This window comes from Diadema setosum, chromosome 7 (genome assembly GCF_964275005.1).
Source record: "Diadema setosum chromosome 7, eeDiaSeto1, whole genome shotgun sequence".
In the NCBI taxonomy this organism is placed as follows: domain Eukaryota; kingdom Metazoa; phylum Echinodermata; class Echinoidea; order Diadematoida; family Diadematidae; genus Diadema; species Diadema setosum.
In genome coordinates, this window is record NC_092691.1 from 5,098,151 (window position 1) to 5,220,046 (window position 121,896).

Genomic DNA, 121,896 nt, shown 5'->3' on the forward strand with positions numbered 1-121,896 from the left:
TTCATTGTAATGGGATGTTATGTTCACATATATATGACAGTGCATCACAAAACCACCAGAAAGTTGCACACCCAGGTTTTATGTGAGGACTGGAAATAAATGTATCAAATAAAACTGCTGAAAACAGTGGCAAGCCAGTGGAGTGAAATGGAGTCAAAAGGGGCCTGAGCTTTTGATCCTAGTAGAATCTTTGTCAGAGGCAAAATGACAAACATGTAGGGAAAGCAATCACATACATGTATGAGGACTACACACAACAAGAACAGCCAGGGGAGGGCTAGGGACACAGGACAAAGAAAACAAAAGGGATTGGTTAGAAGTCATGGGCAGGGAGCCCAACAAGTATCAAAGGGAGGGGCATTAAAGCAGGAGGGTGGACAGACAAAAGGCAGAGGTGGGTCAGTGATGATCCCAAGGATCAAGGGGGGCAACCTGTGAAAGATAAGGATGAATAGGGAGGCAACATCAAACAAGATAAGGAACAACAGAGGGATAAAGAATAGGAAAAGAGTGAAATAGCAACAGTATCAGGGAAGGGGTGGGGGCTGAACAAGCAGCAAGCCCTAACCTAGTGTACAAAGAAGTCAGTGGCAACAAAATGAAAGTGAGAGTTAACCACCAAATGCAAGTTACAAAACATATCAAACTATACATAGATAATATATAATCCAGAAGGGCAAAGCAACAATGTAAAGGGAGAGATACATGTATACAAAATGATGCATAATGTACATTTATGTATATGTCTGCATGTGTGTATATATATATATATATATATATATATATATATATATATATATATATATATATATATATATATATACAGCTGTATATATACAGCTGTAAATATATTGGCAACAAATCTTGCACCTGGGACGGAGCTGCGATGTACAAGTTGTTGCAGCAGTTACCCCTTTGCTAAGCTTTTGGGCTTTGTCCTTTGTCAGAAACTTACAATGACAATATGCAACAGTAATAATCAGCCAATAGAATAAAACTTACTCAAATAACCTTGGTTATATAGATTCAAAAATATATATGCTTTAACATAATTATAACTTCAATAACCTGTCTGGTATACACAATAATATAATACAAAATATTTTAAACAGATACAATACTAGATAACAAACAAATATAATATTACCGAAATCAATCAAGAGTGGAACTTACTCTGTTGCGGCTGAGTATGTTTATGTATGTTGTCAGTGTAAGGATTATGACCAGGTGTTCACATGTATGTATGTGTGTGGGGGGGGGGGGAAGAGGGTGTTCCATGGTGAGGCTCGTTTCCATTTAATCTATTACAAACTTTATATATTCAACCATTTTATAGCAACTTGAGGGGGCATGGGACAGAAATTCAGACCTTTAGAGAGTAAGTTCGTCTCTGCTGGTGATAACTTGTAGTGAGAGAGGTTCACAATGGCTACTTTGGGGTTTCCAACTAAGGAAAATGGGTGTACATTTTTAGCATTGAAGTTATTGTTGTTACGCTCATTCGTTGGGGTTTTCCTTCCATGTCTTTTCCTTCTATTAAATCTTCTAGTATGCATTTTCTTGCGTTCAGAGGTCCTGATTGTTGTGCTACTGACACATTCAGTCTTGGTGTTGGTATTGGCTGTCATTGGAATTGTTGAATAAAATGGATTACCATTATTCCTGTGAGCTGTTCTCTTTGAAGGCGGGTGTCTTCTTTAAGAGGAGTCCTTTGGGAACAGTGCCCCTCTTTTTGCATGTGTTCAGGAGTTCTGCATGCAGTTGTATCTAGTTGTGCATTCCAGGTGATTTGAGAGATTACATATTAAACAGTTGAATGCTGATTGTTGATTGTAGGTGGATAAGGGCTATATGTAAAAGTGACTCTGACAGGAGGAAAGAGCAAATCAGGAATAAGAGGTGTACAAGTGCCCAAAGATTTGTTGCCCTGTAGAATCACATCAGTGATAGAATCATTTGGGAGATTGAAATGGTGGCCAGCTGGAGTGTCAAGCTTGGCTGTGTTGACAGTTGGTCTGTGCCCATAGAAGTGTATTTTGAGGTGGTCGTGGTTTCCCAAACATACTGGATCCTACAAACTCTGCAAGTGATGAGATATACAACATTGGTGGTGATGCAAATGATGTTGCCCTTGGTGTGGTGAGAGAGGCCAGTAGAGTGGTGGGTGATAGAGTTACCCTCGTGGATATATATTTTACAAGTGATGCACCTAATGGCTGTGCATTTGAAGGTGCCATGCTGGGAGAAGAAGTGTCAGTGAGGGAGGGTACTTCAGGAAGAACGATGAGATCCTTGATGTTGTGGGGGCATCGGTATGCCAGGATGGGAGTGTTTGGAACGGCCTGTAAGAGACGATCAGAGGTGTGAAGGATATGTTGATTGTCATGAAGGATATTGTGGAGAGGAGGTAGATTAGGATGGAAAGTGGTCACGAGGGGTATTCTTTCAGCGGTGTCCTGTCTGTTGGGTTTTTGGACTGGAAATACATACCATGTAGGTGAAATAGGTTGACCTAGGCAATCCTAAGTTCTTCATACTTTTTGAGAGCAATTTTTCTACAAAAATCTAATGTTTATGATCCTGAAACTAATGGGAAATAGTGTGTTACTTTTTTTTTTCATTTTTTTAGAACACTTCTATGGAGAAAAGTGTGATAAGGCAGGGCTCGACACTAAAGGTTGTCTGGTGGCCCGGGGCCACCAAAAATGCACGTCGGGCCACCAAAATTTCAGAAATTAAGAATGTGGTAGCCTGATCGGGCCACCAAAAAAGGTCGGATGTTTGCCTTTGGGCCACCAAAAATAAAAGTTAGTGTGGAGCCCTGGATAAGGTATTCCCTAGTGACCCATTTTCATTTCTCAAAAAAAAATTAAAACACTTTCCACTCTCAACTCTAATAACTATTGAAAAGGCAATGCTCCTGATTTGAAAGTTGTCATTAGTCATACTGTAAAAGTGGAAATTTTCGCGGTGTTGAAATTTTCGCGCATTTCGCGCAACCAGAAACTAGTGCGAAAATAAAAACACACGAATATTTTTGCTTGCCATACGTTCCTGTGCATGATGTCTTGATTCCGCGGAATTAAAAACACGCGAAACTCTTCTGACCCGGCCTAGCGCGAAAAATTAGTCGCGCGAAAATATCCACTTTTACAGTAAATAGAATGTGGTAGTAGAATGCACAAAATTTAAGCTTAATCTGATAATCCCTTTATTATGTTTGCTGTGGAGATTTACATCATGGCCTTTGTCCTATTTATTGCACAGTGCGCAACTTGGTGAGAGCACTTGCATAGAAACTTAACTTCAAAGCCTCTTTTCTCAGTAAACACTTTTCAAGAGTGTGTCATTTTCCCCATTATTTTGCTAAGTTAGGAAAGTCCATTTGTATAGAGTTATACATCATTTTAAAGTTTGGAGTGTGCTCTTTCAGAATCTGCCATCACTATAAAAAAAAAAGTACATAAATCGAAAGGAAAAAAAAATCTATCTCTGGCGATCTTTGGTGGTTTTGTGATCTAATACATCATTCTGAGGTCTTCATCGTGCAGTCTGCTCCAGGTCATTAACCCCCTGTACAGCCAATTGCAAATCAGGTTGTTGACCTTTGGTCAAGCTCACTCAGCTCTTATCAGAGCTACCCAGAATTAATTCCATCAGTCCTCAGGATGATCACATGGTGACCATGTAAATTTTTCACACATACATGTACACACCTAACCATAGAAAATCAACATTCAAACAACCAAACTGAAATTGTCAGTATTGAACTCGTCAACATATTAATCTTACTTGAAAGATCACCAAATGTGTAGTGATTGTATTATGAGTTTGAAAAGCTGTGCAGGAATTCAATAATTCAATAATTGCATCATTACTATAAATTTTGCAATGTCCTTTTGTGATTGATTTCCACACCATGATATTTGGCATGGAAAAGCCGGTGATCAAAATATTCTAATATCCTCACCCAGGTCATCATTTATCACAGTGTACATGTATGTGCTTCTCCACTCCATTATATGTTCCTTGTCGTGATGCTCTGATGATCTCCCTTGTTTTTTCCTTTCTTTCTCCTTTGTGCAATCCAGTGTGGGTGCCATCTTGATTTCCCTCTTGGTAGACAGACTGTTTTATGGCCATGTGAGTAAATTCAAAGATTGAGGCCATTACTTTGCGATCTCTTGAGGTTTTGTTGGTGAAATACATTCATTCATCAGGCCCACCCAGTGAAGCTTAACCCTAATCAGGCTGGGCTTTTTTGGCTATGCTATATCTGGGGGGGGGATTCCGCCCCCCCTTCAGATCTCGTCTATGGAACGCGTGATCGCGCCGAAAATCGGCACACGCGACGCCCGCGACGTATACTATCAAAATGTATGGTTGCTTTCTCCGAAAAATTTTTCTTATATTTTATATTAATTAATTATTGTAATTTACAAGTATGCATAAAATCAGTTTTGGGCTCTAAATCACTTGTTGATGCTCTAATTAAGCTAATTTCTTTTTTAAAATGTTTCTTGTATCATTCTCCTGAGACATAGGATAAAAAAAAATCTGTATCGAAATTAATTTCTTATGTATTTGATTGTTTTTTGAATTTCTTATGTATTTCTTTGTTTTTCGACCTTTTGTTTTTGTTTGTTTTTTGGCCATAATTTGTCACAGACATTTTTCGAAGCTTTATTATGCTAAAATAAATTAATTTCGTCCATTTTAAGTCAAGATATGAATTTTTATGTGAATTAATTGAAAAAACACAATTTGCATTGGATTTGTACACAAAATCACGTTTTGGAGCAATTTTGGGGTTGACAAATTTTTTTCGAACGGGCGTCAAGTCAAAACGGTACGCGCGGGCGCAACAATTTTGGTCTCAAAAGTTGCGCGATACTTGAAAGAAAAAAGTCATGAAACATCGCGGCGGGAGCTTATCGCGCTGCGAAGATATTGCGCGAAACGTCGAGGGGGGGGGGCGGATTCCGCCCCCCCCCCCCCCCAGCCTGATTAGGGTTAATGTTGTAGAAGTGAGAGGTTGATTTTTATGAATTTATGTGTTTGATATTCTGCCAAGGCTAGGAAACGCCATCATTTTTAATAGGACTGACTGAGATATGTGATATTATTTCATATTTAATCATTTATTTCTGCTACAAAAGGCTGCTGACATTGCATTGTATAGATTCAAGGAAAGAGTTCAGAAATTTACATCTTGCATCATTTATGCAATCCTTTTGTTATTATTCATCATCTGTACATGGATTTCCCTTTAGGGCAGCTTAATACTACTTTTGGTGCAATTTATATTTTAAAAGGGGTCAAGTCTATTGAAGTACGTCTTCAAATCCACACAAGAGAATTGATGTGATTTGCCTGATATCTCTGATAAACATAGGATTCCTACTGATCACAGGTGTCAATATTGTGCAGAATAAAACATTTTTCGTGATATTTAGTGAATGGTATGTTGTCAATATGCATGATTTCTATGAATCTTAGGGATCATTCATTTTCAAGGAGAGGTAGCACTTATTAGGGAGCTGAGAATAGAAGATGGATCAAGAAGCATAGTCTGCCCTGTTACAAAATTAATTTCAAATTCTTGCATGTTTGCCTGTGTGTCCAGATTTAAAGCATGATTTGGAGGATTTGCACCAATGAATTCATGACAATCATGTTCAATTTATCCTTCTCTGATCGTGATGATGGCCTGTGTTGTCCAGGTTTTGGAATCAGACAACGAGTGCTGCATGAACTTGGGTCAAAGAAGAATATCCATGTACACCTATTAAACCAGATGGTCTTCCAATTTACAAATCAACATTTACTTTGGCAGCTGTAAGAAATTGTGTTTATTATGAAATAAAGAATAAACAAACAACAAACAAATAACAAACAAAAGTCTCGTTTTATGGTTTGTCATTTTTATATTTCATTCTCATCTACTTTATGCTTGATGCAGAATGAGACATTTACATTTCTTGTGACAAATTGTATTGTAATTTTTGATTTTGAGTGTGTCTTTCCTTATCAATTTCAGTGGGTGTGCGTTCAGAAGAACTTCATAGACTTCAACTTCATCAATGACTTTGGTGCGTTCTATGGAACGCACTCTTGGCATTGGTATTTCACGCAGGGCTTTCCGGTTGTCATGGGAACCCACATACCATGCTTCCTCATGGGGGCCAAAATGACATTTAGGAGGCACAGTATTCTCTTATTCACCGTAGTTTGGACCATATGCATCTATAGGTAATTACGTAACTGCTTTCTTTTGATTCATCTATATATAATTATCTTTTATCAAGTGTCAGGAATTTTTTACATAATATTTTCTTTATTCTTTCTTGTCTGTATGTTTGGTCAGTTTTTGCTTGTTTATTATTTGTTTGTTTGTCTGTTTGTTTGTTCGTTTTGAGGATAGAGCTAGAAGAATTTATTACATAGTACATTATGTGTTACTATTAGGATATGAAATTTTTGATCCAAAGATAAATATGACCCCAGATCATTTTAGCATTTTGCTGTCCTTTGTTGATAGAACATTTGGAACCAAGACCTACATGTAGAGAGTTATGACCCAAACCATAATTATTTGCGCATACCGAAAGTACTTTCAATGCCTCATGTATGCAAGCTGTAACGTGCGCCCTGTGATTAGGAATGAGCAATGATGGAGTGACACAGTCTTGCAAACCAATGATATAAGATGACATCTGAAGGGGACACTTGCATGCTGGACTTCATAAATGATTTAGTTTCATGTTTATTGAAGATGACAGCGACAACAACAAAACAATCCCGGTATTTTGCCATCTCTTTGATAGATTTAATTACATAGTCCTTTCAAAGTAAATGTTGAAACTTTTAGAACCCAAAAGTTACGGTATTATATCTCTTGCACTCTCCGTGTATATCCCACTGTGTCTTCTTCATGGTGTATCTATACTCTGTTTGTTCCTAACAATCTCTTTTTGAAAAACTACAGTTTCGCAAGTCACAAGGAGTTCCGCTTCATTTATCCTATAGTGCCCATCTGTATGTTATTTTGTGGTAAGACTTCTTTACCCTTTCATTGGAAAGCATATGTTTCTATTCATATTGCACAAATCTAGTACATCTCATGGTAATGATACAATCAGTAATTATCAAAGTGTTGTACGTACTTTCAAACAGCAATAACTGGCATTACTTTTTTTTCTGACCTTTATCGCATCATCATTGAATTATTCATCCTGTCGTAGATTAAAAAAAGGGGGAGGGGGAGAGTACATCATAAATTACAAAGAAAAGAAGAGAGCAAAATCAAGGTAATTTCACTGACCGTAAGACCCACATCAATGTAAATGCAAGTGATTATCAAGTAGTAGAACCCCTTTGTGTTTGCAATTACTTAGAGTATGCTAATAGCTGAAGTGTTGTATAGGAAGAAGTAATCGGTATGCATGTCACCTGTTTGTGCTGGGGTTGTTGGTCACATTTTTGCAGGTATGTTTATGGAGCACATTCATCAGACAGGCAAGTCCACCCCGCTGGTTCTCTACCTACTGCTGAACATCCCAGCGTGTGTCTTCTTTGGGCTGCTGCACCAGAGAGGGGTGCTGGATGTCATGGGCCACGCCCGACAACTGGCTCAGGAGCATGTTGCCGGGCAACAGAGGTCCTTGCTTTTTCTCATGCCTTGCCACTCTACACCATATTACAGGTACATTGTATGTGGACTATGTGTCATCCCCTTATTCTTGAGGGGTACTCTCCAACACCCCTATGCAGGGTCCAGCCAAACAGGGGGTGCGCTGATTTTGGTTGCGCGAGGAGAGAAGTTAGAAGCTAGTGGTTTTGCTCTTGACTGTAGTGGAGGACTGCAGTTTTGAAAGTATTCTTGTTCTTAATGTCTGTGCCTACTTATGGCAATGTGTTCCAGTCTGTGCTGGTCCTTAGTATAAATGAATACTTGTAGAAGTTTTTATTTGTGGCGATTGGGACAAAGTTTGTAGACGGCAACTTCCGAAGAACCCTTCAGACCAGATGCAGGGCTTTTTGTGCTTGGATAATGTACGATTGGCAGGCAACCCACAAATGCCTTATGGAATATAGCGATGCATCTTACCCCGTGTCACAGTTGCAGCATTTCCCAGCCCAGCTCACGTTCCATGGCAGTGGCACTACTCAATTGTATCTAGAGTTTGTACAGCTTTCAGTCTGTTTATCAAGATCTGAGTGTGGATGTACCAAACTGTTGAGCAGTTGTCATGCCGTTATGATGAGCTCATGAGAGTTATCGTCATAAACCCATATTGCATCCAATCACTTCACACTCCCCTCGCCGAACTGTTCTGTATGCACTAAAATCCTGGAAAATCCCTTCTGTGCCAGGGACTTTGAACAGTGTGTACAAAACTATGGGGTTTTCTGTGCCGAACAACACTCAAAGCACACAAAGAGTTCATCATCTGAGGACCCTGTGGGAGATACAAACCCACTTGGGTGAAACAATAATTGAGTATTGCCACAAATGTTTATTACCAGAAATCTTTTTTTTTTTTCTCTTTCCAGTTTTTACAATCCTTTTACCAAATAGATCATCTCATGTCAGTGGTGTTTATCAATAACAAAACTTCTGCAATTTGTAATAATCAGCACAATCCACACTGTTACAGATTTATATCCACTAACCTTGAGTTGCCTTCCATCTTTCTACTTCACACTCTGCCAGCTTTGTCCATGAGGAACTACCCATGCGCTTCCTGGAATGCCCGCCAAATCTCCAGAGGGCAGCAGACTATGTGGACGAATCCTCTCAGTTTTACAGCGACCCAGTGGGATGGCTCAGAACAGAGTACAAAGACTCGCACCACCTTCCCACTCACCTCATTCTATTTGATGTGTTGCAACCAGTAAGTTTTCCCCTCGTACTTATCAGTCATGAAACAAAAAGTGAATGCCTTGATCAGACAGCTCTTTAGTTTTTTACATGAAGCAGCATCAGTAGAGACTTGAGAAACAAAAGATGAAATAAAAAAGATTGAAACTTATCGAGACTTTTTCCTCTGCTTAGTTGTAAATGATCACAATTGCAAGAATTTTCAGCATCACATACATTACAGTGTCTTTCAGTCTTTCCAAGGTACATTTGTATAATTTCTTTTTCACACTAAACAACCAGTGAAAATTTGACATATTTTCACTTTTCTCTCATAGTAAAAGAGCACCTGACTTGCCTCTTTCAGTAGGCAGGGGGAATGATATTAACTTACACATGCGTCAGTAGCAAGTCAAGGGAATGTGTACTATTTTCAAAAAGTGAAAATTTTATGGAATCCTCTTTGTATTTTCCTTAGTATATCATTCTACGCATGTGACATCATGAACTGTAGTATTCCTCGCATCCAGCAGTGACTGTACAGAAACTTTAAACTCATAGCTTTTGAACGAATTGTCCAATTTTTCTCAAACATTCACTGATGTGTTCTACTGGTATTGCTGCAGTCACTCAATCCACATATATATGAAGGTGAATTCTGACTGTGCCACTGTAGTAGGTGTATCATCTGCAAAGTTGTCCTACAAATCCCAATTTGCAAAATTTCATAAATGCAAAATTTCATAAATGCAATAATATGTGCCATTTATAGCAATATCTAGAGCTATGCATTATGTTGTTATGTACCAGTATTTATGACTATTCTTCCGAATATTGGAAGCTCATCTTTTTCTTTTGTTTATTTCAACAGGATATTCAGGACTTCTTGACAGAAAACGGATATCGGGAGGCAAGTTAAATTTAAATATCCCCAAAAGTTTTGTCAAAAGATAGATGGGTCTAGATACAATGTACGGGATGCGTTTGTGCGCTCTCCTGAGGCGAACCGTAACATACTCATGCCAGAGGAATGCTCGAACACTCCTAAAGTGTACTGGACTGAACCAAACTGAGCCAAAAGTGCACTTCTCAGTGTGCTCCATAAGGTACCAAAAGCAGGACATAAGTTGGCATGTGAAGAATGCGTGTAACATGCACATACGTCATAATGCGAAGAGTTTATTCTCTTTGTTTGGGACACCTGTAAGTAGTTTGAGCATGCCAGGTGAATAACTCTGTTGCTATAGATTGTGTGACCTCCTCTAAAAATAACTCATGAGGTACGCTTTCTCTACAGAGTGCTTTAACCCGTTGAGGACGAGTCCCGAGTATACTCGGGCAGGGTTCTATGGGAAATGCGTGTTGTAGCAAAATCAGTCCGTCCTCAACGGGTTAACGTTTCAAATCTGGCACAGTACGATTCGGTGCGCTTTGGTTCGCATTGCTTTTGTACGCTTTTGAGCGCCCAAACGCACCCCTCAGACTGAGGTTAGGCATTGCTTATAATATTTCATAAGAAACCTTCGTCTCATTCCTGAGGTGGAAGGTTAGAAGGGGTGGAGCAGAACTTAGATAGAAACATGAACTTAACCCATTTCTTACTGATATCTTTTGATTTGCCGGTTTCCCTCAACCTTATGTATAAATTTGACATACTTTGGAAAAATGTACAGAAGTAACAATTACCAAGGAAATCACACATTCCTTTGTTCCAAGCCATGATAATTGGCATTGATTGTAAGAATGATAGTGACAGTTTATAATGGTCCAACCCCATCTATCAACTTGAAGATACTCAATGCACCACACATTTAGTGACAAGTACGTCTTTTGTAAAGGTATTCGAAAAATCTCTGTTATGTTATGCATACATTTACAAATATGTTGTGCAAAGAATATCTACTTTCATTTCTTAAGATATTGCTTCTTTGTCAGGTCATGACATTGGCCATCAAATGAATCCAGGGATGAGTGAATCAAATATTTGCTGCTATTTTTGTCGATTTCTTTTTATGCATTTATTTTCTAATGTACATGTAACAGTAGAAGGGTCTTTCGAGTTCAGAATTACAATGTATCACTCGGAATACACACATGCCACCCTGATACTATACTTTTGTGGTGTAATCTTTTGTATTATAAGTCAGCCGAGGAACATTTTTGATAGAACCACATGTGATCTGAGCTAGCTCATCAACTGTTGCACTTCTATTTATTGTGCCAGGTTTCAAACTACTTCCACACTCACCTGCCTGAGGGAAAGATGGGACGACGTGTCCTCCTCTTCGCTCGCGGAGAAGAGCGGCTAGATGATGACAGATGACAAGAATTGCTGCATCTCGGAAGACAGTGTCCCCCTATGCCACTATAACATGCATCCTCCTTTAGTAATGACAGAACTTGTTGTACAGCAAGCCTCACATAAATTTGCATGCATGGGACTTGCGAAAGGCTGTCGACTTCATGCAAATGTCTACTTGTGAAGAAGTCAGCGTGATAGCAAAAGAAAAGAAGGAAAAACTTTTGGACTTTTTCATCATGCAAACTTACACGACTCTGTGACTCTGCAATGTAAACTTTAGTACTCAAGGGTTAGTGTACACGTATTTCCTTGTACACTGTACTTACTGTGATGAGTACATGCACACAGTATTATCAAACAGGAAGAACTGTAATTCCTAAGTATAAAACTGGTTGCGTCTGTGCAGCATGCAAGATATATCATGATAAAGATAAAATAGTGATATGGAACCTAATCAAATGACTGTTTGAGAGCAATCGCATGATCAATCTTTTATTTTGCCTAACATGCCCGCTAAGTTTTTTCCACTGACTGTATACTGGGAGTGCTTCGTAATACCTGTGCGACTATGGCTTGCCTTAATCATGCTCATTGACGTCACAATTGCATACTTTCAAAGCAATGCACACTGTGTCAATTACAAGCGTGTATACACTCAATTGCCTGCTTGTGAACAAGTTCTTGTTTTAGTACCAGTGTGTCGGGAACATATTTCGGATTTTTTTTTTTTTTTTTCATTTTCAAAAGCAAGTTCTGCATGTAGCTGACTGGTATTTACCCATAAAGGCAAATGAAAAACAGTATATAGAACCAAGAAGCAGATGATGCACAGGTTTAAGTTTGGGATGTTACGCTGTTGTGGAGATTCAGCTCACACTCGGGTATTCACAATGACATGCATGTTTCACCATTGCAAATACCATTGAGTGTGCTGCATCTCCACTATTACTATTATGCTCTCTCACCTGTGCATTATTTATATACTAAGCTCTTCCTTACCCCATCTCTTTCTTTCCATTCTTTCTGAAGACAGCAATAGATATGCAGAGATCAAAGTTCCTTTTGGTTTGTTATGTGTGTGGAAGTTACAATATTTATTAATTTTTTGTCTAATAAGAAAATGTCCCAGGTCAACGTAAAGTCATTATGAAAGCAGCAATTTATTTTTGTATGTAACGAACCTTTCACATATGTTTGCATTTGACTTGTGAAACGTTATATTAATCTTTTTCATTGGGCTTTCATTTTTAACCTAGTGTTTATGGTTTATCTACCCAAAGATGTAGCTGTTATGATTTATCTTATTTGTTAACAATACATATACTTGTGCAAATGTCCAGGCATATGTTTAATGATATTGTTAAAGATGCACATGTCACACTTTCACATCATACCTGTACTTGAGTTTAAACATGATTTGATGAAGGTTAAAGGTCACAGGGACAAAAAAACAAAGTGAAACAAAGCAAAACAAGTTGATATTCTCTGAGGCATCACTCTCATCATACTCAGAGTGCAAACCATTTTAGTGTCCTCATACAATGGAGCCACATTATAAAGAGTTTTAATAGACATAGCAAGATAACTTGTGCATTGGGGTGACTTTGCAGGTCTCATTTCTCTTGTATTCTTTTTTATTATATTTTGTTATATTCTGTTAAATTATTTTTTGTTTTAAACAGGGATGATACTGAGGTTTGTGGAAAAAATCGGAAATCAAAATTTTCAGATGATTTTGATACATGGAAAAAGCAAAATGTGTATTGACTTCAGGGAAAAAAAAAAATCTCAAATCAGATTTAAATCTACAGAATATCATGCCTGTTTAAAGTTAAGAATTGCCTGATCAGGTAGACATGATTATGCATCTGAAATGTCTTTCGTTTGCATCTTGCATAATAGTGAGTGGTCATAGTCTTGTTCGTAACATACCAGATGGTGGTACGTTGCACTGGGCTTGGTGGTCTAACTTAAAATGCTGCATGCATCCTATTTAGCACAAACTGTATGGCAAAACCAGACACAACAGAGGTTCATGGGTCAAATGCAATATCATGCTACAAAAAAAAAATAATGATAAACATTCATGTGAATTCTTCATTCTGCTCAAAGTACAAAATGTATTTGCTATACAGTATACAAGTATATCCAAAGAGTGCACAGGCTTTGTAGCTCAGCTTTATTGCCCCATTGTTACCATATTAACTCGTTGAGGACAAGCTGATTTGTGCTTTAACACACATTTTCCATTGACACCTGCCTGAGTACATACTTGGGACTAGTATTCTACGGGTTGATATACAGATATGTCACACTTTGCCATCTTTTCTTTATATCATGTACATGTATTACAGTGAGTGGTCACATTATTGTTTGTAGCATATGAATGCTAATATAGTGCAGGGATTTTTGTCATATATCCACAGGCATTACTTATTTAAGGTCAACAACAAATTAAATAATGCTGCATGTAAAATCTGATAGAAACATGCATTCTATAGTTATGTAGTATGTGTTTGTCTAGACAGTGCTGAAATAGAAATCAAGTTTTATGAAATCACTGGAGTCAGGTGCCTGTTCTCCCTTCGTATGTATCCCCATTCCCCTTTTACCATTCCTGAAGTAGTTGGAGAAATGATGTTTGACTTGACCCCAGTGAGATGACCGAAATGTAACGAGCCAGGGTAGTTTCGAAGTTAGATGTACTGTATGTGTAGCAACCACGCATAATCCCAACTGCACGGTGGGCCTGGGAGACTCCCCCTCCTCCCAGTATTTTCTGTGACCTTAAAATCAGGTATGCTTATAATTTCAAATTCAACCTGTATGATTTTTTCCTTGTTTTGAATTCATTACATGTAAGTACATGTATCTTTAAATCAAAACACTCTTAAAGGGATACCTTACAAGTAGAACAGTGAAAATTTGATTAAAATCTGATAAAAATTAGGGAAGTTCTGAAACAGTAGGGCCTAAAATTGTATTCAAATGAGTGAGGTGATTTTGCGAACTCACAATTTTCCATTGTGTAAAAAAAATGAAAAAAAAAAAATGAAAAAAAAAATCAACCTTTTTCTGCTATTAAAGTGTAAAATATGATATTCCTGGCTGACTTTCTTCAGAATACTGATCAGTCAGAAATATTAAGATATCAGACTTGGGCATAATTGCATTCTAACAAAAAGCTGGAAATGACAAATTTTTGTTTACAAACTACATGTACTGTATATGGCAAGTTGTGAGGCAATGACATCATCAGCTCACTCGTTTGCATACTACATGTACTAGTACTTATATTGACTGTCCAAGGACTGTTGTGTGAAAAGTAGTGAAACTTCACAATTTTATAACTTGCTTAATTCTTATCTGATTTTGATCAAATTTTACTGTTGTGCTTGTAAAGTACAACTTGTAGTAAAATTGTTGTACGTATACTCCTTTTCAGATAAACTTTCAACTGATTTAGAATTACCTTTAAAGTATACCGTAACTGAATGAAGTCACCTTTATGGACCTAGAAATGAAGAGTTTGTTCGCAAATACCGATAAGTCCATTTTTGAAGATTTTGAAGTACGGTCTCTGTCATGAAGTACAAAATAATACCTTTTAAATGATATATTGGTCACTACATGTAAAGGTACATTTTTGAAGTTATGGTCAAAAGAAGCAAATACATGTATTTTCTTATTATTCTCTTTACTTTTCTTGACCTTTAATCGCAAATATCTCCATTTGGCAAATATGGACTTATCGGTTTTTGCGAACAAACTCTTGAAATGTTGATCCCCGACTCTGTGGGCTGTATTTCTTTGTCCTCTGTGTTTGCCTCAAGTTGTTTTCTTTTCTTTCTTTCTTTTTTTTTTTTTTTTTTTTTGGGGGGGGGGGGGCAGTGTACGTTGTTTTGATAAACCATACGGATATGTGTGGCACAATATATCATGTACACTGTACATGTATCCTCCATATATACACCATAATTATATCATGCGCATGTTGGTTTGAATGTAAAATCTGCAATAAGTTTGAGAGAATAATAAAACATGAACTCTTGCATAACCAACCCATTGAGTGAAAACATATGTCAGAGATTATTCTTCAATGCAGTTTCCCCTTCCCCTTCTCCTCAGCTGTTACAAAATTGTACACACTCCATTCTCTCTCTCTCCCCCTTCCTCTCCTTATTTCTTCCCTCACATCAATCTCTTCTTCAGTATCTCAGTTCTTCTGTCTCTCTCTTATACTTGCTTCTCTGGGTACGACACTGACATTGAACATTACAAAACCGAGTATTCAAAGTGTGAATATGTAACAATCCGGGGGGGGGGGGGGGGGGGGGGGGGGGGTGGAGTTCACAAAGAATTTTCATCTTAAAAGTTATTTAGAATTATGGTATGCTATGTGTGTCTTCAATGGTGCAAGTACAATGTATGTATTCTAACTTCTCAATATAAATGAAATATTGGAGACTTCCTCATGCAGCCATCAATTTACAAGATAAACTAAGTGATTAAGGACTTTGTCTCTACATTTGATAACAATTTGAATTAGATTCTGAAAACATGAAATATAACTGAACAAGAAAATCAGTGGCATACCATAATTCTAAGTTAATCTCAACTTTAAAGATCAATTTAAATTCTTTGTGAAACATCCCTCAGTCATATTGTAGATTTTAAATGTAAATGCAGGTCATTCACCTGTCAAGATGTCGCTGTATTTTTATGACATGATGGTGCACTTCTCGTGCACAAACTTTGTGCTGTGACTGTGACTACATTCAAGATACAGTACACTGTATATACATTCTACATTGTAGTATTTGCTCCACTGAGACATCTAAAAAAGAGACGGTGATTAAAATTTCATTTTAAAGCTTGGCAAATGACGGCTTCAACCTCCGTAGATGTCTCCAAAAACAATACTGTATTTTACTAACCATGCCATCACTGAAAAATCAACCTGGATGCAAAACTGGTGTATACTTCAAATAACAATTTATTTCAAGAAGAACATTCCAACCCAGCATACAATACAAGTATCATATCAGCATTTTTTCTTTTGTCTGCACAAGTGGATACCCGCAAATAAAATGAACACAAATGCGTGAAAAGATCGATAGAGCGCTCCAAAGAGATTCCACGGAATGCAGCTAATGAATCTCCGTGCAGATGCCATCACAGGAATCTCTGATTGGACTTTTGCCGTAGGATGAATTTTCAATTTATGTCCAATTCTTCGAACTGTAAGGTTAGTCAGAAACAATGTTTTTCTTGTTCGCAGAGAGTCAAGCTATGCTGGCAATTGTTGCTGTAGCTGGGGTTCAGTAATTACGATGGTTGCATCATGCTGTGGCACATTTGGATTCCTTCTCATCTCTTGTTGAAACGGAAGATCCACTCGTATTCCAAGTTATGTCCTCCTTCTGGTAGCACTTCTTCATTCTCACAGGAGTTCAAGCAGTAATGGCGGGTCATACACATGAGCTGATATGCTGTCAAAAAAAAAAGAGAGGAGTGCGTAAAAGAAAATGTTTGCATTAGTTCACTGTGTGAGGGTAAAATGTAAGAGAAAAAAAAGAGCAAATTACACTGGTGTACTGATTTCTATAGGAAAAGGGTGCTGTAGCTGCTACATTTTTTTACCAAAACACATGTGTTTTTTGTACAACCCAGTGCAAGTGTTGTGAGGTGTCTTTAACTAAAGAATAAAGAATTAACCCGTTCCTTACGGGAACCTGGTATGCCAGGTTCCTGTGTGGGAGCAACCAATAGACGGGAACCTGGCATACTAGGTTCCCACGATGAAGACGAGTGCCCGCTTTTGTGGCCTAAATTCATGCTTCTTTGTGGTATAATGCCCAGAAAAATGGGTTTGATAAAAAGATGTACACGTTTATTTCATCACAATCAGCATTTGTTCTCTTTCTGTTGGAAAAATGTGTATATTACGGCATAATTCATCTTTATTCTAATTTAGTTTGCGCTTGTTCTGCTATAAATCCCGTATGAACAAGTACACAGCGATCAAAGCTGAGCTCAGTAGATTTCTGTATTCCCTGCCTCCAGTCATCCTGTTCAGGTGCCTGGTTTTGTGTAGAACAAAAGAGGCTGTGAGCCCATCAGCGCACGCTCTATTCATACCTCGCACTTGATCGATATTTTCATTGTTCACTGGCACGTGTAGTTGACCGTGGAAAGGGGGATACATGTACTACTTGACTGCTTTCGCACAGGTGGATTACCAACCTATCCGTTCTCTGTCGACGGGCAACAAGAATCTCGTTCGGGGGCATTAAAGGAACTCGGAGAATTGCTTGCAGAACGGGTCAATTGCCTTAACCCTATTCTAACTGGGCTATTTGAGACCAAGTTTTTACTGGTGGGGGGTGGTCAACATGACTCCCCCTTCAGATCTCGGCCACCGATCGCGCGATCCCCGCGAAATTTTGCCTGAAGATAGAGCTGGATGTCAACTACAAGATTATATGGTCATACAATAGAAAATATTGCCTTTCTATTTTTAATAAATTAATTATGAAAATTTGTGCATGAAATCATATTTTCACCTATAACTCCATTAAAAAGACTGAAGTATTGCTAAATTTTTGTGTCAGAATTCCTCAAGACATATCAAACAATGTTCATGTAAAAGAATAGCACAATCAAAATCAATTTCTTTTGTTTTTATTGTTTTGTTCATTTCTTATGTATTCTATTGTTTCTTTGACCTTTTGTTTTCTATCGTTTTTTCGCCAAAATTTGATGTAGGCACTTTTTCAGGCTTATCTACACTAGAACTGATTAATTTCAATGGTTAAAAGTTGAAATAATCTAATTTATATCAATTTAAACAAAAAACACAATTTGCATTCAATTTGCACACGATATCATGAATTTGAGCTGTTTTCGGGTTGACATGCATGTGCATAAGATTACGTAACTTCAGAACGGTGTACCCGGATGTCGCAAATTTGGTCTCAAAATATGCGGAAGACTTCAATGAAAAAAGTTTTGAAACGACGCGGCAAAATCTTTGCCCCCCCCAGTTAGAATAGGGTTAAACGCAAGCTCAATGAACATTTCCTAGATCCAGATATTCATACTGCATACAACAGTAGGCCTACAATGTACACTGTATATGTGAAAGAAAATAAGCAGCACAATAGCAATGAAATCAATTCCTACATGGGACCATTCCCAGATATTTCCTGGAATGTCATTTCATGTTTGGCACAGACGGTTTAATGATAGGAGAGTTGCTCAATCCCTGTGGTACAAAGTGAAATTCTGGTGTCTTGTTTTGGTTGTTGTTGTTTGAGGCGTTGTGGTTTTGTTTTTACCAGGTAAAACAATCCATATGCTTAACCCTAACTAGGCCGGGCTATTTAGGTAGATCATAGAGCCGGGGGGGGGGGGGCCTCCCAGGCCCCCCCTCCAGATTTCGGCTGTCGACCGCGTGATCGCGACGAAAATTGGCACACACATTGCCTATGATGTAATCTAAAGTACTACAAAGTTAGATTTTTGAAAAATTGTCATTTATGCTAAATTATGCTAATTTATGCATAATGATGCATGAAATCAGACAATTTGGTATAAATCACTAAATAAAGCCCAAAATGGGCACATTTTTTTTTGTGTAAATATTCTTTTTAGTGTCCTAAGCCAATATAAGAGAAAAAAATTGAGCCATCCAAAAAAATTTCTTAAGTATTTTATTGTTTTTTGAATTTCTTATGTATTTCTTTGTTTTTTCGACTTTATGTTTTTCATTGTTTTTTCGATGAAACTTGTCCGCGACATTGTTCTGAACGAGAAAATATGTTATTAGTTGATTTTAATCAATAAAACCCCAAAATAATCATGCTTTTATGAAATTTGACTGTAAGCACAGTTTCCATTGAAATTGTACACGAATTCACATTTTTGAGCAATTTTTGGTCTGACATGCATGTACATATTTATGCGAAACTTCGGAACCGCGCGGCCGGGCATCGCGAATTTGGTGTCAAAAGATGCGGGAGACTCGATAGAAAAAAGTCATGAAACGTCGCGGCGATAGCTTTTCACGTTAGCGATACATCGCGCGGAACGTCGAGGGGGGGGGCCTCGGAGGCCCCCCCCCGGCCTAGTTAGGGTTAAAGTTCCACTTAGCGGTTGCACTCAGAACTCCTATTCCATTTCCTATGTACATGAATGTATGTGTTGCCCCACAAAATCTGCAGAGCATAGCTTGAGGAGAGATGCATTGTGGCAGGTATTATTAGTCCCCCCCCCCCATTTGTTCCATGAAATACACAATATACAAGCAAATATCTATAGATAACGCTGTATATTCCATGTTGTACTTGCCACAATGTATTACTATTTTAAAGCAGAAATTTCACAACACATTCTTGTCATGGCTGAAGCACCTGTTGGGGAGATGCTTACCTTTATTACACTAGTTATAATATCATTCCTAGCTATGTTGGCATGGGGCTATGACTCCTCATCAGTCTTGGTATATTTCCAGTTGAGGACAGGGACCCACTGCAGCACCACACTCCAGTCTGTGGCGTAAAGGACCCCGACTCCAAGGAAGCCGCCCCAGATCAGGCCTGTTCTCCTCCTGTGATACAACCACGGAAATGTACTTAGTCAACAGGGTTCTGCATTTTGCAATGTATTTTATTACCAAGTTTCCATGAACAGGAACCACATGAAGCAAGGGACTACCTGCAGGCATTTCAATTGTACATGTATGCTTGCTTCTCTGTAGGTAACCATGTCCAGTTTGGAAGTACACACTGGGCTGAGAGCACTCACCTAATAAGCCAGTGCACAGTTAGCACTATAACCACTAGCCTGCAATGACCCTTCCAACCACAGACTTTGCAAAACGTGGAATACATTCAAATTCATGAAATTCTTCCGTCGAGATGTTTCCATTGCAACTGATTGACAAATTGCCCTACATCGACGTAAATAAGCACTGAATTGATCAGTGTTTTAGTAGTAGCCATGATAAAAAATCATGGGTGTACATACTCGAGCAGGATTTGAACCTACGACCTCCTGATCACCGGACAGGCGTCATCTCCACTAGACCACCGAGCTTTTGCCCGACAGCAAGTGTTGGTTCTAATCCTTATAGCACGCAGCGGGTACTGCTTTGTTATTCAAATTCATGAAATTCTTCCGTCGAGATGTTTCCATTGCAACTGATTGACAAATTGCCCTACATCGACGTAAACACTGATCAATTCAGTGCTTATTTACGTCGATGTAGGGCAATTTGTCAATCAGTTGCAGTGGAATACATTGTAGTCTTCAAAAAGAACAGAGGTCTGAAAACAGCCATGCAGGAAATGGTTATTTACAATGTACATGTCAGTGCTGCATCACCTGCATGAATGGCTTTTGTTGATGTTGCTGAAAAGAATGCATATTCACTGTAAATACATACCAGTCTGCACCTGGTTCATTTATACCACAGTTGTCATTCAAGCCCATAGCTTTTGAATACCTCTGTTACAAATCTATTTCAAAGGAAGGTCTGCAATGACCTTCATCTGCACATGCTCAGATTGGAACTGTGAACTGGCTTACACAGTGGAAACTCAGTACATTTGTATCACAAGATCCTTGGGACCAAGACAATTTATTCTTTATGTATCATATCAGCAGTCAGTAAAATATACAAAACACAGGAAATAAATACATTGGGACCGCAGTAATTAGTTCGATATGAATCAGGTATTTTGTTATAATCACATCTTTTTATAATGATATTCCACCACAATTGATGAATTCGGATAGTATGTATTCAAATCAGGTATGTACATACTCCGGTAGAATCAAGACGTACAACCATGTAGATCTAAAGTAAAACCACCAGGTTTCTGCAATATTTGCTCAACTCAAATAATACTATACAAAATTATATCTACCACAATGGATAAATTATGCAAACAACATTTTCTCAATGTTGATTTTGTTAAACACATCATAAAATTTCACAAAATCTCCAAGTATTATTGATCACCTTGACAATCACCCAGAATATGGCCGGCCTCTCCAGAATTCGGACGCGCGCTACTTTGTATGAGTGTTCAATGTCAATGTGTGTACAAGGCCGCTGAAAAATGCACCCTGCCATACATTGTTGGCGCAAGGTTGCATTGGAGACATTGCGGCACCTGCAGGTGTCCGCATTCTGGCGAGTCAGCACTTGCATTCAAACCCTGTTCATTAAATCACTGCATCGCACTGGCACATCCAGAGATAATTTTGATTTTCTTTTGCGTTTTTGAGGATACTATCACATAAGCAAAAAATCTTGCAAAAGATCGGCGAATTTCTCAGTTTTTAGCACTTTTTCGGCTACCCTGCCCTGCGCTCTGGAAAACTTGCCCCGATTCTGCGTTTTTGATGGTGAAATTTGGGATTTTAGATGGATTTTTGGAGGTGACTAGGATACTTTCCTGTTGTGAACAACAGTGTCAGTGTGTGAAATGATGAGATATGCATGTGTTGTGACAATAAAATTTGCTGGCTTGTGATAAGTGATAAGTTGGTGTCCGGATTCTGGAGCTGGAGGCCAGCCAAAAAACTGGGGTGGGGGTTTTACTCTACTACATGTAGCATGACTAGTCGTACGGTACTGATCACTACTGAGTGCAGCCCATGCAGGCAGTGAGGTGCACAGTCATGGGAACACATGTAGTGCAAAACACAATGTGTACACACACAAATTAAACGAAGAGCAAAATCAGAAGACAAGCTAAAAAAAAAAAAAAAAAACAACTTTGTATTTCAACGGAGGGTGACTGATACTACTGATGACGCTTGGTCTTGACCAGTTGACAGGCGCAGGCAGGCGGTGCTCGAAGCGTTTGAAGACCTCACGTCACACAGACAGCAAGCAACACGTTTATTCTACTAATTACTTCATCCCAGTGTGACTTGGATAGTAAAGAAAAAACAGAGATACTTTATAAACCACCATTTATTTCTGTTCTTGGTCAATTAATTCATAATTGGCATAAAATCTTGAAAGCACTTGTCATACAATAAATCAATATGTAACTAACGCTAATCTTTACGTTCGGGACTACGCCAGACGATCCCGACTTATCTCGCATCGAGTCCCACAGCACGGTAGCAGTGCAGTGCCGCAGGACCAGCGGAGCTGGAGGAACAAAATTTTTCAGCCACGTCGTAAGTATAGTAATACTTCCCTCAAAAACAAACTCACCATGACCTTGCCAGATCCATATATCTTGATCCGATAAGTTTTGTGATTGGATTTTGCGTTCCCGTCATATTGTCGGAGTTTTCTTTTCGGAATTTTCTCGTTCACGGAAAAATGGAGATTACCGAGTATCAGACGCTTTGGACGTTGAGGGCGTGCAGCAAAAAGGGACACAAAGAGCAAGTCTGAGAGCAGTCTGTACAACCTTCGCTCTGGAATCGCAGAGTTCTGTGTCTGGAATCACCGATCTACTACTCCGTATATCATCTATTCTCATGGTGGTTTTGGCACTGTCACACCTAAAAGCATATACATAATAGTCATTCTCCCAGGGGTTCATGCCATGAAACGTGTAGCTATACTTTCAAGTTGTAAAAAATGCATCCGCTATTGAATCTTTCACGCTTTTGCAATGCCCTCGATCTCCATCAGTAACCTCCCAATCAAACATTGAGATTAGCTGCCCAGGTCAAAAAACCAGTAGAAACCAGTAGAAACCAGTAAGCATTTTTAACTGGTCGTTACTGGTTTTAACTGGTCTTAACTGGTCTTAAATGGTTTCAACTGGCACCAGTTGAAACCAGCAAGGTAACTCCAACTTTCCAGTAACAAAATGAGCAATTCTAATTGAAACCAGTTGAAGACATACTGGTACCAGTTGATACCAGTTTAATCCTACTGGTACGAGTTTATACCAGTTGAAGTTGCACTGCTTACCAGTTGAAACCAGTAAAAGTCTACTGATGGCCAGTTGTATACCAGTTCAAGTATCACTGTACCAGTTGGCAACAGTTTCTGTCGGTTGAAGTCTTATGGTACCAGTTGATACCAGTTCAAGTGTCATTTTGTACCAGTTGATACCAGTTGAAGTCTTACTGGTACCAGTTTATCCCATTTGAAGTTGCACTACTTACCAGTCCAGTTGGAGCCATTAAGTCTACTGTTTACCAGTTGATACCAGTTCAAATATCATTTTGTACCAGTTGGTAACAGTTCCTGCCAGTTGAAATTTTACTGATACCAGTTGATACCAGTTCAAGTCTCATTGTGTACCAGATGATATCAATTGAAAGTCTACTCTATTGGTCTATGAGTTGATACCAGTTCAAGTCTCAATGTGTACCACGGTGCCACTTGATACCAATTGTAATCTACTGGTACAAGTGGATACCAGTTGAAGTCTCATTGTGTACCAGTTGATATCTTAAGGTAATGGTAACTGCGTCTGATGCCAGTTTGAGTCTTACCTGGAGTCTACTTTTTGAATTCGATCAGTTCATCAAACTGAATTAAAAAGTAAATTTGATGTTTTAAAACATCAAATTAAAAAGTAAACAAAACAAAATGATGCAAAACATTTGACATGATTGAACTTGGACTCTTAATGACTTCAACTTAATTCAACTGGAACCAATGTAGATCAGTTGACACTTAAACTGAAAGACTGTATTTCGACCAGTTTGTGTGTGTTTGTGTCGGTTTGTGTGCAAATGGTTAGTTGACACAATTTGAAACCCATGTACCTGACTGCATGGACTTGCTTACCACTTCATTCTAGATTAAAACCCAGTGACTAAAACATTGAAATGTTGATACCACTTGATACCAGTTGGTTTCTATTGGTTTCTACTGGTTCTAGTGCGCATGAATATTCATAAGCTATTCAAATCCTCTATGTGAAAAAGATAGAATATTGTTAAATTTATTGTTTTCATGATTTCAATAAACTCCTAAATGTCTGAAATGTAATTAGAAATTTATCTAATATTATTGCCGTGATATTCACAATTTCCACTTGTGCCTTTGATGAGGTATTTTCATATTTTTATAATAAAAATGTAATCTACTTGGTAACCATGTCTTAAAGTATTGCAACTAGATGGCCCTATATATATGAATGAAATATCCCTTGCACTAACCAGGTCTAGGACATAGGCTAAGCCTAGATGTACTTGTAGGTATAGGCTTTAAGTCTAGCTGTAGGATTATGATAGGGTAAATATTAACAATGTCGTGACATACACATGTTCAGGTATGAACCCATACATCAAATAATTCTACAATAAATTAATTTTGTCAACTGGATCCTAGTTGATTCCAGTTGATACCAGTTGATTCCAACTGGTACCAGTTGATTCCATTTGGACGAATACCAGTTGATACCAGTTGATTCCAGGTCCCATTTTCCATATTGAAACCAGTTGCCCTAACTGGAATCAACTGGTACCAGTACCAGTTAGTCAACTGGTTTTTCGACCTGGGTGAACATTAATGTGTGGTTACTGCAGCAACTTTGTTGAAGGAGTGATGAACCTTTGATTGTTTCTAACAGCCAGGTGTGAATTATCATCAATTTCGATGTATTTCATTTCAAACATCTTTGTGAAGATCGAGTCCGACCGTAAAAAATGTGATGTAAGGCCCTAGGCCGCCGTGTTTTAGATGAGTGTAAAAAGCGTTAACCGAGATTTTCAAGCAATTCCTCACATCCAACTGGACCCCACGGGAAGACCAGATTAACATTGCTGAATATGGGCTATCCAGCCATCTTCACAGATGGAAATGTACAAACAAACAAACAAACAAAAAACGAAATATTCGTAACTGGTCAACGACCGATGGAATATCGTGACTTTCGTGTAACAACAGTGTCCGCATCACACACGTAAAATGGTACATCAAAATTATTCAACACTCGCAGCTGTACACACACACACACACACACACCAGAAGCGGATCTAGAGGGGGGGTTGGGGGGGGGGGGGGGGGTTGCAACCCCCCCCCCCCCCAAAAAAAAAAAAAAAAAAAAAATCCGGGGACCATTTTTTTTTTTAATCTTATCTTTTTTTTTAAACTTGTAATTTTATTTTTTTCTATTTATGGCAATGACCTCTATACCAAAAAGAGTGGTGTTTTAGATGCAAGAAAACCCCATTTTCACACACAGATTTTCAAAAATTCTCCCTACTGTCGACCCTCCCACACCCTCCCCCCTCGCTCGCTCCGCTCGCTCGGGCTCGGTCGCTACGCTCCCTCGCATACCGCCCCCAACCCCCTCCTTTATAAAAAGCTAGATCCGCCCCTGCACACACACACACACACACACACACACACACACACCCTCACACACATACATAGTTGTACATTACATGGCCGACGCCACTTTTTCAAAAGTGCGTGTGTGTGTGTGGTGGTGGGGGGAGGGGGCCACCGGGTTTCATCAGCTAACAAGAAAAAAAAAGGGGGGGGGGGGCTTCAGCGCAACTTCCGGCGTTAAATAAAAAAAAGGGGGTGGCTATGAATGCTGACAAAAAAAAAAAAAAAAAACGGGGAGTGAGGGCGAGCCTTCGGCCCCCGCGGTTCCGCCGGCCCTGCATCATAGGTAGCTTACAAAGAGGTTAATCTCTTTGGGTAGCTTATTATATACTCTCGGTTCATAATCTCCATTTTTCATTTTCCCTGAACGAGTGCTTTACACAAGAAAACTCCAACAAGAAATACTATTAGGCATACTTTTTTATTTCCTCAGGTGTTATAACATTGAATTTGAAACTGATTGTTGATGATCCGAATGTCTGTGGTGGTAAATAAACGGAAACATTTCATTGTAATCTACTTTGATATCTTTGCTGTCACAATCTGACCACCTCAAAAAGAGTGGTGGCCCGACATCAAATTTTAGTGGCCCTAGGCTATACCGGGCCACCGATAACATCGATGTTTAATTTATTACATGAACCCATATGCACACACACACCAACATAAAGATATGCCATGATCATAGGGGGTCGTCCCACAAGACCGACACCCAGAAGTCATACAGCCCAGGAGTTCGACATTTCGAAAAGGTCCATGAGTCATACAGCTCACGAGTTATACAGCCCGTAACTTCGACACTACGCAAATAAAACTCATGACTTCGACACTAGGTAAAAAAAACAACCCACGAGTTCGACAAATACACATGCACGGTACGGAGCTTAGTGTCGAACTCATGGGCTGTATGACTCGTGAGCTGTATAACTCTTTGGCTGTATGACTCGTGAGCTCTATGACTCGTGGGCTGTATGACTCGTGGGTGTCGGTCTCGTGACGTACACCCTGATCATAGGTGTGTATGCGTGTTTCCTCTTCTCTCATAGCGGAGCTGCAGCACGTCGAATGGACAAATTTGCCTTCAAATAGGCTAAATTCTCAAAAGAAAGAGAGAAAAACATAAACTTGGCAGTTTTCCCTGGTAAGTGTTTTGAAAGAACTGAGTCCATTAAAGCCACTTCTTAGGACTGGTGTCCCACTTGAACTGAACAGATCGGTGGAAATAATGAACAACGGTACTTACTTTGAATACCGCATTACAAAAACAACTTTTTGAATTTCCCCCTTCCCAGAGGCGTTTAGTTTACTTAAGATTTGTCAAGAGCGTGTTGAACACAACAATACATTTTCCTGTCGTCCTCCAAGACGTTCTTAGGAGGAAAAGAGATGGTATTGAGAAGAATTATAAGAGCCTCCTTCGTGCTTTTCTCTGCTAAAATGCAGTCAGTTCAAAATACTGACAGTGCCGCTAATACCCCATGTAAACAACGATTCAAGAAGCTAATTATTATTCCCAGATTGTCAACCGCCATAAGCAAATGACCGTCATGCGATCAATAAATGAAAATGTTTTCAATGCGCACCAGCGCGGCGTGCTATCTCCAGTAGCATCGCACGGTGCTGAAAACCACTTAGCACTTTCCTTTACTGTAATAGTCGGTCCTTTCTGGCGCACCGCGTTAAGCAGGCCCTAATACCAGCTTTTGTCGTCGCGCTGAAAAGGAACCGAGGACAATTGTTATTTTGAAACTTTTAATGGCTGTTTGTTGTTCGTAATAGCTTATTTTAACTAGTGGTTAACTTCGTGGAAGATTACTTGACAAACAGTTCAGTAGTCTGCGCAAATATAGGGCTATTTTTTGTATACCATCTGAATTCATCTATTGTGGGCCTTTCTTGTGCTGGAAGAAGCACCGATAAAGTATTGATGGATATTCATTCAACCAGCAAATAATGATTTAACTATCTCTGTCATATCTGTTGAAACCCTATTACACTATTTTGATACATCATAAACACTGAGACGGTACAATGTAACTCATTCAAAGGCAGCCTGGCTAAAAATTTCGATAACAGAATGCAATCGAGACACCTGCTTAAGTAATCGTGCTCCTCAAATTGAAGGCAAACAATTTCTTATGACTAAAGTTTGAGTCAGATGGGCGCAAATTGCCTCAACAATAAACCCATGAAGGTCATAAACATTATGTTTATAAACGGCCAGAAAGTTTAGTAGCCTATCCCAACATTTAGGCGCCACACTGCCAACCAAGACAACGTAACATTTCAACGCTCAACGCTTGATTATGTGCATAATCACGACATTAACTGCCGATACCGAAGAAGAATTTTTAAAAGAATTAGTAATTGGGATATAAAGTTGAGATCATGAGGAGCAAAAAAGGGTTGTAAACAGCATCCACTTAACTCGTCACTGAGTCAAAGAATTCTTATACAGTGTCAACATTACCATAGTGACATATGATATGGATATGTCTAGGTCTATTATGTATTTTATGTGTATAAATGTGTGTGTTGGAGGGAGGTATTTTCCTTTTATGTTACGGATATCGGTGGGAGGTCTGTATTCAAGTGATGTGCAACAGTGACTGAAGACCTTGATGTAATCGAGTAATTTTCTTGACATTCAGTAGCACTCTGTGCGATTGTTATGACTAGCAGTATAAACGTTCTAATCAAAGAATTAAAGAATGGGACGTTTGGAAAACAGAAAAGCAAAATAAAAAGAAATTGGTCGCTGTAACCCTACACTCTCTCCCCCCGTCCAGGTTGTTTGTGGGCAATAACATTCAGGACATTTTCAAAATCACCCAGAGCGAAAAAATTATACGCCGATCAATCAATTCTACTAAATGAATGCTGACAGTTTGATGACGTCACTTAGTGGCAAACTTTGCTAGCACGTGCATGCGCACTCTGTTAATCCCTCCAGTTCAAAAACTGTTTTGCTTTTTCTCTTTTTTTTTTTTGGTCCGACGTAACTTTTATGAATAATTTTCAAATGGAAAGTTTATGTGTAACATATTTTCGGCTCAAGAGTTGCAGCATTTTTGTGCAAAGTGAATATGATTATAAGAATGTATTTTCCGACAGTTTATGGTGGGCCATGTAAAAAGATGACATGGATGAAGGATTATCAGACATCAACATCCTAGGAGACGATATTGCCTGAAACCTTTCCTATACCCAAGTTATGCTATGAATTTTTACAACATGCCGTGTTTCTTGCAACTATACTCGTATGGGCTGCTTTCCTTGCGTTCCTTTCCCGATACGTGACACATTTGTACTTTTTTCAACGCTGTTCGCCCCCTCCACCAAAAAGGGGAAAAAAATAAGATTTGGAATTATTGCAACATACTAATGATTATACCTGTTCGTATCGGTGTCAATGACAATAATGTATGATTATGTGACTGTTATTGTAAATTATGATGACGAGTTTTATTACGACGCCTTAGCAATAAGTGGGAGTACTATAGGCTAAATAAAAACAATGCTTATAATGTATACTGTTGTTGATGTAATTACGTCCATTATGTCAATATCAAGAAACTACATCGATTTAATTTCTGATCACCTGTATCTGCCCCGGAAATGTCCTTGCAACCACATAACAATCAATAAAATAAAAAAGAAATGTATAAACTAACGAAACATCAAGTCAAGTCAAGTCAAGTTGATTTTATTTCACTTCCAACAAACAAATAAGAAATACAAAGAAACACTCATATACACAGACGTCATGAAATCAGTACCACAATGCGATGAACAGAATAACATTGTAAGAAAAATATAGGTAAATTATCAACAGAGATACAAATATCTGTTACGTCACTGTGGTAAATGCATAAGCGATATTGCTGGAAATGGAGGGGACTGCTAAAAAGCAGAGCTTGTAGAATGCAGTCCCCTCATCAAGAAAAAAAAATGCAAAAATCGCAACATCGCAAAAATCGCACATCGCAAAAATCGCAAAATGCAAAAATCGCAAACATCGCAAAGTGGCACTTTATAACTTCACTTTCATGTAGTACTGCCCTTTACCTGGTGAGAGCTCTTGATTTATCTTTATTACAAAAAAAAAAAAGAGAAAGAAATAAGACGGGGAAAAAAGATCATTATAGGTCTTTAAAACCAAAGCCTTGCGTGACGATGCTTTTGAATTCGGTTACGATAAGCCAAATCGCATATACCATCGGACGTTTAACTGCATGTTCTTGTGAGTATATGCCGGAGGAATTAAAAGTAATCAATACACTTAAAGTGAAAGCTACCAAGTGTCATATCACTCTCTTTCTTTAATCTCCTGTGATCTTGTTGAGCTTCAGAAATTACACAAAAGTTCTGTAAACTAACTGCAGCACCTGCAACAATGACTCCTTCTTGCTTACAGATATTGATGCACATTAGAAAAACATCACTACTCTCTTTTTATCAATCATCAGATAAAAGCACGCTTTGGGGCTAAATTGTGACAATATTGTCAGAGTTAAGCCTGGGCCAAAAGGCTTCACCGATCGACCACCATCAGACACCCTTTCAAAAGGAAAAGAAAAGAGTCAATCTCAATTCGCGTATCCATGCCAACCTGTTGCTCATCGCATGGGATTGCAAAGGGACCTCATTAACATGGCGCTGGTAATTTGACAAGTTGGTACCAAGCTACTTTTCCTGTTCACCAGTTAACTGCCAATTTTGCAGTCGTAGTCTTTGGTGTCAGGCAAAAGCAGTGGAAACCTTCTGGAGTCTCCCTAGTGATGTAGACACATGTAATGATGATTTTCATAATCCAGCTACCGGAAGGCCTAATACATTTTGTTGTTGTTGTTGTTGTTTTTGTATACACAGGTAACTGTGGATCAGGTACAGTCTTAGTTTGTCCCAAGATTTCTGTCAGATTATCGGTAAAGTCACTGAAGCCAAGAAGGCTGGAATATTAAAGGGATCGTATAGTTTTGGTTGAGACCTAATTTCAGGTTTCTAACACTTTTGGTGAGATAATGAGAAACCTCCTATGAAATATGAAAGAGCATGTAATTCTATGAGGAATTCAACGTTTATTTGATGAAAATTGGTTTTGAAATGGCCGAGATATCATTTTAATAAAGTGTGGGACCCACAATCCGAATGCTTTGTTTTTACTTTGTTTTTGGATGTTTCAGTCATTCCAAACCCGATTTTCATCAAATAAACTTTGAATTCCTCTTAAACTGGTATGTTCTGTACTATATCATAAGTGTTTTCTTGGTTTCTCGTAAAAAGTTAAAAGCCCAATTCTCATCTCCACCAATACTGTACCATCCCTTTAAGTTTATGTGCCCTATCCTGTGTGGTATGCAAATTGACTGAAAATCGGCAATAATGCGCGAAAAAAAGGGGTCTACAACGGGATACCAAACGAATGCCGGGAAACCTGAACAAGGCTCAATACGTAAAATTACACCTAACATGCCTGAAGCGGCTGGTTACATGCGTCATGCAATTGGGCGTGTAATTATCCAACTTGAATGGTCGATTTGCATCGGTTACCCAACATCCATTTTCCTTTATCTACGAAACACCATTTTATCTCACCTGCATGGAGGTTAAAGTTGTTCTCAGAAATATAATGGATTGATTGCTGTGATTTTTCCAGATTGTCTGACTACAGCTTCCAAGCAATTCTGGTTGTTTTCTCCTCAGATTTTTTTTTAATCCCCTAAAACCATTGTAAATGTGTTCAAGTATTGGATGGGTATTGGTATTTCATATCAAGCATAAATTACTACAAGTAACTCGAGAGTATGGCGTTGATTTTACGTTTCAAGCCATGCTGGAAAATGAAATGAAAATGAAGCTTTGGGTAAAATACACAAACATTATCATGGAGCCACTGAATTCCTGGTCGAGATCTCAGCTTACGAAGATGATCCCCTGCATTTCCAATTTCATACGATATTGTATAGTATACTTTATGCCAAATTTAAATTGTTCCTTATCGCACAATTTACATTCAATTCACTGTTGTATATTTTTCCCTAAACGTTTTCTCTATACAATCGCACCCCACAATGTGTATTAATGCGTTGAAACAAGTAGGTCTTCTATGATTTATGACATGCATATCGTCAAATTTTGTTATACATTGAAATGAACAGGGAATGAACCGGGAACCGGAAATGAATTGAACAAGCAATAATTGTCCCCTTCGTACATTGCATTAAAGTTAGTCATACTATTATCATCATTTATTGTTTGTTTGGTCTTAAGGCAAAAGAGTTTGAAATGTTTTATGTCTAGCTTGAAAATACTCAAAATACTGCAGTTGGTATTCACGGAGATGTATGGATACTTTTATGCACTGTTATTGTGTCCTTAACGGCAAATCAACGACGTTATCGCAGGCTCATGTTTTTGGTTTGCATGCCATTTTGGTTGTTGAGTTTAGTTTGAGTTGTCCACATTTTACATAAGACATGTAAGAATGGCTTTTTGGTGGACCCTCAATTTTTTTTTTTAAATCTCAGAACGAAGGAAAATTATTTTATAATATATGAATCTGTTTGATCTCATAATTAGCATTAGTTTAGTGAAACTTTACGCGTTGAGGGAACTGAAAGACGTTTGAAGATACATTATTCGCAACCATAGATATATCAGTATAGTATGATAAAAATAGATGAGCAAAATGTGATCTAGGTGCAGAATATACCAAGTATATACAGTGTACATGCAATCATGCTTTCAATTCGTTAATTACCTTTGATTTTTATCTTGCAATCAACAAATATGTACTCGAGATCGTTTGTAATATTCTTATATAATGTTTTCCGGAAGTAAAACGAAATAGATTGAATAGAATTAATATGAAATCGAAATACTGCAATTTAACAGATTGAAAAAGAAAAACTCCACCGCCTGTACCCTATTAAGAAAGCACTAAAGCAGATGATGCACAAAGGAAAATTATTTTATGATATAAGAATCTGTTTGATCTCATAATTATCATTAGTTTAGTGAAACTTTACGCGTTGAGGGAACTGAAAGACGTTTGAAGATACGTTATTCGCAACCATAGATAGATGTTAGTATAGCATGACAAAAATAGATGAGCGAAATGTGATCTAGGTGCAGAATTGTACTTTTTGACAAATCTATTATTGCATTAGAAATTATTTGAATTTCAACAAACAGGATCAGTTAGGGGGAAACATTATATTTGGACAATCATTTACTTGAATAATTCTCAATTACACAGAAAAGTGGTAGCATCTGTCATTCAAAGTCCTCATTTTTTTTTCTAATCGATTCAAACTATAATCTTTCAGATAAACTACTTATGTCATTGGAAGTTATAAAAGATATGCCTTCCTACTGTGATTGATATGAAATGAGCATGTTTACAGTGACAGGGAATGAACATGTTTACACTGGGAAGAAAAGTTTTTATGGTTGTTTTTAGATCACCTTTATGGAGAAAAAAAAATAAAATTTGAGGGATGAGCTTTAAAAGTTGGCGAAAAGGGTGGCGCAGAAAGTTGTCATGGATTGTTTATAATACCTTGAATTTGTTTTCTCTCAATCAACCGCACTTAGAGGTGCTCTGCCAAATCCATCTCCCGTTCAGTCATATTGCCAATGGTGGAAAACCCGTAATTTATTTATTATTCATTACAAAGCGCACGCATCGAAGCAAACACGGCACGACAAATACGCACAAGCGATGAACGGAAATGGCTAGACAAACAGAGTAAGTGCGAAAAATAGACAGCGGTAAGAAAACACAGATCGAAATTTGACTAATGAATGACGTTAGTGTGGATAGGTGCGAACAGAGGTTGAAAAATGCTTTGATAAGAAAGTGCGGTAGTCTGGACAGCTATTAATGGACGGAGAAAAGAGAGGGGGGACTTTTAACACCTCCTCCGCCACCTGTATAGATCCATCCTCGCTCGGTCTCAGGGAAGTGGCACAATCAATGCGATTAAACAGTATCGAATAAGCCGGTGACGGGAACATGCGACATGAACCTTCGGAAGAAACAGGAAACGTTGGATTCTTTTTGTACTCGTCTGATGGAAGAAAGAGGGAGCAGGTAGACTGGTTTCCAGACCCTTTGTCAACTGTTGGGTCCTTCCACAAAATGCACCTTCCGTCGCTTCCCGACCCTCGATTGAGTCGCCACCACCCATCCAGCGGAGCCTGCTAAGTCGTCGTTAGAGGGCGTTAATATTATGGGAAGCAAAAATAAGTACAGACAGATGATCTGGAAGCTAGACTAGGAGCAGGAAAGGGGAGGGGGGAGGAGGGGACCAGTTGACTGTCTGATGCTGTGTGGACGTAGGTGGGGGTGGGGAGGCTCGAAGGCGTAGGCATGCTATGTGCAAACCAAAATATGTCCCAGTCACACAATAGTCGTATGACAATATACACCATGAATAAACAACCACTTTGGCATTAGGGTAAAGCGGTTTGATGGCCTAGTGAAAGCGGCACTGCGCTGGGCATCGCCGATAATAGCTTTTCACGACCGAAATGTGTTGTGTTAATATCGATCTGCGGTTATTGTTCAACGAGTCACTTTCGCCGACATCCGTGTTTTGTCTGACGGAATTAACATGACGAGCTTTCTTCTTTTTCTTTTCCTTTCGCAAGTTTCTCCCGCTCATGTGACGAACATTCAGACATTTACAGCTTGCGCAGAACGATGAGAGCGGGAGAGTGGCAGGAAGGGAGAAAAGGAGAGATGGGGAGGGGTGGGGGTAATTTAAAACCTTTAAAATCCAGTTTGGTATGTGTCATCTTATTGTTTGACTTGCTTTTGCAAGTGCCCTTTCCTCAAGTAGATGAAGATTGCTATGAATGTACCGTCCTTCATCGTGATTAAGCTGAACGTCTAATTTCTAAATCGAGGTCGCAAGGTTTATCATTTTGCTTCCTTTTGTAAAGGTGTTACAACGCGATGTGGACGTCGGAAGACGTTAAATGACAGAAGAAATAAGCTCAAATGAAAAGCTAACAATATTATTAAAAAATGCTATAAAAAAGGAACACACTCCTCGAAATGAACTTAGTCGAGAAGTTTGGATGATACAAAAAAAAAATATTTGTAAATCTCGGTGAGCCCGTCAAAATTTTATAATGGCTTTTATGGTTTTTCTTTTTGCGTTATCAATAGTATATTCATAAGTTTTATTTATCATATTTTGTAATGTCGATGTAATATGCACTGATACGAAGAAAATGTATTTACATGTTTTGTTGGAGATGGAAAAATAAATAAATGAATAAATGAATCTTGTTGATGGTCTGACCCTTCAACTTTTTTCCTTCACTCTTTCTCCCTGTCCTCTTTAGTCTCTTCATGTTATTCTTTCCATACTTATATTGTTTTCCTTTTACAAAAGAGCTGCATGCCTCGTGTGTGTTTGTTTGTTCATTTGTTTGTGTATTTTTCCTTGTCTTTCATTTATGTTTATGACAATATGCCTAGTTTTGCTAGTTTAGCATTTATCAATTTGTTTATGAGGCGATTACAAGCACTGCTTTTTAGCAACCCCCTCTATTTCCAACAACTTTTATTCGGTATTCGTCATAAAAATCACAATATTTATTGCGCTTCGATTAGCAGAATTTTTCTTAATTACAATTGTACTGATTTTGTGTAATTATGTGTATTCAAATATCTTGTTGCGATTGGATTTTCATCAGACTTGAAAAAAAAAAAAACCAGAATGAAATGAAATGATTTTTGTTAACTTTTTTTTCAATAAAGAATTGCACGAATAGATAATGAATTGATTATAAATATCTGAGACCCTAATAAGTTCAATTCAATTCAAATGATTTTATTTCCATAGCAATAAACATTACGCTTACATGAGTACATAACATTTTGAGGAACTTTGAAACACATATATACGTTTCAACAAAACATGGATAAATAATTATGGTAATATCAACTTTGTTTTTTATATAAATAAACAAGTAACCAATACAATCTTAGTTTGTAACTCTATATGGAAAAGATAAATTCAAAGAAACGCATAGCTTGTAAAATTTGTGAATAACTCTAGGAGATGAGGGCATCTCAAGATCCGTCAAGGACTCCATGTATGAAAATATTGATATTGTGACGTCAGGCGAAACAAACAAAAAAATGATTATATGACAACGACAAGAGATTTAGAGTTCCCCTCTTTTTACATCAGTATTTATACAGGAGAGAGTAAAATGAGGACGAAGTAGATAGACGATATGAACTTAAATACTATAACCGCTTTTATATCTTAAAAATGCTGCTGAATGGTCATCATTGCTTTTAATGATTCGTAGAGATCAATTCAGCTCATTTATTCATACATAGCAAGTAAAAAGAAAATATAAACATTACAATATTTTCAATCATGAAAGATACAATGAATAATAAAAGTGAAGGAATCAACGATAGGCCTAAAGGCCTTTCAAAGGCTGCCTGACACCTGTCCGATAAATAAGGTACAATGAATATATTATCAACAAAGATTACATGATAAAACATTATACAAAATACATAGGACAATACAGATGACAAAAAAATTGGGATAAACAGTTAAATAGGCAAAAATAATATCTTCAACTCATTCATGCCTGTGTCAGCAGTCCCTGGTTTGGCACATTAAGAATCTTGATCTTATTTCTAAAGATAGCATACCTCGGAAATAATTTTCTTTTGATACGAACTTAAGTATTCTTTATTGCAATGCGTTACCTATCACAAATTCCAATACCCTAAGTTAGTTACACGTGTTACTTAGCTTCTGTATGAACTGAAGCTGATAAGTCTGGACATTTTGTTTTTATTTTCCCTTCTTTTTCCTCTTTATTTGCAATAAGAAATGGGAAACTTTTTATGTACCCAAACAAAGCATTCCTTGCTGAAGCCTTAAACGTACATCATGTATATACATGTACTAAAGAGGGGATTACTTAAACATTTGTATCCCGGGTTTGCCTTGGAGGTTATATGCTACTTATTATACTTAACATGGCTCTGCGAGTGGTGAGGTAGAAAGGAAGACGACTAGAAATTATCTGACTTAAGGCTTCCTTTGTTTACCTAAACTTTCTGGAGAAATAAAGATAAAGACAGATAGTATCGATTGAGAGGAAAATGTAGAGTACGAATTCGGAGAGAATCATGATCGATAAGATATAAGATATCGTGGTTTTTCTTTAACAAGATTGATAACAGACCTGTAACTTGAAATAAACAACAATAATAAAAAAAACCTGACAAACGGTTATCATTGTAAGAATTATTAAAGGTTTCAGATAAATTGCTATAAAGCAACAGACTGTCATAAACTATAGAATGATTGCAAGTTTCATCAAGCATTGTTAAGAAACAGAAAAACGGGGACCTGCCACTCTACTTTGACTTTGAGAGGTCGTCGCAACTTTCTTTTTGGTCTGGTTTGTTGTTAATCTTCCGACGTCCCTGGGTCAAGATCATAATGAAAATGATGATGATAATAACAAAAAAAAAATAATGATAATAACAATAATGATAATGATAATAATGGTAGTATTGATAATAATAATAATAATATCAATAACGACAATAATAACAGTAATGTTGTCATGATTAATATTTTTTTAAAGTAACAGTATATGTGATATGATTTCCTATAATGATCAGTATATGGTATACGCTGTGTGAAGTATTCACTGCTTAGAGCATCTGCAAATTAAAAAATAAAAGAACCTAATGGGTGAAAAAAAGGAACAACTCCGAATAACATCACAGTAAAAGATAAAAGCGATGGTTTTAAGCCAAACTAGAATCGAAAGCAGATCGATTCTCAGACCTCAGATGTCTGCAAAACAAACAGCTAGATCTGAACGATTGGATACACCGAATCTTTATTGACATTCTTGTCAAAGCTTAGCGCTATCCTTTTAGGTAAATTAAGTGAAGTAGCCAATGAGAACTAGAATGTTTTTTTGTGTCCACCTTTTCCCACCGAAACCTTTTTTTTTTTTTTTCAAGGTGCCGTATGCATTGACTGTACACTTCCCGACATAAACAGCAGTTGTAACAATAAGTAAATGAGGCAAGTGTCGGAGGTGCAATTAGAGCAAACATGCGGCGGGTTGTCCAGGGCGAAAACAAACAGGCGGTGTCTAGCGGCCCAAAGGTGGGTTCTTTTGTGGGGTGTTAGCTTAAGATCCCTATTTTTCTTTTTTTACCTAAAATGTTTTGATAGAATAGAAGAACTGACCTAGTATTAAAATAGGAAGTTGGACACTTTAGTCAAGATGTGTACCATGAGCTCAGGGCTTTTGTTAATTCGACAGCGCGGCTTCCTCTGGCAATACCCGTATAGACGAGTAAATGATGTTTGTAAGTAACTTAGTGTTTCCCTGTTATATGCCTTTGTTGTTTTTGTTTTCATTAAGCGCAATTTTTTTTTTATTTTTGTTGATTCTTATTTTTGTCGATTAATGGCTACAATTTTTGGACAGTTAATAAATGTACATTATTTCTCATTAAATCATAACGAAGCCATTCTTTTTCTTTATCAATTTAATTGCCTTTGATATAGCTCAAAGCAAATGAATTTCTATTCATATTGAAGATGTGTTTTACATATATAGGGGTTGAAGAAATTAACTGGATAAACTACTGTTCCTATCTAATTTTCATTCAAAACACTTCTGTCCCTTACCAAATAATTTCTTTGTTTACTAGATTTGGGATCACTCTGATTTTCGGTAAACCGTCTAATGTCATAATAGGAAGGACGTATCATACAATGCTGGTTTATTATTGTTGCTATATCGCACTTGATTTAGATTTAAAATCAAAGTTATTAACAGGAGGAGCAGGTAAAGCAACAAAAAAGAAATGAGATTATGCTTTATGAATTCCAGACTTATTTCACTTTCTTTCCAAATTGTCTCCAATTTCAAATTCCTTTTAATTTGATCTGTGACTGAAGAAATCAATACGTAATGTATATAATAAATGATATTCGTATACATATGTGTTGTGTGCATGTGTGTGGGTTACTTATGTCCTTAGTATGCATTTGCAGGTGGAGTGCTTTTTATTATGAATACTTAAATGACACTAAATGTCCGACACTCTCTGAATTGATCAGCAGTATAGCCTAATAATCTTTCATCGTTATTCCCTGTGAAATTTACGAACAAAACAGCATTACTATTTGTGAGTTCGGTACCTTCAGAAATGTTTTCGTATTCTATTTATTCAAAGTCGATGGACTCCACGCCAAATCAACCAAGTTGCTTTGGTTTGGTTTGAAACCTAACAGGGAGATTATTATTTTGCTTGCAATAATTGCAATCCTTACACGCAGGTGTTCACTTGAAAAACAGAAGCACAAGAAATGCTGGAGGTTTATGCAAGTCTGAATACCGCTGTGGGGTGTAAAGCAACAGGAAAGGCATCACCAAAACCTTGGGTGGAAACCCTAGAAATGCAGAGAAAAGAATACGTCATTAACGTCACATCACATGTAACGAGAAGAGATGGTGTATATAGTGTAGGTGGCCGATTCTGGTAATGTTGTCAGTTTTGTGGAATGCCGTTCAAACATCGCACTTGCAGTATTTCAACTCTTCTTCATAAATCATTTTGAATTTAGCGGCGGATAACAAAAAGGTTGTCATTGTCAGCAACTCAAAATTGAAATTTTGAAACTGACTGCTGACTGAAACACGGCAACCATCTAAGAATTAAGGAGGGAAACAGATGGCTTTCCGATTCATTCTCCCCTTATCAGTAATCGGTTCTACATGCAAACTATCCAAACTTTTGTCAGCTTTCAACAGAGAAAATAATTTTTATTAGTTATGGGATTTTTGTACACCTGTTTACTTCTTAATAATACGTTTCAGCTTTTTTTGTTGACTTCTCTAAATTTCAGATGTCTATTAAAGAAAAAAAAAGTAACTAAGTATGTAAAACAACTTTGTCTAATAATATGAAACTGTAAGCACATAATCTATATAGTTTTAAATTTTACCTACTTATTTCCCAGATTTTTTTTTTGTTCGTTATTGAGTCTTCTATTACCAATGTTCTTTTTTGTGTGTGTGTGCATGGTTGTTTGAACATTTGGGCGGTGAGTTGGCTCAGTAGGTAGCGCGTCTGCCTCACGATCCTAAGGGCCCGGGTTCGAACCCAAGTCTGGACTGAGCAATGTTATGTGTAATCATATCGTCCCCTCTAGCAAGAGGCAAAACACTCTGTCCCTCAGGTAGGACATAAAAATGAAGGTCCCGTGTATGAGTGAGTATAACAACTCATGCACGTAAAAGACCCCGCCTCATTCATTCATCGCAAAGAGCAGGGTGTTTAACCCGGTGAAGTGGTCCTATCTCACATCCAACTGGACCCCATGGAAGACCAGCTTAGCATAGCTGAATATGGGCTATCCAGCCATTTCTCAGATGGAAATGAACAAACAAACAAACAAAACAAATAATCAAAACAAACAAACATTCCATTTCTATATTTTTGAAGGAATATTTTGACAGCCTTTAATCTATAAATGAGTCTTGTTTTGTTTGTGTGTCTCATTTATACCATTTCAGTATTCTCATCTCAACACTCTTCTTGAAAGCCTTTTTCTTCCCTTTTCATATCTTTTGGTAAAGATAGATACAACGGTGTGATGTGTGTACTTTCGATACCGGCCTAACTGTTCGCTGGATAAGTCTACGGCAAATACCCGTGGGATATTTGCTGACTTACTGCCTTTATACACCAAAACATTCGCCAAAGAAAGAACCAACAGTACTGCCTTTGGATGGAAGTATAGGCTTCCATCATCCTCGTAGTGTTCCATCAATGATTATCTTTTGTATTTTTTTTTCTACTTTTACTTAGGGATGTACGCAAACGTCTGAAAACTGGTGGGTACAAAGATAATGTAGTTGTTATACGCCTGCTTTTTAAATTGCTGTATAGGTTCTTTTTGCCCCTGAAGCACTAGAAGGTTTTCAGTTCATTTGCTTTCAAAATGATGTGAATTTGTCATGAAAAGCATCGGCAGGAGGAAAAATGTAAAAAATGTATTTATTACCATCGATTTTTTTTTTCCTGATTGCCTCGATGGTTAACCTCCGAGTTAAATGAGTCTTTCTGTTGCATCCTATCTCTTCGTATATATCTGAGTTTGACTTGATTGTGAAAAAGAAAAAGGAAATGTAAATACAGACAAATGCAAAAATACATTAAAGTACGTGAACCCATTGATTATTGTGTGACACATAATGCACAAACTGTACTGATCACAGTTTTATATGGGACCCTTGGGAAGAACTGTCATATTTTTCAAATATGGCTGAACGGGCAATCCCCCGTTTCTTCATACTGTAAATTGTGTATATTTCATCTGAAGACGAAAATAAAAACAACAACAACAGAATAAACCAGCAATATTTAACATTGATGCTAAAGTCGCACAAGTTGAAACAATTTAAGAGGCAGTATGTACAAAAAATAATTACGTTGTAACTGCGAAGAAAAGAGTTTTGTAAGAATTTTTGCAGAATGCATTCATGAATTCTAAGGCGAGGACATACCAATACCTATATCTTTTTGATACTTGCTCATCCATAAAACCAAGACTATTTAGGAATATTTAGCTCTTTTTTAAGCGATTATAAGATAAAGGCTCACTTTACTAAGTCTTCCAAAAGACACTACTCTCGAGTGATGTATGAAAAATTATACTTACTACTACACTCTAAAAGATAAAATGGCAAATCTACATTTTGAATATTTTCACTCCTTAAATATTTCATCAAATTTTACTTTAAAATTGCTGGATGTACCAGTTCATTTTTAAATATACAATATGAAATTGTAAATCAGCAGTTCGAACGTTAAATCTAGCACTTTACAAAAGGTTGAAGGAGTGACAACATTCAAAATGTTGATTTACTATTTTACTTTTTACAGTGCACAGAGAGTAAATTGTTTTGGTTTTTTGTTTTCGTTACAGGGACATAGATAAATGGCGATGGGCTGCAGTTATACATCTACATGTACTCCGCGGCTCTATGCCAAAGACTCTTCTTAAAAGGAAGAAGTAAGTCCAGCAAAGATATCCCCCGTGGCAATGTTGACCAGCGCCACACTCCCGGTGGGATTGACCCCTTGTCCGGCTCTTGAAAACTTCTGGCTCGTTACACACGACTGTAAACACTACGTTAATATACCAAGCACTTTGGTGATGAGCATTGAGGTAAAAATTAAAAAAGTTGTATTTTTTCAAATGTATTAACATTTTTAGATATCTTTTTCCCACATACAATGGATATACGGACCTATCAATGAGCTAGGTAATACCTGCTGAGTGTATGCAGCAGTTATTGCGAATGTCGGATAACCCTCAACGAAGTTTTTAGGATACCAGAAATAAGTTTCTCTACAAAAGCATGCCTTATTTTCATTACAGAACTGGTTTTATGTAGGGAAATACACACAGGGCACATACTGCTATTAAACTGGATAGGCCTGTACGTTATCTCACTTAATTCTTTCCATCCTGCCCACCCCCTCCCTACTCACACACCGTTTTTATCAAACAAAAATATACAGCGACGTCGGATACAAAGTTCTTCGATTTCTTTCGAATTACACAGAGAATTCAGTTTCATTGAATGCATTTAAAGCCAGCTTGGGTTGCACCTCCCACTAAACCGACCGATCAATAAAATCATTAACCAAAGACGCATTAATGTGACACACGCACAAAGATGCAATTATCAACTGCAACGCGTCCGTTTCCCCATGCAATTGATGTAGTTTGCAGTGTGTGTGTGTGTGTGTGTGTGTGTGTGTGTGTGTGTGGGTGTGTGTGTGTGTATTTGTGTGTGTGGGTATGTATAGGTGTGTGTGTGTGTGTGTGTGTTGTGGGTGGATGGGTACTAGTATATTGTGTCTGAAATGTGTTTCATCCATTTGTGTGTTCATTTAGATTTGATTCGATCAAGTCTTTAATCATGCCCTAAAAGAGATTGCCACCGGGGACAAAGTACGTAGAAAGACGCATATCTGTCAGGGTGATAACACACACACACACACACACACACACACAAACGCACTCCCACACATAACATGAATATATTATATAGAACACTGATGAAAAATGACAAACAAAATAAGTTCACTTTTAACAAAATAAATGTCCAAGATATTCTCTGAAATAAATATTTTTTTAATATTAAGTTGGAAATACACACACACAGACATATATTTATGTATTAATTCATACATGTATAATATGATATATACACATATATACATATATAAATATATATATATATATATATATATATATAGAGAGAGAGAGAGAGAGAGAGAGAGAGAGAGAGAGATACATGCTTACATATACATAATTATTATCCGAAACCTAGAAAATTAAAGACGCGTGACGCTTGAAAATTTGGGGAACCATTTAAAGTTGCTGGACACTAAAAATGCATTGCAATCTCTTCTTTTTGTCTTCACATAATATGTATATATAAACACACCAATATATATTATATATATATATATATATATATATATATATATATATATTTATATAATCAGAATTACCTTATCGTCTATTGTTGCACAGGAAATATAAATAAAATCAAATGTGATATTATCAAAGTATAAAAAAAATGCTGAGAGCATTTTAATATACTTCATAATGACAGACATCAATAGCATCGGCCGTTTAAGGAAAAGTAGTTTCAACTTTAATATCTTGTTCTCTTCACAATAATTCTTAATAGATAGTTTATGACAAGGGACGTGTATACGTGTGCTCATACCATTAATTAGTATGAAATATTGCATAACATACATATAGGCCTGGTTTTGCCACTCGCCAATTATAGTATCAGGGACGTGGTAAGACTAAAGATGCGATTAGGAATTTGACATTCAGACATTTTGAGTACACAAACGATACATGGTTACAAATTACCAATTGGAATCTTTTCCTGTAGAAGCACCTGACAGTCTGGATAACTGTTATCTTTTTGAAGTGATCGGACCCTATCTTTTAACATTCCGGTTTTTGTTTTTTTCTTCCTGAGGTCTATTTGTGTATGGGATGATTTCTGAGAAAAGTCAATTAACTTTATTTAACCCACATGACCCATAAACATAATGATAACATTACCTGTTAAACACACATTTGAAGAGTACAGTATACTTATTACCAAAACAAAAGTGCTTTTGTCAATAATGCTCATAAAATGGCATTCAAAATATCCAAGGTTTTGATATAGGGTAAAATAAGAAGGAAAGAGAGAGAGAGAGAGGGGGGGGGGGAGGGGTGAAAACAGATACATGCATTTACGTTATTTTCGTATTTCATAGTTTCCGAACTACAAATTAAACATTCTTGTCAAAAAGAAAAAAAAAAACATAAAACGAGGGTGAAATTGGCTGAAAGCTAAGATGTTCTTTACAAATAGATTTCATTTGATAACATCATAGGTTATATCTACGAGGAACGAACCAAGGAAAACTTTCAATCCAACATGGCTTTAAGTCTTTATTTTACACAATATCCTCAGATTAAAACAGTCGATGAATATTGATGCGTGTATTAAGTAATTCATATAACTATGTCGACACTTTGTTGAATTTGTTTATACTGTATCGAAAATAGTGTAGAATGCAGAAATGCAACTTGACTGAATGGATATGAGAGAAATCTACTCGAAAGTCTTATCCTTAAAAATAACATACCATTCTCATAGTAAATTTGGAACAAGCGAAATTATATATATTGTATTCTTCGTAGCATGGTATGGGCATAACCCTAATAAGTTACACATGAGACGCAAATTATACAGTTAAAATCTATATGTGTTAATTCTACAGACATCTCATTTATACAAGTTTACATCTTCTTTGGCAATAATATACAAATTTCCTTTCAGGATGAAGCAAAACACACTAATTTAGTTTGAATTTCTAATAGTATTGTTTTCGACAGGTGACAATCACTTTGATGTTATCTTTAGTTACACATTGACGTAGAAAATTGAACTAACTTTGAAACAGTGACATTTGTAAATCGTAAGTATTATTCTTAAAATGAAATCTATGACATATTTTTCCGACCTTCAATAATATATATATTAAAAAAAAAATCAGGATCGACGTAGCAATTTTTTTTATCCCAAATGAAATTGCAAACACTTTGCAAAATGATCCAATTTGTGTTTTCATATCGGCTCCGAACGTTTTGAATGGTCCGCAAATTTTGCATCATGTCACAGTATAAAGTGACAGAAGTGCGGCGCTAAATTGTTATCTGTCTGTTGAATGGATGAAAGTGAGTTGCATGTTGAGAAGTGCAATGAAGCGGGTCGTATAGCGACGAATAGGCGGCTAAGCCGGCCGGGTGATGCACCGCCGAAAGAGGTGACGGAAGACCCCTCGAGGGCAGGTAGGACAACGACGCCAGGGACGAGTGATACAACGCCGACAGCGACTGCGACATCAGGTTCGCTGACGACGAAGGAGACCACGGCGTGTCTGGCACATCGATGGTCGATGGGCGTCGAGACAGCTGGGAGGATGGCAGAGCGTAGGGGTGAGACGTGCGGCAGCCGTAGGAGTTCAGTGAGGGGTACGAGGAAGGTCCGTACGATCCGTACAGATTGAAGTGTCCAAGGGAATTCACGTGGCGGATCTGGGCCGGTTCGTTCCGACTCTTATGCAGCTTAAAGCGCTTTGCTCGTCTTAGGAAACTCCCGTTACTGAACATATCGCCACAAGACGGATGGAGCGCCCAGTAATTCCCCTTTCCTGGCCGGCCCGGGGCCCGGGGAATCTTGATAAAACAGTCGTTGAGAGAAAGGTTGTGGCGAATAGAATTCTGCCATCGCTGCTGGTTTTCTCTGAAGTAAGGGAATTTGTCCATGATAAACTGATAGACCTCATTCAGCGTGAGCATTCCGTCCTTTGAGCTCTCGATTGCCATCGTGATCAGAGCGATGTACGAATACGGAGGTTTGACATCGGCAAAACGGCGTTTGATAGAACTGCCGCTGTCGCTACAGTACTTCGCTGCCCCCTCGTCGTCGCAGTCGTCGTGGGTATCGTCGCAACTTCCGGCAGCATCGGAGGTCTGCAAGGAAGCAGGACTGCACTCACCAAAATCATGACGGTCGTCGTCGTCGAGGTTATCTTCATCTCGCTCAACGTAGCGCGAGACTGCCCGATGAAAGTGGTCGCGGTGATAAAGACTCGACAAATCCGAAGCACGGTGAAACTGCATATCCTTGGAAATGTCCCGGTGGTCGAAAGACAACGGCATATTGTCAGTCAGCGATGTTCGGAGATCCATGATCACATTTACAATATATTAAACCGAATTCCACCAGATGATTTAGAGTCGAGAAAGATTTATGACTGAACTCCACATGCAATCTGAAGTTTTCTCAGCGACGACTTCAAATATGTTGAAAGTTTTTTTTTTTTCCTGCTTTTTCTTGTTCTTGTCCAGGGATGTAAAAATTTACATTTTTTTAGGCCAAAGACGTTCTCTCATAACTTTTTGCAGAATTTACTTCTGATCCATCCTTGAAAATAGGTCTGAGGTAAGGACAACGAGACGAACTGTTTGGTCCAATCATTCGGCGTCAACTCAGGGAGGCAGCTAGTGATGCTCACCTGCGATCGATACAGCCACTGACGAGGACCTGACGTGACCGGGCGAGTTTCCAGCTGGATTACATTGTGTCGTTCCACCCCTATTCCCCTTTGAAAATATAATAAGGCATTCTCTAACCACACTTTCACGGCTGCGATCGGCAGTGAAGCGAAAAAGTGATGACACCTTGCTCTCAAAGGCGGAGGGAGTGTCTTCAGTTGACTACTGTCGGCCAGTGATTGGTAGAAAGGCACAGGTAGCCCCACTGTTACGTAACAATGAGCACCGAAGAAAGGAGTGATTGATGAGGCAGTACGACAGGAATAGAAGAGCGAGAAGAGGACCAGGTATGACTGGGTATACAGGAAGATGTGAGAGCTTTGGCCAGTACTGGTCTTAAATCAAAGCAAGGAAAAAAAAAATAACAGAGCGGCTGAGATATTTAGGTAAATACCACCAGAAATCATTTCTTTTCAGCACATACATGACATACAGTATCCTCCTACACAGAATTAAAGTTGACGTATTTCAAGAATTTTTGGAACGATGTCTATTCTGTGAAGATGCCAAAAGAAATTCATTACATCACTAAAATCTTGAGATAAATGGATGACTGATTGTATAATGATTATGATTATGACAATGCTTAATTATAATGTGTACATTCTAACTTTCCAAGCACTAGATTAGAGACACAAAACATACTCAGTTTGCGAAATATACATGTATACAAATAAACAAGAATGAGATATTACTGTAAAAATGAATATTTTCGAGCATTTCGCGCGACTAGAAACCAGTACGAAAAAAAAAAAAAAAAACACAAATACTTTTGCACGTCATATGTTCCGCTGATGATTTTTGTTTTTGATTCCGAGGAATTAAATGGTGTGTACAGTTCTGGTCGAGGTGAGGATTGAGCTTTTAACGTTTTGCGAGATATTCAGAAACCACATTATGAGATGTCATAGAGCATGCAGTTCTAAGGGGTATCAAAAGTTTATTCGATGAAAATCGGTTTTGAAATGGCTGAGATATCCAAAAACAAGGTGAAACAAAGAGATCCTAATAAAATTGTGGCATGTCGCCTTTTATTATTAGCACTTTTTTTGATATCTCAGCCATTTGAAAACCAATTTTTATCAAATTAACATTGAATCCTTCTTAAGATTACATGCTCTTTCATATTTCACAAGAGGCTTTTCATTATCTCACTTAGGAATGTTCAAAACATGAATCCCCACCTCAACCAGTACTGTACAGTCCCTTTAAACACATGGAAAATTCGGTTACAGCTCGTTATTCCGAAGGTTCGTTATTCCGAAGGCTCTTTATTCCTAAGATTCGTTATTCCGAAGGTTCATTATTCCGAATTTCATTTTCGGATTAACCAATCTTAGGAATAACGAACCTTCGGAATATCGCCACAAATTTTCGGATTAACGAACCCTTTTTCATTTTCGGAGTAACGAACCTCTAGGTATAGGGAATTTGCGTGTTTCGGATTAACGACCCTTCGGAATAACGACCCTTCGGAATAGCGAACCTTCGGAATAACGAACAGCACCCGGAAAATTCATCTTACCCGGCCGCCGAGCGCGAAAAAAAAAAAAAAAAAAACACACAAAAATTACTGAAAATATCCTCTTTTACAGTAATACCAGAACGCTGAGATAAATTGAATGTGCATTATTGAAAAATACTATACTATGTAATACTATTGAAAGGTCCCAACATGACAATAATCTTTGTGAAATTCACATGAGGAGGCGCCTTTATTTCACCCAGGTTTTCTTTTTTTTTTTGTCTCAAGATGCTTTTCTTGCTCAATCTTGAAGACATTGTTTGTTTGTTTTTAACCGTAATGTCATCATTTCTGATTTGAATATAATTGTCTTTCTTACCATTCTCGTCATGATATTCATTTGATTATGACTAAAAGTTATAACTCACAATGTTATTGATGATATTCGGTTTATTGTTACACAAAATAGATTATCATTGCACACCCAATTTTTGTTAAATGATTTCATTATTTATTTAGACATCCGGGAAAATGACGAAATCACGGAGTCCTATAATATATATATTTTTTTTTTACTATTATTATCAAATAATAGTTATTATCAAATAATATTATTATTGCAGAAAAAAGCTCTTCGTATTATCTGTAGAGAATCGTGGAGATGTCATACTAATGACTTGTTTTATCAAAATAATATTTCAAAAATCAAGGTTTTGTATTGTTTGAATTTAGGTCAGTTTATGTACAAATTGATAAATCATTCCCTTCCTTTTGCGTTTGACTCCATGTTTATTCAAAATGAAACTGTACATTCATACCCCACTAGACAAACCAATGAATTCCATTTACCACTGTTTAGGACGATTTTTGCAAAGTCTATATTCTCCTTCGCTGGACCTAAATTCAGGAATTCCCTTGACAGCAGCATAAAAGAATCTCTAAGTTTCAACACTTTTACTTTGAAATTAAAGAAAATGTTTATTAATTCTTATATCACTGGGGATTTGCATTTCGAAAGCTGCTAACTGATTTCTTTGCTGCTATAAATGTCTTTACTTTGTTTAATTTATTTCATAACCGTTATAATATATCACTCATAGATAGTCCACTTCTCGATAAGACCAAAGTCTCATGTGCCCTGGCATCGACCCTTGAACTGTTCCTCCTTTGCCCTTTCTTCTGTCTTCCTCTGTCTTCCTGTCCCCTTCTGGCCTTTGACCTCCTGTTTATTCTTTCCACTCGTATGTAAGAGAGCAGCTTTGTTTCTGTCTGTGTGTGTGTTTGTGTGCGTACTCGTTTTATGTTCTGCTTCCCGAGGATTATGTCAAATTGTCTCGTTGCATTATTACTACAATTTTCACGACTCACGAGGGGACTGCATGCATTCTACAAGCTTGGCTTTTTAGCAGTCCCCTCCATTTCCGACCTTTTCTTTGTTATGATTCAGTCACATTTTGTCCATGTATTTCTTCAACTAGTATGTTTATTGATTCATGTAAACAAATGACGTGTATCTAAATTTCATTTGGAAATGTCAAAGTTAAATTGTACTTAATCTGTTTATATGAAATTGTCATATATGCTTTGGCCGGACATGAAATAAAAATGAAATGAAATGAAATGAAAAAACCCTCATTAATTAAATCCTGTTTGGTAAACGGTTCTATATGACGTCATGTGACCAAACATATTCACTGTTATAATGTTGATGATGTTGAAAACATTGTGTTATACCTAACGTTTTTATGGTATAGTGCACTATACCTTTAATGTTATCACAACCATGAAGTCATGGATATGCGATCACTCAACAGTATTTCATCGATAGCATGAATGTCGTTGGTATCGGCCTTATATAGACCGCAGATTGTGTAAATCGCGTCTATCGCGGTTTACACTATATCATAATTATACAAAGTAAGAACATGACTGGACTTACAAAGGTATATACGGTGAGAGAATTTTCTTAATATTTTTTTTTTTATTAGATTACAAAAATAATGTCATTGGCTGGACATAAAACAAAATATCAGGTACTCTTTTGAGCCACTAGTGGAATGGTGGAATCGTCGATGACTGGAATAGCGTTATTTTCTTCGGAGCTGTGCTCCTCAGGAAATAGTGTTATTTCTGCAACCTCGGAATCCAGGAATTCAACTAGATCCTCTTAGTGCGAGATGAATATGTTTAATATGCCATGTTCATCCAGTTGTAATGATTTACCCATTCCTTCCTGAAATAGCGTCATATCTCATGGATCTATTGCAGGCCCATCCACCTCCCCTAGACGATGCAGTGATGGCGTCCAACTCATTCCTTTTCACCATCACACTGCGATGACACGACATTTGGTCCTGCGACAATATTTCTCCGGTCTTTTTTTTTTCTCCAAGGACTTATGGTTAGGGTTAGAATTGTGATAGACTTTAAAGTTTGTTGTGAGGATAAGGATTAGGATAAGGGTTATGTTTTTGGCTTAGCGTGCATTTATTTCATCGGCGCAATTATCGCAGGAGCAAATGTCATGGAACCCACACCTAGCGCCATGCGCGGTGTCTGGCATTTTAAAGTCCATCTTCACGCTTGGTTCAGGGATATCTTCGGAAACTCTCGTTTTGTTTCGGGTTTTTTTTTTCTTGCTGTCCCACCAAAGGTAGAAGAAAGAGATGAACAGAAACAGGAGGATATAACGACGCAGCAAGAGGAAAAGGCGTACCGAGAAGGGGAGAAAAACGGGGAGATGGAGATGAAGAAAAGAACAATGAGGGCGAGTGCGTGAGAGATGGTAAAGGAAAGATCGAGCAATATATTTCCCATTTTCTTCTTTTGCTGAGCTGTTGATGCACTAGCCGGAGAATTGTCACATTGCTGACAGATATTTTTCGGCGTGTTTATCTAACGGCCGAAAACAAATACAAACCCTCCACCGTATAGAGAAAACAGTCCACAGTTAGGTCCATTAGTAGCCGGGGTAATACTATTTCCGGCTCTTTTTTGTTGTCATCCAAACTTCTTATCACCTTGTCAGAAGCCACAGAAATGTTTCCATTTTCTTCCCCGTGTGACTTGCCCACAGCAGCCCAGGGGGAGGAGGGTGCCTTTTGTTGACTCCTTCAGCCCATGGGTATTAAAATTGACAGGGCCCGCTGATTTCGTGTTTGCATATTGCTCTTCCTTCTCGGGGGTCGGGCTTTAACATTCGTTCAGTAAAGAAAAACAACAACGCCTGTTTTCAAAAAGTGACTCATTCTCAAGTGTCAATAATGATGAAGATGTTTGGACGACACAGCAAAGAAAAACAGACACAAATGCACTGTTCCTTCGTGATAGCATGGGTGGTATAAAATAGGTTAGATAGCTGCACGTTGTAGCGGGATATCATGGCAAGGCCGTCTTCAAGAAAATTATGTGCTTTCAATGCAGGGATTACTTTGGATGGATAAAATCATGCCAAGTTGCAATCGACACACATACGTGTTAACTATTTTTTTTTTCAGATATGTTTGTGGAAATATATGTTACCTATGGGGCCTACACACTTGTATAGATGTATGTATACATTATACATAATGTATTGTATATAATTTATATATATATATATATATATATATATATATATATATATATATATATAAGCGTGTTTGTGTGTGTAATATTTGTGACGGAAGGGAAAGAAGCAGTACGAAAGCTTGAAAGTAAACAACAACAATGACAATGCGCGAAAAAAAAGATTAGTTACAGTGCTTAGAACAAGTTCGTGTAATTTTCCAGCATTAGGGATGAAAGGAGAAGGTTGCCACAACATTTTTTTGAATTTTACGGAAACTGATTTACCAAACTTGTGTTACACCCAATCAAGCGATCTTTAGGCCTAATACAGTTTTTCTGAATAGTTTATATTACAACGATACATCCAAACTCACGAATAAGCCGTGTGATATACAAAACATCACAAATTATAATGACTATTGGAACTGGAGACAGAAATCAAACATTTTTAGCTAAATCCTCATCAATTAATCTTGAAGTGAAAGGGATCTTTGTCTAACGTGTAATAATCATGCTAAGTCTGAATCTGACTTAGATACGCCTAACATTGCAGAGGAATAATACAATTGATGTAGGTTCTGATTCATCCAGGCAACGTTCAATAAAAATACAGAATTAAACTATTATTGCATCTTACTTCGAACAATGACGTCGACAATTCGTGGTAGTGTTCCCGCCACCAAACCAGACGAGCGGATAAAGAGTCCAGGATCGGACGTGAAATCGTCCTTGGAATGCATAACAGTAAGTCCAGATGCAATGATTTAATTCGTACATTTAGAGGAATTATACGTCTTAATATACGGTGCCAAATTTATTACTGGGTATTCAAAGAAATGAAGGAACATTATCTAAGAAGTTAACTCTTCTAGCAAGTAGAAAATCGTTTATTTGCCGTGAGATCAATAATAGATTATCATATATACATTATCATTATAAGTTAATATACAATTATATACACACAGACAATAAAAGAAAGCATTTTTTTTTACCTGGTTGAGATTTGCTGGCAGGTAGAAAAAAAAAAAGCTTCTCATACGTGTAATATTCCTTGCCCCTCCGTTTTATCATCATAATAAATGCCCATCTCCGACATAAGAAATGTCGTTGTAAGTGCTACTCCTGTAATGATGATGCCTATTTTGGCGCATTCCTTTGCAAAACATGTCATCATATTTATAGAAGACAGCATAGAAACGAATAATACAAATTATTTTGTTTCTGTTTTATACATTGCGTATTAGCAGTAAACATTGTCAACTCACATGATGACAATTTCCTGCCAAGACTATCAATTCTTACGGTTTCCTGTACGTGTGTTGGTAAAGAAAAGAAGGAGCGCTGTACAAGTCACACAAAAAAAAAAGACAATGCCATGACTTCAGTCCTCAGATGGCCTTAAGAAAGAAATGGTGCTGCGCCCATTTTCAACGCTTTCCCTTAAAAAGATTATACACAATCAATCAGGTTAGATGGGTTTAAATAAGACCGAAATGATCGTTCATAAAAACACTTTCTTCGACAACAAATTGTGAAATGATGATTAGGGCCTACATACCAGCATACAGCTGCGTCAGTGCGAAAACATTATATGCATACACTTGTACCCAGTATCTTGTTCCTCGTTCAAACACTGCGATGATTAAGCACACAATGTTCCTTTTTACCAGTCCTCTTTACTCCTCTTTACTCCTCTTTACTTAGAGGAGTGTCAGTTCTAAGCTTGCCAAAGAAGCAAATTTACTCTATTTAACACTCACAAATCCCACAGAGCAACAATCTGTCTGGCATGTAAAGAGTTAAGATTGGCAATGCAGGCTTGGCTGATAGAAGCGCAGGACCCTCAGTCTTGGAAAACAGTGTTACGATAAACACCGATAAGGTACCGGTGGTCTATTAGACCGTATTGGGCCGGTAGCTATTCATCCACTTGGAACAGAATACTGCAGGTAGCCAAGACGGTAGTGAGGCCGAAAATCCACATGAAGAGGCGATCGACCACGAAGGCGATTCGAACCCACTCTTCCTTGATTGCCTCGTCGAGGACCTCGGCTTCAGATCGTTCGGTGATCTCCTGGAGGTTATCTGCGATCTCATTCACCAAGGAGTGGATTCGTCCGCGGCGGTCAGTGCAGACGTCGTCGTTGTCGATGGGGAGGACGTCACGCTCCAGGTTTGCGACATCGAGTTCGAGGGGAGCTCCACTGTAGCGCCCCTGGTCGGACACGCCCTTATCCATAGCTGATACATTCTCAAAGCTGATACGTGGAATCTTCGATGGAGACAAATGAACCGGTATATAAGAAGAGTGTGTTATTAAAAAAAAAAAAATCAATCTATACTTAAATTTGTAGGACAATAAACGTGTGTACTACATGTATTTGTTGTTTTTACTTGCATTTAGGCGATACACCTATATAATAAAAAAAAAAAAACATGTGAGCCTTGCATCACAAAATCTACAAGGTCTAGAAAGTCGATTTTTAGTGGGACTGAAAATACGCTTTTGAGTAAGCTCGGCTCACTTTGGTTCTTGAGCACTGTTGAGTGTTTTCTGAAAATGTATAAAAGCATAATCTTTATAACTGAGTGTATGTAAGTGCGTCGGCATCAATGTCACGATTATAAAAAAAAAAACCACATCATTCAAACAATCAAACGTATACGAATTGCACACTGCTTTTTGTGACAGCTTCTGCGATAAGTTTTCATTATGCTTACAACAACAAGTATGTGAAATTTAGACAATGTCATGATGAATACATGAATTGTTACTCATCTAATATGACTAGAAAAATAACCATTGACATATTCAAATAAGTATATTTACATGCATGTTCTTGAATTAATCATCATTGTTTATCATGCATTTACATCGCGTGTTTATCGTAAGTACTTAACGTTTATCTATCTTGGTATTTAAGTGAAATGAAAAGTTCCTGAACAACTTTTTATCTGGCCTCAAGGTACCTCTTTCAGGCTATCCTCTTCGTCGTCACATCCCTTCATCCACATGAGCCTGGCCAAGTAGTGGAGTGTAAGTCGTCTCAACCAGGAGGGCGCCCTTCCCGTGTAGGTGCCCCGGTGGTTGATGTAGAGAACAATGACGGTGAATAGGGTGGAGACAGACACCAACACGACAGTCGCTATGTAGTACTTGGCTGCCAAGATTCGAGGGGAAAACGGAGTAATTATACTAAAAGGCATATTTCGGCAGAGTCGGGGCTGGGCTACATCTCGTGTAACTGTACCTGAGTATGTAAAATCGTGCGTCATAATGTTCAAGTTGCAATTTCAATAAAAAAAAAAAGTTTACTTACAGATTTACTGTAATTGTGAGGGCATGGAGGGTATTTTATTTCAGGATATGTCACAATATTATTTCACTTATAAGAATAGAATGTATACAAATATATCGAATTTATTATCATGGGAAATTTCTGAATCATGGTTTCCGTCTTTGCTGTTGTTGTTTTTGAATAGAAAAAGAAAAGAAAAGAGAAAAAAATGTCCCAGAAAATACTGACGTAAAATCAGACCATAATAAATCTTAATCAATCAAAAAATGTTTTAGATATATAATAATGTCTCTACGAGGGAGCTCATAATGAATGTCTCCACGAAGGAGCTCACAATAATTTCTCCACGTTCGAGGAGTTCATAATAAATTCGTTTTAACTAGCTACAATGAATTGTGTCTCACTGGATGAGACCACGAAATAACAAGTTCGACCCCCCTCCGCGGCGGAGTGCCGTTTGTGATCCTACACAAGGCATTGTATCCTTATTGTTTAGTCCTACTGAGGGACTTAAAACCGTGAGCCCTGTGGTTGACGAGCATTATTGATACAATTCACTTCTTCAAGTTGATAAGCATTCCTTTACTATTTTGTCTTATTTTTCTTCTCAGGCTCTATGGACCGTAGTCTCGACAATCCACCTATTTGTTCCCCCACCCATTAGACCTTCTTTTATATCTTTATATTTTTGGTCTGATTTCAAATTAATTTGGCAGATATGTTAAGTCATGCCGTTATCATTGGAAAACTACAAACTTAAATTCGCATTTTCTCATAGGTTTTTGACGTTAGTAGGCATTTCGAAGGTGGTTAAGTTAAGGTTGGATCTGCGCTCAAACTTCTTTACATAATAAAATTTAACAAAACAATGATGTGTCGATTGGAGAAGCAACATTATGTGAAGAACATCACACAATGATTTAACTTTTGATGTAATCTTATTCCTTTTGAAACATTCGTTTGGCGGCGTGATAAGCTGGCACACGCGACTTCTTTCCCAACCCTACCATTTTCCTCTTCACCCTCTTCCAGGGCATGTGCCGGTAAAAATTTACTCACATATGAGGGGAACGACTTCGGAGGTCGGCGGCATGGTCTCGGCAGCTAGCAGGAGGAAGACAGTGAGTGAGAGGAGGATGGTGATACAGAGGGTGATCTTCTCCGCAGCATCGGCGGGGAGGTAGAAGCTTAGCAGGGTCAGGGCCGAAACCAGGATGCACGGAACCAACATGTTCAGTACGTAGAATAGAGATCTGCCACATGGAGAAGACGAAGGAGAAGAGAAAAGGAAATAAGAATATTAAGACTTAGTGTACTTGTTCCTGAAGACCCAGAAGAAATGACAATTGAATTGATTTAAACTAAACTATAAATTGAATTGATTTGAATTGCATTGAATTGAATTGAATTGAATTGAATTGAATTGAATTGAATTGAATTGAATCTCATTTGATAACAAAACGAAATGCGATACATATCTATTGACAACAACAAAAAAAAAATTCCATGAACATCATCGGGTTACAATATTCAAAAGAAAAACGTATTACTGCAAAATCAAATTCAATGTTCAATCGACAACATTTCAAGGTCATATGATAGACTATGCACGAATAATTGCATTTTTTTAAACCCAAGTTTACCACCAATACATATAGACATTTATGTTCGTTGAGTCAATTTCGATGTGAAGATACATGAGTAACGATTTGCGCATGCGTCAGCTACCTCTTCAACCCGAAACCACGGTGAAATGAAGATCTACCGTTGTCTTGGCCCCAACATCTCTTTTTTTATCAATATCTCCTGCATAGCATTTAGCAAGATTTGTAACGACTGATTTGACGTACGTATACTACTAATTTCTTGAAAATTGAAATCTAAATCTCTATTGTTTGTTTTGTTGAGGAATCATGATCTTTTGTGATGTTTGTTGCATTTTTTTCTTTGCGCTGCTAGGAGAAATGTCTTCAAAATTTTCGTTTGCACTTTACTAAAAAAGTAAACATCATAAACAGAAACATAAATGCAAACTGCATTCTTTGTTGAAATAATAATTACTTAAAAATGTACTTAAAAGGATTGTATGGTGTTGGTTGAGATGGAAATTCAGGTCTTCACTTTTTGCTTGAAAATTAGAAACCACTCATATGAAATATTAAAGGGCATACAACTCTAAGAGGTATGCAAAGTTTATTTCATAAAAAAATGGTTTTGAAATGGCCGAGATATCCAAAAACAAAGAGGTCCTAATAAAACCTGGGACCCATGCCTTTGATTAGGACCACTTATTTCTACTTTGTTTTGGATATCTCATCCATATCAATATGAATTGATTTCTCTTATAATTATGTGCTCTTTGATATTTCATATAGGTGTTTTTTAATTATCTCGCAAAAGTTAAAACCTGAGTCCCTATCTCAACCAAAACTATACCATCTCTTTAAGGGGTCGCTGCAATCTTGATGATTCCCCCCCCCCCCCCCCGAAAACTTCTCATTATATGGATAGATCGTCTGAAAAAAAAAATGAAAAGCACGTCAATGGAATCGAATAATTTATTTCACAGCATCTCTCAAATTAAAGGGCGCCATCGGTAGTCCGAATGAATATAGGACTCACCTGCGTCGGATGGTGATGACGAAATCGAGGATAGAGAACGGGTACTCGCAGCAGGCGTATTGGTAGAGTGTTCGGATAACCGGAAACGCCTCCAGCCGCCACTCGCCGTTGACGATGAAGTTACTACGATCCCCGGCTGCCGACCGGTTCATGAGGTTCAGGTGCTGCGTGGTGTAGGCCCACGAGCCGAACTGAAGCATGCATCGCTGCACATCGAATGGAAAGTAGTTGATGGCAATCTTGCAGGAGCTCTTGAAAATGGCCGGCGCGTTCCACGTTACGCTGCCGTCGTAAGAAATTTCTGCGTTCGTCTTCATTATGCCTTCGAATGTGTCGTCAGCACTAGCAGAAACCAAACCATGACAAAAACAATACAAATGAATGTATCAACACATGAATGATAGTGATGACAAAAGAAAACAATAAGCTTAAAAATAGCAGAACTTACGCGCCAAAACAACTAAAAAGAAATTACATCTCATCCAAACGCTTGAACGTTTCTGTCCCAGTTTGTTTATAAGATTTGATGCATGAATACAAGTCTATACCAGAGGTTTAAGATCTTCGTCCAAGTCACTTTCGGTTTCTCCACAGATTAAATCAAAGTCTATGGTTTACGTTTATTTCAAGTTGCATCCAAAGAACTATGGATGAATGTGAAAATGCGGATTTGTTGGATATACTCACTTAATTTCTGAAAACTGATCTATTCAAGAAGTTTTGCTGTCTAAGGAGAGAACGTGTTGTAAATCTATACGTTCTTGTCATTTCTTTTCTTGACAGCATAGAGACTGAAGTGGTATGCGCTGCATCCATGTGGTTATATCATTATTACCAATGGAACAGCATTCAGGGACCGCCTGAACACACAACTTGACGAAGTGACTTCGACTATTCTATTTTCATATCAGATTCCTTCCGAATAAAATGATCGTGGAGGCAGATATGCGTTATATTTAAATTTCTCTGTAGAGTACTCTTACAAAACGTTAAATCCCAGTTTGCAAGTATATTGAACAGCCTCCCCCTCATCACCATTATCATTCGGCCATCTTGCAAGAAAATTATGAAATCGGGACAATGAATGACGGTAAACCACAGTCAAAGATGCTGTGCGTTACGTAACTATCCCTACACACACTGATCACGTGACCTTACTTATTGTAGAGAATGATGTCCGGTTTCCAGATGTCCGTTGAGGGCAGGGTGAGCTTGCGGATCCCGCCGTATTCATCGGGTTCCCATCTCAAGTTCCAGTCAGACCAGTGCTTCGAAGAGAGGAGGAGAGAGGAAGATAGATATATAGGCATATTCAATTATTTCCATCTTATTAACAAAGAGTTTAACAAAATACAAAGTATGCATTACACAATCATACTGTTTGAACAATAAAAAAAAGCAATGAGGATAATAAAGTATAACCTAACACACACAAACACACACACACACACACACACACACACACACACACACACACACACACACATATATATATATATATATATAAATACGTATAATAAAAGATGTACAATTATGTAAATTTATCAAAAACGACGATGCATACTTTGAAAGGTTGACAGAAAAGTAATTATGGAAAAGAGTGGTCCAGTAAAAGCGGGGCTTGCAATACATGGATAACTCAAAACGTATGATATGTAACTAGACGTCATCATTTATGAATAATGATTATTCTAAAGTGAAAAATATAAAATTCTGACTAATCTTACAATGTTATAATCTGCAGCCACTATACACTGAACCGTGTTTACCGTATGTAGATAGATAGAGACTGATAAAGAAATATGTAGAGATTGTTAGGTACAGCTATAAAAGCGTGAAAAAAAAAACTCTTATATAAAGGTGGAATTTTGGTATGATAAAGGCATAGGAAACTAAAACCGTGCATGCAGTAAAAACAAATTATTGTCCTTAGTCATATTATGCACTGCGACCTCCCTCAAGTCAGGAATATGAGATAAGGAAAATAGTAACAAAAGTGAGAGAGTCAACAAATTATCATATTGTATTAATAAATAAAGTACACATAATATAAATCATCAAATTTCCCTCATTTTCAAAGCTTCTGTATACAGATAGACTGAAGATTTGTTTTGTTTTCTTTCTTTCTTTCTTTTTTTTACTGTTAGAACCTACAACATTTGTCATGGTTCTGAACTCTTACCTGTCGAAGCCAAACGTTGGTTGTTATTATCTGGTTGACTTCGTCCTATATAGAAGGGAAGAAAAATGTATGGATGACAAACTCAAATCGATCGTTCAGTGGTGATTTATTTGGGAATCTGGGATTACTTTCCCCAAAACAGACAGCTGACGGAGGTTAAATCTTTATTGATGTAAGGCGTTGGGATAGGGGATATTATGTCTCTTTTTCTTCTTTTTTTCTTCTTTGCCTACATTGCTTACCACCCCTTTTAAAGATCCGATAACTCACCACACAATGTTAGAAACGTTCAAAACATCCAATAATTATTGTTATGATACAGCAGCTCCGAAGCAATGAAAGTGTATGGTAGAGAATAAACTCTCGCAACAATGATCTTGATTCACAGTGGTTACATCTCATTGTTTTTACCACTTGGCGTTTCTGCCGACACTGTTCCATACTGAATTGAGAATACAAAAGGTTAGAACGAAACTACTAATATGTACACAGCATGGATTCTTTTGTGGATATCGGTTTTTACAAGGGGAACTAAGGCTTGTATGTTATTTAGTTACTGACCAAGTCGATGATCTGCTGAATGGCCACGCCGTACCGGACGACGATGGACTGTGAGGATCGCACGACGGGCCGGATATCCTTCGAGTAGTTCGACATTAGAGAAGTGATAAGGCGGTAGGTATCGGAGCTTTGACCGGACACGCCTGAAAACGAGGACCGCAATCATCAAGTAACCACGATTTTTCTGGCCTGGCAATGATGATGATGGCGGTGTATGGATGGTCTATCAATCTACCAACTGGCATATTGTATGTCTTTTGGCGTTTTTCTTTTGGAGGCATGAGCTACTGTTATTTTGTTTTGTTTTGTTTTGCTTTTTAAAAAATAAAGATTGCTGTATCAATCAAATGAGAATTCGAATGAACAAAATAATTAATCTGAAAATATGGGTGATAATAATGATAACGACTGAGATGATGTTCATAATGAAAAACGAAAATTATTACGATAGTGAGGATTGCCCAGTTGGCAGTGTATATGTGTTGCTTTATGTGTGTATCTCATAATGTTAGATTAATGATACATTACAGTGGTATGAAAATCTTTTGAGTGTTCTGTCACATAACGCAATGTACTATTACCGTACTTATGTAACTGAAGCACCTTTTAACTGTGTTTGTACTGGTGTCAGTCAAATTAATCGTGTAACATAAAAGTATTATTATTATTATTCAATTCAGTGGTACTACCATCACCGTTTTTATTACACTCACTGATGCTTTATCTGTCTTACCAGCATCGATATCCCTTTCCTCTACTACGGCACCACTAAGAGTGGCCCCTTTTAATACTTGACTATAACTATTGCTGTACATCAACAACCACAATCCCTAGACTGGCTACTGTAGATTGCTACTCTTACAGCTGTTTCTTCTCTAACTCAGAAATCACAGATCATTTGTGACATTTTGACTGGCCAAAAATAGGATTAACTGAACGCTTCTGGTATATAATCAGAACTAAAACTCCATATACTTCAAGCAGGGTTCTAAGAGTAATGTGGTTTCTAGATATTTCAAATTCATGATTGTTTTCTTTTATAGCTATCAGCACGTACCCATTGAAATAAAGTGGGTGAACACGGCAAGACAACGGAATCATAACCAATTCCATGATTTTTTTATTCAATGTGTTTAAAAGTGTGCTACTCACCGGCGACGGTAACCGCCACAAATAATATCATCAGCATCTTGTTGATCCCTGGGGTTCCCATCGCAATGCCGAAAAATAGATTTCTGGTGTTGCAAAGTTATGCGTCCTTCAGAGGTTATAGTGAACTCAATCTCCTCCAGAACAACAGAAAATCACAAGAATCGGATACAAATCAAGAACGGAATTAACTAATTTTTCCCGTGAAAAGCACAATATCGGGAGAGATTTCACATATTTTTCTTGGAGCAACCCCTTTTCTCAAGTTCCACCGGCAAGAGTAGGGAGTGTTTGCTTTGTGCGCATGCGCAACTGAGAAACTCCGATATTGCTTTGGTGAGCTGCGCGCGTAAAGAATTATGTAACATCTAATCATATAAATTAGCATAAACAGAGTGTGGTTAGTTCTGATATCGATCAGGATAACAAGATATATTTCCCCCCATAACGAATTCATTTAGCAAAGGGAGAAACGGTTGTGCAGATGGGCATTTTACTAAACTGATAGTCTCTCTCCCAGAAGCTGACAAACTTACTGTGAATTGTGATCACTGTGACCTCTTTGATGCATATTGAATAAGTGGGCGAAACGCCTCATACAAAGCAAGTATCAGGAAATAGTTACGCTGTTCAACATTTCAAAAATGTTATTAGTCATCCATCTTGAAGGTGTATTATGAAAGGGTGGAGCGCACTCTGATACTTCACGGCAGACACACCCAAACAAACATCATTGGACGGAAGTGTATAGGTCTTGCTAACAGAGGGTCTATGTATAGGTTCTCCATGTTGTAAGAGAAATGTCGCCACACTTTCACGAAGCAGCGCGTTTAATTAGCGGAAATCAATGCATGTAATCTGCCCGAGTTTTCCCCGCTTGCTGAGTGTACCATCCTCAGAGCGCATAAGTATTGATCTGCATTCTGAAAGTGCCACACATCTGAAGTTAAAAAAGTGAAGGATAGTGCATGTCATCAAACTAACAGATCCCCATATACAGTAACTTGTACACCAAAATAAGCTCGATCGTTTGTCAGTTATGGCCAACGATGCTACCCAAATTATGATTTCTTCACACAGTACACAATATACATTTCATGATCTAGCAGTAATCACATTACGGACAGCTTGGCAGATTTTAAGCCAGCGCCCACACATTAAAACGGGGGCATGGGCAAACTGATGGGTGCGGTAGGCCTATAATCAATAATACAGTGTTGGCATGTCCCAGTCCACAATCTGTCGAAAAAATTCCTATGGGTCTATGCAGACTCACGTTCCCCCGATATGCAGACTTTGCAGTGGTGACCAGGTTAATACCTTGAAATACTATGAAAATAGATAAATAGAAGATAAATTAGTCATGTTATTACCATATGCTTATTCATGGTCATTTATAGTGTTTGCATTAACGTGCACTGTGTTACACTTTTGCACGCATATTCATTCCAAATATCTGATATTATTATAAACTTGACTTTACTTGACGTACACTTGTTTTATCTGGACAACATACCCAAACATGCACCTGCCTAATTCAAAATTCTAACCTTGTATTCAGCAAATATTATACCTTACAGTAATTTTAAAGAAGACTTACCTTTTTTTTCTTTCCATTAGTTGAAATCGCTATCCTAGTCAAGCTCTTCTAATAGTGACTGTCCTCTGTACTGCTGCCTCTCTTTCTCCCTTCCCTCCTCTTCCGCTCTCTCTCTCTCTCTCTCTCTCTCTCTCTCTCATACTCACTTTATATCGTTTTATGCCATAACATTTTATGTTTTTTTTTTGTATTTCTTCACGAGAACCAAGACTGATACTGATGTTGGTAAAAATTACTGTTATCATATGCAAGTGCGAAGAGAATTATGGGAGTTGGATTGTATAGTGTTAGACCTATCCATATAATGCATATTTCTTATCCACTCACGTATTGGCTGTGAATGCATAAAATCTATCAAAGAGTTATCGAATTAAAAATAAGTCATACAACTTTTGTAAAAGGAAACGCGGCTACAGTCCAGCGTTAAAAAATTACACCTAGTCTATTACATTCTTCAGGACAATTACGACAACTTTCTAAAATAAGAACTGAAATGTTGACTGCATCAATCATTCTGCATATTGAATCGACGCATGCGCAGAATGTTTCTCAGGTCAAAGAGCTCACATCGATATGTTTTAAGCTTTGATCGATGGCATGCGAGCAGGCAGTGTAGGGCTGGACTTCACGTTCTAATAGCTTATTCTGTTAGAAAAGATAGTATTATTTCTTCCGTCAGGCCTCCCGTAGGCCTACTGCCTTTCTACGTAACCTGCGGTCTAGGATTCCAGAACGAACTTGTACAAAACGTGTCCTGCGTTCTTGGTATCTTTCGATAGCCTGATATTCCTGTTCTTCATCAGAACACTATCACGAAGAAGATACAAAACGTCTTTCAATGGCATCAAACTGGGTCATTGTATGTTTTCTGGCGGGTCTGCTAGCGGGTAAGTAACTTTTACTTCCTTGTTTGTTTGTTTTTTATTCGTCTACCATTTGGTTTGGTATTCATCGTCCCTGCTCGAAATTCTAGTTTTCAGGACAAACGCATTAATCACTTTCGTCATATTTGTGTATTCAGGAAATCCCTCCCCCATTACCATCAATAATGTGAAAATGCGCTGCAAAGAAAACTGAAACAGGGGAGAATGAGAGGAAAACAAAAGGAGCATAACAAGATGATATCGAAATTAGAGGAAAAAGAAGGAGAAGAAAAAGAAGAAGAAGAAAGAGAAGGAGAGAAAAAAGGAGGGGCGGTAAAACAAACAAACAAACAAACAAACAAACATGTTCTTTGCATTCATACAGGCTTTTATCATGTTGTATTAGGTAACGAATTAGGTAACGTTGATTTCTGTTTTGTTGTAATATTTCACATCACCGGATACAGGAGGAAAGGGGAATACATATCTTTTAAAAATTTTCATTCGTTGAAGTTGAAAGGGCTTTTCAAGCTTAAATGTGTTACAAACGTATTTGAAAAGAGTTCATTAGTATTCTTAGCAAGAAACTGTAAAAGAAATATTTATCAATGTTTCCTTTACATCTTGTTGAAGTACGTTTTTATCAAGTTCATCTGACATATAGTTTGCCAGAAAGAACACGTTATATTTTGTATATGTTATCATAATACACATAAATTCAGTATTCAATATGTTTGTGTGTCTGTGTGTATGTACATGTAAGACCCTGTACTTTTATGAGGGTGTATGTATGAGTATTAATCTGTGTGTCTATGTTACCGCATAAACCATTGGAATCAGAGTATCCTGCCTCGCCTTTCATTTACGCATTCAAATTTCTACATGTAAGCGCGGCAGTCAGGTATTACGTAATACCTTCAGAAATTGATATAGATTATGAATAATGCATCCTAATTAAAAGATAGCTGATGCCTATTGCTTGTTGAAACCCGATGGACAATTTGTTAAGGCGTTGGTCAGCCGATCGAAAGGACATAGGGTCGAGTAGAGACCAGAACGTAAGCAATCTATACGTAAATAACGTCCTTGAGTTGAAAATGCAGACGATTGTTTGACGCCGATCAATGCACTCCACAGTTACCATACCAGCATTTAGTTGATCTCAGATTCTAATGTCTATTTATGGTTATATCTCCATTGTTAAGCTGTGTGAACATAACACACATACAAATAAGTGATGCAGGCCGTGGCATTAACAAGCACTTTAATTTATCAATTGCATCGATCTACCTACTTTTATCATGACACAAGTGGTAGTTGGTGATTTTGTTTGAGTTTTCGCATTTTTTGGTCTGGCTACCTAATGAGCTATAAATTTGTAACAAAGAAAAGAAAAGACAAACAGAAAAATTTGAATAGTCTATTAAAACTGCTCAGTATAGTGTAAAATGTGTAGACATTGAACTGATAAGATATCATGATTGCCATCGAGAGGAATGAAGCGGATGTAAAGAATGCAAGTTCACTAGTACAGTATATAATAAAAGAATAATAAAGTGTTATCTGCCTCAACGGACCTATAAGCAATCTATTATGTCTACTTTCTGCTTTTCGAATATGTTTTGTATGAATTCATTGTTGCTATGTCGGACAAGTTCATGGTAAATCTCCAGCAAGGTTTCTCGTAGTCAAGAAAAGTATGTCTTTCATAGAAACGAAACGTATGAAATATGAATATCATTATTAGTAAACTTGTCTGTTGTTTTGACATGGCCAGTTAGGGAAGATAATTTGTTGACATTTCCAACTGTCATGGAAGTGAAAATTCTGTCCCTATCTCTCGCGTACCTTGTGCACGAAAAGGCGGCCGGTGGGGGGGGGGGGGGTGGGGGGGGGGATGCCGGAGGGGAGGGGGGAGGGGGAGTTTAATTCTTTTAGCACCACCATGCCAAAACGGCAATGACATATGTACAATGTTTATTGATGCAAATGGGAAGTTAACTGTGAAAAAGATTTCACGTTGTGAAATACTCAAACGCTTTAACACCCTTTATTAACCCTTTTGATGCCCCCGCATCGACATACCTGTAACAACTTAAGTAAAACCTTTCTGTACCAGGGAATTTGGACAGTGCTTACAACGCTTTCGGGTTTTCTTTGCCAAACGGTACTGAAAGCATTTGAAGGGGTAAATTTTTGTCAGTGGAATCAACTGAATTATTATCCTCGATCTCAACAGGGGCACGCGCCACTGAAGATGAATATCGGCTCCTGCGGGACATGTTTGCCAACTACAGCAGCATCGTCCGCCCCGTAGAGCGGGCCACCGACACCATCGTGGTGCGGTTAGGTGCCGCCATCCAGCAGATTATCGACATGGTGAGCAAAACTTGGCATGATCAACAATTGATGATGATAATGATGTCAACGGCGATGATGAAGAGGGTTTGTGGTGATGATGATGATCGGGGTGGTGGATGGTGATAATGATGGTGATAATGATGTGATAATGATGATGATGATGGTGGTGGTGATAATGATGGTGAAAATGATGCTGATACTTAATATGTTGGTACTAGTGATCATGAATGTCCTCTTACCCGATCTAAGAGTTGAATTGAAATGGTTTATTAATATCAACATCGTCGCAGTCAAAGGCAGAATTTTGACGTTTTACAGGAAATGATAAAAAGAAGAATACATCAAAATAGCTCAAAAAAAGTAATACAAAAACATGAACGGCACTTAAATATTCATAATAAACTAAAATTAAATGTACGACTTATTCTGTAAAATATAGAATATTACGCTTGAAGGGGGAATCGCGAAATTAATATTGCACATTTCAGTCTGAAAAAATCCAGTTTTGTTGTCTCGCTTAATAGTATGAATGAAAAAAAAAAATGATTACGACACCGACGTTTAAAAAGAATATAACGGTGATTGTTAGCATAATATGGAGATAGTGATTATTTGAATGACAACGAAAGGAGAGGTTCGATGAGAAGCTTGGAGGTGAAGCGATGGACAAAGTGTCGGCAATGATGTTGTTGACGACAATGGTGATAATGGTAGGGGTCCTTTTCTTTAACGGTTTGACAAGTACAAGCAGTTATTTCTGCTCACCCTTCCGATGATTCTACTACTTTTATGGCACAATATTATGCAGATTACAACACTGTTTGGCGACTAAATTCACACTTAAATCACGAACAGCACTTTATTCCTTCAAAGCAACCATCAAAAAATATGTATTGTCTAGATATTCCAATTGAATTGATACTGTGTCTGACATCGGAACTTGTTTCAAGTATCTCATTTGCATTATGGTCTTAATGCACCTATTTCTGAATCCTTTTATTCGTAGTTGTCCATTATTTTGAGGTCCATGCACTTCCACACTTGGCACGATGCACCTTGCACAATATCAGACTTAACACTTCAACTCTTTTTCAATTCTTTTTTTCCACTTCAACTTCCTCAGGCCACTATCATTTCAAGCACACGCTTACGATATGTGGTCTGATGCATTTTTCACCTCATAAACATTCCCTATCATAATTTTATGGCGTCGTTTATCATCGTTGATAATTGACTTGTACGTTATGTTTGCACTGTATTTTCCTTCGTTCACAATGTTGACAAATATAATTGATGATGTTGTTTTGTATTGAAAATGTTAAAAAGAAAATATTCATGATGTTACTTTGAATCGAAATGATGAAACACGCAGAAATAAAACCAACCAAACAAACAAACTATTTCTGGTCAACTTGAGCGGACCATGAGGGGTCAGTACTATTGATCAGTTTCCTGGACAGTGTGGGACGGTGTGTAGGACTGGTGCACAGCTACATCTCATTTTTTCCCTTTCTTTTGTATGGGGTTGTATGGCAGGTAAAACTGTAAAGCAAGCCTAACAAAAATGGATGTGAGTAAAGACCTACATTGTGAAGAATTATAAGCTGCATTTTATTCTGACAATGAACATACACGAATAAGTTATCAAAAAAATATATATATAATATACTAATGGTATTTGATACCTGTTATGGACAGATTTAAGTCTAAATCAACATAATTAATTTGGCTGTTAAACTCTTCTCTCATTTTTGATTCATTCTACAGGATGAAAAAAGTCAGGTCCTTACCAGCAACCTATGGATGAGAATGGTAAGCCACAGTTAAAAAAGAAAAGAGTATTGTGTGAGCATTTGGGGACAACTCTAAAGATAGATAAAATTGTGAATAAACATTTAATCCATATATCTTTCCACTTTCCAGATTGTTGATATCATAGAGTCTCTAAAAAAATGCATTTTAACTTTTTTCTAGCATTTTTTCTATTATTTGTTTGTCTTGTCTTCAGAAAGGTAATTCGAATACTTATGAAAGTTACCATTCAGAGAGAACAGACCGGAATATAAATGCTTATTTCATAAAATGACTCTTGTTCATTAAAAGATAAATATTACTTACAACGGACTTTTTGACTGACTCTACTTTGTAGAAAAAGTGATTAAAAAAGCTTCATTTTAATTATATATGAAAGCATATTCCCTTGCTTAGTTAATAAATGTGCTGAGGTTATTCAAATGAATGATTGATTAATGGTTAATAATATCTTACAGTTATATTCATGAAAAAAATTAAACTACATATGTGTCTTTCAAGCTCTATAATGTAATAATTGTCCAGGAACATATTATTGAGAAATGAGTTAATTCGAGTTGTCATTACATCAATTTATGTCATTGCAAATTGGGTTACACCACTAAATAATTATACGTGACTTTTTCTCTTTTCTACAACAATGATTTTCTGATTGCATGTAAAACTTCAATTATATTTACCAGCAATGGACTGACAGCAATTTTAGATGGAATCCTGAAGATTACGGCAACACGTCTGTGTTGATTGTGCCTGTAGACTCAATATGGCGACCAGACATTGTCCTGTACACCAAGTAAGTGGAAAACAGTTCTTTGAGTTTTATAAAAGTTAGATGCCAGTAAAGCTCACGAGAGTTAAATGTAGCATAAGTCTTGGGATGGATATCCCAAAGGCCCTAATGACTTTTTATGTTTGTTTCGTTTCTTGTTGAAGATGAGTCTTTGAAGAAGTTTCAACATGAGATAACTCAAACAAAATTTACAGTTCCTATTTAACCATATCAGGTGACCAACTTTAGTTCAAACCATTCATGCCATTATCATTGTAGATATGGTTGAATAAATCTCCTTTCTGCCAATTCTAAGCTTTATTTTGTCTTGCTACGGATAACATTTTGCTTCTTTCCTTTTCTTGATTAATTTATTTCATCAGCGCTGACAGCGGTTTCAGCGGTATGATGCTCACCAGTGCAACCGTAACGCACGAAGGGGTGGTCTATTGGAACGCCCCGGCTATCTATCAGAGCACGTGCAAGATCGACATCACCTACTTTCCATTCGACGAGCAGCAGTGCCATTTGAAGTTTGGTTCCTGGGCCTACAACGGCTTTCAGCTTGATCTAAGGAACAGATCCATGAGCGGTGACGTCTCGTCTTACATCGACAACGGCGAGTGGACGCTCATCGGCATGCCGGTTCGCAACAACATGGCTTTCTACCAGTGTTGCGCGGAGCCTTATCCCGACGTCGACTTCACTGTTATTATCCGCAGGAGGGCGCTATTTCATATGATCAATCCCCTGGGGCCGTGCATCCTGATTTCGCTGATCACCACTTTGGTGTTTATCATGCCTGCCGACGCTGGAGAAAAAGTCACTCTAGGGATCACCATTCTTCTGGCCATGACCGTGTTCCTCCTGCTGGTTGCGGAGACCATGCCGCCAACCTCGGAAGTAGTGCCGCTGATTGGTTAGTTTCGTAGCTACACTTGCACTTCAATTTAGTAGCGCCTTCCCATCATAAACCGTAAAAATTCATGTACGAATCCTGAATCATAGCTGGAGTTTAAAGTTTATTTGCTCGATTTTTTTTTCAACCTTATACATGACTTTCCGACATCACCTTCTTTTATTCAGTCTGACCATTGCTATCGTTCTAACCTTTTATGAACTCCAGCAAGCAGAAAGAGCAAATATCGAATACAAGTTTTGTGACGAACTTAAAGTTGAAATAAAGATTTAAATTAAGAAATACACAATGATGTATTCGAAGTTTTCAAAGCAACTACAAAGCTCGTAGGTAGTACCCCAAACACTCTTCATTTAAATGATTGCTCATATATGATTACATAATTGATCTGCACTTTATCTCTCAACTTGCAAAAATCGAGAGCGCATGTTCCTAGAAACTGTTTTTGGGACAGCGACACAAAACGTTAATAATACACATTATTTCAATACATTATAAAAGTGACTTGTGCAAACGTATATTCCCGTTTTGTAGTGCCCACCACTTTGCTGCTGATCTTTCATCCCTTAAGTGTGTTAAGATTCGGGTGATTTTCAAATGTCTGTATTATCCCATCTCGCTTCCAGCTCAGTACTACGCATGCGTCATCGTTCTCGTGTCTTTATCGACCGTGATGACCGTCTTTGTCTTGTGGCTGCACTTCCGCCTTCCCGGCACGCATCGCGTCCCTCGATGGCTGAAACACTTCTCCTTCTCCGTCCTCGCCCGCTGCATGTTCATGGGAGAGGAGCTCATCAGCATGGGCGACGACGACGACGGTGACGGCGACGACAACGAGGCGGCCAACAAGGACGGGAAGGTGGGCAACGGCTACGAGAAGAGCTTCGCCACGCCACGGCACAACGGCGTGTCTGCGGTCGAGGACGGGGGGAAGAAGTCCCAAGAGCTCGTGTCTGGCTCCGCTTGGAAGTTCGAATCGATGCTGCATGACATCGCCGCCAATCTCAAGTACATGACCGCGAGGAACCGTGAAGCCGACGCCGAGGACGAGGTCCTAAATGAGTGGAAGTACGTCGCCGTCGTATTCGATCGACTCTTCATGTGGATCTTCCTCATCTCGACGGTCATCTGTACCCTGGCCATCTTGTGCCAGCCAAAGACCTACGTCAGTCTCGAAGACTTCTAGGGACTTTCTTATCCGCAAAGATTGACCATGCACCAGCCGTACTGAACGGCCACCTTTCAGTCACTCTTATCACAAGACTGTAAACAGTAAAGCTGCCGCATTGGTCTCAAATTGCTGATGAAAGATTTTAGGTGATGATGAAGAGCTAAGAGATTCTCTGGAACAGACATCATCATCCTTGGACGTCGCTTTGTTGCACCTGTTCTGGTCCTTGACAAATGGCCGTCCATTAGCACCAACTGGTACATAGTCAGGTTTTTGTTTGTTTGTTTGTTTGTTTGTTTTTTTTTGATCAGTTGACTAGGAAGAGGCGATGTTTGGTTTATCTTAAAGATTGAAAACGAAAACACTCCTCTACAATTTGGTATCACTTTTGTCATAAGAATTAGATGTTTTGAACAGAATTCCCTGTGTTTTCAGATCTATTTCAATTCTTTTACGAATGAAGCAATGGACAATTCAGTGAAATGCAAATGTATCATTTTGTAAACACATTTTTGTTTTTAATAATCATGCAATGGGGAGCCTGGAATGGACATTTAACAAGTTTTTTTCTTTTCTGGCAATGATTCACTTAATACATCTTTCTATTGATGCTGAATAAACACCGAGTGATCTAGTAATTGTTACTAATTGAAGAATAGCGGTGATGAAGGAAATTCATCGATGGATACTCGTTCATGATTCGGGATGCAATAAAGTCATATTCTTTTCAAATGCCCATATCTTTCATCGTGTTGAGGAATGAATGGTGATGAAAAGAATTGATATTGAATTTGTAAAGCGTTGGACGACATAAATTACAAGCGAAAGGGCCAGTATCATTGGAACCCTGCCAAAAGCCAATTACTACTGAAAATTTTGAAACTGTTCTTATTCAACCAGGGTAGCCTCTTCAGTGCTACCACTGTTCTCGCAGTTGACGTCGTCGTTATCACGACAACAGGTTTGCACGTAGGCCTACCTGCATCAGGAGGAAAATCAAGAGGTAATGCGACGTACAATACGACAGTAGTGCATTTGGCATACTGCTTCTCCTTGTAGAGGAAAGAAAGACGTTGATAAACGAGTATGCACTCAATTTAGTGTATGTTCCTGACAGATTTATAAAGTGAAAGAAAAAAAAAATGTGTATGTGACGGTGTAATCAGAACGTTTTATTGAACCACCTTTTTTTTACACTTCAAAAATAAAAGGTGATTTGTATATTTCAATCGAGACTCATAACTGACATGTTTGAATTCATAAGCCTGAGTACATTATACATTCTCATTATTCGATGTTTTGTCCTTGTACATTTCTGCTCGCTACCAGTGAATGTAGAGCGAGGTCGTGCCAGGAACATCGGGCCATAGATCGACCCTGGTCTCACGCCAGCAGGCCGGAATCCTGCCATAGACCTCGTCCACATCCTTTTCCCCTTGCTTTATAGCAAAGGTTATTGCTGTGACCAATGATTGACACGTGCCTCTGAAACAGTGTGAAAATATATATATTTATTTTGAAGAGGAAGAAAACAAGATCTATTCTGTGCTTCGCTACAAGGAAAAAAAAATCGACAGACACGTGGAAGTTTTCTGTTTAAAAGAAGACCATCTGGAAGAGAGAGATTTGGCATTATTGATCGCTCGATTTCCAAGAACAGCTATGTTGGTCCAACATAATGCAAATTACATAGAAGAGTAGAAGAGTTGATAACCTCACAATTTAACCCCGGTTATTTACACACTTGCGTTATAAAATCAATGATGAAAAATCTTAAATACATCATAAAGAAAATATTTTAACCCTTTTTGTGCCATTTAGCCGATTATACATGATTGTCACACTCATACACTACATATGAACAAGAAATTAATGTGGAGCACGGAGGATTAATAAAAAATGTATGAGAGAAACTTTCATAAGCTGTTGATTGGATACGCTCTTGTTTGATCGTCTTTCAACTATAGGAATATGTTATTGTAATAAATTATCATCTTAATGTATTTTGAAGGTTTTGGATGATACTAATCAAGAATAACACGAACTAGAAAAGTAGCCCGTTTTGTATCGAATATGATCAATGCATTATAAAGTCTGCAAGTGTTCATGTAACTGAAAATATGCAGAATTATAATCGTGAACGCAATTCAATGTATTATTTCGTACATGCTGGTCTAGAGAAAAGTGCAAATCTTTAATGTTGATACTTAATTAATGATTTTTTTTTATGTTATCGATGCGGACAAAGAATTGTTCTTGGCAAACAATGTGCCTTATGAAAGAAAGATATTCAGAGGGGTGAAGGCTCAGGTTTGAGTTTCTTCAGTTTGTCTCCCTCTACAAATGAAAATGTGTGCCTTATATTGTATCACATACCTAGCAGTAAGTTTGACGGGAATGTTGTAAATAGTGTTAATATTTCTGTAAACTCAGTATTGCTTGCTACCAGAGTCACAGTTATTTCTTTTTTATGACCCCATCATGTCTTTAAGATTGATTTGTTTGTATATACCAGTTTGAAGACACTGTGGTTACGGAATGACACAGTTATCATTTATTTAATACAAATGAGAATAAGCAATAAAAATTCGAATATTACCTAACTATTATCATTGTGTAAGCTAACTTATCACAGGCCGTGGCAAAATAGACGTAGACCCAGTATGGACCGATTCGATTTGGGTGCTGGTTTCTATCCTATGCCTATATCAGCCATAACTGGGGGGGGGGGGGGGCCTTCAGTATGCGTAACAATATTTAATTTATGCACTGACACAGCAATGCACCTGACTCATTGCGTAACCTATTGAATCATATTTTCTTCTTATGTTGAAAGCACCCGAGTGATGGCTGGCATAAGTTGCAGCGTTTTAAAACTGGATTGGTCTATAGGATACGTAAAGGTTGGGATATTGAAAGACACTTTTTTAAAGGCGTATGATCGCCAGGGCGTTTTCACTTCCACGTGGTTTGTGTAGTCTGGTGTCGGAACCTCAAAATGTTTCAAGATCATTTTCGACGTTGCAAGTCGTTTAGCGTGTTTGGAACTTGCCTGGATATCGTACATGATATCGTACATGTACGATATTCTATAGAAGGCAGTCATGATGTAATCTGACGGCTTACCATTTTTTTAATCACCACTTTCTGTAGCCTTTGAGCAGCTAGCATTTGAATCGGGTTTACCGTTATGTATAAAGTTACAAATTGATGATGTCACAGTCTTTTGTTATAGCTTGTGTTGGAAGCAGGTTCGAGCGTGGTTAGCAACATAGGCCCGAATTCACGATGGTGGTACAAATGAAACCATGGTTTAAACCATGGACAAAAACCATGGAGCGCCAAGTGTCGCATGGAATATTTCGTTACGAAATCAGTCATTTTGTCGATGGAATTATTATTTTGTAACGAAATGACAACATTTTGTAACTAAATGAACATTTCGTCCACAAAATGATAATTTCGTTAACGAAACTGTCATTTTGTCGACGAAATGACCAATTTCGTAACGAAATATTCCGTGCGACACTTGGCGCTCCATGGTTTTTGTCCTTGGTTTAAACCATGGTTTCATTTGTACCTCCTTCGTGAATTCGGGCCATAGTGTTCACATTAATATTAGGGCCAGGTGATGTCGTTTTGAACCAGTTTCCACGGCGTTGAATTGCTACGACATCACACTTTGCATGCTTTGGTACTCTGTACAAATGTGTTTTTCCAGAATGCAGATAATTTTGTTACCCACTATCAACGCAAGTAGTATGTAAGGGAATGATCGCTTATTGTTTATTTTGTAACATCACTTGTAAGCATACATGTATTTTGATACATTTACAACATACGAGACTTGCTGTGTTTTGTTCAATGCACATTTTTTTTTCTTCGTGATTGTTTGTGAAAATAAAAAAAGAAATGATACAGATAATACTTTATGAGTAGTACGTGTTGTTACTCTGATGTTCATTGTGTTAAAGTATGGTGAACGAGACATCAAAATCAAGAAAATCATATTAAAAAAGGTGTCAAAGCAGAGGGAAATGTCTCCTAAAACAGATGATTAATGTGACTTATTAAAAGATATTCGCGCCGCTGAGAAATCGCGAGTTAAAACTGACTGATTTGCTTCACCGATATTAGCTCCGGAACAGCTGTCTTTTTCGAGCCCTAAAATATGACGTCACGAAATGAACAAAACCCTTTACGAGTGCAGCGGGACATCGAGGCCACCATTCATAAAGCACGTATTTCTTGGTGGGCGGATGCAGTATCTGGCCTGTCTTTAGTCGCCTCTGCTTTCTCGGCTGAGACATTAAAACGTCCAAATTTCCCTTATAGTGTGCGGAAAGACTTTGAGTTTGACATCGAGAGTGAATTGAGTGATGACAGTGACAATGACACTGATAGTGACAGTGGCAAAGTCGGAGCGGTAGAAGAAGCGATTGAGAGGCGACGGATATGGATGGCCGCCGATAACACAACTCGTTTGGGACATACATGGAAACGGGCACACTGCCTGTCCATACGTATGCCCCAAACGAACCACGTCCGCAACGACCCTCCATAGACGGAGCCCACTGAGTGGATGGAGTGGTAGCACAGCGCACATTTCATGACGTCATAATTTTGGTCAGATCGGGTTCTGGTGGTCTAAAAAGAGTCTTAAAACACCATCTCTCTATCGTTCTGGAGACGTTTTTACCTTCTGAAAGTTAATTATTCATATTCCTAGAGACTTAAGCTTTCCAGGAATGTATAAATCACCTTGTTTATGAATATCGTCCTTTTTTTCTCGTTCACCATACTTTAAAGGATCCATTCAAGGAAAATGGCTTAAAAAAAAGAAATTGCCTGAGAAAATTGTCAAAACAACAACAGCAACATCAACAAAACCAGAAACGATTCGATGGCTAGCTAGTGATGTCCTAACAAAGTGATTGCCAATTACTACATGTCACGTGATGTGAATGTGAGAAGGAAATCTGCAGTCATCATCTCTAGAGCCCGGACCCCAACTAGGCATGGCTCCGTGCTCCGTGCCCCCTCCGTGCCCCGAAAAAAATAATCAGCAATAAAACAATAACTGTAAGAGTGCAAATGTACCCAGGGGGTGTTTCATAAAGCTGTTCGTAAAGTTACGAACAACTTACAAGCGACTGGTGATCAGTTTTGATGTGCTATCTATAATGTCTTATGTAGCACATCAATACTTAAATTTATTTCAGTAATTCAGCACAAGAACTGATCAGCACAAGAACTGATCACCAGTCGCTCGTAAGTCATTCGTAACTTTACGAACAGCTTTATGAAACAGGGCCCAGGTCTCTATAATTTGCTGAACTCATCGTTTCTCTATTCTGTTAAACTTTACACTAATTAGCAACAAGAACTAGCGTTTATGTTGTTGTGGGTCTTTTATTGGTTTGGTTTGTATAATCGCTTGTCTGTTTACTTGTTTGCCTGTTTATTTGTTCTGTTTTTTTTTTCTCTGTAAACGCTCTCATTTAACCCAGATTACGATCCAAGCAAGTTTCCTTTATCTTTTTATCTATTCATCTATTTTGTTATCTTCCCCAGGGTAAGCTTTCTCTAAATGCAAGTTGAGATAGGTTGAACAAACCAGACCCAGCTTTGAAAAACTCCTTTTCAGGAGAAAAATGTTACATATCTTTCTACTGATATACTACTACCACCACTACTAATGATGATGATGATGATGATGATGATGATGATTATAATAATAATAATAATTAAATAATAATAATAATAATAATAATAGTAATAATAATAATAATAATAATAAAATATAATTAGTAACAACAACAACAACAACAAAAACAATAATAATGATAATAAAAAGAAGAAGAAGAAGAAGAAGAAAAAGAAGAAGAAGAAGAAGGAGAAGAAGAAGAAGAAGAAAGAGAAGAAGAAGAAAGAGAAGAAGAAGAAGAAGAATGATACTTCCAGTATATACTGCTGCTCAGCTGCTGCCACTACTGCCATTATTGCTCTCGGTACATCTACTTCTACTTGCCCATTAATGCCAGTCATTGTTAGCCGACGCATGTCCACTTGCTATAGGCAGTGCAGTGAAAAAAAAAAGCCGCGATTGATTACAAAAACACAAGTAACAGTGATGATGATTAGATATTGATCCACTCCAAACGGACCCACTTTTCCGGGACTGCTTCCTGTCTCTGTAATTTTTAAAGCGATGGTATGAAACCAGGACAGGTGCGCACGAACCACAAGGCCAGACAAACATATTTTTCATGTGGAGTCAAAACTAACAACAACAACAACAGCAGCAAAATAGGAATAACAACTGTAACACAGAGTTATACGCCAAAGAATAATATATAGTTTATTTGTTGAATACAATGGTCTTCCAAAAGCCAAATTAGGTAAATGTATTCTGCCTTGGGAGATTTCGAGGAACAGAAACTGAAAATTCGTTAGGCGCGATGTTTGGCGTCAGAGAAGCAAATTGGAGGGGGGGGCATTATCCCAAGGTTAATACCATCATAGTTCAAAATGTGTATATTCCTGAAAACAGTCGGTCTTTCTTTCTGATCAGTCTGCGTCATGAGTTTTCCTGATGATATTCACGGGATCGGCAAGGTGTTCCATCTCTTCGTTTTCATAATCGGCTAAGAAACAAAAACAAAACACTAGACTTTCACTGGTTGCTATTAATCACGTGGGTGTGACGCCGTAAGAATTCTGAACAATGGGAATGATATTCTGCACCCTGTTCTGCCGTTTGATTCTCATGGTTGCCATAGCAACTGCGTCAGTGACGTCCTCATCTTCCAATGTGGCAGAGGACCCTGGTAAGATATTTTTGTTTTTCTTCACAAAGACAGGAAGGCTGATCTCACATTTTACATTGATTGCTTAGAGTTATATGATCATCTAGACAATGCTAGAAGTATATGTTTAAAGGGTATCATTATGGAAATACGAAGGGTAGCCCTAATGAAATGCCGCATGTAGGAGAAAGTGTCCACATTAGTACAACTGACATACAAGTTATATCAAAGACGCATTGGTTTTAGTCCTCGATAACCAAATCATTTTGAAGCCCCTTTTCACGCAGATGAAGAAATACGTTATCACAACTTTAGCATTTGCACATGATTGTGATGGTGTACAGGGTGTTACCCAGAGGTGCTAGTGGTGGCCAGTATAAAACGCGATAAGAGATGACTATTCTATTTCATCACTCCATAATCCGCTCCCCGGAAAATTCCTTTCTATGGTACTTATGTTATCAACTTTAACTCAAAGGTTCATTTTATTCCCATGGTGAAAGTGTTTTAGATGCTAATATGGGAAAAACAATAAGGAGGCCGGCCATGCTTCTACCTGCTGTCCCATTGGGTGCGTTTTTGCTTTTTTCATTTTTTTGTTCGTTTGGGTTCTATGATTAAATATATACTGAATTAAGCATTAAGCATTATACATGTTTCATGGCTGGGTTTGTCTTTAACAATAGATCTCTGGTATATTCCACTAAGTAGCCTTTAAAAGTTTCTAAACTTCTAACCTGCTTCAGGTTTGGGTGGAACGTACCAAGATGCCGCTGTGGTAACGGACTCCGGCGTCTGCTCAGAGATCGGAAGGTGAGAGGAGGCGTTCAATATAAATGGGATGCTAACACCCCTATATATGACAAATCTTACAGAAGAACAAAAATCAAGTAGGCCCTATCTATTGGAATTGAGTGAGTACAGCTCTATTAGTAGAACACATCTGTGAAAGTTTGAGAAAGATTTGGCTATCCGTTCAAAAGCTATGAATTTCAAAATGTTTTGGTACTTCCAACGCTGGATGAGAAGACTACAACAGTCCGTGACGCCAGTGTAAGGACAACAATATTATAACGAAAATGCGAAGATATTTTAACATTCACTTTTCCAGCATACTGAAAGAGAATTTTAATAACCTCTTCTGAGAGCAGGGTTAACGCATTTCAGTAACAAGTCGAGGGAATTTGTGTAATTCTCTCTATGAGCTCTGATAATGTTCGCTTTATTGTATCATAGCATATAAGAGATGCGATGGACTTTTTTGTTTTGTTTTCATAGCCTACAGTCTTGAAATGCAACATCAAAGAGACGAGGGTACTATAATTTCTTTGCATTTCCATTCCTCCGTGTTTTGTGAGATACGAAAGGCTCATAGCACATTTATCAGTACACTGTGACGACAAACAGTCATTGAAGCCAGCTTGCAAGATCAGTCACAAATCGTGCGATGGATACATTATCATGGCTTTATAAAGTATAGTTAAGATTTCGTCTGTTTGTTTGAACTAATTTGGTTATTAACCCTTTTCCCTTTTTTCATTTTTTCCCTCCGCCAGTGATATTCTCCGCAAAAATGGTTCTGCCGTTGACAGCGCAATCACATCCCTGCTCTGCGTTGGGGTGATGGTTGGGGGGAGTTCGGGCATCGGTGGCGGGTTCTTCATGGTCGTCTACAACCGGAGCAACGAGAAGGTGGAGGCACTGAACGCGCTCGAGACGGCGTATAATGCCACATACCCCGAGATGTTCGACGGCCAGGGAAAAGATGGGGCAAAATATGGTGAGTTTGATGAAGAACGAAAGAATGAATGTCTGAACAGATGAAGAGAGGGGAGAACAGGGGAAAACTGTGTGTAATCGAAATCATTATTTCCTCTCTTCTATCGTACAGCCTAGTGTTCTGTGTTTCAAAAGCTGAAATAGCTTTGGGTGATATGGGATTCAGATTTTAACTTTTCGCGAGATAATAAGAAACTACTCATGAAATATCAAAGCGCATACAATTCGAAGAAAAATTCAATGCTCATTAACTATGAGCACTAAATTTCTCTTCGAATTGTATGCTCTTTGATATTTCATGTCATCAAATTTTGATGACGATCGGTTTAGAAATGGCTGAGATATCCAAAAACAAAGTAAATCAAAAAGGTCCGCATAAAATTTGGGTGCGACCTTTTACTAGGACCCCTTTGTTTCAGGATATCTCAGGCATTTCAAAACCAATTTTTATGAATATCTCTTATGTTTGAATTCCTCTATGAATTGTATATCCTTTGATATTTCATAAAATGTTTCTCATTATCTCTCAAAAAAGTTGGAAACCTGAGGCCCCATTTCAACCAAAACAAAGCGATCCCTTTAAGGTGACTTTGTAAAATTCTAATATTGGCAACCAAATAATGTGTACAGAACAACAACAACAACACGAACAACAACAACAACAACAACAACAACAACAACAACAACAACAAAACAATTGACTAGAGAAGTTGCTTAAGCGAGCTAATGCATGGCTTTCTTCACTGCTTTGAATCAGTGCTGTGGACAACAATGGTCTTGGCCTTAAAGGATTGTGAGTTGAAAGTTGAATTTCGGTATAAAGAGCTCCATATGACTGCTGAATGCTGTTCATTGATATGAGATAAAAGATGTTGCTACATCAGAAAACAAGCATATAAAGTGTTCGACTCGGGCGAAAGAAAAGAGATTGTAATAGCAGATATTTCGTCATGTCTCATCCCTATACAGCGAGATACACTGTATTTCATGCCTTTCTCTTTTACTTCAAAGGGATGAAATCGGTGGCTATCCCTGGAGAGATGCGAGGTATGTGGGAAGCTCACCAGCGCTACGGGAGACTGCCTTGGTCAGATCTCTTCCGGCCGGTCATTGACCTCGCCAGGAATGGCTTCCGGGTCGAGTCACATCTGAGCAGCTCCTTGTTCTCATTGCGAAAACGCTGGCATTTATATCCCAGCGTAAGGTGGGAGACTTTTTACGTCGTTCAAGTTTAATTTAGGAATGTGTTCATGATTGAAGATCAAATCTATACAATACGGCCTGTTTTGAGATGAAGTCACGGACGTGTGTTAAATGGTTTCCATTATTGATTAAAGAGTCTTACATATACTTCTTTTTCTTTAACGATGAATGAATGAAACACTAAACAGAAAAATGCATTTGCTAACGTTTTCGTGTAGTTGTTTGGGCGTCTCTGAAACCATGGTTTTTGCAGAGATAAAGCGACAGCATTGGTCGTGAATGCAGTGATACATATTGTAGGGTCTACTCTTAGACTTATCGGTCATGATCCACTTCGAATATTCTACATAAATTTAGAATCTTAGCCCAATTATCAGGATTTTCATTTTTTTTCATTCTCTGTATCAAAGACCTTCTATCATAAGCTATTACTGTTTGAGCAGGAGAGAATGAGAGAGAGAGAGAGAGAGAGAGGGAGAGGGAGCTAGAGGGAGAGAGAGAAAGAAAAAAAAAATCAGTGGTATTATAGTGTTTGCTCGATTCGTTTGATTGTCAAGTTTTATAAGTACATCTAAAAGCGTATCTCGAAAAGAATATATTTTTCAACGGATTGAAACGGACTTTGTCGCTTTCAAGAAATGGGGAGATGTTCGTTATTCCTGAGGTTCGTTAATCCGAAAATGAAATAAGGTTCGTTATTCCGAAGAATCGTAATCCGAAAATGAAATAAGTTTCGTTTTTCCGGAGGTTCCTTATTTCAAAACATACAGAATTCGGTATACATCACTGTTCATTCGTTAATCCGAAAAAGAAAAAGAAAAAAGAAAAAACAAACAATTCGTTAATTTGGGGGTGTTATTCCGAATGTTCGATAATCAATCTGAACAAAAAATGCGTACTAACTGACTTAACTCACGAATTACGAGCTTTACATTGTTTCCGAATTAACGAACCTTGATAATAACGAAATCTTTTTTCATTTTCGGATTAGCGAACCATTAGAATAACAACATTTTGGAATTAAGTCGGAATAAGGAACGCTTGGCATAACAAAACTGTAACCAAATATCAATAGTACATTCATGTATTAGTCCGTTACATTCAAAGTTTCTCTCGTAGGACTATTCTTTTTTTTTTTTTTTTTGCATACAAAGTCGAGATCATCAAGGTTGGAAACATTGACATTTTTTATTCATCTTGCTTCTGCTCCATGCCCTTACAGAGAAATGTATTACAACGAAGAGGAAGGACGTGTAGCTACTCGTGGAGACATCATCACTCTACCCGCACTGGCCGATACTCTGCAGGCGATAGCCGACAATGGCCCTGACGAGTTTTACCTGCTGGACACGGCCAGAAAGTTCATCAATGATATTAAAGCAGGCGGTAATGAAATGCCTAATATGTTTTTCCCTCAACCTCTTCCCCTAATAAAAAAGCACACACAGAAAGACAGGAATGTCTATTTTTGTTAGCAGTATTTGAACTTGTTACATATTGGCATCAGCTTAGTCCATCTGAGATGATAGTTGACATTAAAACGGAACACTCAGTGTCTTTCATAAACATGTCCCTCCCCCCCCCCCAAAAAAAAAAGAAATCTAAAACTGCACTTAGCAATTGTTATTTTGTGCTAAGTCGCTCTTTTTTTGTTTTGTTTTATTTTGTTTGTTTGCTGATAACAGCTTAAACCGCAATTGATGTCAATAATAATAATTGTCCTCAAAATAAGTCAATTTGTTACGCATAATGATATGATGTAGCTGCAAAGAATCCACACTGTTCTCCATGTCTACCAAGCGCTTTCTGTTTAAGACATTAGGCCGGAAGAAACGAGTACGTTTTAGCTTTCTTTTCCTCACTTGCTTAGGTGGTCTGATGACGATGGACGATTTGGCAAATTATCGGGCCGAGTGGATGGAGGTCGAGACGCTGCGAGGTTTCTCCCCATCCAACCATACCGTGTACTCAACCACACTGACTTCTAGTGGACCATTTCTACAGTTCATGCTCCGGACAATGGACGGTACTTTTAATCCCTAATTCACGGCCCCAAGCTCCCGGCTCTGAATCGAATTGAGCAGCGGCTATAAAATAGAGGAGATATTCCTCTTAGCTCATTGTGTAATTTGATGTGAAAATGTATTGAAATGTAAATCGTTACCATGGCAATGCTCTCGCCTTGCCAATTCATTTCAATTCAATTCAGTTTCTATTCAAATAGAATTTATTTTCGTTTTCGACATTTCACATTTCAGAATCTAACCAGCGTTAACAAGACCATGAAACACGAGTGAGTCACAAAAGTCTTCGCAAAGTCGCCCAACGGTGACTATTTTGACTGTGCAGTATATGTCCACTAAACAGTCTGTATAGAAACACCAAAAATATAAGTTACTTACACAGAGTAGTGTTATTACATCAAATTTGCCTATAAGAGAGCCACATTATGCGTTGTCACTTACAGCTTCTCAGCAATAAACGTTTGATTCTAGTCTTCCACTCAACAATAAAGTAAAAACAACGTTATGTTTCATATCATGGCAAAATAATGACGAACAGGATAGGAGTAATTTGTTTTTCTTCGTTTGTTGGAGTGTTTATCTGTTAAATCATGTTTCTTTCCAACACAGGCTTTGACTTGCCGACAAACCCAACATTAACCGACCTTGAGATGGTAGACTTTTATCATCGATTTCTCGAGGTGTGCAAGACGGCTTTCGGCATGAGGACTCTTCTCGGCGACACTTGGTCTCCCGAACTAGAGAGAGTCAGTAACATTCTTATTGTGACGTCACCAACCATCTCTGATCTATAATCGCATTACTACAATGAATTACCATGCACTTTACATCTATGTTCATCAGCACAGTCCCCGATATGCATGATATGTGAGGTCATTAGAAATGCCACCATTCATCAGTTACGTAATCTCTGTCTACCTGATATTATTGTAGTGGAGTGTCTTTCAGTTGGCTACATGTATGTTAGACTCGATCTGCAGATACAAAATATTGATGAGAGAAGCTGCGTCTAGGTTTGCAGAAATTTGCGATATGTCGATTTTGTATATCATGCGTGTAATGAACGACTAAAAGAGGATGTTAACTTTGCGACAACAATGAAAAAAAAATACTGCCGTGGTATTCATACTCCTTTTACGTAATCATATCCGAGTAGAACAGTTCTCATCTATGTGTACTATTTATTTAATATATATCATTCATGTCATTTGGGACAGATTTATCATTGTTCTCGAATTTGATTTTAAAGTCATTGAATTGTGCTGTTATTTCAGATGTAAATACTCATGAAAGCAAAAATTGTCAATATACCAATCTACCTCTTTTTCAAAACTGTAATAGAGTGTTATGCTATGTTAAAAGATTGAAAATGGAAATGTACTCTTCCATTATATGAACAGCCCTATTCAGACTAATTATTATCATTGAATTTCTTATAAACAGTGGCGCCATGACCAATGTTATCTTAACTCCACTTGCTAACACTATGAACGCTATAGTGTCGAAAGTCGTCACGCCATTCTACACGCAAGGTACTACAGATTGTTTAGAAAATACCAAAAATCAAAATCTTTTGCGGACATCAATGTGACCAAATTTTTTTTTTTTCGTTTTCTTTCCGTCTGCAGTCATTCACCAGCAGCTACGGCAATCACAAACTAAATTATCAGTTCCCGTCACTAACTATTCCATTCAATTCGTCCTCTTTTAAGACTGGGGAAAAACCCTTTGTTCAATACCTTTAGATAAGAACTAGAACAAATGAGAAAGAAATGTGCCTTTTTAATTGTGCATTTAGTCGTATTGTTTTGTCAGATAACATCAGTTATCGATCGATACAATAGCATCTCGAGTTGTTTTGCTTCTTTAGCATCTATTAAGTCCGATTTCTCCACAGGCACTCAGAAATCTCAGATCTCAGGAATTTTCAGATTTCATCCGGAGGCAGATCGAAAACCAGCCGAATGACGTCCTCAACGAACGTGGAGAAAAATACGTGTTTGACTTCGATGTCGGCGCCGTCGAAGGAGAGAACGACGACATTGACAAGGGGACAGGCGACACCAGTCATGTCAGCGTTCTAGCCCCGAATGGCGATGCGGTGTCGGTCACGACGTCGGTTGGCTATACGTAAGGATTGGTGATCAGGAGAATTAACCCTTTATCTCACGTACGGTTTACCGCAAACATCAACATTCAAATTAATGAAATTTTTTCTTCGAGTTAATGTTTGCTTGCAACTTATTTACAAAATGCCCTGTACATAGACTTAAAGAAACACCAAAACAATATACAGTGTTTTAGTCATTGTTGGTGGTAGTCATGATGGAGAAAAAAAACAACCATCGGTATACATACACAATCGGACTGGATTTGTACCAACGACCTCATGAGTCAAATCCACTAGACCACAGAGCTTCCCCCCGATAACCAGTGTCGGTTGTAATCCTTATAGCATGGACTTGGTACTGCGTATTTCTTCAAACATATGAAATCCTTGCGTCAATTTTTTTCCAACTGAATGACAAATTGCCGTATTTGTTTACGTCGATGTAGGGCATTATTAATTTTGTTAATCAGTTGCAGTTAAAAAAAAAAAAACATCAGCATGTCCACGAACGCATTCGAACTGAAACACCTAAATGCTCTTTTGAGGCTTGGCAATATACAAATAACTCAGGAGTATAGAGACTCTATCAATAAGCGAATTTCAAGTAATGTGTAGATTGTTGCTGTATCCTTCCTGAAAAATTACTAACACATTTGAAATCATGTACTGTCTGTTCAGTGCACCTTTTTAGACTACAATTAAACAAACTGGCACGTTGATTCAAATGTATCCTATGAAAATGGATCATATTATGATAAATGTGTTTTTAATAGAGAATAAGCAAGTGTAGCGCGGTACATTCTTAGAAGTCTAACTTTTGGACTTCGAAAGAAAAGTTCCTCCTTCCTCATGGAATTCCTGCTAGAAGAGAGTATCCAAATAATCATATTGAAGCTCGAAAGTTATGGTAAAAATATATAGGCCTATTGATCATGTTGTAATATTATATCTTTCTGTGTGTCTGTCTACTCGTTTTTTCTTATGTCAAGATTCGGCTGTAAAGACATGTCACTGTCGACGGGTATCGTGCCCAACAACCACATTCGAAACTTTAACTTCGAGACGAAATACAAGTCTTGGCGGCTTCTTTCCAACAAGCTCTCTCCGGGAAAACGCCCTCTTTCGACCATGGGACCAAGTATCCTCGTTGATCAAAATGGCGATGTCAAAATGGTTATTGGAGCATCAGGCGGAATGCGCATCCCTTCTTCTAATGCTTTGGCACGTGTTTAGTGCACTATGTACAATAATAATAATATTACATATATAGCAACAGAAGAGAGAGAGAGAGAGAGAGAGAGAGAGGGGGGGGGGGGGGGAGAAAGAATGGCATAAAAAAAAAGACAAGGGCTTTCAGACCATGCTTGTGTAGAGTTGGGTAGTGTACAGACTACGCCGAGTTTGCGCTACCCTATGCACTGTGCATACGCCGGCCTACGCGACGTTACGCCGAGAGACGCGTAGCGGTACGCGGGGTACGGGGATATTAAATCTGTTTATTTCTTTTTTTCGCGTACTTTCGGCGTAGGGTACAGGGCGTAAACATAACGCAATTGATACCCGAATTCATAATGCTACGCTATTGTACGCCATGTCTACGCAATAGTACGCAACACTACGCTACTTTATGCCAATGCCTACATAATGATGCGATACTTTAAGATAATACAAAGTTTTGGTACCTCAAAAGTTTCCCTGAATTTCCTTGTCTTAGTTGTGTTTCAGGTTAAAGTACCTTTCATATAACTAACACTGTGAGACTTACTCGCCCCAAAGTGCTCTCATGTCTGAGTAATCATGCAATAATGGTTTCGTACCAGAGCCGCCGCCGTACGGCGGCGAGGTAGTACACGTATTGTACGAAACCATTATTGCATGATAACTGCGACCAGCAGCGTGCAGCCTCATACGGATAGCTAACTGCGCGCAGCAGCACCATACGCATAGCGTAATGGGGCTTCGCATTGTAGCATTCAGGATCATGACATATTTAGCATGTTTAGTATCGCGGGTAAATATCAACTTAAAATCCAAAAATTTCTTCAATTTTAAGACTTGCCAGTTAAGTTGAAGTATTGAAAACGGGCTTCGAGCAAAGTTTGGTTCTGCCAATAGTCCCTTTTTGTTCGAATTGATGACTGAATGTGACTCCGTCGAGAGGACCTTGGGAGAGCTAGCTACATACACTGAATACTACGGCCAGCGCATGCGCACACAAACATCTTATCCGTTCTTGGATTTGAAATTTGTGCGCATGTGATGTGCATGCGCTGGCCGTAGTATTCAGTGTATGCAGCTCTCCCAAGGTCCTCTCGACCCAGTCACATTCAGTCATCAATTCGAACAAAAAGGGACTATTGGCAGAACCAAACGTTGCCCGAAGCCTGTTTTCAATACTTCAACTTAATTGGTAAGTCTTCAAATTGAAGAATTTTTTTTTTTTTATTTTAAGTTGATATTTACCCGCGATACTAAATCTGTCATGATCCTGAATGCTACAATGCGAAGCCCCATTACGCTATGCGTATGGGGCTGCTGGTCGCTATGCATATGGGGCTGCTGGTCGCAGTTAATTGCATGATTACTAAGACAGAGCACTTTGGGGCGAGTAAGTCTCACAATGTTAGTTATATGAGAGGTACTTTAACCTGAAACACAAACTAAGACAAGGAAATTCAGGGAAACTTTTGAGGTACCAAAACTTTATATTATCTTTAACGCGCCAGCACGACGAAAAATCCTTTGAGGTCTTACCAAATCTGATCTTCGCTTCCGTCAAAACGACTTGACAGAAGTACCCGGCCAATATCTACGTAATAGGTATAGTACGCAATACTACGCAACTCTACGGTGATCCGGTGTGAAAGATGCAAACTTTTTTTTTTTTCATGTCAAGTTGTTATATTATAGGACAGCAATATAATTCATTATCATAGGAGCAAAGTGCACGAGGTGATAATACCATCATCTCAAAATTCTTAATGTTTTGATTTTTTTTTCTACTTTTCATTCGTTTCTTCTTCTTTTTTTTTTTTTTTTTTTTGTTCAACGAAATTTTACCGTTCCGTTTATTTCATCTCTGGTGCCTTTTGTTCTGCATCACTTCTGTATTTAAGTAATTCGCGATAATATCCACACACAGTGCTCATGCGGATGTTATCTCCTCACATCTAGCCACAAAGTTTGTACACAGAATCTTCAAAATCTTTATCAACCAGGACCGATATCACGTTTTACATTTTTCTTGCAACAGGAAATGGAATTTCAATATTTTTTTTTGTTGCACACAACCAATTGAAAATTGTGAGGGGATTACATTTTACGTCACTCTTTTCTCTTCTTTTTGCTCTCAGATTCTCCCTATCTTTCTTTTTCTGTATCTCGCCAATTCTAGGGCTGAATATGTCTTCAACTATCTTGCGTACCTAAACATGATCCTCATTTGCAAACGCTCATATTTTATGATATGAAAACAGGTGATTCTTAGAACACTGGTGATGAACGTTCCCCTCCACGAGGCCATTGCTGAGGGTAGGATCCACAACTACCTTTTGACAAACAAAGCCTACTATGAAGATCCGCCTCGGGTGAGTTCAACGTCATTCTCATTCCGAAGCAGTCAGTTTTTGCTGTTCTTCTTCTCTTTCTTTGACTTTTCTTGTTCTTGATATTGTCTTTTTTTCTTCTTGTTGTTACTATTCTTGTTAGTGTTCCTATTCTTATTTGTGTTCCTATTCTTATTGTTTTTAACCCTGTGTGTGCTTTCAGTGCCGATTTGCGCAGAAAACCCTATAGTAGTGTATGGGTACAAAACGTCTAGCTCAGGATGGTAGTGGTAATCATGGTTTTGTATACATGGAGTAATTCCCCATCTTAATAATCTTTTCACCTCATACCGACAGTCTTAGGGGGTGTTGCAAGAAAGTTGCAATTAATTGCAACTCCCCAAAATCTATTGCAAATCCTGAAATCCATTGCAAATTTGCAATCAATTGCAAGTTGCAATCAATTCTGTTGCAAGAAAGATGCAATTGATTGCAAATCGATTGCATCTCTGCAATCAATTGCTAATCAATTGCAACTTTGCAATAGATTCAGGGGTAGTTGCAAATTTTGCAATCGATTTGCAATAGATTACAAATGTCATAATTGCGGCTGCTTATATAGATGCTGGGGGACAAATCTCCAAACTTGATCATTTCTTTTAAGAAAAAAGAAGAAAATATTCCGTATAAATGACATTTTTATGTAATGTATGATTGTGTAAGATACTTTTTTTTTTAACATACACAAAGTGTATAAGGGGTTACTCAGTATACTAGTATATGAATCAGCATGTGGTCGGTCGGGCAGTCCGTTGCAAATCTTGCGTCACGAACTCCATCTACAGTTTTGAAGCAATTTTGATGAAACTTGGGTTACATGATGACATCGAAGTGAAAATGTGCAAGACGTTTTTTTTTTTGTCTTTATCGGAGAAAGCGTTGCCATGGTAACCACAATTTCCCAAAAAACCTTGTGGAGTAAACTACTGCCACAGTATTTGAGTAATTCATTTCAAATTTTATGTGTATAATGATCTTTAGGTGTAGTTATGTAAAAAACACTTTGTGTTTGTACCCGACAAGGCGTTGCCATGGTAACGGCATATTTTCTTGAAAATCTTGTGGAGTGAACTCCTTCCACAATTTTGAGGCACTTGAACTCAAATTTGGTGTACATAATGACATTGAGGTGTAGATGTGCAAGACACGTTTTTTGTGTTTGTCGGAGAAAGCGTTGCCATGGTAACCACACATTTCCCAAAACGTTGTGGAGTGAACTACTTTCACAGTATTTAAGCAATTTGTTTCAAATTTGGTATGTATAATGATCTATAAGTGTAGTTATGCAGGACACACTTTGTATTTGTACCTGACTGGGCGTTGCGTTGAGAAAGCGTTGCCATGGTAACCACAAATTTCCCAAAACGTTGTGGAGTGAACTACTTTCACAGTATTTAAGCAATTTGTTTCAAATTTGGTATGTATAATGATCTATAAGTGTAGTTATGCAGGACACCCTTTGTGTTTGTACCTGACTGGGCGTTGCCATGGTAACGGCAATTTTTTCTTTGAAAATCATGTGGGGTGAAACTATTTCGAGTTTTAAGGCAATGGAACTCAAATCTGGTGTACATGATGTCATTGAGGTGTAGACGTGTAAGACATGTCTTTTGTGTTTGTCAGAGAAAGCGTTGCCATGGTAACCGCAATTTTCCAAAAACCTTGTGAACTACTTTCATAGTATTTAAGCAATTCGTTTCAAATTTGGTATGTATAATGATCTATAGGTGCAATTATGCAAGACACACTTAATTGTGTTTGTACCCGACAAGGCGTTGCCATGGTAACGACATATTTTCTTGAAAATCTTAAGATTTGAACTTCTTTCACTATTTTGAAGCAACTGAACTCAAATTTGGTGTACATAATGACATTGAGGTGTAGATATGCAACACATGTTTTTGTGTGTCTGTCGGGGAAAGCGTTGCCATGGTAACTACCCAAAACATTGCTGAACGAACTATTAGTTTATTTATTTCAAATTCAGTATGTAGGGCGTGAAATGATCCAAAGGTGTAGTAATATGCAAGACACTCTTTGTGTTTGTGTGTGACGTGTTGCCATGGTTACTGCATATTTTCTTCAAATCTTTTTCAGTGAACTACTTCCACAATTGTGAAGTACCTGTAGTCAAATTCACCAGGTACTCACGAGGTACTACACATATGTATACACACACACAGACAGACACACACACACAAACACACATAGCAAGGTCAGTGCAAATTTGTGATGGACACATTTGAGTATAGTTGAAATTCTGTTGTCATGGAAACAGTGCATTTTGACCCTAAACTCAAGTTTAAAAATGCAGATTTAAATTCACCTGCAGTTTTCAGGAAATTCAGAAGAAATTTTGGCGCATGTCAGGATGGTACTTTAAAGGTGCACTTCAAGTATTTATTAAAGCAGCTGTAAGCACTAGAATGACATTTTTTTAATGACGTAAAGTATGAATATGATGCATTACATGATATACACCATACCACACTAAAATTAACCTACTGTATATGCTCAATATTCTGCAAGGTATATATCTTCATGAATTTCCCAAGACAGCTGCTACATGTATCCATGAATTTGAAGACACACAAAAATATCAACTCTGACACTGACATTAGGGTCCATCTGCAAACATATATTTCTACATTCAGTACTTTGTACCCCACAATCATGAATTGAACTACTTGCACAATTTGTCTCAGTCTTGATAAATACTTGTTAAATATATGGCACGTACAGTATCGCAAATTAAGCTTGCTCCTCATCCAACCCCCCCCCCCCCCCCTATTTGCCCCATATCAGATGATGCTGGGCAATTGATGACAAGACATGATGGAGACAAAAGACACACTGTCTCTCTGAACAAGACAGCATGCACTTTCACAGATATGTAGGACCCCTACATTGTACCTCTTTTCTTGTTGCTCTCATATTGAAAGAAATGTTCATATAATGATTGATAGTACAGAGAAATGTGCAAAAGAAAAGCATACTACAAGTATGAAAAGGCAGTTAATGAGAATGCACACATTGCTGAGTACAGAAGAGCCAATTACATGTTTACTTAGTATACACTCCTCATTATGAAACACTAGTTACACCTACAAAATGAGAAGGGTTGAGTAAATCAAAGTGTTACATATTATTATGACATATGTAACATTAAACTACTGGATTAATTACTAGGTTCAATAATTCATTACTGCTGATTGTTTGTTTCTTGTATGTTGCTCCATACATAGCTCCCTATTCACTGTGTGATTGACTCCATTAAAACAGTGAACAAAGAGTAATGTTTTCAATAATCCCTTGCTTGGGATTTTTCTATTTGTTTTTATGTTTTTTAAATCAATAATCAGATTCATTTATACTTAAAACTGATAAATTGAATGAACATTCTCTGTAACATGCTTAATTGCAAACTGGTTGACAGTCTGCTGGAAACCCTTCTGTCAACTACCTGTAGCTATCCTCATAAGTAGGATTACTTCACATGCTCTCTTCAAAGGACATGTAGGCCTATCGCTAAATGTGTCAAAGCCTCCACATTGAAATCTGTATTCTATATCTTATGTCTTCTCTGCAGTTCAGCACGACTGAACACATACATATGTAGTGTATGACATGAACATCTTCATGATAACATCATGCACTCACATGTGAATTACACCAAGTTTCTCTTCCCATTGCATAAACCCTATCTATCCCAGATCATACCATCAACTGAGCTCAAAATTAACCCACATCTATGGCTGAATACTCATGTGTGCGTTCCCCACTGTCATGCACTCATGCATATCTTTTAAGCATGCATGGTCATAGAGGTACTAATACAGTACTGAATATCAAGACAACCACGCATAAAGTTAGCTTATCTACATGTAACTTATCTGAATTTGTATACTTGTGCTGTGATCTACTCATACAAACATGTCTTTATTAAGTTTAAGGTAACCAATGTTACAGCGAAAAATACTTCTGACATGCAGAACTGTTAATTTTTTGCCCAAAAATGTATGCAAATGCCCTAGAAATGTGTTCAATTATGCTACAATATCACGATGTCAATTGGGAAACAACATATTAACCAAAAAAGATCCACCATAGTGTTCACTGTATACTGTACATGTAACTTTGTACAACTGATTAGTACTGTAATCTGCAAATTGGCCCACAGCAGTATCTACTGATCTTTTGTGCTAGTGTGAAAACAGATACAGCTTGTTGGAAAATATGGTTTACTACATATCTCGTAACTACCTTCTAGCCTTCTAGTGGGAACTATCCCAGGACCCATGAATGCAATACAAATAAGTGGTTCAATTGCTGAGAAATCAAATTCAGTGCCATCTTGCCACAGCACAGGTTCATCTGCCCCCAGGTGGTGCTACACAACTGTAAACAAGATCAAGATCATCATAATTTCAACCAGTACTTATTAAAGAACTTTTTTCTTTTTTTTTTTACCACCAAGAAACATGAAATGTCTCACAATATACCTTGGCAGTTTTGAGTTCGATGATGTCCTTTAATACAACTGTTTGTTATTTTGAATGTTCCTTATTCTAAAGGTTTGATAGCCTGAAATGGAATATGGCTGAGACTTACAAGCCTTCAGAGTAACAAACCATATTTTGTGGTTTGAATAACAAAACAAGGACCAGTGAACTGTTACCTTGGAGATTATGAATACAGTAGTAGCTGTATTTACGGTGTATAATGGACCAGGGTAAGGAAAAAAATATAATAAAACATGTCCATAGACATGATGTTCATGGCCAGATTACTCTTGTATATTTAAGTTATAATTGTCCTACAGCTCTCTAGAAACTCAAACTGTGGTGCTTTACAGTGTACATACATATACCAGGGAGGTGAGTCACCTCCCTGCATTATATACATACTCACATCATGGACTGAACATTTCTTCCCATGAAAAAGAACAAAACAGGGCTCTGCAATATGTTTTCTGCCAATCTCTACGTGGAGGGTTTTGGATGTTACACGTAACTTCTTGAACACTGGTTCAGTAAAAGGTTGATTATCCCATTATCAGTGCTAATACTGCAGAATAAATGACTCACACAGAATAAGTGACAGGGGCAAAATATCCAAAGGACTCTTCAATATCTTTGAAAAGCACAACGTGCTATTATTGTAGCTAGCACACTTGGATGCATGTGATGCAGCCGAGATTATTACTACCCATGCACTTGTTGCAGCTCTGAAACACTGCTTGCTTCGTGTGTCCCTTGTTTTCTAAGAGTGATGACCTCAGCCTGATGAAATGTGTTTAAAAAATCACTGCCTTGTTTTGTTCACACTTTTCCTCATTGTTGACAGCGATCTGCTCATCCTTTGCAGTGTATACCGTCTCTTGACATCAAGTTTGGCCTGTCTGCCCTCAGCTGCCATTCCCCTTGATTCACAGAAGTTATACCTATACATGATACAAGAAATATTGAAGAAATAAGAAATGGGAAATAAAAATGGAAACATTGCACTCACAAAGTCATTTTGTGGACATCCAAAAGGCGTTTTGTGTAAAGGTATGATGGTACCAACGTTTTAATTTGAAAATGAGGGAAATTTCAAACAATCAGTAATATACTGAAGAATTCGTATTACATGCAACTTCATGCGCCAAAATAATACAAAGTACCTGAATCATGAAGGCCTGAATACTGAATGCAAATTCTGGTATCTAATTGGTAAGTGTCCATAAATACCATTTGTTTAAATGCATTCTAACAAGGCCTATTTGTTCTTTCCACAAACAAAAAGAGCATAAAGAATTGTTGTACTCCTAGTTATGACTCCATCAAGTAAATCACTTGAATTCCAGGCCTGGGTAGCTTTCATAAGTGTACCCCTTCAACCACTGGCACTTGTTTTCAACAAAAGCACTGACACATGTAAATATTTCTGCTTGGATATCCTACAGTCAGTTTGCTCATCTTATCCGTACGCTTCTTGTCTGAAATGTCAGCCTTGGTGACTATAGACCTATATTTACACACTGTATTACAAAACTTAAAGTTTTACTGGCACTGTTTGATACACTACACTACAGTACTATCATTGCAACTCTGATTACTTGTAGGTACTTGCTATAGAAATGGTTCAATTTCTCTACCCCCCCCAAAAAAAACAAAACAAAACAAAAACAAAAAACAAAAAACAGTAGCCCAACCAGATGCGGTGCGAAGTACAGCGACTGGGACCCTGGGATGCACTTGGCCCTTGTTCGTTTTAAATCCTAGCTTTTTATTGATCCAGCTAGTCAACACTAAATTGCAAGATTTCAATTGATCCGTCCAAATTCCAGAACAGAACAACCTAAAAAAGCAAGGTCTATTCCACCCAAAGAGGTTCTCCAACCTCTTTGATTCCACCTCCCTGCTCAAAGTAAATAAAATAACGACACGTCTGTGTAGGGGTCACTGATACAGTTGATACGGTTGATTAGTTCTAACCGTTGGACTAAATAGCGAAATCGTGGAGCACGTACCCTCGGGCCAACTCTTAACTTTCTTTTAAGACCTGCAAAAGTAGAACTTCTACTAGGCCTAGAACCTCTAGGCCCTACCTAGATGTAAACCCCTAGCTAGGTCTAGAAACTAGCCCGAATTACAAATAGGCCTACAGACTATTTTATATACTAATATAGGCCTAACACAGGCCTAGACCACAGAGTCTAATCGAGTGATTAGGCCTATCAAAAATGAATTTACACATCAATTAAAAAATTCAGCAAGCTTTCGCGTCACATGGACAGTATCACTGCAAAATAACTAGCCCACTTGTACAGGAGGGGAATGAGGCCAAGGGGGTAGGCCTAGGGCTATGTAAAGTCTAGATGGTTCTAGACTAGCCCGACCAGACGCTGTTAATACGCTACGCGAGCGCTACGTATGTACAGCGGCGACTGGGCTGTGTATAGTTAGTTCTAGACTAGAGTATAGACTGTAGGCTACGTAGGGTGCCTACATTGTAGGCGTAGCGTAAGCCTAGCTAGCACCTATTCATCGCCATAGCACTCACCAGCACTCTAGGTCTCTACCGATAGCTTCTTATCCTGCTTGAAAGTAGCGGATTTGGATAATGAATCGTTAATGAATAGCGTCTAGAGTACTTTCAGAAAGTCTAGTTGACATTGACATTTTTTTTTAAGCTAGCCTATAGACATAAGAGCCCTGCCTCTGGCAGCAGAAAAAAAAAAAGAAAGAAAAGAAAAGGAGCTTGCCAATGCAAGAAAAAATGCTAACACAAAAAGCTATGTGTGGGACTATGATTGATGTACTGTGTGCCCAATGAGTGGTCGAGACGGCCACAACTCTGTCAGTTATAGGAAACACATTTTCCCATTTTTCAAGAAAATTCTTATAAGAAGTAGGTCTAAGGAACTAGCTCTTTTAAATACAAGACACAATGAGTAAAGAATGGGATCAAAATCGACAATTTTTGTAACTTACTCTGTTTCGAATCCCCAACGATCGCACAGCACACCTCCACCACAGGAGAGACACAACACATTGAAAAATGGACAAATTGGCTAGGCTTGTCTTGCCAGTCGCTTTTATAAATACAAAATACAACAAGGGAGCTTGCAATTAATTGCATCTTGCAATTAATTGCAAGCTCCTTTCTTGCAACAGCAACTTGCAATTGATTGCAAGTTGCAATAGATCTATCTATTGCAAAGTTGCAATAGATATTTGCAATTAATCGCAACTCGACTTTCTTGCAACACCCCCTTAGCTTTATTAGACACGTTTTGCGAACCACCTTGGTTAATTAGTAAAAACGGCAAGTGGTCCGCCATTGCCTGTAGTTTTTGTGTTGGTTTACTTTTAAAAACAGAGAGTAAAAGGCACCTGCTTTTGATGGCACTGTTGAACCAATCGGTGACAAAAGAAAAAAAAAATCCAAGATTTTATCTACTTTTGTTTTCATTAATCTTTTAGAAATGGTTTGCTTTTTGTTAGTATGTTGTTGTTGAAGCTGTTGTTATAAAGTTTATTTGTCGAACTGAAAAGTTGTCATAGGAGAAATTCACGTTAATGTCCAAAATCGCAATTTCTATTCAACATTTATTAATCATGTATATTGTAGGCCCTACTCCACGTACTCGTAATTTTTGTCATGGTCGACAATTTTATTTGCGGAAGTTTCACGCCTGGATTGTTTCTAGTTTTACAGAATTAGACCGGCATTTTTGCATTTTTACTATCCTGTACCCTTTTACCCCCATTATTTTCTGCTTCCACTTCACTTCTTCATCAACAGAGCATATCGCGGGCAATCCGTGCCAAACTGAGAAACCGTGGACATGTCGTTGAGCGCTCGCCACTTGTCGCTTCAGTTCTGGGCATCCTTCGGACCGACCAGGGAATAGCAGCCTACTCGGATCCCAGGAAAGGAGGGAGAGCAGCCGGTTTTTAGTCGTAGTAACACTTGTCTATTCAACTTTACCTCTCTGATATTTACCTCCGCGAGGAAGTGAACCTACCGTCGGCGTAGGCGATGTTTTCGGTGTTGTGTGTATGAATGCTTGTTTGTCTGTCTGTTTGTGTACAAGATAACAAGGAAACGGTTGAACGAATTTCCACAAAATTTGCAGGGTGTCTTCATAGGTAAGATAGAAACGACTAAATTTGGAGTCATGAGGTCAAAGATCAAAGAGCAAAGCTTATTGGGGTCATTAAAGTACACAAAAATAAGCTTACACTCCCAATACCTCAAGAACGGATGATCGAATTTTCACATAACTTGCAGACCGTGTTCATAATGAAGGAAGAAAGAAACTGCTTAATTTGGAGGTCATGAGGTCAAAGGTCATAGGGGTCATAAAGGACATACAACATGCCTGATTTCTCGATAACTCAGCAATGAATGATCAGATTTCTACCAAACTTGTAGAGTGGGTCAATACTGAAGTAAGAAAGAACAACAAAATCGAATTTTGGAGTCATGAGGTGAAAGGTGAAAAGTCATAGGGTCAGCCTAAGAAATGGGTATATATTGTGATTGTGGTTGCTTGATCAGGGGCGGATCTAGCTTTTTATAAAAGAGGGGATTGGGGGCGGTATGCGAGGGAGCGTAGCGACCAAGCCCGAGCGAGCGGAGCGAGCGAGGGGGGGGGGGGAGGATGTGGGATGTGGATGAGGATGTGGGAGGGGGGTGTCCCACCTCCCACAGTAGGGAGAATTTTTGAAAATCTGTGTGTGAAAATGGCGTTTTCTTGCATCTAAAACACCACTATTTTTGGTATAGAGGTCATTGCCATAAATGAGTTAAAAAAAAAGATAAGATAAAAAAAAAGGTCCCCGGATTTTTTTTTTTTTTTGGGGGGGGGGGGGGGGGGTTGCAACCCCCCCCCCCCCCTCTAGATCCGCTTCTGTTGATGGAGGTGTGCTCTAGTTGTTGTCCTCTAGTTGCCATTGTGTGTGAAAATGCTGGTGGTTTTTTTTTTTTTTTTTTTGTTAAATCGTAATGATCTTTTTCTTTACGATTGCATTTCATGTCCGTACGAAAATATAATCAGACAAAGTGCAGTTCCTATATGAAGTGTGCTAGAGACAAAGAAAATTAAAAGAAAAAATAGACAAGAATTTCGATTCATGTCGAGTAATTCTCACTATAAATCTCTTTAGGGATACACGTGCATAAATGAGAGATATCTTTCTCCTACGTGCACGTGTGTATCTTGCCGGCAATGCTCCCCAAAAGATAAAGAAATTTTTACAATGCGTTTTTTATTTTTTATTTGAACGTTATGGAACTCTTAAAAAGGAAGCGATTACAAGAAAAAATGTCACTTATCAATATCGCCGAAGTAAACACATGTATAACAAAATCATGCAAACAACAATATTACACAAACGCTAGACATCATAGGTCAGTAACCATGTCAAATACGCTGCCATATCTACACATCCTCCTCCACACACATACACATTTCAGATTCCTTTTTTTTTGTCTGACTGTGTTAATTCTCTGAATATCTATGTATACCTATCTATTTATCTATCTATCTATCTGTCTGTCTATCTTTCTGTCCATCTCTATATTTTTCATTCAGCTTTAGCTTCGATTTATTCACACTTTCAGTTAAAATAGAAGAAAAAAATACAGCAAATTGACAACACCATACAATAACAGAGAAAAGAATTATTTCAATAAGTATCAGTAAATGTAACATTACAAATATACATTACATTTGAAAGTGTTCGAAGACAGACAGAAAAGCTGTAAGTGCCTTGTATTATATAAAGTCTTGACCCCATACGTTCATTCATAAAATATCAAAATATTGTTGATTTAAAAACATTACTCTATGAATTAGTACACACCTGCATTTGCGCGCGCACACACACACACACACACACACACCATTTATATATATTATATATATATATATATATATATGCATACACACATCGGATGTCAAATCAAATCTAGCCGACAGATGGTACAACACACATCCAATCAACCTCTTGCATAATCAACCAGCGTCAACAAAGTACGACAACGTGAGGGATGTTAATCGAAAAACGCCTTTTGCGTGTGGAAACAGATCATGATTGATCGATAGTCTTGCGAGCGGAATAATACAATTAGCGTTTTAATTTTTGTCATACCATTAAGAGCATCTTTGCCAGGTTATGTATATTGATCAGGACTTGCACAGTTTTAATCCATTGCTTCTTGTTGGTGTATGTGTGTGTGCGGTCGTGTGTGCGTGTGTGTGTGCGTGCGTTTGTGTGTATGTGTGCTTTCATTTGTTGTGTGTCTGTTAATAGTGTGTTTCTATTTCGCCTTGTCTAAATTGGTCGAAAACGCTTCACTGTCTCTTTACGCTGGTTTCTTTATTGCAATGTCTTCTTCTAGAGATCTACACATGCAATCATTCTTTCACAGCAATCCTCACCTTATTACATCTCAGTGATAACTATGAGAGGAAAAGTTGGATTTTACGATATATAGTTTACTGCAGAATAAAAAGAATCAGAAATATTCAGTCGACCTCACACACACAGGAGTCTACAAGTATCACATACATGAGTTTCCACAACACGTCAACAATTGTTTTATAAATGCCAGCATGAGACTGTGAGATATTAAGTGGCAGTCATATTACATACACGAATGAACGTGAAATTGTGATTTTGATTCAACTCCACGATCTACGATTCTTAATTCCTGAATGCATCTAAAACTAATTTTTAATGTACAAGACTTTAAAAACAAATTCCAAATCGAATTTCATTTCACTGTGCAGACATCATTGATAAACGACATTGCAATGTTTGAGATAACAAGAGACGGAAAGAGGGGTGAGACTTAATTGAAAAGATATTAACTTAAATATCCTCAATTAGTTTCTGATTTTAAAGGACAGCTATAAATTTAGCAATTCAAAGGCTTTTGATAGTTCAACAATTAATTATGATAAAGGCATGTGACCAAAAGGAACTAAGAAATAATTTCTTTTTCTGCCTTCCGAATAAAAGGCTTATAGAACGATGAAAATTTTGATAACAGATACATTATCAAACCGCAGAAAACGTGTTTTATTATTTTTGTTGATTTCAAGTTCCAAATTTCAAGTTTATTTCTTAATTTCTCATACCAAAATGCGAAATTGATGTGGGTTTTTCATCAAAGTATCAGGTACCAGAATAAAACAATCACTGACATAGTAATGTACAAGGAAACTAAAACGTATGACTCATAATGGGAGTGGCATTATGGAAGGGTACGGCCATTGCCATTTCGAGGCCGAATCCCATAGACAAAATAAGAATAATGAATCATTGAAAATAATACTATATAGTATTCAACAATTCAATAGAAAAACAAATGACAAAACAATTAATAACAGGCACAACGTGCAATCGTAGAAACACTTGGCAGGGTATACTCTCTGCTCAGTCGTTAATACTATACCGTGAGTCTTTTTTCGTTTTCCCGCCAATTTTATCAAACAATGCCAATCGGCAGTAATGATTTACCGCACTTACAATTTATGCGATCAAAACACAGAGGACTGCGCGGACAATACTTTTGATGGTAATGACAGCGGGTAGGACGGAGACGGTATTGACGTGACTGACGAAACTAATGTTAGTGGTGCTATTATCAATGCAACTTATGATAATGACCATGATACTCGTAACAATGGACATGATGAAAGCGGTAATTGTGACGACGACGATGATGATGATGATGTTGATGACGATGTAATTTGATTATTGATATCAATGCGGATGAAGATGACGCTAATGATTTTGGAAAAGGAGATGATGATTGCGATGATACTTATACTGTATGATATGATTGATAATAATCGTGATAATGATGCGATATTCGAAAATAAAAGGCCGACGTTCTCAGACATTTTGGGGAGAGGCGGCCATAAGCAGAAGAATTATGAGCGTGAAGATGACGAGGGCGAGAGTGATTAGGATCAGAAGGAGACGATCGAGGACCATGCAGAGATCAATCCACTGCTGCTGGATCGACGATCTCGCTTCATTCTTTCTGGAAATGTTCACCAGACGACGCAGGTAGTTACCGATACGGAAGATAGAGGAACCGATACCAGCGCTACCGACCTGTGAAAAACAAGAAAGAAAGGCAAATTCTGAAGTAAAAACACAACAAAATCACAATATATTAAAATGTGATCTCTTTTATTCAACTTTTGATCATTTTCAGCGATTTCAAATTGTGACCAAAATACATGAAATACAACATTCATTTCAATGTACTTTTAAACTTGACCTGAGACAATAAGTTGCAAAACATTTGACAGCAATCATTTCCTGCTATAAGCTGTCAAACTCTGATAATTTCAGTTGGTTATATCACGGGATCTATCCCTGCTATAGCCTTGGTAACCATGGTAGCGGTAAGCGCGAAATCTAAATACTAACCCAAAAAGAAAAGAACCATTGTACCACCATTTTATATAGTATGACTGGGTCTCAATAGGTATCCAACTTTACATGGTTGTCGAAAATATGAAAAAAAGCTGAATATGTAAGCTGTTTCTATCCATTCCAAACACTCATAGCCCATGTTTTGTAACTTGGGACGCCCTTAGACAAGGGGTTGCAAAGCGTTAGCACGATACAACGTACATTCATAGAATAGTAACCCTTTTCTACAGTACCATGTAAGAGTAGGTGGAAAAGATTAAGATAAGGCAGCGATTGCTATTTTTGGGTGATCTTGAATATCAAAATGTCAATCCCTTTGCCTGTCAATAGTTCGATCTCGTACCTCGTTTTTGTCCTCGTCGTTGCCTTTCTTCTCCATTCCGTAATCACTGGCGTCCAGTTCGAGCTTCTGCAGGAAGCTCGATTCGAGCACCTTTCCTTCCCTCGTCGCCTTCTTGGTGTCGAACTCGAAAGGGTCGGCGATAGCCTCTGCGTTGAGGCCCTGGTCGAACGTCGGGTTAGGGTCGAACTCGTGGTGGTAGCGGTCGAGGCGCAGCCACCGGGCCGACTTGTCAAGGATGATGGAGCGGGCCCAGGCGGGCGGAGGGTATCGGATGCGGAGGTGGTACATGCGAAGGAGAACCACGGAAATGGCCGTCTCCACGGACATGATAGCGATGATGATGGATAGAAGCAGACCTGCCAACATGAGGATGATGAGGATGATAAGGATGAGGATGATTATGATGATGATTATGATTATGATTATAATCGTGATAATGATTGTATTAATGGCAATAATGTTAATGATTAAAAATAACTACAAACTTTGATTATTACAATGATAATAACAATGATATGGCAATCATTGATGAAACTGATGGGCCAAGATATAGGATAATGAATCAATAAAAGTTTTGTCAACAAAAAAGAAAAAATCATTATGATCAGAGTAACAATTCAGCAACCACTTTGGTGTTGGTGAGTTGTTTCTTGGATAAACCTACGAAAGCTGTACGAACAATGCCAAATATTCATTGGTATACCCAAGGAGCTATAATAGCTCCTTGGTATACCTCTAAATCTAGTACAAGTACTCCCACCTCATTTTAAATGAGCGAAAGGAGAAAATAACATACAAGCGGTAAAAACTTAAGGAGAATACTTTGAACTGGATACTGAGTATATTCACAAAGTTAGACAACAGGATAGAAAACGCTCCAAACGATAAAGTTAGAGAACAATAAGCGGTGGATACGGATGGGCGGGACTCTGGTTTTCGTCTCGTTGTACCTAAGTAGGAGATGGAGTCTGATGGCGGGAGCAGCTGGGCGTTGAGGAGCAGGAAGAAGACCAAGGAGAGGAGGATGGTGATGTTGAAACCAACTTTCTCGCCGGACTCGGGCGGGAGGTAGAACCCCAGGAGAGATATCAGCGACATGAACACGGAAGGGAAGAGGAGGTTGAAGACGTAGAAGAGAGCCTTACGGCGGAGCACGATGAAGAATTCGATGTCGGAGAAAGGGATGGGACAGCAGCCATACTTGACCAGGTGTTCTTCCACCGGCATGTCCAGTAGCTCCCACTGACCGTTGGTGCTCATCTGAGAAAAGTCGCCGGAGTCTGAGGGATACGAAAAAAACATATCGAGATGTCACAATCGTGAGAGTTTCTATTCTCTAAAAATAAAAAAACAACAACACGTAAACAAAAATACGAATAAATATTGACTAGTATTTGGGGGAGACGACCCTAATATTTGGCAAAATAACAAATTATCCTTATACGTCTTTGAAAATGTAACATTACAAATTAAATGACAGATTGAACCATAAACAACCACAAAAGTGACATTTATTTCATTCTACGTTGCTCAGACCGTGTGCGTTTTTTTAGCTTTTTATCTGTCACGAAAGGATATAATGGAGGTTTCTTTTTCTTGAGGGGTAAAATAATACTACTTTGTTTACCTTATACGACAAAGCCACATCCGTATAACTAATTCGTAGAATTTGTTGTCTTTTTGCAAGTTTTATTCGCACATGCAGGTTTGTCTACTCAGTAAAATCTATTATACGATTATGAATTCTGCATTTCATACAATTAGATTTTAGCGGCTAACACAGTACCTGAGACTTTCTTCATCACGACTTCGTTGCCGAGGTAGGCCCACGGGCCAAACTTGATGTTGCAGCGATGTTGGTCGAAGGGGAAGTAGGAGACCTCAAGCTTACAGGAGCTCTTGAAGATGGCGGGAGCCTGCCAGAAGACAGACCCGTTGTAGCTGATGATGGCGTTCGTCATCATGACGTCAGTGCCGGGCTCTTTGTCAACATCAGCACTGAAAAAAATAATGACAAGAGAAAAGAGATACAATAAATGCAATGTTCAACCACCTTGGATTGGCAAATATGACTATTTTAAACGTCTTAACATGATGAATGATTATATCAAACAAACAGTTTGTACATCAATACATATTCCGGTTACCTACAACTTGTATTAGTACCAAAATCAAACCTGCAATAGAATACCAAATTAGTGTGATATCATAGTCATTCATCACCATGGTAACTGGTTCTGAACAATCTTACCTGGCCCGAATATCTATGAACACTATTGTTACTAACCATGCTTCATCTGCTTTCAATCCAAGCTAGAAGATAACAAAAGCCTGTGATATCTCCCTTCGGAATATAGGCCTACTCGCTAATATCGTATATTCGTTCATGGACTGCCATTTCATTTTACCAATGATATAATTCAGCATCAAGGCTTTGACAGTTACTTCCTCTGAGAAAAATCTTCAATAAATCAAAAACCAAAAGCCAGAGATAACCCAGTCCGAATAACACAAGGATAGAAAGAAAGAAAAAGGAATAAGAGCGAACGGGAACTCAGCAGAACTCAACCTTGGGAAACAATGTTAAGATCACCAAACATGAAAGGTTAATAAGCAAATTCCATCACCCAAGAACAATGCTTAAATATCGTCGTTATCAAGGGGGTCTAAACCAGGTATTAAATACCCACCTGTTGTACAGAACTGTGTCTGGTATCCAGATGAGACTGGAAGGTACGTGGATGCTGGTGATGTTGTCATAGTCCATTGGATCCCACCTCAAGTATTCATCCACCCAGTTCTCAATAAATGAAGACAAACAGCACGACAGAATTGGTGATTTGGGAAAGGTGGCACAGGAGATTGGATGTACACCATTATATAGATTCACATCTGATGGAACTGGACTTCATATACGAGCTATATAATGTTTACACACATCCGTGTACTGGAGAACGACACAGGCTTTGATAGCATTAATGAACTGAGGAGAGCTATGTTAGATAGACAGGTTTGGAGGACTGGTGCAACTTTATTTATGGAACCCGAGATGCGTTAAACCCGAGATTCAACAAGCACCTGTTTAGCCAATACATGCTCCCGAATTAGTAGATATAGTAGTAATGTTAAAATAGCTTTTTTTCATTCAATTTCATGGAGATTTGCTAATGACCGGAACTCAAAACAATGCGTAAAAATGAAACATTGACCAAGGCGTGATGCAACACTTTTTTTCTTTGAAGCAGAGGATATTGATATACTGAAAACATTAAGTTTTCCTAAGTAAAATTTGCTGAAATAAAACACGTGTTTACATTGTCTAAGGTTGTTTGGTACATCAGATCTGCATTCAATATGTATAATACTTTAACAATCGAAGAGATCCTATTACTTCATATTAATACCATGAATATAACTTACCTGCTCCAGCCACATAGCCGTGATAAGAATTTGGTTTCTCTCGTCCTGAAAAAGTGAAGAAAAATGTTATGAAAACTTATAAAATATTCGCTGAATCCTTTAAGTCTGATATGTTTTCCACACCAAAATTTTGTTTCAATCATATTTTAGAAATGTATTGAACATCAACTGTAACAGTGATTTCTATCTGCGGACCAAAATTAGTGTGGTAAGATAAAATAGAAGGAACAAGACTTCAATAGCACTAAACATTCTGAGGACTGAGAGTGTTGTATTTCGATTGAAAGCTTCGTTTGAGACTGTCAAGTAGCAATCTCAAACATCAATTGAATTCGTGTTGAAACAATTTTTTACTTTGCATGGAATGTACACTGTATCCATCGCTTTATCATATATGTTTTGCTCATTATGAGAAATATTTCTCTGACATGACCTCCAGCCGTTATAGAGACAGGATGTTGTATGTTTGTGATAATAGTGATATAAGTCGTATACAGGGGTACATCACGTGATAAACATACAGTTATACATTTACTGTATTGTCACACCGTAGTCATATTACACAGCTGTTTATATTTTCTATAATGACGAGAAAGCCTCAAATACGCATTATCAACGGATGACTAACGTTGTGTGTAACGCGAACAGAAAAGTTTCATCATTATTCCAACGCTACAAAATGCGTGATAATGAACATCTTATTACAAACAGGGACTACTCGTTTAAAAAAGAGAAAGAAAGTAAGACAGAATTAAGAAAAAGAAAAAAGAAAACTCATTGTACAAGAGCTCCTATGTAGTTGGCACTGTAAGCCATTGCAGTTCACACTCATAAACTTACATTGGATGTATTCTATGGCATGATCAGGTAGTCAAACATTGTGGAATGATAATGCACAATCGATGGTTTCGTACACGTACTATTTTCAAAATTCTTGAGAGTCTCAGATGATAGTGAATGTACAATATTTTGGACGTGTTGACCACGGGTCGGACGTAGCGGCTGTACTCGGATAGGAGGTCGGCCACCAGTTTCTCCTCAGTGTTCGACGACATGCGCATCATAGAAGACGTGGAGTTCGCCATCATCGTCATCATATCGGCTTCGACCTGATCTGTTCGTCGAAGAGGTTACAGTACAAGATTGACACTTTGTTTCTAAACCATGATTTTATTTTCTCCTGTTGTAAGCCTAATTTATTCATCTATTTGCATTTTCATATCATTTTAGTGGCCATGGTATACTTATAGCTGCACATTTCACTCTTATATCTCGCGGCGCACTTCTTTTGAATTGATAGAAATAATCGTATGAAACTATACGTGAAAACATGCAAATTATATACATCCGTATTTTTGATAACATGCATTCTTCATATCACTTTCCGGAAGATGACAGACTAGACAATCAAACAAACAAACAAACAAACAAACAAACAAACAAACAAATGAATAAATAAATGAATAAATAAATACACACATATATACACCCCCAAACACACATGCACATATTTAGATATATTTACATATTAATGCCCTGTCTTTGAGGGGAAATACATCTTCCACGTTTAAGCAGGCAAGATTTTTTTTTTTTTTTTTTTTTTGGAGGGGGGGGGGGGAAGAAAACTATCAAGCTATGAGGAATGCAGAATCGCACTTACCGAGTAATATGTATGTGCAGCCCAACATGAGCAAAACAATAATTCCTCTGCACGTGTAGGTCTCCATTCCTAGTTTTCTTGTCATGGCAGCAAAAACGAAAATAATTCAAAACCAGGCGTATTCGAATAAAGAGTCACCTCAGAAATGTGGTGTTCAGAGTATTATTCGTAATTGAGCGGCGAATGTTTCTCTGCGAACGAAATTTTCTCTGCGAACAGAATCTGTCCTGCAATTTTTCCGCTGCGAACGAAATTTTGCTGATATACGCCAACGAAGAGAAGAGTGCACTGGCGCCGATCTGTATTACGTAACGCCACATTGATTATACGCCGAGTTCCTTCTTTGGGCGAGGTTCCATGGGTGTAGTCTTGATCAGAGACTCGGGTACACTCGCAACGACTCATTCACCAATTAAGGAAAACCATTTTCTTTTGTCGTAACGAATATGGAAAACAAATCTAACTTTATTGGAAGGTTATGACCAGACCCTGAGAAGGATAGTCTAGACATAACGTGAACTAATTGGTGATTGCAATTACACAATGCATTACATGAATATGACTATGTATAAGGAATAATATATGTTTGTGTACATTCTAATCATTCCTACTGATGAAGTTATTTGTTCTAATTGTGTGTGGAATTGCCTTTTCCACGATTGTTCAAAAGTGCCTATTTTGTTCCTATTGAATGAACAAACGTATGATGTTGTTTCTATTTGTGCAGCTGTCGTTGACAAATTGCCCTGTTGCATTTTTATGCAACAATTTTATAGTATTAACACTTTCGAAGATTTAATTATTTTGTTCTTTACCCAGGGTACCTCCGTCTATTCAGTAGTTCATACACTGTTAATTCTTCATCACACACCGGAAGATGACAGATGCGCATGCTTGACTGCTTGTATTGACACATCACATGGCCTACCCAGTTTGTCATGGGTTTTAGAAATGGCAAATTTTAGTTTATGAAGATTCCACAATACTCTGCTGCTTACTGCTTCTCCCGCGATGGGGGAATGTCATTTAATAGAATAATTCCCAATTTATTTCAACTCTGCTCACTAAAGGTTATTTGTTCGTTCTGAAAAGAAAATAAATCCACGACAGAGAAGACGATCATGAAAGGGGACTTTCGAATGATCTTCCGACCTTTGCATTTGAACAATACTGGGTACAGAGTTTTAGAATTTTGTAGTGATGACGACGAAGAATAAGAATATTTTTAAAATTTACAATAAATCAAAATGAACGATGATGACATAGCAGCCTCACGTAAGAATGCCTGATTGGGTGGTCAAGGAATAAGAACAAAGGAGGAAACCATGCATAAATTCTACACCGGTGAAGTTGCTGAGCAAGTGGCGTGGAAATGAATTACGTTGCTACATTACCGATATAATGAGCCTCTTTATGTCATCCTCAATTGTTCAGTGTATTATGTTATAGGTTTTAGAGTATTGGTTTATCTTCTCAAGGACCACAAGTACACAACTCTATAAAGAGCTTGCTTCCAAAAGGCGCTAAATACATCATTTTTCAATGGATTTAGCGCCTTTTGATTGAAAGCTCTTGCACTATTTATGGCACTATTTAATTGTGTGCTACATTGTACATGATGTTTAATTATATAAATCGTCTGGAATGTCTCATTAACAAGTAGATCCATTTTTTTTTTCATCGAGGTGAACACACTGAATAGCATAGCTTAAACAAGGACATGTACACAAACTGTCCTGATGGTTATCATGGTTATTAAGGGAGCCAACCGCCTCGATTTGAATAAATCAATAAGCATACCGGACTAAGTACATGTACCTCATACAGAACAGCTGTCCACCCCGCCCGCTTTTAAAACAAAACCCAAATTGAGTTAGAAAATCGATCGACTAACAAGTAAGTCTACCTCGGAGTTTACCACTGGTGATGAATTCGTCACAGCAAACTGTGATTTGTAATTCGGGTTAAGGGTGTTTAATACAGTAATTGCAAGAAATTATGGTATTGCCGAGTAGGCTATACTCACTGGCGATGTCAAGGCAAGCAGGCATTTAATAAGCCAGTTCGGAGTTCCACTTTCCGCATGAGCAGAAAAAAATGTCATTCGTACCAACAGGCATGTTGATTGTTAAATTCACTGGGATAAGCATATCTGATGTATTGATTATTCATGTAATCCTTATGAATGCTGCTTGCCAGCACATCCACCCGACAGCAAAGGTGGTATTTGGCAATATCAATAGAAAGAGATTGTTAATACATTCAATGCAAAATAATGAAATGGATGCTTTCCCATGTGCTAATTGACAGATTATTCTCAGATCATTCTGGTCATCTGGTCTACACAAGTTTATCCTCAGCTTCAATATGACTGATGAATTCAATATTGTTACGTCTCGCAAGGTTATGCATTATGTCGCTCTGAAAACGAGTGAAGTGCCCCTAATCGACTGAGAAAAAAAGAAAGGTCATTCGCACCAGAGTGCCCATGAGCTAACTCCGAACTGGCTTATATAGAGCGAATTCACTCGATTACCGGAGTAGTGAGCCGCAGAGTTTCGTGCGAGTCATTTCTCTCTCCCTCCCTCCTTTTCTCTCCCCCCCCCCCTCTCTCTCCTGCTCTCATTATATCTGTCATCTCCTGTCTATATTTTGCATCTGTCTGTTAGTCCAGGGAGGGGACTTCCACCTCCCTGGTTAGTCTGTCTATCCGCGTGTCCACCAACCTCTTCGTGTACCAACGCAAAATGTGTTGACGTGTCTGTACGTATTTGAGTACAAGTGTGTGTCTTCATTTTCCTCTTTGGTGGCACAGCAAACAGAAACAAAGAGTCGAAATTCAACGAAAATTAATTACAAAATGCGTTTAATAATCAATCAACAATCAAGTTTTGAGCACGAATAAGGTACCAAAATCACAACAGTGAAAAAAGACTATTAATAAAAACGTGCAACATTGATTAATGAGCGTAACAATTTGAAAAAAATATACAGCGAAAATATGTTCACACGACGAATCACAATAAAATGTGACAATATTCTGCAAACAGATTACTGGTAATCGATAGTTAATTGTTCAAAGAATAAAAATGGAGTAAGTCCGGCGGCTTTGCGAAAAAGGCAGATGCTATATCGTGACTCAATAGAATCAATTACATGAGACTGATAAAGAATAGGTATAAAAAAATCAGGAAACGGGAAGTCATGCGCTTTCTCAATCTGAGAAATACAACAACAAAAACAAATCAAAAACACGCAAAACTAACAAATGAAACAACACGACAATAACAACAAAAAGAGAGACTTCTGGTATCAAAATTTAACATGATTACTCGGCAATTTCCATTGTAATTAGCTCAACTTTTTCCCTTGAATCCAGTGAGTGAGGGGAGATAGGTCTTCAAGCGCTAGAAGCCAGCGGCCAGCCCTCCTTTCCTCGGGTCGGAGTAGGCGGCAATGCCCTGGTCGGTCCGGAGAATACCTTGTACGCAGGCATAGCTGGAGCTGCGGGATACGATATGGCCGCGGTCCGCCAGCTTCGAACAGATATTCTCGCGTTCTTCCTCCTAAAGAAAAAAAACCCCAGATGAATATTCATAAACCAAATAAAATACAAATAAACACACAGAAATATAAATCAACAAATAAATGAATAAACATATGAATAAGTAGGCCTAAATAAATGGATAAGTTAAAAAGCAAAGGAATGTTCAACAATAATTAAATGAATAGATGAATGAACGTATTAAATATATTTTATGTATATCATACTTGTTTATTTATTAACCTATTTACTTACTTATTCATTGCTTACATATTTATATATTTTTTATTGATCCATTTATTTATTTATCTATTTACTTACTTATTCATTGCTTACTGATCCATTTATTTATCTATTTATTTATTTGTAAAGAAACAGGTAAAACGAAATAAAGGAATCATTGCCCCATCTTTCATGATCGTTTCGTCATTTTTCTTCATCCAAGGCAGAAGTACTTTTGTCCACATGCATTAGTTTTGCCTCTTCCTGTTTTTTTTTTTTTTTTTTGTAATAAATGAGTCGCCTGAGATACAATGGAGTGGCAATAGTCGGAATATTAAAGAGCAAATAATGATATATTATGTTCAGTCATGTCAGTGAGAGGAGTGCTAATACACTAAAACGCTAGCCTGGGTAGATAGAACTGAAAATAATTTAGTTGGTACTCAGAATTATCATCATTATCCTTTTATTATTACCAGCATCATAATTTTCAATTTGATAATTGTCATCATCATTATCATCATCATCATTACTATAATCACTGAACAGTGGTAATGTCATCATGGAATTATCAATTACGATGACCATTATCATAATCATCATCGGTACCACTAGACACCACAACACTGAAGTAATTTTCTCTTAAAAAAAAAAAAAATCAGTTCTACTCACGCAGGCAGCACTCTCGTAGTAGGCCTTGTTGGTCAGGAGGTGGTTGTGGATCCGACCCTCGTTGATGGCCTGGTCGAGTGGCACGTTCATTAGCAGGGTTCGGACGATCACCTGTTTCACACCGGGAGGAGGGGGGGGGGGGAGATTTAAGGATAGGAGAAAGCGCATTATAAACACAGGTTAAACAGAGACAGACGAGAAGATGGAATATATTAAAAAATGCATATACTGCATAAACATTGCAATGGATTTACAAGTACATACTACATACACACGCATACATACACATAGAATATCCATATGTATGTATGTATGTATGTGGTATGTATGTATGTATATATAATGTGTGTGTTGTGTGTTGTGTGTATGTGCGTGTATATAAGAGAGAGATTTCACTGACATCACAGTTGTATGTGCATTATGTAAGAATGAAGATTAAAAAGTAAAGATATATAATCAGTTTCCAGGTTTTAGTTGATATGGCAATAGTTTATATCACTCTAGGGTCATTATGATAAAATAAGTGTAATTCCACAACATAAGTGGGCAGAGAAACTGGGCGGACGAGACAGTGCTAAAGATTTATGGAGTTGTCACGTTTTATATTCATACAAATAGAAAAGGAGAGGCAGAGGAAGAGAAAATCAAGCAAGAAGGAAAGGAAGAAAGAGAGAAGGAAAGAAAGAAATAATGGAAGAAAGGGAGGAAGGAATGAAGGACAAAAGGGAGTAAGTAAGGGGAAAAGGAGGGGGAAAATAATAAATGAACAAAGGGATCCATCATAAACATGTTACCCAGCCATTCGCGGTTGGAATGCGCAGACCGCCGGACGCACCAACCACCATTTTCACATTTCCGTTGCGATCCACAATGACTGACGGTCCCATGGTCGAAAGAGGGCGCTTGCCCGGTGCAAGCCTGTTGGCTAAGAGATCCCAGCTTGTATACTTGGTTTTAAAGTTGAAGTTGCGAATGTGGTTGTTGGGCACGATGCCAGTGGAGAGAGATAGGTGTTTGCAGCCAAAGCTTGAAGTAAAAGCCAGGAAAGAATGAGTATCAACATCCAATGTCATAATCAATCATTCTAATTACTTCTTTTTAAGAAATGTTCACGTGAAATATAATATGTCACGTGACATTACCAATCAGAGCTGAACAGGAACGTCTGCATATTAGTTTTATTGAATCTTTGAGAATGTTACATTGTAATCACAGTTTCGAGGAAGTGTATTACCGCAACCGGTAAACAGTAACCAGGGTCACCTCCCTGCAGCAACTAAAGGTATTCAACTTAATGACATCAACAGCCGATAGGGGATGGAGTGGCTTATCCGCTTTTCACTATTATTTCTCACTTTCCTTCAATGACAAAAATGTTTGAGACCCAGGTGCCAAAACAGAGATGGTAAAACGACAATAACGATGGCTTACACATTTGTAGTATATTTAGTGTTGTTATTACGACTTTTTCTTGAGAGTGTTTGGATACCTTTTTCAAATATACAACAAAATGATATAATACACTGTATAGACATGAATGATTAGGCATGCCCTGAGAAAGATAAGGAACACTGCGAAATGTATTGGCGTCTAACTAGCCTGGAACACGTATCCAGAGAGGTATCTTGCAATCAAACCTTTCCGTCAACTCAATTTTATTATCATGGTATAATGTAAAATGTGTTTGGGCAAGGTGAACTTTTTGTGTAATCTATGAGGGCATAGTTGAGGCATGTAAATGAGGAGGACATCGAATGGTTAAAACCAAATCTTACCTGTATCCAATTGAGGTTGTGACCGACACTGCGTCACCGTTCGGAGCCAAGACACTGATGTGACTCGTGTCGCCCTCCTCCTCACTGTCATCCTCGTCCTCGCCGTCCACTTCATATGCGATGTCGTATTTGCTCCCTTTGCTAAACACGACAACATCCTTGTGATCATTGATGAGGTTTCGAATAAAGGTAGAGAACTCTCGCGACCTGAGATTTTCCAGTGTCTGTAAAATTGAAAAAAAAAATCCCACACCATTAATTGTACTTTAACAGATTTCTCACAGCAGTTGTCAATCACATTACCAAGAGGTCTAATTTGATAATTCAAAGAGCAAATGTTCATTTTATAATTTGGCAGAGTAATATTGCCAGTAGTATCATTATGCTATGAAATAATACATGTTACTTAATGCGACGACCCTTTGTTTGTTTTGTTTTGTTTGTTTGTTCATTTTCCATCTGAGAAGATGGCTGGATAGCCCATATTCAGCTACATTAATAAGCTGGTCTTCCATGTCCATGGGGTCCAGTTGGATGTGAGGTGGGACCACTTCACCGGGTTAAACACCCTGCTCTTTGCGATGAATGAATGAAGCGGGATCTTTCACGTGCATGAGTTGTTACTCTCTCACACACGGGACCTCCATTTTATGTCCTATCCGAGGGACAGAGTGTTTTGCCTCTTGCTAGAGGGGACGGTATGCTTACACACAACATTGCTCAGTCCAGACTCGGGTTCGAACCCGGGCCGCGTGATCGTGAGGCAGACGCGCTACCGACTGAGCCAACTCACCGCCCTTTAGGCTTGTTATAGTATTTTTTTTTTTCAAATTTAGACATGTTAGAGGAGCCGTCATTCATGTCATGAACTCCTTTATCACCCATGGCGGTCTGTTATTTTTTTTTCTCTGCGCCTCTTACTGGATAATCAATATTCACAATATGCGACGTTATACAGTAATTCCGGAGATTCGTTTAAATTAATCCGAAGATTCGTAAATCGGAAAATGAAAAGGAGATGCGTACTGTACCGAACACTTCAAAAGAATGAACCTTATTTTATTTTCGGGTTGACGAACTTTTGGAATAACGAACCGCAACCAGGAAAGCAGAAAACCACCAAACAAGCAACAAATAATAGTCAGTGAATAAAACCAACATACTGTTTCCGAAATGTACCTGTTCCAGTTTCTCAGCGACATCCTCCGAGGCCTGAAAGTTCAAGTCCCCGAGATGCATTCTGGACCCGAAAGCAAACTTGCCCACTTCGAGAAAGCGATGATACAGATCAACAATCTGGTTCTCAGAAATGGGATCTTCTCCCGACAGTCCGAAATCTGACAAATTAAAGACAGTCCTGTCCTCGTTATTTTCTTTTGACCTTTTTTTTTTTCAAGTATCAAAATTTACCATATCAAAGAAATTCAACGACCGATTGACAGGAAAACTGGTTGTAGTCGTATTATTGTTTCATGCCAACGTATGAAACTTTCAAATTCTGTAACTCTTTTATCTCAACTTCACTCTTTTTAATTATTGCAGACGCATTTAAAAGTATCTGGAGCGTCAATTTCAGAAATGTTTGAGTGCTGGTGACTATCATGTAAGATGTAAGATGATGTTCAGACGATTGAAAAAGAAAAAGAAAAAAAAACCCGACGCTTCATGGAAACGTTCTGATTATTATACTGCAACTGTCAAAAGAAATCATTTCAGCCACTTACTATGATAATTTAAAATCATCAAAAGTGATATAGAAACGAATGAAAGACAAAGCCAATTAGGATTTTCCTCCGAATCAGGATGTTTAAATTTTGACCCGTGCTACTTAGACGCCAGTAAGATGTCATAGAGTCAACATCTACTTAATCTCAGTGGACATACAGGTCCCACTTTTAAATCTTTGAGAAAAGCTTGTTGTTGTTGGGTTTTTTTTTAATAAGATTGACTAAATTATTACTGTATTATGTTGTATATCAAGTAGATACGATAAACTGCAGAATAGCGTGTAATGTTTGGTAACCACCAAACAGAAAACTAAGAAAGAAAATCACCTTCCATTGTCCTGAGCATAAATTGTAGAAACGGTCCACTAGATGTCAGTGTTGTTGAGTACACGGTATGGTTGGATGGGGAGAAACCTCGCAGCGTTTCGACCTCCATCCACTCGGCCCGGTAATTTGCCATGTCGGCAAGAGTCAAAAGACCACCTACCAAAGATACGAAAGATATCGAGAAAGTGAGATAAGCTTAAACTAGAAGGGCAGACAGTAGAAAGGTTTCTGACCTCGCTGTCAAAAATGGGAAAAGGAGAAATCAATTTGTCGATCATGTGCCACGTGCCATTGCTTCATACAATATGGATAAAATTGATAAAAGAGTTTGTAATTTGTGAATCCCAAGTATGACATAAGCGTGATTCGCATGGGTTTCACTGTAGAGTTCTTCGTAAGTCGAGAGAAATAAAGAGTTTGCCTCTGTAGCATTTCAATCCATTCGGATGGAACATTCTCCGTTTATTTTCCCGTTATTAAAACCATCATCTCCATTATGGCAATGCTTCTTTATCTTCTACCGTACATTCTCTCCCTCCCTCTCCCTCTTTCCCTCCCCCTCTCTCTGTCAATCTGTAATCTTACTCTTTGCATCCCTGTTTATCTTGGTAGATACATTATAATTCATTTAATACGCCAAGATGATACCTTGAGTCACAAATTTTGAACATGCACGTTCCATACTCTTCTTATATCATGCATCATAGAATAGGAGTACAGCACCCTGTTATGAAACAAATAGGGCATCATTGAAACGTTCAAGTAACCTCTATATATTTACAACACGCATAATAATTATGTAACACACTGAAACAAGGGACGAAACTAACTTTTTCTAGAGTGGTTCGGGCAAATTGTACCTTTAGAATTCAAATTTTGGTTACGAGAAAGAAAAACAAATGAATTGGTTCAAAATAAGATGAAACCTACAATCCATTTTGAATCTTCATTGCGCGACCGGGCTACCAAAAGATAATCTTCTTGGACATTTGTGGCTTGACATCAATTTTGAGTGGCCCCAGGCCACTTAGCAACCACTTATGCCGATGCCTGTGTTATATAGAATATAGAGATAGATAGATACCCAGATAGATAGATAGATAGATAGATAGATAGATAGATAAAGATGTATAGATGTATAACACATACGTACGAATTTATCATGTTTCATAGTAAATATGAAAACATTGTCATAGAAAATAGTAAACCTACATGTTGAAAATTTAACTTACCACCATCATTAATATCTGCGACGAACTTTGTTGCTGTTTCTCCCGAATAGAACTCATCTGGACCGTCCTCAGCTATTGCCTCAAGGGTAGCGGCCAGGGCCGGCCTGGTAATTGTGTCGCCGACGATGGCCACGCGATTCTCCTCTTGAATGGTATACATAGTCCTGTTTATAAATAACAAATTGTATACAGTTTCTTCGTCGCAATAAAAATGCACTCCGGCGTTTAACACTGGTGCATTATTTGTTTTATGAAAAAAGATATTCACAACAGCGGATTGTACTTTAATTGGTGCACTAATCTGCATACTTCGTCATCTTCTCTTCCCCTTGACCTCCCTCCTTTCTTACTCGCAGTTATGTTTTTCTTGTTGAATACTTCCCTGCTTTCATAACTATCTATCACTATCTGACTACGTGAATTGATTATCTTATCAATAGCTTTAATGAAGTCATTCATGTACTCATATTCTGAATTGAAGGATGTGGATGATCAATGTTTAAAACGTTTGCACCAAATCTGTTTCTGTCTGCCGCAGCTGCTATACATACTTATAACGAAGGGCCACCAACCTCACTGTGGGATATTGGTCCCACTTCCCATCCAGATTCTCAAGGGCTTTACCGAGATGTGACCCGACCCGGAAGCCATTCCTGGCGAGGTCGATGACAGGCTGGAAGAGATCGGACCAGGGCAGTCTCCCGTAGCGCTGGTGAGCTTCCCACATACCTCGCACCTCTCCGGGGATAGCTACCGACTTCGCTCCTTGGATAGGGGCGAAATAATGAAATAAAGCTCTTTGTCACATCTTTACCCCCAGCAACCAGAGTTAATTGACGACAGTGGTTTTCTATACTGGTTTTTATTTGTTGGAGCACTCTTAGTACTGTAGTGGTAGCAGTAGCAGTACATGTAGTAGCTAGTAGTTTTATCATCAGTGTTATTATTATTGTTATTATTATTATCATCATCATCATTACTATCATCATTAATATCATAATCATTTATCATCATTATCAATTATAATACGACTTACTATACACCACGGCTTTTTTTTTCTTAAAAAAACAAACAAACAGTCACTCTTGCCATAACTGCATTATGTGCAGTTCTTATCATTCTAATTGCAGGGCATAATGACCATCATAGTTTTTTACTTGTGCGATGTTATAAATTTATGAGAGCAAATCATGCCCACATTGATCTTCAATAACAATTAAGGCATTTTTTCTTTGTATCCAGGGTAGCCTTTTCAGTGTTGTCACTGCTCTATAATACCAGAGGGCTCTGCCGATATTTTTACCCCAGCGTTGCCAGGAACCAATTTATACACCTGAGAGAGGGACGTGGTGGGTAAAAACATGGACCCTACCACTAGGGTCCATGGTAAAAACATCTAGTAAACGGACGTAAGCAATGTAACTACTTGGTTCCTTCGATTGGGAGTCGAGAGTCTTGTCCACTATGCAACATCGCCCCCCTAAATATGACTCTGGATATTATGTGTTGTTACCAAAATTTTTACTTCGACAGACCAGAAAAAATGAGCTGATACGCGAGGACACCAAAGACATGAACTGCTTGTGCGGTCTTTAGCGAGTCAAAGTTATTCTTCTCTACAACAGGGAGGTGGAAGAAAAGAGCTCACCATACTTCGCCCCGTCTTTTCCCTGGCCGTCGAACATCTCTGGGTACGTTGCGTTATAAGCCGTCTCGAGCGCGTTCAGTGCCTCCACCTTCTCGTTGCTCCGGTTATAGACGACCATGAAGAACCCGCCTCCGATGCCTGAACTTTCCCCATTCATGACTCCCACACAGAGCATACTGGTGATAGCGCTGTCGACTGCAGAGCCATTCTGTCGGAGAATATCCCTAAAGAGGGCAGGACGGAAGGGCGCACACTTAAATATTCAACTTTCCACAATAAATCTCATACAGGTTTAAGGTACCCATAGTTGATATCTTCTCAACGTACTGTCACTATTTACGTAATTTCTACCGATGAGATATGTTCATCAAAAAGGAGACCTCTGGATGATTTTCAGATTCTTTAACATTTGAACAACTATAGATTATTCAAATTCATGAAATTCTTCCGTCGAGATGTTTTCATTGCAACTGATTGACAACTTGCCCTTCATCGACATCGACGTCGATGTAGGGCAATTTGTCAATCAGTTGCAACTATAGATTAGTATGAAAATCGTCTGGAATGCCCATTTAACGTACAACTAAGACATGAGGTGCTGAACTTTCTGCTCTCGTAGCGGGCTGAAATAGTCTTGGTTGAGGTGGGGATTCAGATTTTAACTTTCAGAGAGATAATCAGAAACAACTTAATTGAATATTGTGTATACAATTCTAAGAAGAATCCAAAATTAATTTGGTGAAAACTGGTTTTGAAATGGCTGAGGTATCCAGAAACAAAGTGATCCCAGTTTAAAGGTTGGTCCCATCTTCTATTAGGATTTCTTTGCTTTTTTGATATCTCAGCCATTTCAAAACCAAATTTCTTCAAATAAATTTCGCATTCCTCTAAGAATGGTATGCTCTGTCATGTTCGATAAAGCGGTTTCTAACTATCTCTCAACTTCAATCAAAACTATGCTATCCCTTTAACTTGACACTTCGATTATTGTAGGAGCAATGCGATGGCATTGCTACACAAGGGCTTCCACATACATGTCAGAGATTACTAGTAAACAGGATGCTACCAAGGCAGAGCTTGGTTTGCATTATCGAAGCTAAACAACATGCGCACAGAAGGAAGAAAGTTGAGGAGTTTCTTATGTGCATCCTCCAACTGTGCTGGCAACAGAAACACATTCTGCTCGGTGATATACGGAAGAGCAGGGAAGTGTGAGAGAAGGAGAAGAAGCAAGAATATCTCATTTTGTGCTCCGTGCCGTGGAGATGTTCTGTGCTCTATCACAGGTGTTAATGAAAAGACAGCATTTCTCTTTTGAGTATGCACTATTCCTCATTCACAACAAACAGAGCGAGCAGCAGTTTGCTGTCCCTTTCAATATTTTTGGCAGCAATTATTAATTGTGTAGAGAACAGTACACTCGAACAAAAATCAGTGAAAATAGTATTTCTTTAACTGTAAATTGCTATCGAACACTCTGAAACACGCATACGCCAATTATCTTATTCAAAAGATTTCACATTCACTTACTTAAAGGTCCTTTTTACCTTTTTACCTTGCATCACAAAACATCCGGGTATACCATATACAATTTTTGCAATAAAGCCTAAGATGTAAGGAGATATCACTATTTTTCTCATTAAACCAGTACTGTAGACGGTTTAGTATGGAAACGTTTTTATTATAACTATTTTTCACATTTTGTATATTATTTAACAATACTTAAAATCGATTATACTGGTTTAATTTATGGTTTATGGTTTAATGGTTTACATTGGTTGTTTCTATCCCTAACTCACATTTTAGAACTGTTTTGAAGCACGAAAGCCGGGTTTTTGTTTCAACTGCAAATGGTAAATAATGCTTTTAACCTGGCAGTCATGCAAAGTTATGCACAAGTGTGGGCAAGATAGTAAAACGCTAAAATTTTTTATACATGATAGTAATATTCCTTTTTTTTATCAGTCCTGGGGTTTTGATAACATGAATATTTGAAGAAAAACTGACAGGATTTGTTCCATAACATAAACCAAAAAGTTCCGCACAGGATTTCAACACTTCCTTTGAAATATAGCTTAAAATAAGATATTGTTACATTTCTTTTTTTATTTGGTCTCAATATCAAAACTCTACGGAAAAGTGGCTTGGAGCATGGGATATCAAGTCAGTGGGATGCGATAGGCATTCATATGCCATGCTGCAAAACCTACTCATAAATTTGCACAAATTGGATAGAGATTCCACTCCTTCTCTAACACCTCACTGGGAACGGTAATCAAAACGCTGTTTGATATGCCAAATGCTCGATGACAGCTCTGTGATGCAGTCTTCAAAAGTATTTACGCCGAAAGTTGTAATATGATCCGTAATCATCATCTTCTCTAAGAAAATATTTTAAGATGGTCCTTCGAAAAATCCAATTACATCAGAGAATGAACATGGTATCAAAGTTACACACTTTACACAAGGAGAAGAACACTGACTGCTACAAATGCTACACTGTATGTATGCCATATCAGCATTATCGGCATCATTTGTTTATCTAGCCATTTCAAGTAGCTACATGACGTTTTGACCACATACAGGCCGTGTATACAATGTTCAATAACATGCATGCATACAGCCAAACCTTTCTTTAGCGACCATTTAAAGGAGACCTCCGGATGATTTTCAGATTTTTACATTTGAACAACTATAGATTAGTTATACTGAGGACAGAGTTTCAGAATTTGTGATGATTGGGATGAAGAATAAGAATATTTTCAAAATTTAGAACAAATTGCAATGAACAAGGATGATGACATGGCAGAGTCACCATAAGAATGCATGAGTTGGGGCTCAAGGAAGCAGAACAAAAGAAGAAGGCATGCATAGATTACACACAGGTGAACTCGCAAGCAAACGGTATTGTAATGGAATTATACTGCTACATATCTGAAAATATGTGAACCTCCTATGTCATCATCCTTGTTCAGTGTAATTTGTTTAAGGTTTTTCAAAGTATTGTTTCTCTGCTCAAGAACCACAGTAAATTCCACAAATCTATACATGGAGTTGTCGATTTATGTACTACATGATGTGAAATTATGAAAATCGTCTGGAATGTCCCTTTAAGGGAAGCAGAAGAAAATTGGCCTCTTATAGACAAGAGGCCACAATATACAAGTTGGCCGTCCTAAAGGATCTAGAACACTGTATGGGGGGATTTAGTAACCACATACATCAAGCGGCCGCTAAAAAAGGTTTGACTGTGTGTTTATATTATGTACATACGTGTATTTCTTTTCTACGGGAACATACCTTCCCAGTTCGGAACAAATATCAATATCAGTTGCAACTGCTGCCGTCTGGTAGATCCCGGCATCAGAATCTGATATCATCAATAAAAAGAATAAATCATTTTGATTCAAATCATACCTCTCTCCAAGAACAATCGAAATGTGGACTGTCAATTAAACCAGAAAAGCGACAATCAAGATTTTCGATTTATAAAAACTCGAATATTGATAGTTGATAGCTTTATGCGTAAGGTGACTACAATAAATGTATGTGTATTACATGAATTCGAGGCGTAGACAGCCTAAACTCGATTCGATAGTTTAACGCTATCACCAGCTGGTCTCGCTTCGTACCTCCCTGGTATACGAGGCAGCAATAATGCGGTGAAGAGTGTCTTATGGCATCTGTGTAGACATTGGTGCACCAGTTGCGTAACGGAGACTTACCTGCGACTGCTGGGAGGAGCACCGCGGACGCTAGGACCGCTAGAGCAACCAGCACTCGTGGTGAGGGTGTGCCTGTAGCCATTACTGCGTCTGTGTTGTCTGTCGCAGAGCGTTCGTGAACCTGTTGATAACTTCGATGTTAAAAAAAAGTATGCGTCTGTTTGCGCAATTATCTATTTGTGCCTCAGTCAAGTTCTCTTTCATATCATGAGAGACGGATATTCCATAAACACACCGCGTGAAATTGATCGATGCCTGGTTAACACACGGTCGGTCATTACAGATTCTGAGGTATTGGAAAGACAGAGGAGTACGCGAGCCTGTGATTGGTCAGTTCTTGTCATTCGCTTCTACCTGATGATGTGATAAGAAGTAATTGTACTAATTGTGTGAGGTGTACATCATGTAAAAAGAGAACTATTCTTTTCGTTATCTGTTTCTTGTGCTTGTGGTCAAACGTGACTAATTTCTATACTTTGACCTTCTGTAGGGCAATCAAAATAGTTATCAGTTTTCCTGGGGAAAAATTCAATCTTCAATAGCGAGAAAAGTACA

At 38.1% G+C, this 121,896-nt stretch overlaps 7 protein-coding genes across 7 annotated transcripts in view; 3 read left to right on the forward strand and 4 right to left on the reverse strand.

The window, feature by feature from the left end:
- Nucleotides 1–11,299, forward strand: part of LOC140230596 (GPI mannosyltransferase 3-like) — a 17,107-nt gene extending 5,808 nt beyond the window's left edge. The window contains exons 7-13 of the mRNA XM_072310738.1: nt 4,092–4,143; nt 6,041–6,252; nt 6,989–7,053; nt 7,489–7,705; nt 8,717–8,897; nt 9,735–9,773; nt 11,088–11,299. Coding sequence (XP_072166839.1) covers nt 4,092–4,143; nt 6,041–6,252; nt 6,989–7,053; nt 7,489–7,705; nt 8,717–8,897; nt 9,735–9,773; nt 11,088–11,186 — 865 coding nt within the window. The 3' untranslated portion in view covers nt 11,187–11,299. The remainder of the gene's footprint in view (nt 1–4,091; nt 4,144–6,040; nt 6,253–6,988; nt 7,054–7,488; nt 7,706–8,716; nt 8,898–9,734; nt 9,774–11,087) is intronic.
- A 33,529-nt stretch (nt 11,300–44,828) lies between these two features.
- LOC140230600 (forkhead box protein A2-like) lies at nt 44,829–45,878 on the reverse strand. Its single transcript, XM_072310741.1, has one exon. It carries the CDS (start codon nt 45,876–45,878, stop codon nt 44,829–44,831), a length of 1,050 nt encoding a protein of 349 aa, XP_072166842.1.
- Nucleotides 45,879–53,176: 7,298 nt separating this feature from the next.
- LOC140230909 (neuronal acetylcholine receptor subunit alpha-3-like) lies at nt 53,177–61,111 on the reverse strand. The gene is made up of 8 exons (XM_072311050.1): nt 61,075–61,111; nt 59,923–60,065; nt 59,362–59,406; nt 58,338–58,447; nt 57,180–57,521; nt 55,617–55,810; nt 54,229–54,419; nt 53,177–53,530 (listed from the first exon to the last, which is right to left on the reverse strand). The coding sequence occupies exons 1-8, from the start codon at nt 61,109–61,111 to the stop codon at nt 53,177–53,179; spliced, it is 1,416 nt and encodes a 471-aa protein (XP_072167151.1).
- Nucleotides 61,112–63,509: 2,398 nt separating this feature from the next.
- LOC140230601 (neuronal acetylcholine receptor subunit alpha-10-like) lies at nt 63,510–70,581 on the forward strand. Its single transcript, XM_072310742.1, has 6 exons — nt 63,510–63,558; nt 65,774–65,913; nt 67,663–67,707; nt 68,391–68,500; nt 68,860–69,395; nt 70,022–70,581. Exons 1-6 carry the CDS (start codon nt 63,510–63,512, stop codon nt 70,579–70,581), a joined length of 1,440 nt encoding a protein of 479 aa, XP_072166843.1.
- Nucleotides 70,582–77,293: 6,712 nt separating this feature from the next.
- Nucleotides 77,294–96,640, forward strand: LOC140230605 (glutathione hydrolase 1 proenzyme-like). The gene is made up of 11 exons (XM_072310747.1): nt 77,294–77,396; nt 78,122–78,188; nt 78,932–79,155; nt 80,166–80,358; nt 81,580–81,743; nt 82,228–82,383; nt 82,991–83,127; nt 84,279–84,511; nt 85,481–85,712; nt 87,968–88,071; nt 96,391–96,640. Exons 1-11 carry the CDS (start codon nt 77,294–77,296, stop codon nt 96,542–96,544), a joined length of 1,767 nt encoding a protein of 588 aa, XP_072166848.1. The 3' UTR covers nt 96,545–96,640.
- Nucleotides 96,641–100,494: 3,854 nt separating this feature from the next.
- On the reverse strand, nt 100,495–105,894 carry LOC140230606 (neuronal acetylcholine receptor subunit alpha-9-like). Its single transcript, XM_072310748.1, has 7 exons — nt 105,730–105,894; nt 104,810–104,854; nt 104,080–104,189; nt 103,176–103,387; nt 102,340–102,669; nt 101,390–101,745; nt 100,495–100,719 (listed from the first exon to the last, which is right to left on the reverse strand). Exons 1-7 carry the CDS (start codon nt 105,892–105,894, stop codon nt 100,495–100,497), a joined length of 1,443 nt encoding a protein of 480 aa, XP_072166849.1.
- Nucleotides 105,895–109,876: 3,982 nt separating this feature from the next.
- Nucleotides 109,877–121,423, reverse strand: LOC140230608 (glutathione hydrolase 1 proenzyme-like). Its single transcript, XM_072310750.1, has 11 exons — nt 121,342–121,423; nt 120,917–120,986; nt 117,617–117,840; nt 116,541–116,733; nt 115,969–116,132; nt 114,737–114,892; nt 113,883–114,019; nt 112,683–112,906; nt 111,702–111,933; nt 110,917–111,018; nt 109,877–110,032 (listed from the first exon to the last, which is right to left on the reverse strand). Exons 1-11 carry the CDS (start codon nt 121,421–121,423, stop codon nt 109,877–109,879), a joined length of 1,740 nt encoding a protein of 579 aa, XP_072166851.1.
- Nucleotides 121,424–121,896: the final 473 nt, after the last annotated feature.

What these genes read in the sequence shown, in the direction of transcription:
- LOC140230909 (XM_072311050.1), bottom strand. Translation starts at nt 61,111, where the DNA reads ATGCTGATGATATTATTTGTGGCGGTTACCGTCGCCG. An exon ending in CCAACGTTTGGCTTCGACAG is followed by an intron (nt 58,448 to 59,361) that starts GTAAGAGTTCAG and finishes CTCTCTTCGAAG; the next exon opens with CACTGGTCTGACTGGAACTT. An exon ending in GACATCATTCTCTACAATAA is followed by an intron (nt 57,522 to 58,337) that starts GTAAGGTCACGT and finishes GGTTTCTGCTAG; the next exon opens with TGCTGACGACACATTCGAAG.
- LOC140230601 (XM_072310742.1), top strand. Translation starts at nt 63,510, where the DNA reads ATGGCATCAAACTGGGTCATTGTATGTTTTCTGGCGGGTCTGCTAGCG. An exon ending in GCAACCTATGGATGAGAATG is followed by an intron (nt 67,708 to 68,390) that starts GTAAGCCACAGT and finishes TATATTTACCAG; the next exon opens with CAATGGACTGACAGCAATTT. An exon ending in GACATTGTCCTGTACACCAA is followed by an intron (nt 68,501 to 68,859) that starts GTAAGTGGAAAA and finishes TTATTTCATCAG; the next exon opens with CGCTGACAGCGGTTTCAGCG.
- LOC140230606 (XM_072310748.1), bottom strand. Translation starts at nt 105,894, where the DNA reads ATGGCGAACTCCACGTCTTCTATGATGCGCATGTCGTCGAACACTGAG. An exon ending in TCTCAAGAATTTTGAAAATA is followed by an intron (nt 104,855 to 105,729) that starts GTACGTGTACGA and finishes TCACTTTTTCAG; the next exon opens with GACGAGAGAAACCAAATTCT. An exon ending in CGGCTATGTGGCTGGAGCAG is followed by an intron (nt 104,190 to 104,809) that starts GTAAGTTATATT and finishes TCATTTATTGAG; the next exon opens with AACTGGGTGGATGAATACTT.
- LOC140230608 (XM_072310750.1), bottom strand. Translation starts at nt 121,423, where the DNA reads ATGGCTACAGGCACACCCTCACCACGAGTGCTGGTTGCTCTAGCGGTC. An exon ending in ACTTTCAGGCCTCGGAGGAT is followed by an intron (nt 112,907 to 113,882) that starts GTCGCTGAGAAA and finishes TCAATTTTACAG; the next exon opens with ACACTGGAAAATCTCAGGTC. An exon ending in ACAACCTCAATTGGATACAG is followed by an intron (nt 111,934 to 112,682) that starts GTAAGATTTGGT and finishes TTTTACTTCAAG; the next exon opens with CTTTGGCTGCAAACACCTAT.
- LOC140230605 (XM_072310747.1), top strand. Translation starts at nt 77,294, where the DNA reads ATGGGAATGATATTCTGCACCCTGTTCTGCCGTTTGATTCTCATGGTT. An exon ending in CATTTATATCCCAGCGTAAG is followed by an intron (nt 80,359 to 81,579) that starts GTGGGAGACTTT and finishes ATGCCCTTACAG; the next exon opens with AGAAATGTATTACAACGAAG. An exon ending in CAATGATATTAAAGCAGGCG is followed by an intron (nt 81,744 to 82,227) that starts GTAATGAAATGC and finishes TCACTTGCTTAG; the next exon opens with GTGGTCTGATGACGATGGAC.
- LOC140230600 (XM_072310741.1), bottom strand. Translation starts at nt 45,878, where the DNA reads ATGGATCTCCGAACATCGCTGACTGACAATATGCCGTTGTCTTTCGAC.